General features: G+C 42.1%; 6 protein-coding genes and 1 long non-coding RNA gene across 10 annotated transcripts in view; 5 read left to right on the plus strand and 2 right to left on the minus strand.

Moving 5' to 3' along the window:
* The window catches only part of LOC124959032 (oocyte-secreted protein 3-like), a 20,215-nt gene extending 17,592 nt beyond the window's left edge, over positions 1–2,623 (plus strand). Inside the window, exons 3-4 of the mRNA XM_047517687.1 lie at positions 1,311–1,408; positions 2,548–2,623. Coding sequence (XP_047373643.1) covers positions 1,311–1,408; positions 2,548–2,623 — 174 coding nt within the window. The remainder of the gene's footprint in view (positions 1–1,310; positions 1,409–2,547) is intronic.
* Positions 2,624–16,224: 13,601 nt separating this feature from the next.
* On the plus strand, positions 16,225–27,170 carry Tcn1 (transcobalamin 1). The gene is made up of 9 exons (XM_047515921.1): positions 16,225–16,387; positions 18,790–18,966; positions 19,815–19,955; positions 20,805–20,960; positions 22,402–22,589; positions 23,978–24,164; positions 25,181–25,361; positions 26,672–26,790; positions 26,956–27,170. Exons 1-9 carry the CDS (start codon positions 16,309–16,311, stop codon positions 27,015–27,017), a joined length of 1,290 nt encoding a protein of 429 aa, XP_047371877.1. The 5' UTR covers positions 16,225–16,308; the 3' UTR covers positions 27,018–27,170.
* Positions 27,171–33,545: 6,375 nt separating this feature from the next.
* On the plus strand, positions 33,546–46,082 carry Cblif (cobalamin binding intrinsic factor). Its single transcript, XM_047515922.1, has 9 exons — positions 33,546–33,624; positions 34,320–34,496; positions 35,631–35,744; positions 36,143–36,283; positions 37,806–37,987; positions 41,085–41,262; positions 42,418–42,619; positions 44,438–44,556; positions 46,021–46,082. Exons 1-9 carry the CDS (start codon positions 33,546–33,548, stop codon positions 46,080–46,082), a joined length of 1,254 nt encoding a protein of 417 aa, XP_047371878.1.
* Positions 46,083–54,710: 8,628 nt separating this feature from the next.
* Mrpl16 (mitochondrial ribosomal protein L16) lies at positions 54,711–58,824 on the plus strand. The gene is made up of 4 exons (XM_047515929.1): positions 54,711–54,886; positions 55,126–55,182; positions 56,778–56,926; positions 58,049–58,824. Exons 1-4 carry the CDS (start codon positions 54,832–54,834, stop codon positions 58,532–58,534), a joined length of 747 nt encoding a protein of 248 aa, XP_047371885.1. The 5' UTR covers positions 54,711–54,831; the 3' UTR covers positions 58,535–58,824.
* Positions 58,825–59,435: 611 nt separating this feature from the next.
* On the minus strand, positions 59,436–101,719 carry Stx3 (syntaxin 3). Of its 4 annotated transcripts, none has more exons than XM_047515926.1 (11): positions 101,255–101,719; positions 85,403–85,486; positions 75,088–75,187; positions 73,367–73,441; positions 71,948–72,015; positions 70,788–70,896; positions 69,897–69,970; positions 69,605–69,739; positions 67,562–67,672; positions 66,139–66,250; positions 59,436–63,457 (listed from the first exon to the last, which is right to left on the minus strand). In XM_047515926.1, the coding sequence occupies exons 1-10, from the start codon at positions 101,282–101,284 to the stop codon at positions 66,170–66,172; spliced, it is 867 nt and encodes a 288-aa protein (XP_047371882.1). In that variant the 5' UTR covers positions 101,285–101,719; the 3' UTR covers positions 59,436–63,457; positions 66,139–66,169. The 4 variants fall into 4 exon arrangements, with proteins under 4 accessions (XP_047371882.1, XP_047371881.1, XP_047371884.1 ...); XM_047515925.1 differs by lacking the exon at positions 67,562–67,672 and adding an exon at positions 67,792–67,902 and having other exon boundaries at positions 101,255–101,705; XM_047515928.1 differs by lacking the exon at positions 66,139–66,250.
* LOC124958161 (uncharacterized) lies at positions 101,097–106,455 on the plus strand. Its single transcript, XR_007103836.1, has 3 exons — positions 101,097–101,324; positions 102,437–102,657; positions 105,580–106,455. It is a non-coding gene; the product is annotated as an uncharacterized LOC124958161 (long non-coding RNA).
* A 2,204-nt stretch (positions 106,456–108,659) lies between these two features.
* LOC124958158 (olfactory receptor 10V1-like) lies at positions 108,660–110,093 on the minus strand. The gene has a single exon (XM_047515924.1). The coding sequence runs from the start codon at positions 110,091–110,093 to the stop codon at positions 109,152–109,154; it is 942 nt and encodes a 313-aa protein (XP_047371880.1). The 3' UTR covers positions 108,660–109,151.
* Positions 110,094–143,222: the final 33,129 nt, after the last annotated feature.

The raw sequence follows: 143,222 nt of genomic DNA on the forward strand, positions 1-143,222 counted from the left end.
TTCTGTTCTGTTCCATTGGTCTTCATGTTTGTTTTGGTGTCAATACCATGCTGTTTTTACTACTATAGCTTTGTAGTATAATTTAAGGTCTGGTGTTGTGATGCCTCCTGCTTTGCTTTTCTTACTAAGGACTGCTTACTCTATCCTAGGTTTCATATTTTTCCAAACAAACTTCATAACTGCTTTGTCTATTTTTGTGAAGAATATGGTTGGAATTTTGATGGGAACTGCAGTGAATCAGTATAACACTCTTAGTAGTATGGCTGTTTTGACAATATTAATTCTGCCTGTCCAAGAATGAGATGTCTTTCCATCTTATAAGGTCTTTTTCAATTTCTTTCTTTAGTGTAGAGGCCCTTCACCTCTTTTGTTAAATTGATTCCTGTGTATTTTTTAGGTTATTGTAAATGGAATAGTTTTCCTAATCTTTTTTAGCAGTTTCCTCATTGGAATATAAGAATGCAATTGATTTATTTGCCTTTCTTGTCTTATCTCTTGAATAGCTAAATAAGATAAAGCATTTAGACCCCAAGAAGCATATTATCCATTCATCTGACAGGATACTATGCACCTAATCAATTTATACAATGCTTTAATGACACTTAAACCTCTCTATTAAAGTCAAAATAAAGAAAACATACATACATAATATATTATATGATCTCAAGTACATAAAGAATGGAGGACTCAGGGGAAATCCACAAATAGTTTAAAAAAAAAAAAACTGAACTCAGGATGATAGGAATGTAGGAATTGTATCTTATCTTTTGACCACCAAACATATTTCAAATGTTCCTTATGGGGAGTGTATATTTTATGTTGAAAAACCTCAATTGGTAGCATAATTATGTCATTTCAAATTAGCTGTCCTCCTTTTGGTTTAATGTTTCCAGAGACAGAAATCAGAAGTAAAGAGAAAATACACTTAGTCCAGAAATATCAGATAAAGTATTTTTAGAACCCCACAATAGTCACCTTGTCCTTTACATCCTTCTTACAGAAAGATTTTTATCCTAAGCACCTGTGAAATTTTTTCTTTCCTAGAATTTTGATTAGAGAAGTACAATAGAAAACCTTTACAGTCAATTAACGCTCATTTGCCAATTCCATTTAAAAAATCCTACACCATGGGTTTCTACTTTATTTTGTGATTAAAGTAAGTGCTTCCCCCTTGCCACAGAAAAATTTAATCACTTTACTTGGAATAAATATTCTGACCCCTTGAGATGAGTGGCCATTTTTTAATTTGAACATATTCAAATATATTGTAACAAGTTAACTTGCATATCAAAGGTTTCTTTTCCCACCAGATTTTCTTTGATGGTTCCGTCTTTCATTCCTGGCTCACCTATAAACCAAGGAATCAAGCAATTTCTGCGGAATTTCATTTGCAGTGTATGGTTCCCAGGTTAGTCCACAATATCTACTGAATACCAATAGCATTTTGCTGAAATGTATCATCACTTATCCAGAGTCCTTGAAATCCAAAACTGTTTTGCATAGCTTCTCAGCTTCACAGCATGTCAGCACAAAAAAAAAAAAAAAAAAAAAAAAAAAAAAGAAAGAAAGAAAGAAAGAAATTACAAAGCCAGAAGCGGGTCTTCATTCAAGACCCTTGATTCTATCTACTCTTCTACAGGTAGGAGGACACACTGCTAAATCTCAAGCATAACACCAACATCTGACACATAGTATCTATAGAGGTTTCCTAAGTATACAGATTGGCTTTGATCTCCACACTTCAAGAGGCTGTGTGGGTTGTGCAGAAGAGTTGGGATTTGAGAAGTTAAACAAATAACAATCTACTTTTCTGAATTTTAGATCAATTTGGTAATAATCAACAGAGAAGTTGTAGCTCAATTTTCATAAAATCAATTAGCAAATGAGTTTTTTGACCATAGCCAGAAGGCCTCCTATAAACCCACCCTGAAATGAATTTGCTGGCCCTGGAATAAGAAGAGCTATACAGTTGCAGGACTTCCCTTGCATGCAAAAAGCCCACCCAGTAAGCTGACCACCTGGCCTCAGGACAGAATGTGGCTCCCAGAACACAATCTAGCTGCAAAAAGCGAGGAGGACTGAACTAAAAGTGATCAGTTCTCCCAAATTCAGCTAATGCTTTCCTGAGGAAGAAGGCCTGGAAGAGATAAAATTGCTCCTCCCATAGCTTTCCTCTCTCCTGCAGTGGACCAAAAGTAAACTTTCTCTGGAAACTTAAAAAATTAAAAAGGAAAAAAATAGCATGCACTAGTCCATTTTACAAAAAAAAAAGAAGGAAAATTCTATGGGTTTAATCACTAAGTATATAATCTCTTATAAGCATAATCTTATAAGCATAAACAAGGATAAAAGACTAGAAAGGTAAGCATAGATTCTGCTGGGGATCAATTTTTGAGCAAAAGTGCTGCTTGACACTCACTAATAACAATAACCTCGTTCATTAGATCCTTACTGGGTTCCAGTCACACGTTTCCAAAAACTTCATCTTAACCCTCAGTATTAACTGTATTTATGAATCACTAATATTGTCCCTGTTTAATGATTCAGAAACTTGGGCACAGACACATCAAATGATTTGCCAACTTCACACAGCTACAAAGTCCCAGATTTAACTCTGGGCTAAATGACCTGAAACCACGGGTGGACATCATTATGTTCTACCATTCTACACCTACAGGGCTACGGCCCACCGCCACTCTTAGACATAAAGTCATCAGGCCTTATGAGCTCTTGGTAACCTATTAAGTAAGCTTTAAGAGATTCTAGGAATATCTCTCCCTAGACCAATTACTATTTTTAAGCCAAAAAAAAAAAAAAAACCTTCAAAACATTGTGAATATATCCTTTAAGTAACTTTTTTCCTCAATTGAAGAGATAAGTTTCTTTTTCCATAATTTGTAATCCTGCAATGGAGGCTTGATAAGGGGCAGAGGGTGTTGAACAAGAATAACACAATTGTATAATATTTTAAAACAATGAAAAGTTATAACCTTTTCTTAAACTGTGAAATCCACTAAGCTGGTAAATCAAGGCTGTTGAACCTTTAAGCTTTTGAAATCATAATAAAATCCCTGAGCTGATGATCAGTGCCAGGGATGATAACTCTTGAGACTCTGTATTGCTTCCCCCTTCCACTCTGTATTGCTGTTTAATTCCTCTTCTTTTTTCCCTCTGAAAGCTCCCATGCCCGACCTTATGACATCCAGGTGAGTCACTTTCGCTCGAGACTCATGGTGCTCCCTCCTGTTCAACGCTGGTTCTTGGTACAGTACAGAGTCTGTGGATCCTGTGGCTGTGTCCACTTGAGAGATAACTGGGTAAGGATACAAGTCCCAGCATTTAATGTCCCTAATCAGAAAAATATTATTCAGGACAAGTAAAAACAGTCAAGATGCAAACCACCCCACCGCCACACATACACACTGAGGACAAAATGGCCCACAGCTCAGTCGTGGAGGTATATACATGGAGCTCTGTCTTGTACCTTGTTCATATCAGGTTTGTGTTAATTTGAGGAAGACCCTACACTTACTAGTCCTATAGATCTCTCCTTTGTCTTGGGATTTTTTTTCCCCTCGGCAGTAAGAATTCACTTTACAAAATTCAGAACTGGACACTGCACTCCAAAACCAATGACTGACGGAGGAAGGGGTCAATCCACTCTGGAATCGCCGGTTGGGAGCATTTTCTTCCTTTCTTTTACAAAGAGACCAAATGTCTTAAGGTGTGGGGAAGGGCCTTGGGAGGAAACATAGGCTAAATCATTTGGGTTTTAACTCTGAGTTCGTGTCAAACAAAATTTCAAACATATGCAAAATTCCTTTGGGCAGAGGCAGTTTCCCCTATAATCTTTGAGACAGCTTCTGTGTTTTTCCCCTTCTCAAAATCTAGATTATCCCAAAACTGTGTGCAAAGTAGTTCATATCTTGGAGTTGTTTTTAAAAAAAAAAAAAAAAAAAAAAAGTCCTAAAGTTAACTGGTTCTATTCTTATGGGAAGGAGGTCAAAAAGTCTTCCCTTCCTTTTAAACCACATTCCTAAAATGTGGGCCTCATATCCAGCCAATACTATCAATTGCTCATGAATTCTGTTTCTTCCACAGTCGACTCCTTTTTATGGGACACGCCATCTGTCGCTGCAAAGGCCTTTTTATTCATCACCTCATCTTTTGAATTTTAGAAGCCTCTGCTCGTGGATATTCGGCAACAACACAAATTAACTCAGTTTAAGGACAGGATGGGATCTTTTATTTTTATATATTTGCATAATTTTAATTCATTTTAACCTACTGTAACCCCCTTTATAATGCCTTTGAGAAAAGGTTATCAGTGTTTTTATATTTCAATGTGGACACAAGTCTATAAATAAAACTTGACATTTTATATCTGTATTATATCCCTAACTTAATTTCTAAGCTGTTGGGCTGAGTTACTGAGAAGGAAGTTGGTGGGAAGATATTACCAACCTTGTTTTTAATTGTGTTTAATACAATATACAACTGTTGAAAACAGGTCCTAGTGGTAAGCAGTAACATGGCCAGTGAGCCTAGCTGGAAGACAGAATAGAAATTCAAATCCACTAGAGGAGGAGGAGGAAGCTCAGAAGGGTAAATGGGCAGGGTGTCTATTAAGAGTCTCCCCAACCAAATTATTATCTAATATAAATCCAAAGGGCTGGATTTTTTTTTTCCTCTCCTGATCTGTTACTCCATTAGTGACTCGTGAGCAGTGTTGGCAACCTTTCTAATTCTTGGTCCCAAAGATTCTGTTAGCAAGTTTTGCTTAACAAAACACTCTAAGTTGTGATCAGTCCACCAGTGCCTTTTCAAATTTACTTTTGCCAAACTCTTACGATCATTTTAAACTTGGAAGCCATGTTACCATCAGAAAAAATCTCAATTGTATGTTCTGTGGTAATGATCCATGTACCCTCTTGGTAAAGAGGGTACAATAAGACCCCCCAGGTACATGATAGAGTTTTTCCAAAGTTCAAACTGGCCACTGAGCTCCTGTCTCAACCTGGGCAGATTTTTACCTGCCAAGAGTCCATCACCCTACCCATGTAATTACCACGTTTTCTGCCCAGGCATTTTTAACACAATATGTTTTCTATTGGCATATCCAGTTAACCTTAATTCAAGCAAGGGAAACACATTCCCTGAAGCTACCATGGTATCAGTCCTTTCCACAAGGAACAGGTTAATTTCTAGGTGAGGGTACAGGACATCTTGGTCTCAGTCTGCCTAGGGCAAGACCAAGACTCTGTAAGCATCCCCCTGCAGGGATCAGGTGTTAAGAAACATGCTGCTTGAACCTGGATTCGTATTTCTTGTGACTGCTTTTTTACCTTGCAAGGAAAGAAAGCTCCTTCCATTTCAAAAGTCTTGGGGCTGCTGCAGCCAAGAGTGAGTTTCCCCTGCTTGGAACCCACAGCGTCAGGCCCAGGTGCTGTCCTGGGCTTCATAATACCAGCTCTTGGCATAAAGAGAACCCTTGGCATGCCCTTCCCCTGATCCCAGTACACAGTTCTTGAGATTTGATCAGTTAACTGACGCGCTCCTTCTAAATATTATCATTTTCCTACTGATAGTATTATCTCCCTATCCTTGCTAGATTTCCTCATAAAGATCTTTTATTATATTTTTAGGGCTTTGACCAAATGAGGGAGTAATCAGACCCCCAAAAAAAGCTTCAGCACAAATCAAGAATCTAAAATAAAACTCTCCCATCAAAAGGTATGATGATGGTACACAGATAATACATACATAGAAAGGTTTACATATAAAAATATACGGGTTTTCTCATACTGTACATTTGAAGACACCCAGGCCAATACATTGGAAAATTATCTCAAACTGTGTTAATTTCCTACTAGATAGAAGTTGTTGGTTAAAACAGATGGTTTCGCCTTTTCCTAAAAGTTTAGTTACCAGAGCCCAAGTTAGCAGAGGTCGTTTTTGATCCAGCTTGTAACACCGTAGCTGTTAGTCGGGAAAACACATGCTTGGTGAACATTTTCGCTCTTTCCCTCTCTCCTTTATCTGGTGTGCCTACCCAGCCTTGCTCTCTTAGATCCAATTCATGGTGGTCAAAATCAGCGTGGTGGTTTTATGAGGTACCAGTGACAGCTAGATGGTGACTTTGCCAGTTTTCTGACTTTGCAATCATTCTTCTAATGTTCAAAATGGAACCTATAACATAAAAGAACTCAAAGCAAAGTGTCAGTCCTGACTTTTTGAGTTCATGAGACGTATAAAGCTAGAGAGCTCTACAGTCCACCCGGTTATTCAACACCCAAACAACATCCAAGCTGTCTGTCACAAGCCATCTTCCCTGAAGATGGTGCTGTTTAATAGGTTTAGAAGTGAAAGAAGTCAGGTGAACTTTGACTTGCTAAATATTTGAGCATTTGCTCCTGTTTCTTGTTGAATCTAAGATGCCATCAACTTTAGATACACTGTTTTTTTAAACCAAGATTTAAAAAAAAAAAGCTTTAATCTTTTTTAAACAAGCTACCAATTAACCTGACACACTTAACCATTTAGTTTTCAAATCATTTTATAAAAAATTCAAAGAGCTCTTATGGACATTTTAAGCCATATCACTCTGGTGCTGTATACAAAAGCAAGTGTGAGCAAAATTAACTGTGTGATGTAATCCTAAAATGTTGCCCCAGTGAGTCTGGCTCCTCTACATTACCGCTTGGTTCACAGTCACCAATGTCCCTGGTTCCCACATACTTCTAGGGGTGGTGGCCTTCAGGTGGGGTACATCCCTGCTAGTGGGCAGGAGCACCTCCACTTGTTGACCGATAGTCAGCCAAGGGGGACTAGACTACAGGCTGGGGCATGTCTGGTCTGGGCCTGTTTCTGGTTCTACCACCCTGGTGGGAAAGTCTCGCCCAGTGGGGAAGTCTTGCTGGGCAGCTCTCCTCCGAGAAGTTTCCTTCAGTCCAGGACTACCGCCTGGGCTGGGCGGCCCTCCTCTGCAATGTTCCCTGGGGTCCGGACCTACCTCCTGGGCCAGGGACCCCTGCCCTATGAGTGAATCTCTCGCTAGGCAGCCCTCGTCTGTGAATTCCCTGGGGTCTGGACCTACCGCCTGGGCCTGGGAGCCTTGCTCTGTGCTGAAGCCTCTTGCTGGGAGCCCTCCTCTACAATGCTCCCGGTTGTCCGGGTTCACCACTCCAGCAGGGGAGTCTCACTGGGCAACTCTACTCCCCACCCTGTTGTTTTCTAATGATGCACAACCATATTCTCCCTACTAAGGCTTCTTAACATCAGGTGAGGCACAGGATTGTACTTGAGGAATTCTGTTCTTTATATTTCTCCAAGCATCTCTAGATCTGCACTGCAGAAGACATGTGAGAAGTCAGACTCCAAGTTCTGACTTGCCATTTCCTAGCTCCATGATCATGGACACATCAACTTCTGATCATGGATACATTTTTCTGTGTCTTAGTTGGGGTTCCTGGCACAGAACTCAACAAGAAGATTTATGGGCAGATGATTTGTTATGGAAGGGTTCCCATTAAGGGAATGAGTAGGCAGAACATGGAAAGTAAAGGCAACCAACATGAAATCCACCTACTGAAGGCAGGGTCCTAGCCTCCGCAGGACCTTCAAAGGAGCTCCCACATTAAATCCTGCCTCCACATTCGTCTCTGACTCAAGCAACAAACCTGAACTTTCACACTCCCACATCACTTAAGCATAGGGGTGGCAAACATTTTGTAAATTTTCAGGCCCAGTTGGAGTCATTTAAAGCCAAACCACACATTGATCAAATGACACGGATCTGCAGAGGGACTGTATAATCCAACATTATTGCAGGCATCAGATGAAGGTGAGCTCAGATTTCCAAATGTTTTACATTTTTTCCTTAGAAGGTAAACTGCACACCAGCTGGTGGATTCAATTCATTTGAATACAACACATATCAAAGGAATTTTTCCAGCAATTCCTTGGTATATCATGTTATCATAAAGGACTGAATAAAATATCATTCCATATGAGAAAACCTAACGGGACAAAGACCTTTTAGTGAAGTATGTCATGTTACACAGCAGGTTTTTGAGTGCGTACTTACATATTTATGTGAATTCAATGGTGCATTACAATTATATACATGCACATGACCTAATTTGATCAAGCTCACTCCCCAGGACTTCCCTTCTCTCCCCTCCCTCTCCCCAGATCTTCTTGCTCTACTCTACTATCTCCTTCCCATTGTGGTTATTTTTATTTTAATTAGTGACTTATAATCACATATATGTGGACTTCATTGTTCGTTCATGGACGCGGCACAGATGGTAGATTTCATTTCCCAGTGTTTTCCCATGCCCTTTCCTCCTCCCTCCCTCTTGACCTCCTGATCCCCTTTCTCTACTAGTCTCCCTTTTATTTTTATGAGATATCTCCTTTTCTTTGTTTATTCTTTTCTCTCACTCACTCTCTAGTTTCCACATAGGAGAGAAAATATTTGGCCCTTGATTTTGAGTCTGGTTCAGTTCATTTAGCAAGAAGTTCTCCCAGTGTTAACAACTTACCCACAATTGGCATAACTTCGTTGTGTAATGTAGTACATTTTCTCAATTTTATCAATTTGTCTGTTGACAGACACCTAGGCTGGTTCCACAACTTGGCTATTGTGAATTGTGCTGCAATACACATTGATATGCCTGTATTGCTACAGTATACTGATTTTAGTCCTTTTGGATAATACCAAGGAATGGTATAGCTGGGTCATATGGTGACTCCATTCCTAGTCTTTTCAGGAATCTCCATAATGTTTTCCAGAGTGGTTGCACTTTGCAGTCCCATCAACAATGTATGAGTGTACCTTTTTCCCCACATCCTCACCAGCATTTAATATTATTTTTATTCTTGAAGACTGTCATTCTAAGTGGAATGAGATGAAATCTCAGAGTAGTTTTGATTTGTATTTCCCTGATTGGTAAGGATGTTGCACATTTTTTCATGTTGTTGACCATTGTATTTCTTCTTTTGAGAAGTAACTATCCAGTTATTTTGCCCATTTATTAACTGGATTATTAGTTTTTTGGTGTCAAGTTTTTTTGAGTTCTTCATATTTGTTAACCATTTGTATTTCTTCTTTTGAGAAGTGTCTATCTAGATCTTTTGCCCACCTATTAATTGGGCGTGTTTATATTTTCTGGATATTAATCCCCTGTCAGAGGAATTCCTGGCAAAGATCTTCTCCAGTCTGTGGGCTCCCTCTTTATGTTCTTCTTTGTTTCCATTGCTGTGCAGATGCAATCCCACTTATTGAGGCATGGTTTTCTTTCTTGAGCTTTGGGAGTCTTACTAAGGAAGTCAGTGCCTGCATCGTTAGGTTACAATGTTGGCCCTATGTTTTCTTCAAGCAGTTTAACAAACAGGAGTTTTATTAGAGAAATTTGAACAAGAAACAAATCAAATCAAGATGTAAGATCTTTATACTAAGGTCTGTCTCTACAGACCCCAGAGACTATTTTCAAAGGAAAATTAAGAAAACATTAAGCCAGACTCTTAATCATCAGTACAACCTGCTGATTTTTTGGCCATGGCCATGGACAAGGGAGGGGATTTGAGTGGTGACTGGTGCTGGTTCTTACCACATTGCAATGTCCCAAAGTAGAACTTTGAAATTCTAAATTAAAATCTGTCTTTCCAGCTCATCATGAAAGTTGCTTGTCAAAATAGGAGGGCAGAAATTATCTTGTTTAACAGTTTATTCAATTAATTAATAATTTTTACACTACATGCACTTCCACTTCCACTGTTGCTATCATCCCCCCTCTGCCAGGTGGGAATCCTGCAGCCAGTTGCCCTCAGCTCAGAGTAACCTGTCTTAGGAGACCTCTCCTGTTTGCCTTAAGAACTCTTAAAGCCTGGGTCCTCACTGAAGCTCCTGGGAGGGTGGGCCTGGGTCCTCACTGAAGCTCTCAGGCGGGCAGGCCTGGATCCTCAGCCAACCTAGATTCCCTTCAATAGGTGAGTGGATAAAGCAACTGTGGTATATATATACAATGGAATATTACTCAGACATAAAGAAGAATAAAATTATGGCATTTGCAGGTAAACAGATGGAGTTGGAGAATATCATGCTAAGTAAAATAAGCCAATCCCAACAAAACCAAAGGCTGAATGTTTTCTCTGATAAGTGGATGATGATACATAACGGGAGGAAGAGGACAGGGGGATAAAAGGAGAATGGAGGAACTTTGGATTGTGTAGAGGGAAATGAGGGGAGGGGAGGGGGCAGGGGAAGGAAAGATGGTGGAATGAGACAAACATCATTACCCTATGTACTTATATGATTACACGAATGCTGTGGCTCTACATTGTGTACAACCATAGAAATGAAAAGTTGTACCCCATTTGTGTACAATGAATCAAAAGGCAGTCTTTAAAAATAAAAATAAATTTCAAAAAAAAGAAGAACTCTTAGAACCTTTTCTTGCTTTGCGAATAAAGTTAAAGGACCTGAGTTTTACTAGATATTTTGATGCCTGAATTTTTCTCCAATGCTCACCTTCAGTAAGTCAAGGAAATAACCAGAATTACAAAGCTCTTAGTTATCAGCACCGAGAGAGGTGAAACAAAAGGACTGCAGATTATCTCACAGTGGATTTGCTTAATTAGATAAAGAATTGCTGGCTAGATGGCTGAGCCAGATTTCATACTTGGGCCACTTTGACTAGAGTCTAAATACCGAAATCCCTTATTTCTTCTTAGTCCAAGTCACTTCAACTATTTATCTTTTTTTTTTTTTTTACTTGATGTGCAGTTACAACGGTTGTGTATTCATATATGAACATAGGGAAGTTAGTCCAATCCATTCTACTCTTTCCCATTCCCATTCCCCCTTTCTTCTCCCCATTCCCCCCTGTCCAAACCAGTGAACCTCCACTCTTCCCTTCCCCCCTGCCTCTTGTGAGTCAGCATCCACAAACCCAAGAGAACATTCAGCCTTTGTTTTGGGGGGAATTGGCTTATTTTGCTTAGCATGATAGTCTTCAATTCCATTCACTTACTGGCAAATGCCAAAACTTCATTATTCTTTATGACTGAGTAACAGTCCATTGTGTGTATGTACCACATTCTCTTTATCTACTCATCATCTGTTGAAGGACATCTAGGTTGGATCCATAGCTTAGCTACTGTGAATAGAGCCGCTATAAACATTGGTGTGACTACATCACTATAGTAAGCTGATTTTAAGTCCTTTAGATATATGAGGAAGAGCAGGATGACAGGGTCAAATGGTGGTTCCATTCCAAGTTTTCTGAGGAATCTCCATGCTGCTTTCCATGTGGTTGCACAAATTTGAAGTCCCACCAGCAATGTATGAGTATGCCTTTTTCCCCACATCCTCACCAACACTTGTTACTTGTACTCTTGATAATCGCCATTCTGATTAGAGTTAGATGAAATCTCAGTGTAGTTTGAATTTGCATTTCTCTAATTGCCAGTGATGTTGAACATTTTTTCATGTATTTGAAGTTCTTCTTTTTGAAGTGTCCGCTCAGTTCCTTTGCCCATTTATTAATTGGGTTATATGGTTTTTTGGTGCTAAGTTTTTTGAGTTCTTTATATACCCTGGAGATTAATGCTCTATCTGAGGTGTGTGTAGTAAAGATTTTCTCCTATTCTATAGTCTCTCTCTTCATGTTAGTGATTGTTTCCTTTGCTGTGAAGAAGCTTTTTAGTTTGAATCCATCCCACTTATTGATTTTTTATTTTAGTTCTTGCACTTCATGGGTCTTGTTGAGGACTTCAGTTCCTAAGCCAACATGATGGAAATTTGGGCCTACTTTTTCTTCTAGCAGGCACAGGGTCTCTGATCTCTTGCATAGATCCTTGATCCATTTAGAGTTGAGTTTTGTACAAGGTGAGAGATAGGGATCTAATTTCATTTTATTACATATGGATTTCCAGTTTTCCCAGCACCATTTGTTGAAGTGGCTATTTTTTCTTCAATGTATGTTTATGGCACCTTTGTCTAGTATGAGATAACTGTATTTATGTGGGTTTGTCTCTGTGTCTTCTATTCTGTACCATTGGTATTCATGTCTGTTTTGTTGCCAATACCATGCCGGTTTTGTTATTAGAGCTCTGTAGTATAATTTAAGGTCTGGTATTGTGATGCCTCTTGCTTCACTTTTCTTGCTGAGGATTGCTTTGGCTATTCTGGGCCTTTTATTCTTCCAAATGAATTTCATGACTGCGTTTTTTAGTTCTGTGAAGAACATCATTGAAATCTTAATAGGAATTGCTCTGAATCTGTATAGCACTTTTGGTGGTATGACCATTTTGACAATATTAATTCTGCCTATCCAAGTGCATGGGAGATCTTTCCATCTTCTAGGGTCTTCTTCAATTTCTTTCTTTAGTATTGTGTAGTTTTCATTGTAGAGGTCTTTCACCTCTTTTGTTAGATTGATTCCCAAATATTTATTCTTTGAGGCTATTTTCAATGGGATAGTTTTCCTAATTTCTTTTTCAGTGGATTCATCACTGATGCCTAGGAATGCAATTGATTTATGGGTATTAGTTTTATATCCTGCTACTTTGCCGAATTCATTTACCTTTTTTTCTAGTTTATTTCTGTATAAACTTTAAATATTTATCCAGTTAAACCAATATGTGTTATTCATTATCATTTGGTCAAAGGATTTGAGGTTTCTTTCAGCAAATATTAACAACCTTTTGTGTCTTAGGTATTTTGCAAGAGGCAGTATGGCACACAATAGTGAACAAGGAAGACTTACCCTTGCTTCTGAGGAACTCAGTCTGGCAGGGAAACAAACACTGAAAACCACAGTTAAGAAATAATTCTGCAAATAATTAATTATGATTCTCATAAGAGCCACAATGAAAGCACAGAGTGTCAAGAGAGTGACTAACAGGATACATGATCAGGTCCAGGGGTGCAGAGAGCCTCCCTAATGAAGTAGCATTTATGCAGAAGGATGAACAAGACACTTGAAGAAGCAAAAGCAGCACAACCTGATAACAAGATTTCAAGAGAGGAAACTGCACATGCAAAACCCTGGGGCAAGCCGGGTGTTGGGGTACATACTTGTAACCCCAGAGGATCGGGAGGCTGAGGCAGGAGGACGGCAAGTTCAAAGTCAGCCTCAGCAAAAGCAAGGTGCTAAGCAACTCAGTGAGACCCTATCCCTAATAAAATACAAAATAGGGCTGGGATGTGACTCAGTGGTTGAATGCTCCTGCATTCAATCCCAGTACACACATAAAAATAAACCCTGGGGCAGCAAGGACCTTGGCCATTAGAGGAACTGAGGAAACTGAGGCCGAAGCATAATGGACAAGACAGTGGATAACACTTGGCAGGTAGAAAAGGGCTGGAAGGTACAGTTTTTAGTGTAAGTCTAAAAGGTTTAACCAGGAATGGGAATTTTAGTTTTAAAAACATTTAAACAGCAAAGTAACAATATACCTTTGTTGCAAAGAAAATTCAAAACACATTTACATACATGAAAGTTGTAAGGCAGAGCCTTTCAATCTGTGTTCCTGGATAATTCCTTTTCTTTAAATGTAGTAATCAAGTTTGAGAAATACTGACATAGATGTTTGGAGGAGGAGGAGAAGAAGGAGAAGGAGAAGAAGAAGGGGGGAAAAGAGAGAAGGGAGGAGGAGGAGGAAGAGAAGGAGAAATAATAGTTTAGAGAGGGGTAAAAGTGAATGCTAAGATGTAGATCTGGAAATCGTTTCGGTGATTTAGGAAATCATAGCAATTTTGACCAGAGCAGTAACATGGCACCTTCTTGTTACATCCACGTGTGGTGAAAGGAGCAAGGGGTTTCACTAGGCCTTTTTAAATCAAGGCACTAAGGCCATGACTGAGGGCTCCACCCTCATGACCAGTTGCCTGGCAATGGTCCCACCTCCCGATACCACCACCTTTGAGAGGTAGTGCTTCAACATATGCATTGAGAATCCAAACATTCAGACTACAGCAATCTCAGTAAGCTCTGTGCATTCAGACACAGAACAGGCAGAGTTGAATTTAAGCAGGATTAGGCCAATAAAATTATTAGAAAGTAAGAGAGACCAAGGAACTGAGTGTATATGGGAGGAAGTGATAGTAATGAATCCTGGAAAGTTATCTAAATATGGATAGAAGTGAGGACATGAGTGGCAAAAGAGTTGGTTTAAAAAAGAGGTGAGGGGAGGCAGTATTGCTGACCCTAAACTTGGTAGGGGTCAAACTATATTGATAAATTTAGATGAATTAGTAAAAAAAGGGACAATACATTGATCCTACACTTGGTAGAGTCAAACTATATATTGAAGATAAGTATGAGCTTATCCCCACACAAAACTTAAACTTCTTAGAGACCTGAAGAATAGTTCCCGTCTTGGGATTGGGGAGCAGAGGGCAATTTTGTGCCCCAGGGAACATGGAGACGTCTTCTGTTATGACTGTTGGGATGAGGGATAGTTTTACCTGCCAAGAATCCTGATAAACAACATTCAAGGCACAGGACGACCTCACACAACAAGGAATTATTTGGCCCAAAATGTCAACAGTGTCACTTTTGAGAAACCTGAGTCTTGAATTTGTGTGTATTTATCTCATGTTTGATATTCCCCAGCTTCCATGTTACATTCAATGTGTGTTTCCTGAATGTCTTCTATGGATTGGACCATGTGCTATCCAAAGAAGTTGTATTATCAGTGTTCTTCACAGAAACAGTCGGGGAAAGAGAGAATGAGAGGGAGGAGGGAGAGAATAGGAATTAATGAGCAATTGATCATACAATTAGGGAGGCTAAAAAGTCCCATGGTCTGCTGTCTGCAAGCTGGAGATCCTGGAAAGTGAGTGGTGTGATTCAATCTAAGTCTGAAGGTCTGAGAACCAGAGAATCCAATGGCATAGATCGCAGTTCAAAGACTGCCCAGGGTGAAGTGAGATGCCCCTGCTAAAGCAGGCTGGCCAGAGGGGAAAAAAGGTAAAGTCGTCCTTTCCCCTTTTCAGTTCTGTTCAGTCTCTCAACAAACTGCAGACTGTCCACTCCCTTTGGAGACAGCCATCTACTTTACTGAGTCCACTGATTAAAGTTCTAATCTTATGTGGATGTACCCTCACAGGCACATCAGACATAATACTTCATCCAGGAACCCCATGGCCAGTGACGTTGACACAGAATGTTAACCACCACAGCGTATTAGGGTTCGGATATGAGGTGTCCCCCAGAGCTCATGTGTGAGACAATGCAGGAATGTTCAGGGCTGAAATGGTTCAATTATGAGAGTTGTAACCTAATCGGCGGGTTAATCCACTGATATGGATTAACTGGGTGGGCTACTGGCAGGTAGAGTGTAGCTGGAACAGTTAGGTCACTGGGGACATGACTGCAAAGCAGCTCTCTCTGCTTCCTGGCCTTCGTGTCCTTAGCTCTTTCCTCCCTCATGTCCTTCCTCCAACATTTTCTGCCTTACCTTGGGTGCCGAGCTGTGGAATCAGCTGACCACCAGCTGAACCTCTGAAACTGTGAGCCAAAATAAACTTTTTCTTCTCTATATTGTTCTTGTCAGGTCTTTTGGTCCCAGTAACACAAAAGCTGACTAAAACACAGAGATACGATGCAAATAATATGTCACAAGTCATGACCAAAGTCCTTAGCTAGATTGACAATACTCTCTAATGGTACTTGAAAGAACTACAGTAGGCAGCACATCTCACATGTAGATATAATATGTCGCAACTCTTGTGGCAGGCTGAAATCTGCACTTGATGTTTATCTCTCTGCTTTTCCTCCTGGGTGAAGAAACTCTCTGGACATCATCTACCCTAGGATAAAATTTTAGCTTAAAAACCACCATGCCAAAGACTGCCCATAACTTTGCTTCCCTAATCCTGCCTGCTCCAATTTTTGACTTACAATTTCTACTTTCCTTTTTTTATGTAATATACCCTTGTCCCATCAAATCTAATTTCTCAGGAAAAATAAATTAAACTTAACCAACATAGAATGGAAATACACTAAAAAAGTGAATGGAAAGCACTAACTTATGTTCATCAGACTGAAAACAAGTAACATGAATCCTGAAGGTGTAGGACAGGAAAAAATTATTTCCCCTTTCTCTCTAAGCATACCTTTCAAGTCTTCTTCCTGATTTGTCACATTACTTGGACAAATACACTCGACCACACCTCCTGACATAGCTCAATATTTGCTGGAGTGCGAGGGGCTGAGGTAACTGAAGAAGGAAATTTCATTGCCCTCTGCCCATCATCCAACCAAGCCCTCAATATTCCAGTCCGCGGCTGGAGAGATGAGGTGTTCATACCAGCTGCCCTTAGTGGGGATCCTATTGTTTCTTCTTATTCCAAGCCAACTATGCAAGATCTGTGGTGAGTACAGTTTCAACTAAAATTACTCCAGTGTGATAGTCTTCTGAAAGCTATTATCAGGGTACTCTGCATACAGTTAACTAAGAAAAGACCCTGTATTAGGTCTGTGTGCACTTCACCTCCACGAGGGATGGAAAGGGTAATAAGAAACAATGAGAAAAGTTCTAGAAGAGGGATCACAGATTCCATATTAACCTGCCTGTTCTTCCTATGCCCCAATCCTCTCTACTACAGCACCCCTACTAAGTAACTCTCTACTTTATTCATTTCCATTGATGGGAAACTCATGATCCCTTAAACTTTTCAGGATCATAGAAAGTGATCTTGTGGTTTTGAAATGCAATAGATTTTTCTGCAGTTCAACCCATGACGTGGGTTAACTCATTGTAACTACACAGGAAAAAATAATGATAATAAGTTCTTTCAAACAACGAAGTCTGCTCTCATCATCGATGTGTTTAGATATTTCAAGCTGCATCTCTTCCTCCCTTCCATTCTTTCTATTGGTTATAGGCTAGAGCCCCATCATCTCTGAGTATTAGCCCCATAGACTGTGTAGTTCTATTAAAGAATAGAAAGGAAAACCAGGTCTGGGTCTAGTTTGACCCCTTATTATCTGAATGTCTCAATATTTCTAAGTTTCTTCATCCATAAAGGAAGATAATGAGGAAGAAGTGTTGAAACACTTGACCTCTTGAAGTCTGGAGTAGCCCTCAGGTGCATGATTTCTTTTTTGTGAGTCTGTATCCTAGAATTAAGCTTTAAACCAATCCAAAGATGATTAGATGGTGCCATCTACAGTTACATATTCCTGGTACTCTGTAGCCAAGAAGAGGAGATCAACACCATAGGAGACAGACTTGCATTCAAGCCAAGGCTAAAACACAGAATCTTCCAACTCACATTCTTCTTCCCAAACTATCTTTTTCCCAGCCAGATCCTGAGAATAGGAGACTTCCATGGAGGCTTTGAAGTTCAAGTCATTGCACAGAATAATTAATTAAATTTGTCTTTAGTGGTCAAGGAAGTTGATTTGAGTTGCTGAACAGGAACTAAAAAGTCTGCTTTAATGCCAGAAAAATCTGCTGAACTGGATGCTTCCACAAAACCTCAGAAGTATGATTCACAATTGTCCTATTATACCTGCAACAAACTGTGACATTCCTACAATCACTCCATTCATATCTTCTTGAGTGTTTATTACAGTGAACAAAGTGTGCAAGGGAAACCACATCCCTTGTACTCTCTAAGTATGACAATAGGAACTCCAGTTACACTGTAAGTAGTAACATATGGAGCATTTTACCATGTATTAATATCCATAATTTTTAAATGAAGAAACTAAGGATCAGGGAAGTTACATAACTTACCCATAGTCATAAATTAGGGAGCAAAGAACTCATTCAAAAGTGCTCAACACAGGACTCATGTTCTTCTCACTGTCCCACCAACCCATGAGACAATCTGGAAATGGGAAAATGTGGGGGCTATTTCTCAATATTATAAACAAAATGTCTTGTGTTTTAGGTGGTAACTAACTCTACTTATTCTCCTTCAAATCTTTAAGGGTTCTGGATTCTCTTACTTCCACAATAAAATGGAACTTCCTTTTATGCTCTCTGCTGGAATTTGGGGATATTGTAGGACAAAACTAGAGGACTTTCCAAAGGGAGTGTACTGCTAAGTAATAATCTTGATGCCTGGTCAGTGGGCAGTCAATGCAGTTTAGGGGTCAATCACCAGTGTGACATAATTTTTGTCTTAGAATGAATTTTCTCAGGATTAACCCAATAATGCTCAAAGATAGAGAATAAAAGAACTGAATAGAAGAAATAGAAAGGGCAATGGATAGGAGTCAGAAGACATGTATTCTAGTTTCCGCTAACCTTACAATTATGAAAATCTCTTTAAGGACTCTCTCCAGAGAATGATACTAGATATCCCAGGCAGGACCAATATTCTGCCAGTACCCAACTCACAAGATGTTAAAATACTGAAATACTACCATGCTACTTGTTACAGGAGTAATGAAGTTGGGGAGGGTTCTAGTCCCACCTCTGTATTATTTCACCAACAGCTAGTAACCACTGGATTTATTTTGGTCTGGGCCATAACTGTTAGTAAATATTTTAATATAACCAATATAACCCTTGTTCCTAGTTTTAATGTTTCATGAGCATTAATACTGTTATGTAAGTTACCTGAGCTCAGAACCCAAAGGGGGCTGTGGACCACAGTTAAGAAAGTTGATGCTAGAGAATCAACCATACAGCAACCATCGAGCTTTGATGCAGTCATGTCAATACTGAACCTCCATTTTTAGTTAATATAAGGGGGGATGAAGCCACCTTGATCTATCTCCTGATTGTATTGCCATATTATTCTTCCCTCCTCTGCCACAGAGGTCAGTAAAGAAGACTTACATCTGAACCTTCTGTTGAATACAATGATCAATTCGAAATACACCAGTGAAACCCAACCTGCGAATGTTCTGTTGTCCCTCAGACTTATTGGGATTCATGACCAAACCCAAACCCAAAGGCTCGTCCAACGAGTCAAAAACAATGTGGAAAGGAAAGGTGAGTGCTTATGATCTATGGAAGGTTTAAGAAAAGACCTACCTATCTAAAGAGATTATCTCCAACAAATTCGAAAAATTATGTGTCCAAAGTACCTCTGCTACATCAGTCCTGTGAAACCTGAAGTGACAAAAGAGTGCTTCGCAGTATCAATCCCCTGACACTCACTATAGAGCTAGCTCCCGCTTCTTTGGATCCTTCGGGAAGTCACAAGGGAACACAAAATATGTAGACTCTTACCCATTGAAACTGTGTTGTAAACCAACTGAATTTACACATGGGGATATGAAGCACAACCAAAAAAGCTTAGAGTAGGGAAGCATCTGTGGAACAATAAAAATTTGAACTGGGTTCAAGTCCAGGGTTATCCTTGAGCCAGTCATGTTAATACTGAACCTCAGGTTTTGAGTTAATATGAGGGGGAAATGAAGTTACTCTTTCCTCATTGTATTATTGTTAGAGAAGGCTGAGAGTTTTCATACTCTATAAGGCAGAACATAAAAATCAATTATTAATGTCCTAGCAAGATGGCAACATGAAGATAGAAAACCCAAAGGTTTTGGTATTTATCTATTCTTCTTATCTTTTTACATTTTTTATAAATATTACATGATTTCAGAAGGATTCCATTATTTCATGAAAAAGACTAAGATCTAGCTTACGCTGATACAGGACAGCCATAGAAGGCTCTGCTTTGGGAATAAAAAAAGAGAACAATAAAATTTTAGTGTACAGTAGAACAGAAGGAAAAAAGAAGTTATAAGCAATATAAGTCGCAAGGAAGACAGGAGGTCAAAAAAAAAATCAAAAGCATGTGTCTTGCTGAACTTGAACACTTTTCTTTTCAGATTCAAATTTAAGCTCGGGACAGCTTGCTGTGATTATACTGGCTTTGGGAGCATGTCATTCCCCTGATGAAATCTTTACATATGATAAGCATCTGCTCAGTCATCTAGAAAATAAATTCCAAGGAGAACTTGAAAATATGAGTAAGAATCCAATGTTCAGAAACCCTGACCAACTCTGTCTTCCCCTCCACAGATTCGTAACTGAGTGGTCTCCCTCCAGTCTCTCCTCCTCGTCCCATTCATTCTGCCACATCCTTGCAGGTCGCCGTCCCTCCTTCCCTCTTTCACTGTGAATCCTGAACTTCTTTTCAAATTGTGTTCAACTGAGCATTGCCCTACCTATGTCAAGGTCTCCTTTACACACACACACACACACACACACACACACACACACACACACAGTTCTTTAGTCCTCCGGGAGCTTGACTTTTTGACAAAAAAATGAATACCAGAAACAGCTGGACAATACAGGACACTGAGTCATAAGTACCAAAGCATCCAAAGTTAATAAAAGAGTTAAAAATGGCCAAAGTATTTTATCACTGCGAAAACAGGTTGACCGTGGTGGCTGCTAGTGAAATGCATTATTTTTCTTTCAACTCCCACCTAATATATATCCTATTATTTATTAACTTCCTCCAATCCCATCTTCTTTGCGGTACCTCCAACCCAAGCCTCTCAGCAAGAGGCTTGGAAGTAGGAGACCCACGTCCCAGTCCTAGCTCTGTCACCAGCTGAATATCTGGATAGAACTTTAATCTCTTCACTGTTAACTCTCCTCAGCTCTAAAATGAAAGGAGTTAAGTTAAATTTGGTGCCCTTTAAAAGTCTTTAAATTTCTTGGATTTGCTGATCCTATGGGTGACCTCTACCTTCTCTTACTTACTTCTCTTTAAATATACATAAGTGGGAATAAAGCAAGTAGGAGTAGATTGAAAAATGCATTACCCCAGGACCACAAGTAAATATTTATCCTTTTCTCTCCTCCAGAAGCACACGATGGCAATCCACTGACCAACTTCTACCAGCTTGGTCTGGACGTTTTGGCTTTGTGTCTCTTCAATGGGAGCTACTCGGCCACCGAAGTTGCTGAATTCTTCAATCATTATAAAAAAAACTATTATTTTGGTGGTCAGTTCTCAGTAGGTGAGTCACTTAAGCCAATTCCCTTGGCAGAGAATACAATCACAAGTAGTTCTTGCCCTTTGGATAGAACATGAGAATATTCATACAAAATATTTTAAAATGCATAGAGTTTGAGAAAGAAAATTCAGTGCAATTCATTTCACTTAACACTGCCTTTTTCTCTAATTTACTGAGACAACGTGGACATGTTGATTGACGAACAACACAATCTTTCCAGTGGCAAAGTCCAATATTTTAATCAAGTAAAGGAGAAGAACTAATTTCCCACTGCGTTGGTTTAATCATTCAAAAGAAGTCTTCTCTAGATAATTAGCATTGGTGCTCAGTCCCTATGGATCAAGATACATGGGCTCATCTTTCTCCAAAAAGGTCAAAGCAAAACACCATTCAGTATTTCCGAATAGAATGTGAAACTTCCCATATTCCTTTTCCTGTAAGGGAAAAAGGTGCCATACTAAGGAGCAATCAATATCAAACAAAGAAAAGAGTTCTTATCCTTCCTTCTTCCTAACTCTTGCTTCATCCTCTCCTTTAAGGAGATTCACTGGAGAACAATTCTGTTAACTGCCATTTTTATTCAGTGTAATGGACTGATCAGAACATATAAAGACATTTTATTATCCTGGGTTTTCTCAATACCCTTGCCAATGTGGCTTAAAGGTTGAAGAAAGATTTTAAAAGAAGAAAGCAATTCTAGATCTAAAAGTGGAAGCTAGAGAGAAAAAAGCAGGGAGAGGATTTCATAAAAATGGAAGGGAGATGGGTAGAGTAGAAGATAAGGATCAGCTAGAGGGATAAATGGAGGTTCTGAGCAATGAAGTCCTGCATCCCTAGAAATTCCTTGGTCCAAGACAAACTGGAACCTATCATCAATGTCAACCTATCATCAATGTCAACCTATCATCAATGTTTTGTTCCCTGACAGATACTGGTGCAATGACTGAAAATAGAAGGGACATCAGTGGAGTAGAGGATAAAGAGCAGGCAGAGGGAAGAGTGGAGGGATAGGGAAGGTAATGGGCAATGAAATTGACCAAATTACGTTATGTACATGTATTAATGTATCACAACAAATCCCATGATTTTGTATAATTATAATGCACCAGAGTAAACTAAAACAAAAATGGAAAACTGTTTATGAAAATGAACTTACAAATCCATACATGGTTTTGTGGTCACAAAATAATGTGTTAAATATGATGCACATGACAACTCAACAGGGGGAAGGAATTGTGAAATATATGAGTACTTAGTGCTAGAAAGATGATTGCCATATCTTGAAATCCTTCTCCATTGTCATCAATCAGCATGACCAACCATTCTGGATTTTCCGAATTTGTCCTTTTAGCTAACTATAAGTCCTACATCCCTGGAAATCCCTTGGTCCAAGACGAACTGGAATGGTTGATCAACCCATTACCAATGTTTTGTTCCCTGACAGATACTGGTGCGATGGCTGTCCTGGCTCTGACATGTGTGAACAGGAGTCTAACAAATGAGCAGATTAAGGCAGATAAGAATTTAAAGAAAATTGATGAGCTTATAAGTTTCCTGGTAGAAAAGATTATGTCTGAGAAAAAAGAAAATGGTCTCATTGGAAACACATTTAGTACAGGAGTAGCTATGCAGGTAAGTCAGAGGGTAAAACCAGGTGACAGAAGGGAGTCACAGAAGAGAACTATACCTTGATCCTTTATTATTGACCTCCTAAGATATTATCATTATTAAATCTTATTATTATTATGTTTCCTACACTATTTTTCTTACAACCCCATCTGAAGTATATTCTTCTCACCTTCAATCTTTACCTCTCCATATCCAATGCTTCTATGAAGCTTTTCCTAACTAACATTTTTTTTTTTTTTTTTTTTTTTTTTTTTTTTTTTTGCGGTGCTGGGGATTGAACCCAGGGCCTTGTGCTTACGTCCTAACTACCATTTCTTTATGAAATTTGAAAGTCTGCTACAACCTATTTTGTTCTATCACAGGTAATTTCACATTTTACCACATACTGTTGTTTTGTCCATTCATCTTTCTTTCCAAGTAGTAAGCGATAGTGCCAGTATTTGTTGAGCCCTATTAACTAAATTAATGCACGTGACATCGTAATGAGGAAAGAATTATCACCTCCTTTTCCTAGAACAGGAGCAAGAGTCAGAGTATCAGTAAACTTCCCTAATTTTACAAAGCCAGAAAGTGGTACAGATGGGGATGAACCGCAACAGTTGTTCTCAAAACTCACACTCAGTACCTGCACTATCATGCCTACGTTCCTCGAAGTCTGCCACTTTTTCAGCATTCCTTCACTGATTTACTTAACTCTAAGTGATAGATACAAGAATAGGAGAAGGAAGGTTTAAAAGGAAAAAATAGAGAGTCATTAGGATGAATAGTTTTTTGCCAGACTGACCCAGGGTGAGAGGACTTTCAGAGGAATCCCCCGGGGACTGGTTAAAATGTAGACACTCTGGTCACTTCAAGGCCATGACCTCTCATTCCTACCGTAGGCCTTTGCTCGTACTACTCCCTCCAGCTCAGAGCTTCCTCCTCTTTTCTCCCGCCAACATGCCCTCCTACTGCCAATGCTCACCTCAAGTACCACCTCCTCCAATGAAGTTTCTCCCCAGACTCGCTACATGGATGTGAACTCCTCTCCTTTTTTGAAAGACAATGTCATTATACGCTTCTCTTAGGGCATTCATCTTACAACAGAGCACCTTTTACAACAGTTTGTTTTTTTTATTTATTGAGTGCATCTGTATGATAGGTATTTTTCCAGAACTGAGGTACAGGAGTGAATATGACAGAGAAAGTCTATTTCCAATGGAGTCACTGTAGCTTGCATTACACAATTCCCCACTCAAACTAGTCTCTAACCTTCCATATAGTGCGAAAGATACCTTAATAATCTAAGGTGTTTCCTATGTTGTCAATGTTCAGTAAATACTCACCGAATTAGTGAGGCGCCACCTTCCACCATATTTGAAGTGTCTCTGACTCTCTTTCTCTCTCACTAGGCCCTCTTTGTGTCATCAAATTATTACAACGAAAGTGAATGGGATTGCCAACAAACTCTGGACACGATACTCCAGGAAATTTCTCAGGGAGTATTCAATAATCCAACTGCTGCAGCCCAGATCTTACCTCCCCTGATGGGAAGAACCTACTTGGATGTTGAAGACTGTCCTTATGTCTCTGGTTTAGGTATAAGCACTGAAGGGTAAACTCTTGCCTTACAGTGTGATACCCAAAGGATGTGAGAGGCAGGAATCCTTAGGGACTGGAAGTGAGGAGATAAGTCTCTAAGCCATAGCAGTTTCCAGAGAGAATTTACTTCATATTACAACCTTAGGGATTACAACCACCAAAGAACTTGTTCTCACGGTGCAGACCTCATTTTTGGTTCAAACAGAGAAGTGATGTCTGTCTCCAAAGAGATGTTTTCTTATTGTTGGATATAGAAATTCTCCTTCCAAACAAAGCATCATTTCCATTCTATTCACAGTATCAAAGATCAATATTATGTTTCTGACTTTCCTTTATTCACGCCAAGTTATTCTTTGGGAAATAAGACATGGGTGGAAAGAATATGGCAGTAACCTTAGATAAATGTATCATGAATTATTTATTAAAACAAATGATTTTGGAACAAGGTGGAAAGAAAGGAGACATTTCCTTCTATCCTCCTTCCCTCCTGGTGCAGTCACTCACAGACTCAGCGACCTTGGGCAAATGTTTAACCTCTAAGCTAATGTAATTTCTAATGTAGAAAATGGTAACAGTGCCTCACATAGGTTTCGTGAGAACTGATTGAGATAATACAGGTAAAATGAGTATGGTATTGGCTGGCACTCAATATGTTCTTAGTAAATATTAAGAAATAAAAAGAGGGAGGACAAGCATTGCTGGATTCTGTACCAAAGCAAAAAAAAACAAAAAACAAAAATCAGAACTCTGTGAGAAATGGGCATTTGGCCAGCTGAACTGCTTAAACAGCTGGGAGTTGAGCCCAATGCCAGCATTCACAAGCTGGGTAGTCTCTGGTGTTCATTTCTGTTCTAATCATATGAGAGATCTGCCCCTTGATGACATTTGTTCCTTCTAGCAAATTCGTATCTGCATAAAGAAAAGAAATCCTTAGATGGGGGTGGAATAGGTGTGCAAACTGACAACATACTTATTCTTTTGCATATCTCTGTCTGCTTTTCTGTCTCTGTCAGATACATTCAACATCTCCAATCATGTGCCTGAGTCTGAAAGATCTAACTCATCCTCACTCATCATGGTTTATTACTCTGTGGTAATCAATGAAACATATTCTATCAACGTCACTGTGCCAAATGGTTCAGTCTTCCTAGATGTGATGAAAGCAGCTCAAAAGAAGAATGAGACGACATTTGGGTATGTCTGACCATAACCTAATGCTAAGGTATTTACTGTAATTTTGAAAGACTTGATTAGTATATATCTGCACCTGAATACAAAGTATATTTAAAACACTCTGGACTAATACTTTTACTATCTATCCATACCTCACAGCAGGAGTTAAAAATAGGAAGTAAGATTATTTTCACCTCCTAGCACATAAGTTAATATTCACTTAATGAATTAATGAATCCCAGTATTCTCTCTTTTTTCAGCAAAACTTTAACAAATATGACCTTTTAAATCAGACATCTGTGTCTAGAAGAGTGGTTCTTAACTACTTTCGAATCAATGAATGACTCCTTTGAAAATCAGATGAGGGCTGGGGATATAGCTCAGCTGGTAGAGTGTTTGCCTCACAAGCACAAGCCTCGCAAGCATAAGGCCCTGGGTTCAAATCCCCAGCACCGCAAAAAAAAAAAAAAAATCAGATGAATGCATTGAAAGCTCATCTCAGAAAAATTAACAGACACACGAATTTTGGCATTTACATTGGGAATTTCATAGATGGCCTGAAGTCTCTCCATTTCCCCCTTTCAGGAGACTTAGGGACCCATAAAGTAAGGTTCCCTGACCTCGCGAGGTCAAATACAAATTTAAGATATCTGTGCCTCTGAAAAGTATGATTTATTGGCTCCTTAAATCCAGTTGAAAATTATTTATTGTATCTAACAACATGGTGTATGATGCTGTAGAGAAAATCAAAATAATCATGTGTATAAATATATGTAATGTATATACATATATATAATAATATAAGATATTAAAAGACTGACTTCAAGGGCTTCCAGGCAGATCAAGAAATCTGACTAAAGAATGTGAAATAGATACTGACCTTGCCATTTTGTAATACACACAACTTGAAGTATCAGATCCTTTCCTGGTTGTCTTTCCTAAGAGAAAATCCACGCATTTACAGTGCCTTGAGGTTAACGTGAGGTTAACGTTTTCTTCTACTGCTCCAGTACCTTCAACAGCTACTACCTGAGGGTGTGAGGCTGCAGCAGTTAACTGCAAAGTGTGTATAAAGGCAGTGGGGGAGGCAGAGCCACGGCAGCACATTGCCACTTCAGCACAGAGTGTGGAGAGCCTGCATCAGAATCCCTGGACAGCTCATAAAACGTGCAGCTTCCTGGTCCCCAGCCCAGACCTGAGAATCCAATGATCTGAGTATAGGACCAGGAAAATCTGTATTTTTTTGTAATGTACCCAAGTTATTCTTAAAAACATTAAAGGATCTCCTCTGAAAATTCTAAGTTCTTATAACTCTTTCCCTATCCCCACAGTTTCACAATGGAGCAGAGCTCATGGGGCCCCTACATCACTTCTGTTCAGGGTTTGTATGCCAACAATAACAAGAGAACGTACTGGGAACTTCTGAGTGATGGCAAAGCCCTGAGCCAAGGTAAGGAAGACAGGTATCGAGAAGATTCATGGAGTGAAAATGCCCAGAGTTTTCAGGTGTGAAGGCACAAGTTTTTGAGGGAAATGGGTCAAAGTGTTGGGCAAGAGGCATCCAATGGTGAGTCGGTGATCAAATCATTTGACCTCTCTTTCTTCCTCTTTTCAGGAGTTGGTAGCTATGTTGTTCATGAAGAGGAAAACTTGGAAATTCGATGGAGTACATACTGATAAGCCCAGACCTTCGAACAGACCTTTTGCAGTGGAATTCCACGCAGAAATTAACCCAATTTCTTTCTTTTCATTTATCTGAAAACCTCATATCTATCTCTCTCTCTCTCTCTCTCTCTCTCTCTCTCTCTCTCTCTCTCTCTCTCTTTGAATAAAAGATCAACAATTATACAAGAAAAGCAATTTCTTATCAGTAAATTTTCCAAAGGACTTTATAAGTTATTACAGGGATGATCACCTCAGGAAGAAGAGACTAGATAACATGTCTAATAAGCTGGGTTCTGCTCAAGCTTCCCCCACTATGTGGAGGACCTTGGGCAACTGCAGAAAATGAAAATAAAGTTCTAGGTCTAAAGCTGCAGCAGCAACCAATGAGACCAATGAAAAGCTCACAGGGACACAGGTCTCTAACAAATGCAAGGGAGGGTTCCAGGTGTCACACTGACTTCACACAGGCAGTGAGTAGAGAGAAAATGTTGCTTGGAAAGAAGGGTGGAAAAGGGAACACTCAGTCAATCCATAGTTTGAGAAACAATACTATCCCCTTCTCCAACTGTCTCCCTTGGGTCCCATTTGTTCTTCTCCCACATTTATTTTCCTTTTAGTTCCCCATAAATTCACCCTGGTATTCATATTGAAATATGCATGCAAAAATAATCACCTCTGATCCATAGAGTAGAGGAAAGAGAATAGTGGGAGAGAGGAGAGGAAGGAAAAAATCACCTCTGATGTTCATTTCCACCAAATTCAATTTTTTTTTTTTAGAAAAGGGGTGAAAGGTGTCTAAGCAGCTTGAACTGGATTATACTTTATACCAAGTACCTGAGCCACATGCAGACACAGCCAGGAGCCAGTAGTACCTTTAAGATGTCAACAGGCTACATTCTGTCATGTATAACTAAAAAGAATAAATAAAAAAAATTTAAAAAGATGTTAAAGGGTGGCAGGTGCTTCACATAACACACAAAATAGCCCATTTCAAGTAACTCCCAGAAGAAAGATGCCCTCAGGCAGAATTAAAATATTTTAAAATTATTCCTCATGCTTTCTTCATGACAATCTTCCTCCCCTCCACCTGTGACCCTGCTTCATAGACAGAGGTTGAACCCTAGTCCTACATATTGCTTCCTGGTACTGATTCTCAACTCTCAGTTCGACTCTTCCCTGTCCTTCATTACCTGAGTGGGACAGATTTCCTCATGGTTCTGTGACTTATCTTGAAAGCAAAGTTAGAGACAGGGCAAGTCGTGTTAACCCTTCCAGGTCCTCATGGTGCTGCTAGTACAGGGCAGCAGCTGTCAGATCTGTCTGTAGACTAAACAGTCTACGTGACATTGAAGATTAGTAGTTTGAGGAGACAAATAAAAAAATGTTAGAATTGGCACACTATCCATCATAAGTAGCTAAACCATAAAATTTATAATTTATCAGGGTACTATTAACAGTGAAAGTGGCCAGGTTTGAGGTATGCCTGTAATCTCAGCTACTCAGGAGGCTAAGATAGGAAGATCACAAGTTCAAGATCAGCCTTGGCAACCTAGAGAGATCCTGTGTCAAAATAAAAATGAAAAGGGATGGGAATGTAGTTCAGTGGAAAAGTACCCCTGGATTCCATCCCCTGTGCCACAAAGGAAGACACAGGAGTGAAACTGAACACTGTAGATCCTTACACCAGAAATGGAAACTACTCCCACATACTCAACAATGTGAAACAGAGCAGCACAGGAGGCTCATGCATGTACTCCCAGCTACTCAGGAGGCTAAGGCAGGAGGATCCCAAGTTCAAGACCAGACTGGGCAACTTACAGAGCCCCTGTCTCAAAATTAATGAATTAGAAGGGCTAGGAATGTAGCTCAGTGGTAGAGCAACCCTCAGTTCAATCCTCAGTACCACAGAAAACAATGTGGAACAATTAAACCAAGCAAAAGGACATCCCAATCACCTCACCTATCTTTTGTGTGTGTGTGTGTGTGTGTGTGTGTGTGTGTGTGTGGAACATCAGAAGAGTACTTTCTGAAAAATACATTATAATGAACTATAAATAGCATAAAAATCATTTCCTTTGCAATTTTCCTTTAATGTGTCAATGATTCATCATTTGGAATCAATGTACCACTCTGGTGAGGGATGTTGGTCATAGAGGAGGTTATGCATGTACGGGGACAAGGTAGTACATAGTATACCTTTCTCCCAATTTTGTTGTATAACTAAATCTGCTCTAAAAAAAATAAAATTTTTAGTAAAAAGTGGTTTCCTTTGCAGTTCTCATTTAATTCTTCTGAAGGGATTAAATGCCAAGTCTCACTTTGTGCAACTGTTTTCTAACACCTCCCTCTACCATTACTAGCCTCCGTTTTTAACAGAGTTTCTCCCAGGCAGTGGCTTCTCTTTTAGAATGCAGAAGCAGTATCTGATAGAGATGCCTTTAATCTCGGAGATAGATGTGAAGATTCATGAAATAACATTCCCTTTGCATCCCACCAACACTGGTCAGTGAAAGCTGGCTCTGGCCATACTCACCTTACGAGGCACTCCTAAGACTTGGGACTATTACAGAACCTAGGCGAAATCCCAGGAAAGAGAAACTCGCTCTGCTTCCACAGCAGAGAATAATCTCCACAAATAAACCTTACACATGTCCAAAGAGAGCCTAGGTGCTTTGATACCAAAATATTAGGCAAAGGAAAACAATCCAATGGATAAATAAGTAAGCCATTGAACAGTTAATCAAAGACTATCAAATAACATTAGTTAAGAAATGCCTGAGCTTTAGAATTGGCCAAAAGATTTTAGGATGAAAGGAATTTGCCTGGTATTTGTCCCAATATATCCCTTTATATTGTTAGGAAATGCTTTGGATACATTTGACATTTACAATTTCATAAGGATACATTAGTTTACTAGAGAGCCTTCAAAAAGTGGTGGGTTTGTACAAATAGGATAGAAAATTTGGGTCAAACTGAGTGTGGGGGTACATATTTGTTATCCCAGCAAGTGGAGAGGCTGAGACAGAAGTATTGTAAATTTGAGGTCAGCAATTAGAAGAATCCTGACCCAGAAAATAAAAAGGGCTGGGAATATAGCTCTGTGGTGAGCTCCCTTGGTGCGTGGGGAAAAAAATTAGGGTCAAATTTTCTGTCATTTCTTTACCTGACCAAACTGAAAGGCATAGACCTGTCTGTGGAAACAGCTCTGAGTTTGGGAAGATGGCTGTGAAGTTTCTCATCATCAAAGGGAAATTATAATTTGTTTGCTCACCAATGCAAAATTGCATACCCCCTTTTATTAATGCATGTAAATTTTGGGATTTAATTTTCTTGGATAATGTAGTCTCATAAAAATTTTATTCATAAGTTAGGGAATTAAGTAGAAAAGAATATAATATTGAGTTGTTTGAAAATGTTTTGAAGTTATCGTTTTTTAAGTTAATCTTTTGGGTTTTTTAAGGAAAAATACCAACCATACTCTATAGAGTTCAAAAACTATTTGAATTTCCATTCAATTTCCAAACATTTTTCACAGAGGGCATTTTTATTTTTTTCTTTGAAATATTTGTACTTGTCTTCAAGTAAAGTTGGCTTTAAGGCTTTATACTGCAGCTTAAGAAGTATTCTTTTATATGTAGTGGTTTTGATGTTTAAATAATACAAAGCAATCATAATTCAATTAAATTGTTGATGTTTTCTTTAATTGTTTATTTGCTAATTTCATTGCATTTCATTTAATTCAATTATATCAAATATTTAGTTATAATATATGCTTTTCATGATTGTTTCTATCATGGGAAATATACTTTATCACTTAATTGGAAAAAAATAAATGCTTAGCTTGATATTAATGTTTATAGCACTGGAATTCACAATAGTCAAGTTATGGAATCTTCCCGGGTGCCCATCAATACATGAATGGGTTAAGAAATGTGGCATATATATATGTGTATATACAGCCACACACACACACACACACACAAAATGGAGTTTTACTCAGCCATAAAGAAGAATGAAATTATGACATTTGCCAGTAAATGGATGGAACTGGAGAACATCATGCTAAAGGAAATAAGCCAGACTCAGAAAAGCAAGGGTCAAATGTTTTCTCTCAAATGTGGAAGCCAGAGCAAAATAAGGGGAAAAAAAACAGGGAGGGGACTTTTTATATATATAATCCCCATAAAGATGTAGGGAAGATCAGTGGGGTAGAAGAAGGAGATTGAGAGGGAGGGAAGAAGGATAGGAAGAGGAGGAAATGTAGAAACAATGTGACAAAATTATACTACCCTTTTTATTATTTTGAGACAGGGTCTCACTAAGTGTCTTAGGACCTCACTTGAGGCTGCCCTTGAACATGCACCTGCCTCAGCCTCCAGAGCCACTGGGATTACAGGTGTGTGTCACCACGACTGACTAAGCTTCCCATGTTAAAGTCAGCTCATTAGCAACCTTAATTTCAAGCACTGTTTAATTCCCCCTTGCCATATATCATATTTAAAATATCCACAGGGTCCAGGGATTAGGACACAGACATCCAGCAGAGGCAGGAATGGGAGGATGGCATTATTCTGCCCACTACTCCTTCACACGAAATATAAGGCCCTCCACCATGTAGGCCCTAACTCTCCTTCAGGGCTTATCTCCCACCATGTACAATGCACTGGCTATATACCGCTGATAGCAAGTTACCCTAAAACTTAATGGCCTGAAACAACCACATTTATTGTCCCATAGTTCCTGTGTGTTAGGAATCCAGGGAATCCTTAACTGGGTCCTCTGGATGAAGGTCTCTCAGGGGCCTGCAGACAACATGCCACCAAGAGCTGCCTTCATCTTGAAGCTCACCTGGGGAAGGATCTGCTTTCAAGTTCACTCACAAGGATGTTGACAATGTCCCCACCCCCGATGTTGGAGAGAGGCTGCTTTCAGTTCTTAGCCACATGGGATTCTCCATAAGGCAGCTCACAACTTGGCAGCTGGCTTCATCAGCGTAAGAAGCAAGACGAGCCAGAGAAAGTGCAACAAGAGGGGCAGTAGAGTGGACCCCACACTCCTGCTGCCTCACATTTCTTAGACCAGCCCACACTCTACAGAAGGGGATTTTACAAGGGCGAGAACGGCAGGAGGTAGAGACGTAGGCTCATGGTAGACACTGCCCAGCACACCCCAGTATGTACCCTATGCTCTCTCCTCACAAAACCACCAACCTTGCCTGAGAAAGAAGTGCTTCAGAATCCATGTTTTGTATTTGTCCATCAATTTACTCACTCAAGTCACATGTGCTGGGAATCCCGCTGTGAGAAAAATGGACAAAGTCCCTCCTTCTGGAAGTAGACAATCTAGTGGGGAGAGAGACTTAGACAACTGTACACAGAGTGTGACAGCAATAAGTTACAAGCAATAAGAAGGGTGTGGAGGGCGTTGGTGGGAATAGGTCAACGGCATGGTCTGGAAGACCTCTCTGCACGCTTCCCTCTGGACAAAAAGATGAAGGAAGTGAGAAGCCACCACAAGGACACCTGGAAGAGTGTCCTGGGTGGAGGGACATCAGGTGCAAAGGTGGCTGAAGTTTTCAAGGAATACTGGAGCAGAGTGAACATGGGAAGGTGGCTGGAGGTAAGGACTTAAAGGAAACCAGAAGCCATATCTTCTAGAGCCTTGTAAGTCATAAAGGACTTTGACTTTTACTCTAAGATGGGAGCCATTGGACAAGTTCCCCCCAAAAGAAGATACTTAAAATGCAGAAAAGAATCAGCCCCTTCCTTAATAATTTCAAAATACTAGTTGCAGTTCTGTTATAGACGGGTTTTCTTTGCTTTTGGAAATGGGTATGTTTCTGGGGGGAAAAAAAACACGTATACTTAATATCGCTAACTGGTCCCATATTATCTAATTACTTCTGAAGGTCTTGGGTGTTGGAGACTGTTGTCATCCCTGGGTAAGGAAAGATAAATTAAAAAAAAAAATGTTTTTTGATGAAACAGGTCTTGCTTAAAAAATTTCAAAGAATCTGGGCCAGGACCAGGTCCAGGTTGACTTAATTAATTACATCAAGCCAAACTTCACCTGAAGACCCCCACCTGAGAGCCAAAAAAGGGACCTTGACCATGAATGTGCTCGTGCCCACATATCACCCAAACCTCAATGAAATGGCTGCAGATAAACATCCAGTGGATTATTTGACTTGATATAGTTGGGCATAGAAGTCTTTTATATACTCACATATTAGCCAAACTTCCTAATGTAATGACCCAGAAACTTGGAAAGGGCACTTTCTTGTCACTGTCTTTGCTACACCTAGCTCCAGTTCTCTTGTATCACTATACTGCCTAGAAGTCACCTTCAGACACCGTGGAGGGTCTATACAGTGGGTAAACTTAGATAAGCAATGGAAATCGGTTATATCAGGAAAAGTCAGCATAGCTAGTTAAGAGTGGCTGGGTCAGGAGCAGACTGTTTCACAAAGATAAGCATATATAAAAGAAGGCAGAGAAATACTGGCATCTGTGGACAGGAAACAGAGGACAGGGGAGTGAAATGGCTCGGCTTGCCCTCTACCTCCTGAGCCTTCTCTGGGCTATGACTGGGACCAGTACCCAAACCCGAAGCTTGTGCTGTGAGTATGGTGTCTGTTCTGAGGAGGCCAGGGAAGCAGTTCCCCCGAGAAGAGTCAAAGACCTCACACAAAGGTCCGCTGATAAGAAAGCCATTGGAATGGCAGTCACCGTACAAGTTCCAAAGTGGGTGAGCCAGGGGGTGAGAGTGTGCTGTTCATCATTCCTGATTCAACAGCACAAGCTCTTTGAGAGCCAAGCTGATGCTTTTTTTTATTAAGGTAAACTGAAGTACTGTTGCAGGAGTGACGCTTGCTGGTGCGAGACAGACACCGAGTGGCCACTGAGATCCGGCACCACTACCAGTGGGAGGTTTTGGGAATGGCTGAGGACAGAGCAGGTTCCAAATCTTTAATACTCTTCATGAAAGAGTGGGGTGAAAATAGAGGCAAGGCAAACAGTTATTTCTAGGAAGTTACCGGAAGTCATGTGAAATGTCCATGAGCCATATTACTTAATGATAATAAATGAAAAATAACTTTTAAAAATGCAGATGTGAGTTTTTAAGAAACTATAAGGATGAATTGCATCAAAAAAAATCAACATTTTCTGTATTTCTCTTCAATCATTTAAGTTACCAAAGTCAATCAAGTCTTCTATTAAAAGGATAAAAAAAAAAAAAAAAAACATGGCACTCATGTTTCTGAGGAGAGGGAACGAGGGCAAGAGGTTTGATAAGTGGCTTTTGTCTTCTCAGCTGTCCCCTCAGATCAGCAGCCTTGGGTGGATGGCCTACAAGTGCTCATGGAGAACTCGGTGACCTCGTCAGCCCTGCCGAACCCCAGCATCCTGATTGCCATGAACCTGGCCGGGGCCTACAACCTGGAGGCCCAGAAGCTCCTGACCTATGAGCTCATGGCCAGGGACACTGCCGGTGAGACGTCTGAGCCCCTGGCCCACACCAAGAGCCACACACACCACTAGCCACTCCCAGATTCCAACCTGTGTCATCCCCCAACACACCCAAATGCGCCTCTGACTGTATCTTGACTCCTTTCCTTACACACTGGTAAGATACCTGGAAAGGAATTGCGTGAAGTGACAGCACTCAGGGAGGAGGACCGTGAAGCGGAAAAGAGCTCCCTACTGGACGCATGGAAGCAGGATTCCAGTTGTCAACGTGCCACTTACGAACTGCAACCTTGAGTTCGAGTTTCTTGTTTTTTGTTCTGTTGTTGTTGTTGCTTGTTTGTTTTGGTACTGGGGATGGAACCCAGAAGTGTTCTACCACTGAGCTACATCTCCAGTCTTTTTTTAAGACAGGGTCTCACTAAGTTGCCCAGGTTGACCTCAAACTTTCCATCTTCCTGCCTCAACCTCCTGAGTAGCTGGGATTACAGGCATAAGCCACACAAGCCAGCTATTCTGTGACTTGAACAAATCACTGGATGTGGCTCAATCTCATCTCACCTTCTTTTTGTTTGTTTGTTTTCTTATTTGTTTGTTTATTTATTTATTGGCAGCACTGGGGATTGAACCCAAAAGTCACTACTGAGCTACATCCCCAGTCCTTTTCATTTTTTATTTTGAGACAGTCCTGCTGAGTTATCCAGATTGGCTCCAAGCTTGCTATCCTCCTGCCTCGGCCTCCTCAGTAGCCGGGACTGTCACCTCACCTTCTATAACAATAACACCACAACTAATAGCAATGACAATGACAATAAAAATCTCTCTTCTACCTACCCCACAGGAGTCACCTTGAGGCCCAAGTTCAATAACAAATTTTAAATTATTTTGTAGCTGAACATTTTCATAGATAAATTGGTGTGAATGTGCTTGCTGCTTTTTAAACCAGATACCAGAGATTCTTGTCAGGGTCATAGATCACACAAAAGATTGAATACTCCCTTAAGTATTTTTCCATATACCTTTCTTCAGAAAGATCAAAACATTATGTGAGTATATAATTCTCAAAAATCACAATGACCCGGATGTGCTCAGCCCTAGTCCCTGGTGGCCCCTCCCCTGAGGACATCTTTGTGTCACTGCTCCGTTTGCTCCTCCACAGACCTGACCCCTGGACAGCTCGCCCTCACCATCATGGCCCTCACCTCCTCCTGCCGAGACCCGGGGACTAAAGTGTCGGTTCTGCAAAGGCAAATGGAGAACTGGGCACCTTCAAGTAAGACCTCATGGGAAGGGAGGGGAAAGTGAGCAGAGTTCTCTTCCTGAAAATTTTAAACCCAGAAAGGAAAAGAGTGGGGAGAGTTACAATGTCACCTTCTCTGATAATTCCACCAGTGACAGATTCACTCCTTAGTCAAAAAAAAAAAAAAAAATAAAACCTAGAAAAGTCAACAGATGTGTCAGGCTCACCGGAAACAGCATCGTCCCTTTTATTCTTTTCAAATGCCAGATGACATTCTGAAAACACTGAAGTCACCTTTTGCCAATACTGTGTCTTTCTTTCTGTGACAGGTTTTCTAGCAATTTCTATTTAAAGAGTTTAGTTTTATCCTTCATAAATGTCTCCGGCACGATGAATGTTAGTCTAAGAAAGATTCTTTATTCCCTTCTGAGGCCCCAGTGACCAAGTGACCACATTCTATGGGCCCAGTCTGGCAATCTTGGCCCTGTGCCAGAAGAACTCAGAGACAACCTTGCCAATAGCAGTCCGCTTTGCCAAGACCCTGCTATCCAACACGTCTCCCTTCAACGTGGGTGAGTAGGCGGCCACAAGCTGAGAACACGAGGGGCACAGTGTGCTGAGTGGTGGGAAGTGGTGGACAGGGAAGTAAGGGTCTTGCAGGAGGACCTGAGAGCCAGGCGAGCTTGTGCAGATGGGGGACATTCAGCACATGTGTGCTGGGAATGTGAATAATGGAATAAATGAAAAAAGGGGAGAGAGTAACATGTAGAAATAAGGATGAAACTTGAAATGTCTAGCAGCTACAGAAGCACCACTGGGAACAATAAACATGTCGCCCACGTGTAGGGATTACTTCCAAATTAAACGGCCCTGCCTTGCACCCTCTGTAATTGCTACTAATACTTCCATACTCTGCTTTTCTAATGCTTCTCCTTATTATATCCAAATAGCCTCTTTCTATTAAACAGTTACTAAGTCCATAATGTTCCCCCCTCAGGAATCACTGGGACCCTCTTATTCCTTCAATCTGAAAGCTTTCTACTGCTAGTATATGAAAGCTTTTTCCTCTGCAACACCAACCACACCCTTTCTCTGTCCACCCCTTTGTGTGTAATGATCTCTTCTCTTTAGGGGTCACTGTCATGGCCCTCTGCCACTCTCTCATCAGTAGCAATGTCTCAGGCTTTGCCCTTTATCCATGCTTCATCAGCAACCTGTTACATTTCAGTTTCTATCAACAGCAGGTAAACGTATTCTGGTCCCCTCTCTGTGGATCAAGAATAGACTGGTCTCCCTTTTGCACCTGAAACCTCACACATTTCTGGGGCATCTCAGCCAGTCCAGAAACTGTGAACTTCTTTGCCTTTGGGTTTCAATACCACTATTGCCCTGAATGAAGTCACCTGACTTTCAGGTGGAGACTGGGGTGGGAGGGAAAGATCAGTAAAACAAAAAATGCTACCTGGCAAGTTTTCCATTTGTTCTGATCTTTTCATCCCAGAACTTCCTCATTCAGTTCACACAGGTTTATCACATACAAACAATGACAGGGTCCCTGTGCTGTGTGCTCTGGGGGATGCAAAATTCACAATATCCAAGCGTTCACGGGGCATAACAGCCACAAAGCACAGCAGAGATGCTGAAATTACAGAAGAGGCGAAACAACAAATGCTAAAGGGGTTCAGAAAAGAGGCTGCGAATGACAAAGAAGACTTCACTGACAGGTGGGGATGGCCAGACTTTCAAAAATGGGTGAATTTTTGAAAGATAAAAACTGGGACAAAAAGCAGGGGATTGAACATACCGCCAGTCGACATTAATTAAAAACATGAGCTGCTGAGTAGCACAGATGTGGGTTCAAGTTCTGGCCCTGCTGCCTACTGGCTGTGTAGCCTTGGGCAGTTAGTGAACTTCTCAGCGCCTCCATCTCCTCATCTCTTAAAGGCAGGTAAGTAAGTTTCCTATTCCACAGGTCGTCCTGAGGTCTAGATTAAATCTTGTAACTAGAACACAGTGAGCACACAGAAATGTCACCTGTTCAAAACACAGTGGTGGCGATGATGATGGTGGGCCTGTCCCCTCTGTGATTCACAGACACGGGAGCAGTGGCAGCCTTGGCTCTGACCTGCATGTACAACAAGATCCCTGTAGGTTCTGAGGAAAGTTATAGAGTCCTGTTTGGTCAGGTGCTAAAGCACATTGTGGAGAACATCAGCTTGAGGATCAAGGACAATGGCATCATCGGGGACATCTACAGTACTGGCCTTGCCATGCAGGTAAACACATCCTGGACGCTCTTGAGCGAGTCCATGCCATTAAGCCCAGACTGTAGGATCAAGAGACCAGATGTCTGCCGACATCTCCGGAAAAGCCCAACTAATGTGATTCGCAGTAGGTTTCTTGTGGCACCTGTGCCTCAGTTTCCCCACTGGCAAAATGGATAGGTAAGTGTTCATCTTTCCTATCTCATAGGTAAAATACGAAAACAAATCCATATGCATTTACTTTCCTTCCTTGGGAAAAAAATTAAATAAAAGAAATGCTTTGGTTTATTACTAATAATAACCAGTTTACTATTCAGAGTTATAGATGATTGAAAGTTTGATGTATACATAATGATATTAAAACAGGTCCTCAAAAAATATTGAATTTTCTGGTTCAATCTTGCCACCAAGTGCTCTTTTCAGTCCTTTGTCCTGATCCAAAAAAGGCCAATTTTCATTTTTAAATGGTTAATGAAAATAATCTAACGTCTACTCACAAAAATCCCTGGTAAATAGTAGAGTCATGTCTGTTAGCCAAGTCCACACTCAGTCCTATGCTCCCTAGAATATTTCCAGGCTTGGGTTTGGTAAGATGTTGCTTGATAGCTCCAGAAACACCCTCCCCCTTTCCCAGTTGATTAAGGCAACATCCTCTGCTATTGCACCCAGGATGGTGGGGAGAGAGAACCAACTAGAATCAGAAATTAAAAAGTTACCTGGGGCCAAATCCTCTGATCCATACTGAGAAATTCATGCTCTGAAGTCTCAAAGTATCTTACGGGATAAGAGAAAAGTTGCACCATGAAATCTCCAAGTCAGGAAAGGGAGAATGCTGGGGTTAGGATGCCAGCCCTGAACCTAATACAGCTTTGGACTACTACTAGAAGAAAACTGTCTCCTGAGAAAAGAGATGCCAATATTGTTATTCTCCACACATTAAAAATTAGGAAAGGGCATAAACAATCTAAGTATCAGTTAATGTTAAACATAAGACTAAAACCAAAACTCCCATCCCAATATACCATGTCTAGGAGTCACTAATAAGAATCAAGTCAATTTTCATGTCATGGCCAATAAGAGTCTGTCATAGTACAAAGCATTGGGTTTTTTTCCATGGTTGAGTCAATCATACAAGAGAATCCCCAATACTTAGGTCTAGAAAACTCCATGAAAGAAAACAGGTAGTCTGGAAGAAATGAATATAAGAATTGGGTGGGGGTAGGGGGAAGAAAGTCATGACTCACCTAAAATAACCTTGCTTCAACTTAATGCCTGATAGAGAAGTGTTGACTTTGGTAAATTTGCCTTGTGAATTATGTTTTGGATCTTATCACCTGTTAGGTACACTCTGATAAGCTGTTCCTGGGAACTAAAGCTTTTCCTATCAATAGGCAGGACCTCCTCCAAACCCAAACACCACAGGCCATGTGAGTTTGTCAGTTGAGATGCATAACCTCCTCACGGCCCCCTGGAGTTTACTCAGGCAGCCTGATATCTGAAGTCAGCAGGTGTCTAATATATAACCTCCCTGGAATCTAAAACTTTCTGGCATTGAGATCAAAGGGTTCTGGAGCTATAACAACTTGGGTTTGAATTCTGAATCTGCCCACTATCTTGGACAAATACTTAATTTCTTGGAATTTCATTTTCTCTACCATAGCAAAATTGCAACCAGGTTAAAAGAAATGTGATATACAAAAAAATCACAGGTGCAATTTCATGCTTGTTCACTGTTCATGGTCAGTTACATATAATAGCTTAACAATCTGGAGTATTGGCATTGCTGATGTTTTGTCCCAAGGGGAAACATCTTGCTTAATAGAATTTGAGGGGATATTGTTCCTGAGGAGTATCTACCTAATGTTCCTTAAACCAAACTGCTTTGTAAAGTCACCTGCAGCAGGATCTATGGTCCATGTCTGCCAAAGATAACAGGGTGGTCATACATGTCACAAGTGGCCATACTACTCTCTCTAGCTAAGAGAACTATTTCTGACTCCTCTCTACCTTCTCCCATTCCCCATAACCAGCTTCAGGCAAAAGAGTCATCAGCAATTCCAGCCCTTTAACATGCTCTGGTGGCCTTAGCCAGCACAACTGTAAAGGAAGGAATGTGGTAATGACAGTGTCTATATCACATGTTACAAAATTCTTTTACATATTAGCCCATCAGAACTTTAAATGACAACCTCCCAAAAGCAGGCAGGAATTGTGCTTTTATTTTACCCATTAGATAAAAATACTCAACAATGTTAAGTGAATTGGTTGGTGTATTAATCAGACTCATTTTTCAGGAAACAAAAATCCAACTCATTTTGCTAAAAAAAAATGAGAATTTATTATTTCATATACACTTGGGATTCCAAGGTTTCAGGAATAATCAGGAAAAAAAGGGTTCAAACCATAATGTCAAGGACCCCCCTTTTTTTTCAATTTCAGCCCTGGTTTCCCTCATACTCTCCTGCTACATGGCTTCTTCAAAGTATTTCAAGATGATGACTCAACATTCGCTCACACAGTCCCAGCTGAAAAAACCCAACAGGAAAAAGAAGTGTTTCTCTCCCCCCATATCTGTATGTCAGGAAAAGACTGAACAGTTCATGCATCCACCAGTCACTGTCCCCAAGGGGATGGTGCACTGAGATCAGCCCAGCCCATGGGCTGGCCCTCATTTGGAGCCTCTGATTGGCAGTGCTGACAGTTACAAGCTGTGGAGAAAGTTCACCAGGCTCTACATGACAACACATAACAAAGGGAATCAACTACATTTTGTTCTAGATTGTTCTAGACTACAGCTCCCCCTGGAGCTTGCTTTGCCCATTCTCACCCTCACTCTGCATCCAAAATCTGTTCATAAATATGGCAGCCCTACTGGTGTTCCTTGAATCTGATCATCTCCAGGTATTTGTTGTGTGACTACTGTGGCAGATACTGTGCTAAGTGATAGAGATGTAGACTTGAGGAAGACAAACATAGTTCCCAACCCTACGTGTCCCTTCAAGGCACGTAAGTGCAGCTATGCCTAACATCTACATACCTCTCCCTCCCCTCTTCCTCCCTCTGTCCCTTTCTTCCTCCCTCCCTCTCCCCTCTCTGCCTCTCATCCCAGGCTCTCTCAGTGACACCTGAGCAACCTAACAAGAAGTGGGACTGTGAGAAGACTATGGATATAATACTTGATGAGATTAAGCAGGGGAAATTCCAAAACCCCATGTCCATTGCCCAAATCCTTCCTTCCCTGAAAGGCAAGACGTACCTAGATGTGCCCCAAGTGACCTGCGGTCCTGGTAAGAACTCTTTTAACCTCCACCTCCACTTATGTCATAAGGCAGCAACTTATGCCAAGATGAAGTGTAGGTCAATGTTAAGTGGCATGTAGACCTTTTACGTCTTTCTCCCACGTGTACAGAGACACACCCGTCTTAAAATCCCCAAGAGCATGTGCTAGCATGCAGCCATACTAGTCAACCCTCAGAATTCAGCCCTATGTCTACTTCAATCAGCATACATTTATTCAGGACCACTATGGACAAAGCATTTTGTGGGATGCTAGTGGAGGGAGGCCTATGGTCTGAACAACCAAATAGATTCACATTCATTTGACAAATGTATCACCAAACATTATGCAAATCTTATCATACCTGCTTTTTACAAAGTAGGAGATAAGTAAATACACAAAACCAATAATATTTGGAATAATGAAAAATGTATTATTATTACTTGTTTTAAATTAAACTAAAAACATAAAATTAAATCCATATACAGTGCAAAAAAGAAATGACCAATTATTGATTTTAGTTGGGAGGCTTAAGAGAACAAAGCTGACATTTTAGCCAGGCCTAAAGATCTAATCATGAAAGTTTGATGCTCACAAAACACGAAAGTGATGGAGTGGAAATATAGCATGCTACTTTTTAATTTGAAATATCTATATTTTATTCAGTCATAAATACAACACAGAAATACTTAAAATTCAAATATTGCAGAAATGTGCATTTAGAAAGTAGGGATCCTTCATCAAAATTTTGTACTCCAGAGGTAACTAGTATTGGTATGGATTTCTATCTCTTCTTTCTAATCAAATACCAATATAAAGTATTATTCTCTTAAATTAACTTCCTAAGGCAAGAAAAGATTATAAGCTCCTATCCATTTCAACACAGAATCTGTAGAGACCAAAATCAAGCAAAATGTTTCCAACCATATTGAATACTATATATTCACCTAACTCCTTGGGCTGTTTCCCAACTTAAACAACTTAAACAAGTTGGTCACAGAGTCTTTGCCTGGATTCTACACTAGTTGTCCAAGTACCTTGTTAAACAGTCTGAAACTTATTACTTTCTTGAAATTTTTCTGGGATAAGTGATCAGTAACAGACTTCACACCTACAATAGAAGTCCCATAATCTTTGACATATTTTACATCTTCACTCTTCACAGATCATGAGGTGCAACCAACTCAACCCAACTACCCTCCCCCTGTCCCCACCTTAGCATCTAATATCACTGTCACATATACCATAAACAACCAGCTGAGAGGAGTAGACCTGCTCTTCAATGTGACCATCCAGGTTAGCGTGAGAAGTGGATCAGTGTTACTTGTTGTCCTGGAAGAAGCACAGCGCAAAAATTCCATGTTCAAGTGAGTGCTTAGAGTGTAGCTCACCATTCTCCCAGCCCTACCCCCAAATATCCTCGCTCTCCATCCTCCACATCTTTACTTTTATTCCTTCTGATAATTTAACATGCTTTTATTTAATAACCTCTTGAGCAGCTCATGACAATTTAAATCATACAAGTCAATATAAGCCAAAGGAGCCAATGTTAAGTCATACAAGTCAAGGAGAGTCCACTGTGGATTAGCAGTCAAAGAAGGCTCCATGGTTTTGGGCCCCAACAACTAGGTACTATTTAGGAAGATGTGGAATCTGTGCTATAACAGAGCCTTTGAGATAGGAGTGAAAAAAACTAAACTTTGGAGAATGCTTATAGTTTGCAATCTGGAGTTAGTGAGTAGGTCAGTGTTCACAGAGGAGAGAACACAGGGCTGAATTAAGTGACATCTGGAAGGGTAGGCTGGATGACAGTGTAAAAGGTCTGAAATCCCTGGCTAAGGAGATCAGCCTCCATGTTGCAGAGAAGCATTACAAGTTTTTGAGTAAGGACACTCACATTATAAAAGGTTCCTTGGACCATGAGAATAGGAGGCAAAGAGAAAAGCTATGGTGTCTACAGTAATGAAGCTGTGAAGTGACAAGGCCCTCACCTAGGATGAAGGAACCACACCAAGGAAGACTGGACAGTGACTGGAAGTGGAAGGCAAGAGGAAGCCTCAAAACTATTGATGGGGTGTGGAGAAGAACGTCTTCCAGAGCAAAGCAGACTGGTTTAAAAATGTGTGTTCAAACTAGAAACAGGGGAGGCATTTAGAGGAAGTCCTTGGAAAAGACGTTAAGAAAGGCAAAAGAGACCAGAAAGTACTCTGATAGAGATGGCAAAGTTAAGGAACTGTGCAGTGATGGCAGACACATGCCCCCCAAAGAACATGAGGCAGCTCTAAGATTTTCCATTTTACAGATAAAACCCTAGGCCCAAAGAAATTAAGGAGCATTCCTAAGATCACATAGTATGTAACTGGCAGTGGAGAGCTGAGCCCAGATGTGACTGACTCTGAAGGTCGTGTTCCTTCCACTCCCCTGTCAGGAAGAGCAGAATACAGGAATAAATCATAGAGGACAAAACTAAAATTTGGGTATGCTTATAGTTTGCAAAGAGAAAGCAATAAAGAAAAAACAGGTAAGTCTGTTTAGGAGGAGCCAAGGGAAAGTGCCCACTCATGGAAAGGAAAGAGGAGATTAATTTTCAAACCTTCTGGATATACTCTCCTTCTCTAAGTTTAGCTTTAATGTTGCCTGACTTTTCTTTTTTCTGATTGTAAATATGATAAATAACACATGATAAAATGTGGGAGGGAAAAAGTATAAAGAGGAAAACAAATCTACAGTCCATCCACAATATAACCACTGTTAATACTTTTTATTATTTTGTTTTTTCTATATATACTGTAAATAGCTGTGATTATTTCTGTATAATAATTTTCACTTAGCATTATTGCATAAATATTTCCTCATTTTACTGAAAATTATTGAAAAATATTATTTTCATAACTTTCAAATATTCAATCTCATATATTCATTCCATTATTTGTGTGATTTTTTTCACCCATTGTTGGGCACTTACACTTTTTTAATTTGATTTTAAAAATCCATTCATTTTAATTTCATTTTATTTCAGGCAAAGAAATTTCATATTCATTAATTATTTGCATTTTTTTCTTTTGAGCATGATTTATATGATCTTTAGAAGCATTTAGAATATCTCTGTCCCTTCATCTTACCCCACCCCCACTTTATTGCCTGATCTAAAGTGAGGTATTAATTATGTATTATTTTATCCTTAGATTTGAAACCACAATGACATCTTGGGGCCTTGTTGTCTCTTCTATCAACAATATTGCTGAAAATGTAAATCACAAAACATACTGGCAATTCCTCAGCGACAAAACACCTTTGAATGAAGGTAAGAGAGGAAAAGGAATGGATGTTTCTTCCATAGTTTGGGGGCTACATTCATTATTTCATTTTATTCACACATTCATTTAATCAATAATTGTGAGACTATAAATGTATTTCCAATAATTGTATATATAGTAATTACATAAATATAGATGTGATATATATATACATATATATATAAATGACATTAAAAGGACTTGTACATGGCATGCATCTAGCATGTGAGAAGCAAGACAATCAAACCCAGGTTTCTAAACTCACACTCCAGCAAAACCTTTACATTCATTATTTTTTGCACAAATATTAATATACCCTCCAACTTAAAGAGCACTGGTGTATGGTTTGTCTAAGGATGATGATACCTGGTTAGGCTGGTATGGGCTGTCGACATGTGGAGGGATGGAAACCAAAGTCACAACAGTGCTAAGACTGTGGCTTCATAAGGAGATTTTTTTATCCAGTATCACAGTGTGAAAGCTGTTCTTAGCACCTGTCATAGGTTAACAAAACCTGGCCCATCAGAATTTGCAGGACAGCATAGCATATAATAAAGATGCTGAGCCACACAGGCCTTGGCTAAAAGACCCTTCTATATAAGAGCTGCATTATGCAAGTGATGAATCTTCTCTGGGCCAGTCTCCACAGTTACAAATTGGGAATGGCTATAACAATTTCTTGAGTTATTGTGCAGATTAAAAATACTATATTTAAAATTAAGTACAGGGTCTTTTGTATAGCATGTGTTCAAAAATGCTAATTATTATTATTAATTGTCCTACCACTTTTCTCTCAAGAAATTGTCCTGGGAACTAATATTAGACTTATTTTTGTGCCTGCCAATTACTTTCTGAGAGAAAGATGGCAAAGGGAAAGGTCTCTGAGATTCAAAAAGATTGGGACCTGAAACTGTCACTCTTCCTGTTGCCTGAACTACCTGGAAGATAATGAATGCTGTCATCTTTTATCTTCCCTGTCCTGAAAGACAAAATTCTCAACCCACTGCCCATCCCTATTTCTTACAAAAGCTTCAAAAATAAAAGTGAGATATTCCCTTGAATGCCCTAATTTTGGATGAAATAAGTCATTTTAATGATAACCACCATTTGTTGTAAAATTATTAGTGTGGGGTCCTGTACTAGGCACCCAGCAGTCACTATTTCTAATTCGAAAGATAACTCTTCAAATTTATGTATAAATTTATTTTATTTTAAATATACAAAATTTTCTATGTGGAGAAAAAGAGGCTGACACATCCTAAGGAGCTAATCCAAAAACATGCACCACAAAATAGCAACCCAGAAACAAGAATTCCCCAAATTCCAACTCCATGTTTCTTCCACACTAATCAAACTGCCCATCTCTCTCTAGGGTTATTTTACTTCTCAAACAAATTTAGTGGACTGATCACTTGGGAGGTAGGGGTAATTACACCCACCATGGTGACCCCACGTTATTCTTTTCTTTCCAGGAGTTGCTGACTATATTCCCTTCAACAACGAGCACATCACAGCCAATTTCACCCAGTACTAAAAGGAGGCGAACTCAGTTTCTACTGAACATCTCCATAGACAGGTGAATTTTTTCCACTTTGTTTCAGAAAAAAAAGTGTATATCTACAATGCTATCCTGTATCTGGTAAAAACACAAAAGAACACTCTATGGAATAAATGATGCAAAGTCCTCCTGAGTCTAAACATCCCTAACTCATGAAAATAAAATTTCCAATTCTCAAAGCAATGACCACCAGCCTTGATTTAAACTTGGGGAGAGGGGAAGGGTCCCGCTGACTTTTTTGGAGATCATTCTAATTTTCTTGATTAATTAAACAATGCACTCCCTATTTCTACAAATGCTAAGTTTTTGTTTTATTTCTGTTTATTTTTATTTCTTCTTTTTAGTTATACATGACAGTAGAATCCATTTTGACATAATTTTAAAAGTATGGAATATATCTTGTTCTAATTCAGTCCCCAGTACCTCTCATGATATATTTTTAAAATGTCCTATTTGTGTTTCTAATACCAAATGCTCCTTTTTCAAATCACCTAATATAAACATACACCTACAGGTACAGACAAATATACATGACAAGGCCAAAATGACTCCACATGACAACTCTCAGATGGTTCGGAACTCCCCTTCCATTTCTAATGCTTGTTCTGGGTAAAATCAGGTTTGAAATAGTTTTATATAATTTTATATATTTAGTATATAATACAATTCATATTTATAACAATATATAATATAAAAATAAATAATGTGTTATGTGACAATCATAACTGTACTCTGCTTATAGGAGTCAACACTGGTACAAACTTTATAGAGAAGAATATGAAAATTTGTATTAAAAGGCCTAAAATAGGGCTGGGGATATAGTTCAGTTGGTAGAGCACTTGCCTCTCAAGCATAAGGCCCTGGGTTCTATCCCCAACACCGCAAAAAAAAAAAAAAAAAAAGCCCTAAAATATACAATTGGCCCTATAAATTCACAGGTTCTGAATGTGCAGACTCAACCTAACGCAGATTTAAAATACTTGCAATTGAATTTGTAATGAACATGTACCAACTTTTTTCTTATAGTTATTCCCTAAACAACATAGTATTAACAACTATTTACATAGCATTTATGTTGTCTTAGGTATTATAAGTAACCTGTACATGATATAAAGCGCACAGGAAGATATGACTAGGTCATATGCAAATACCACACCATTATATATATATATACGGGATTTGAGCATCCACAGACTTTGGAATCCCTGAGGGTCCAGGAACCAATCCCCCAAGGATACCGAGGGATGGCTGTACTCAAACTAGACCCACAAAACCCCAGTTGTGAAATTTATGCAAAGAGAAAAATCATAAGAGGACACAACGATACACAAGAATCAAAATGTCAACCATGACTGTTGGATAACAGCACTTAGGCACACTCCCAGTTCTTTGCCCGAGACTGAACCCCAGCATTAGACAGACGGAATTTCCCAGTCATGGTCCTCCTATCCCGGCATCTTAAAAACAAGAACCTGCTCACTGGTAACAATGTGGCTCCCAGAAAAAAGAGATGTGAACCAATCACACAGGCCCAGGCCCAGACCCTCATCCCCAAGCCAGCTGTTAGGTAAATCAATCTGTCCCACAAAAAAATCAGCACTGTCATTGTAATAGAAGGAAATCTCAGGAATGATAAATAAGGTGTTCCCTCTTAACGTATAACAGACATAAATGAAAAAAGTAGAAGTTATCTATGCATCCAACAATAGAACCATGGACAGGTAGACTCTGGCACATCCACATAATAGGATATTAAAGGTTACTAAAATTCACCTTGAAGATAAATACTTGCTGACATGAACATTCACCCAAGTGAATGAAGCAGACTACACAATATTATGGTATCATCCATACCAGTGTTTTGGGGGCTTGTTTGAGACAATTACCGGTGATTTGGGGGTTTTGTTTCACTGTTTTCTGAGTTTTAGCTATTTAACACATAATTGAGCAACTGGAACCTGGGAAAAATATTTTAAGCAAAAATGACATTTTGCTTAACAATAAATTGTGTGACCAAAAGCTGTGTGTGTGTGTGTGTGTGTGTGTGTGTGTGTGTGTGTGTGTTGGCAAGACTGGGAGCAGGGGGATGAGCTGGATCTGCTATGACGAGTTGCAGTTCTGCTTTGACAAAATGCCTTAAAATGTACCCAAATGTATATTCTCTATAAAAATAAAGTTGACTGCTATAAGTGATGAACGTGAGAACATACTGTGAAATCCATTCACCTGTCAGTACCTTGAGGCAGGAAGTCACATAAATTCAGTTTATAAAATATGCCTATTTTTCAAGACATTTCGGGTTTTTTTTTCTATGTTGCCAATACATTTTCTAGTTGGTTTCCATTTGTCATTATCTCACAGATAAAAGAGTTCTACTCTTGTTCATTTGGGAACAATTATTCCACTTAAGAATTTTTCCAAGCAATGACCCTCTTGTTTCTTCTGTCCCTGATTCCTACCTTTTGGTCCTTTAGCACCAGTAAATTACCTAAGAAGAAAGAGTTAATCAGGGGATTTACTAATATCCCTGATTTTAAAAAAAAATGGTAGCACAAAATTGCTGAAAACCCTAAACAAAAATCAAGAGTATATGCACATACATAGAAAGAAACTGGGGTGGGAGTGGGGGTGGGGGAGGGGGAGAACCTGACATTTCCTCCAAGGTTCTTCTCACTATTTTACTATTTCTACGCACACTCTTTCACAGTTCCACAAGAAAGAATCACTTTCATTTAACAATATATCCCCACCAACAGTTCCTGGCATAAAAAATATATATTAATTATTTCAGTTCAGAAAGGTAAGTTCCAGTTGGAAAAAAAAATAGCCTGAAGATACAACGTGAAAAGAAATCTGGACTTGGAATAAAAATATTTTTAGCAATCATTCTATACATGCTAGCAAGTAAGCTTAATGACCTGGTCAAGATTCTAAATAATTAAAAGATCAATTTCTTCATCTATAAAATGGGGAGTCGGCCTAGAAGAATCTCAAACAATTATTTTAATTCAGTAAAGTTTTGAGAATTGTACTCCTGAAGATATGTATAATTACTTGTAATAAGCTACCCACCCTACACTAGCTGTAATAAAAAAACTGAATTAAAGGTAACAGCCCCCTCCACTCATAATCACACGTGTGGACTCATTAATGCTTTGGGTTCAGTTGCAGTGACTATAAAAAGAACTTTTGTGACCTCTATTGGCCACCAGTGGTAAAGCCTGAACTTTTTTTTAAATTTGTTCTAATTAGTTATACATGATGGTAGAATGCATTTTGACACATCAAACATAAATGGAATATAACTTCTCATTCTTCTGGTTGTATATGGGGTAGAATCACACCAGTAGTGTAATCATATATTTACATAGGGTATTAATATCCAATTCTTTCTATTATCCTTTGTACCCCATACCCTCCCCCTTCACTCCCCTCTAATTCCAAGTACCTATATTCTTCCCTAGCCCCACCTGATTGTGAATAAGCATCTGCATATCAGAGAAAATATTCGGCCTTTGTTTTTTTGGGATTGGCTTATTTCAATTAGTATAATATTCTCCAGCTTCATTTATTTATCAGCAGATGCCTTAATTTCATTCTTCTTTAAGGCTGAGTAATATTCCATTGTGTATACATACCACATTTTCTTTATCCATTCATCTGTCGAAGGATACCTGTTGGTTCCAGTTTAGCTATTGTGAGTTGAGCTGCTATAAACATCGATGTACAGGTGGGAGAAAATCTTTGCCACCTGAACCTCAGATAGAGCATTAATCTCCAGGATATATAAAGAACTAAAAAATCTTAACACCAAAAAGCAAATAACCCAATCAATAAATGGGCTATGGAACTGAAAACACGTCACAGAAGAAATACAATCGATCAACAAATGTATGAAAAAATGTTCAACCTCCCTTGCAATTAGAGAAATGCAAATCAAAACTATTCTAAGATTTCATCTTACTCCAGTCAAAATGGTAATTATAAAGAATACAAGCCACAATAAATGTTATTGAGGATGTGGGAGAAAAGTCTGAACTTTCTTTAGGGGATTGGTCTTAAATACTTCAAGCAAATACATTGCTAGCAAATACATTCCCTGCCCCCCTCCATTTAAGAATTATATGTAATTGTATTTGCCTTTAATTGGATATGTGAATGACCTATATCATGTTTGAAGATAATTCACTGTTAAGAAACTAGAACCAAATAAATGACATCTCCAGGCCCTATAATTCGGTGGTAGGGGAGGGTCACAAGAATTTTAGCCAATAATGAAAATTGAAGGAAAACCAGAGGAAAGGGACCAGAAGGAGGAGGAGACAAGGGAAAGGGGAAATTCTGGGGAACAATACTGACCAAATTCTATTGTCATATCATAAGAAAATAATCAATCAATTAATTAATTTAACCAAGAAAATAAAAATAGAGAGAATGGCACATAATATAACAGTTCTTAATTTCATCTTGACAAACAAACACGCAAAACATAGCCAGAATACTTTTTTGGAAAAAAGAGCAAAAAAAAAAAAAAACAGAAGATTGCAAATGGCCAAACAGATATAAAAATGTGTAATAAATTAACAATAATAGAAACAGTGTAGCACTGGTCTAAGAACATGGGAATGGAATAAAATATGAAGAGGGAACCAAAATTATGTAAGAATCTAGCACATTATAAAGTCATTTATTAAATGAGACTCTTCAACTTGAATAATTATGTTAGATCTCTAACTCTGGCCCTAATAAACATATTCTTACAATCAAAATTATTGCATAATATATACATGTATCAAAACATTACATTTGAGGCTGGCGCTGTGACTCAGTGGTACAGTGGTTGCCTAGCAAGTGTGAGGCACGGGGTTTAATCCCCAGCACCACATGAAAAAACTAAATAAACAAAACATAGCTATTGTGTCCATCTGCAACTAAAAATGTTTTTTTTTTTAATCCATCTTCCGATGGAATTAGGGAAAATCATTCTGGGTCAAATAAGCCAGACTCAGAAAGCCAAGGGTCGAATGTTTTCTTAAGTGTGGAAGTTAGAGATAAATAATAATTTGTATAAGGTGGAGGAGGGAGGAATCTCATGAAAATAGAAGTAAGCACGATGAAGTAAAGGAAGGTGAACAAGGGGAGGGAGAAAGAATTGGACAGGGGAGGAACAGCAGAATGAAATAAATCAAAGTACGCCATTTGCAGACATGAACATATCACAAAAGATTCCACTTTTATGTATTAACTGCAATGCACCAACTTAAAAATTCAATTACAAAGATAAAAATCAAGTATTAACATGCACAAGAGCCTGTAAAAGACCTGACTCCAGCAGACTGACAATTTTGTAAAGTATCTGTTGAAGATTTTTACCCATTTTTTATCTTGTCTGCCCTTTTCCTAAGTTGAGCAATTTTTCATATATTGCAGTACATGGTATGAACATCATTTCCTGCAGTGTGAATGGGTTTGCTTTTTACTTTTCTAATGGTTTCTTTTGATGAAGATCTTACATTTAATATAAAAAAATTGCATTCATACTCCATAAATATATACCATTATTTTGTGTCAGTGAAATAAAATCTATAATGTTTGCGGAGGTACTGGGGGAAAAGAACTCTTACGAGAATTACTGGCAGATCTTATTGCAGAAAAAGAAATGGTCATACTTAAAAAAAAAAAAAAAAAAACTAAGACATGGTGCAGACAAAAAAATTGAAAAAAAAAATTAGAACATACACAACCAGGCAGGAGTTAACATATTTAGTATAGAACAAGCAGTTTCTAACTAATAAGAAAAAATATGAACAGTATGATTAAGATATAGACAAAATATATAAGGAAGCAAATTTCAAATGCAGAAACTACAATGGGGATGTAGTTTAGACATAGTGTCCTTACCTAATATGCTCCAAGGCCTGGATTTAATACCCAGTACTGCAAAAAAAAAAAGGCAGGGGATGAAATTAAAGACAATCAAAAAAGCTTGATATTAGTCACCCCTAGAAATGAAAACTAATCTATAACCAATTGTTAAGTTAAAGTAAGTGGGACTTAGAAAATGCTAATGGAAATCAACTTTAATGTACTACTTTAGCCAACCATCCCAGTGAGGCTGGTTGTTGTTGTGTTTTATCATTTTCTCATTACTCTTCCACTTAAACTTTAAATTTGTTTTTTACTTTTAGTCAGGGAAAACATTCTCATACCAGTACCTAAAATGCCCAAAACTAATATTCTCAACTATGAATTCCATTCAAAGGCAGAGCTCCTTCCCTCCCCGGCCTCAGTTCTGCCGTAGGTAAGAGGGTAGTGAAAACAAAATGAGTGAGGGGTGTCTCTGTTTGCCTTTTATCTGTCAAGGAAGATCTTGCCTGTCCCTGATCTCTCACCATTTGTGACTTCTGAGGGATGGCATCTGTTGTGGACTGAAGTGTGTCCTCCCAAAATGTGCTGAAGTCCTAAACCCCAATCTGTCGTCAGAATATGATTTTCTTTGGAGACAGGGTCTTCACAGAGGTAATCAAGTTAAAATGAGGACATGGGGTGGCTGTCGTAAAGTCTGTTAACTCTTTGGAAGCAGATTCAGCATGCAGGTCCATCAAATTATGAATAGAGAGTCCTACCAAAACTTCCACAGGCATGACGGGTTTTATCTGCTGCCACTTGTGAAATCAAATCTTGGGGGAAAGTGACACACAGATTATGATTTAAGTACAACGGCCATCAGTCTCCATTTGCTAATCCCATTTGTGTTTTAGGAGTTTGGATAAAAATCTTCTCTCATTCTAATTACTAGAAAGGTTCAGGTTCATAAAAATAATTTACCTGGAACACTCTCATACATTGCTGGTGGGATTGCAAATTGGTGCAGCCACTCTGGAAAGCAGTATGGAGATTCCTTAGAAATCTTGGAATGGAACCACCATTTGACCCAGCTATCCCACTCCTTGGCCTATACCCAAAGGACTTAAAATCAGCATACTACAGTGACCCAGCCTCATCAATATTTATAGCAGCTCAATTCACAATAGCTAGATGGTGGAACCAATCTAGATGCCCTTCAGTACATGAATGGATAAAAAAAAATGTGGTATAGACACACAAGGGAATATTATTCAATCATAAAAAAGAATAAAATTATGGGATTTGAGGTAAATGGATGGAGTTAGAGAATATCATGCTAAGTGAAATAAGCCAATCCCAAAAAACCAAAGTTTGAATGATTTCTCTGACAAGTGGATGATGATACTGGGGGGAAGTGTAAGGCAAGAATGGAAGAAAGATGGATTGTATAGAGGAAAATGAGGGTGGGGGGTCAGGGGGAAGGAAAGATAATAGAAGGAGACAAACATCATTACTCTATGTACATGTATGATTACACAAGCAGTGTGACTCTACTTCGTGTACAACCAGAGAAACAACAGTTGTACCCCATCTGTGTACAATGAATCAAAATAACAAAAAAATGAAAACAATTAAAAAATAATAATCTACCCAACATTCTCCCAGAAAAATGACATATTATTTCATCAAAGCGTGACAAAACTTAAGCTACTGTCTTTTCACTGCCATCTCGGGCTCACAGATTGTACTCAGATCCTGACTGTGAAGCCAGAATTGGGGACAGGTGGTTAGTGTAGAAATAGGGGATTGGGTCAAATCAAGGAAATGAAGGCCACGAAAGCCATCTGCCTCTGGAAGTTGAAGACTGCCCCTGGAAGAATGGAATGTCAAGGATCTCAGGAGCCCATTGATTACAAATTTACCTGCCTTTATCAAGGACTACAAGCATGGAGCTGCTAATTAATGCCCCCTGGGCCCTTACCTTCCTGAATCACCTTGGCTTCTCACTTTATGCAAAACCAGGCCTAGTCACATAGGCAGGAAGGAGAGATAAGGGGGAGAGAACTGGAGAACAAAAAAGACCTTAACCTATAAAAGATGTAGGATGTGCTCAGTTCTTGGGACTTTAGAACGTCAGCTGTGGCCCCCTTCTCCCTCCCTGGAGAAGTCTGTATTATTACTCTTAAATAAAACCTGCTTAGTATGCTAGCCTTGGCGTGCTTCTCTAGCTTTCACACTTCAACATTACAGGGAGCAGAACTTGTCACCGGCAGTATCAACTGCACGTTTTCCTGTGCTGTGACCCCGAGAAAGGCAAATCCTTTGACTCTAGGGATGGACTCGGCCGGGCGAGTATGACTTACTCTTCCGGGGATTCGTTGGGAGGGCTAATAAAACGAGGCGGGCGACTTCTGACACACTGCAAGGTTTAAACGTTAAGCCAATGGCCACCCAGTGCTATTGTCCTAATGTGGCTTCTCTCCAGACGGGGCGAAACGCAGTGAATGGTAAGGGGCTGACTTGGTGAGCGAACCCCAGGGTTTAACCCCAGGACTTGAGTGTAGTACTCCGAAGAGAACACCCTGAGTCCTGCCGTCCTTGTCCGGGGAAAGACGCAGAACTGGGTAGAAATCGCCACAAAGCCAAGAGGTCGCTTGGGCGTGGATGGATGGGAGGCGTAGGACTCGCAGGCTGCAGCGCCGGAACGAAACTCTGGGGCTCGGGTTTCTTCCGCTTCCGGCGGGACATTGTGCGGATTGGACCTGCGTGAACGCAACTTCCGGCCGGGCAAAGCCGTCTCCTGGGCAGGTTCTATAGAACTGGACTCTAGATCGACGAAACTGCCGGGGTAGCGGAGGGGATCTGACTGCCCGCGACCATGTGGAGGCTGCTGGCTCGCGCCAGTGCGCCGCTCCTGCGGGCGTCCGCGTCAGGTCAGAAGTCCCCTTGGGTCCTTAAAGAAGACTTCCCCTCCCTCCCCCACCCTCCAGTGCTGCATCTTCCCAAACCCAGAGACGACTGTGTGCGCTTCTGAGGCTGGTTAGGGGCTGCCCTTTCCCGCCGCCACCTCCACCCGAGGGACCCTTGCCAGAGGATCACAGCTGTGTGTGGCGGTGGCTCCTACCTTTGACCGAGACTTTGTCACCTCTTTCAACTTGATTTGTCTTTGTAGATCCTATGCCCGCCAGTGCTGGCCTAAAGACGCTGCTCCCGGTGCCATCCTTTGAAGGTGAGAGTTTTGTCCATTACTTTCCTTTTTTGTCTTTTCTCCGATGGAACCCAGCAGAAAGTAGGAGACAGGGTGTCCTTGTGCCCTATCCCCATTCACGAATTCAATAAATAATGTATCGAAGGCATATGATACTGCCGGTGTTCTGAACACTAGAGGTAAATAACGATAGCCCATAAAAGTTCCCCGCTCTTAGTGGATCAAAAGGTTCTGTAGTTCCCCTATGGCCTACCACTGGTATGTGGCCCATGGTCCATTCTGCCAAAATTAATTGGCCTCAAATTTTTGATGTTCTCTCCAAATAAGATTGCATGTATGCAGTCATTTTACAATATTACATAAAGTGCTAATTAAATGTAAACGTTTACAGTAATCCTCAATTTTGTAAATCTAATTTGCCATTGTTTTTTAATATATTGGTAACCTCAAAACAACGAAAAGCACATGGATATCTGAAGGTCTTCAACATGTACTTGTTAAACTACTTTATGTTCTGGAAAGTACATACTGATTTGTAGTCAAAAGCATCACCAAGTTCATTTCTAGCTGCATGAGGAAGCTGAGGAGCAGTTTCTATAACCTGGAATAGTAATAATTTTATAATTCCACAGATAATTTATTTCCTTGAGATCTCCTGTTTTATGATTCCATCATGGAGCCATACTTGTTTTGCAAGAGAGATTTTTTTACATAAATGACAAGATATTTGGTTCCCCATCCCTCAAATTGTCAAGAGGATAAAGATGTCATTTGTCTGGCCTGAGGTTGTACCCACCAACCCTCACCCTGCACACTGTGGCACACCGTAGGAACTGTGTGGGTCTCAGCATATCAGCCTGTACATATATCAAAGACAGTACATTGATCAGAAGATAACTGAGTCATAAGTTTCCCAACAAAAATGTGGCAGAAGTGAAGAACTTAGTTATTTTTATATGCAATATAATATTGTTTCTACTATCCCATTAACATCCAGAGAAGTAGTGAACTATTTTTTAAAAAAAGAATTATGCTGTCTGGCTTTGCTCTTTTAATTGAATGGACTCAATCAAATTATAAAACATCTCTAGGCCTCAGGTTCCTCATCTATAAAACAGAGATTATTAAAAAGACTTTCTGCCTTATATTCTGTTTCTTGAACTGGGCGATAGTGATGTTAGTGATGTATTTATGTCAAGCATTCACTTTCAGATAGTTAACAGTGTATTTTTTATTTGGCCCTTTAATGTATGTGTGTTAAACATTTTAAAAAAAAATACCAAGGCTATAAAAGTGGTTTACAAATTAAATGAAATAATGATTTCCAAACAATTCCTTTAATAGGTGTTAAGCTCAGTGTGGAGTTAAAAAATGCATATTAGCTTTAAGGTTAAAACTTTGCTATCTTCAAAGGCTTAGAAGCAATTGCATTAGCCATTGTCATCACTGGAAGAATGCAGTGTCGCTAAGTGCATTCTTAAGAAGAATGTAATGTACCTTTGAAATTATTATTCAGTGATGACTCTTAACCCTTTCACTTATTATAAATCTATCTAGAAGAAAATGAATTCTTTGAAACTTGTAACTTTACTTACTCTTGACTGTGTTCCTTTTAGATGTTTCCATTCCTGAAAAGCCCAAGCTCAAATTTGTTGAAAGAGTACCACTTGTACCAAAAGTAAGAAGAGAACCTAAAAACTTGAGTGACATACGGGGACCTTCCACTGAAGCTACTGAATTCACAGAAGGCAGTTTTGCAATTTTGGTAAGTGAAGGACGCTAGAGATAAAAAAAAAAATTGAAACTCTTCTAGTCTCGTCCTTCTGTTTATATTAGAACTGCCTCACAAGGATGCCACACACTAGCTGCCCTTTAAACAGATGTACACAGAGGCTACTGGGTACCCTGAATACATATAAGCCACACTTTTTTTTTTTAATGTAGAGTAAAAATACAGTAGTATTTTCAGTACAGTAGTATGTATCCATGGGGAATATATTCCAAGTATCCCACTGGATGCTTGAGACTATGGATGGTCCTGAACCCTAGGTACAAGCACTGTGATACCATGACAGTACATCTAATAACTTAGATGGCTACTAAGTGATTTAACAGGTGGCCTATATAGCACAGTTGTGTAAGATAATTCATGTCCCAGGTGCAATGGAGTGGAACAGGATAATTTTATCTTTCTGCTCAAAACAACACAATTTAAAACTCATGAATTGTTTACTTCGGAATTTTTCCATTTAATATTCCATTTAATATTTAATATTGACTGGATACCTGAAACCACAGAAAGCAAAAGTATGAAGGGGGTGGGGGAATTGCCATGATATAAAAGCAGAAGAGAGAGACTAATTTTCCCAGCCAGACTATGAGATCTCTTCAAACTCAGTAAAAATGGAACTGTCCACAATGTAGGCTGTGCAGCAGCTCTTCCCTTACTTGTTGGGTAACTTCCACAAAAACTTAATTATCAGTAGCTATACAAGCGAGTGCACACTAGGCTTTATTCATCAGCCTGCATGATCAGCCCCTGCTGACCTCTCAGGACCTCTTGCCACTTCTCCAGCCACACTGGGTTACGTGCCTTGTCAGGTCTTTACATAAACTGGTCCTCTATCTAGAACACTTTCTTTTGCCTTAACTAGTATTTTGTCCTCAGCTTTAAATGTCACCTCCTCAGAGGCCTTCCCTGGTTTACCACTGGAATGGGTTTGCCGTACTCTTTTATTACCGTATGCTAGGCTTTGCCTCCATAGTACTTCTTACACCTTACGTTTTCATTTTCATAGGAAACCATGGTTTAAAAGGGGAGACATAATAAAACCCATAAAAGAGATCTAAGTTCCCATGTGTTTCTAATTCTCTCATTTACTTTTAGGCACTGGGAGGTGGTTATCTCCGTTGGGGCCATTTTGAAATGATGCGCCTGACAATCAACCGTTCTATGGACCCCAAGAATATGTTTGCCATTTGGCGAGTACCAGCCCCTTTCAAGCCCATTACCCGCAAAGGAATTGGGCAGCGCATGGGGGGAGGCAAAGGTGCCATTGATCACTACGTGACACCCGTCAAGGCTGGCCGCCTCATAGTTGAGATGGGGGGGCGGTGTGAATTCAGAGAGGTACAGCATTTCCTGAACCAGGTTGCCCACAAGTTACCCTTCCCAGCAAAGGCTGTGAGTCGTGAGTCCCTAGAGAAGATGCGCAAAGATCAAGAGGAAAGAGAACGTAACAACCAAAACCCCTGGACCTTTGAGCGTATAGCCACTGCCAACATGCTGGGGATTCGGAAAGTACTGAGCCCATATGACTTGACCCAGAAGGGTCAATACTGGGGCAAATTCTACATGCCTGAACGGGTGTAGCGAGAGCACAGGAATGCACAGACCTGGGCTGCTGAGAGGGGGATCTGCATTCTTCTCCTCAGCCTGCCCATTAAGTCTCTGGGTGCCTCTTAGGTTATAACCGAGCAGCAGCATGAGGTGGATGACTTCTGAAGAAGTGTAATTATTTGTTGGTTTTTAAAATTTTGAGTGTAACCTCAGGGTATAACTTCTTATTGGTCACCCTTAATCCCTTAAGAGATAAAGAAGGGTTGTTAAGAGCTCTTTGTTCTTGTAGATTGTGAAATAAACGTCTTCAGGAATGAAACAGATGTTTGCGTCTCACCACTCATGAAAGTCTGACGTAAATTGTCTGCCCTGCCTTTCATGTGTACACACTTCAGAAGCTGGCTTCTATGATACTTACTAGTTAGAGATACAAATGCTTTTGGAATAACAAAGAAAATCATGACTCTTCATAGGTTAACAGATTCAAGAGATATTTATTGGTGCCAGCTACCTACCTTCTTTCAGTCTGGGAAGGGGGCATGTTGGACAATATGACAAGGAACATAACTTTTAGCAAAGGAACTTAAAACAAAAGTTGAAATTATGTGGTGCTTCCTTGCTTCCTAGTCTGGAGTTCTCCAAGGAGGGAGAGTATTTGGTTCTTTGTGTCCCTGCAAGATTAGCACAGTGCCACATGCCATGCAGCACACAAATTATCACTGCTAGATGAATGAGCACCCCATATGATTCAAATCCCAATGGTTCCAGCACCCTGTTTGAAATAAGATTATATTTCTGAGCTAGCCTGTGGCTCTAGCCCCCATTCAAACTGAAGGAAACACAAATTGTAAGAAATTTGCTTTTAGAAATTGATAGAAAGCACACTGATAAAAATGTCATTTTTACCCCACTTTCTTAAAAAATAACATCTCCAGCAAAGAAAATAAGAATTTAATTGATTTTCAGAAGTACACATCTGCACAGGTGGGTGGTCCTCAACAGTCACATACTGTGAATTTTAATGTATTTTTAGTGAGATGCTTGCAATGTAATCACTAAGTCATACTGGAACTCACATATACATAGTTTTAAAGGTGAACATAAAAACCTTGAGTTGGGCACAGCATCTGGACCACTTTGTGCTGGTGCATTCCAACCAACAGTTTCAGCCTGCAACACATATCGGGAAGAAGTGCAGCAAGCGATCACTTATTCCTCCTTAGACCTTCACCTGTTTGTATGGACCACAGAGCATGGTGTGCTGAGCTGGAAGTTCAGTCGTGGTATAAATGTGTTTCTTTTGTTGAGGGTCCATTAGTGAACTTCCATCCTGCAACCAACCATCTCTACAGAAAGACTACTAATAAGACTCCACCATCACCACCCACAAAAAAGCATTTTAATAAAGTATGTGTTCTGGTGATTGGGGGTTGGGGTTTGGAGCATTTTATATAAATCGATCAGCCAGGGCTGGCAGCTTTACACAGCTTCTGACAAGAAAAGAACAGGTTCCCATTGATGCCTTTAAAGAGGCAATCCCAAGCACGCCTCCGTGACTGAAATCACAACTTGATGATAGGTCATTAAGTCAGCAAACATTTGGGCACCTGTGAGTGGCAGGCACTGTGCTAAGCACTGGGGACAGAGCAGTGAGCAAGACAAGGCCTGGTACTTCCCATTTTAAGACTACTGTTGGACCCTAAAGGAGGAAGATACACAGTTGGTCAAGGGTGAGACCTAGAAAAGCCTTAAAAGCAGAAGTAACAAGTGTGCTGATCTTGATCAGTTCACAGCAGTTCACATAAGAGCCTGCTGAACTGGGTGTGCTATAGGAACTGCCTCTTCACAGCCATCTGTCGGTGTGGGCTCCAGGTATTATCTCCTATGGTACCCACCATGACTTCTGCTCTACCCCACAGGCCCGCCCTTTAAACTATTTGCCTAACCAACTGTAAATACAGCTGTGCTCTCTGTTCCTTCATCCCTTCCCCCTCCCATTTCCATATTTGCATAAGTTCTCCCTTTGCATAACTTAGTAAGCAGCTGATTGATGCCATGTGTCTTAAGAAATTTCCTAATGGAAAGAGGTGTAGTTGATGAGGAGTCTGCAGTAGAGAAGTGATGACCCCACAGAGGTGGGAGGATTGGAAATGCCACGAAGATCCATCTGTGAGGACAGAAGAATGAAGGGGAAAATCATAGACTGTAGAGCATGGTATTTGAATTTCACACAAATCCCTCTTATACAGGGGTAAGACAGTATTCATCAGGCTACACTAACTTATCCTAACCCCAAGGGAAGACCTTTATTTGATGTAGATCTACTGTGCGGCCCCATTTGAAAGAGTCCAGGGTCCACCTAATGCAAGAACTAATTCTTGCTCCTTCTGCCATTCCCAGATACCAAGGCTCAATTTTTATGGCAGGAATCAATGACTTGACCTGTGCAAAGCATTCTGCTCCCAGACCCAGTTACAGATTTCTGCCTTTCTCCCTTCCTCTCCCACTGACTGCTACCAACTCCGCCCATTTGTCCATGAAATATCCTTTTCCTTGGTTTTCCCTATTCTTTACCTATTCCAGCACCTCATCACACACAGATTAGTGCGCCTGGTGACAAAGAGAAGGCCCCAGAACACAAGAGTGTCCAGTGAAAGCAGACCTGACCCTCCTCCCCACTGACAGCTCACCTTTTTCAGGCAAATATGCCCCCAATGGTGGAAGCCAAGATGATCGCAAGGATAACACAGCAGATCATGATCATGATCTTCTTCTGTTCATCCAGACAAGGAAAGAAAAAGCACATGAGCAATGACATCACTGTGCAGGAGACAGTACTGACTAAAGGAAGATGATGCTTCTGAACATGGAAGAGGGTATGAAGGGAAAAGGAGAAGCAGAAGGAAAGAGAGATGGATCTGGCTTCTGGAACCCTGAGTGTTTATAGAAATGTTTCCAGAGTATTTATAGGAAAATAGCTCTGCGTGAGTGAACAAATTCTTTTGCAGAAAGTACCTCAACTCTGAAACTCAAGTACAGGTACACTGCATTCTTTGGGAGTGAAGAAGCCATTTTCAAAAATTTGAACTAGTGAACCATTACAACCATTTGTGTTCCAAAACCTGAACAAAAACCACCACATGGTGGCACCACATCACCAAGTGTTTGCAGGGAGATAAGAGCCAGAACTGTTGCAATCATTATAAAGTCATTTATTTTTAAATTAGCAATAAAATAATCAAATTCACATTTAAAAAAATACAAAAACCCTTCCTGTGTTGCATTCCAAACTTTAAGCTACAGGCCTCAGTCTCAGAGGACAGTAAAGGCCTGAGATTAGAGCTTGTCTCCTGTCCAACATCACAGCCACAGGGAGAAGGGCATCCCTGTGGCTCTGTCTGAGTGCTGGGTGATGACAAGGAATGAGACCCTTTGCACTGGAAACTAATGGGCAGTGCTGGATCAGGGTGCTCACTCTACCTTAGAAAGCATTACAGTCAAAGCTGAAATACAGCTAGTACCCAAAATCCAGGAGCCTGGCAGAGATCTAAGGGACTAACTATGGCTTAGCAGTCACTACATGAAAATTTCCTGGCTGTTGCTTCCTCTGTGACAACTGGGGAAAACAAAGAACCTGTCAAGCTCATTCACCCAGTAGCAGGTAGTCTCTAGTCTCTCCCAACTAACTCAATCCAAGACAGGACATCCCATAGATCATATGGATAACATCGGATTGCTGCGGGACGTTCTCAGGAAAAGCCTAGTGGAGGCAGCAGATAGGGAAAGGTGTCAAAACATTACACCTTGTATATGTGCTATACAGAAACTTAATGTGAATCAACTCAGTCCTCAATCCAAGTATCTCATTTGATTCTCCCAGTTCTCATCTAGAAAACAAGTTTCTTGATGACATGAGATCATATTTCTACAATGATTCATTTGCAGGTAAACAAATGCACCTTACCTAGTTTTTAATCCAGCTCAAAAAAATTTTTTTTTAATTTTTGAGGTCATAGTATCTGCCTTTTCTAGTTTCCTATTTCCTGAGAAATAGACACATACAGGTAAATGCATCTCACATACAAACTTATAAAAATACACCTGAACATATGAGTGACTAACACTCAGCCTCATGAAACCTTTTCAGAGTCTGAGACTCTAGCACCTTGTCCCCAGCCCAATTTCAAATCCCTAGTTATTTTTGGCCTCAGGGCAATGGCTTCACAAAGAATCACTCCAAAGGTGAAGAGCCAGTGTCCAAGACTCAAAGGGAAACTAATATTCCAAACCCTCAGTTTTTGCAAATGGCAACCTCAGATGACTATCATCCTGGTCCCTCTTTGAATAAACATGAGAGTATACAACCTCAAGAAAGACCAAATTGGCCCCCAGATTGACCTTACTAAAAGCTGAATTTGAGGTTGAATTTCAAGCAAGTCAACTTTTTGGACCAAAATGACATCTGCCAGTCACTCGTGTTTTCAGGACAAATAGGACTGGCACCCTGCCATGCAGAAGTCTCCCATCCAAGCCCTACTGTTGCCAAACTTAGAAGAATCCCTCTGCTTTGTTAAAGATACTCCCCTAGAAAAATGCACTGCATTCTGGGAAAATACACCATGAGGTAGAAGATACAGCACCTTGGGATGGTCTCACATGGCCTTTCCAAGGTGCAAGGCATAATTTGACACACCACAGAGGGGAAAAGCTGGGTCAGTTCATATGGTCCAGGAGGGAAGGTACTTCAGTTGCTGGGGCAGGAGTGTTTTGAGGAGAACTCAGGGTTGCATCAGATAGGCTGGATTCCTCCAGGGCTAGATTGATTGCTGAGTCAGGTCCAAGGGTGGTCACAAGGAAACAAAGGAACGGGTCCCCTTTGCTCTCAGGAAGGTCATTCAGACTTCATTCCCATCTGATGATAAAGGTGGTCACGCCAGGCTGGAGGGAGATCAGGTTCTAAGAGAGGCGGGAGAGGAGCTAATCAGTGTACAGGAGGAGGAGGAGGAGGAGGAGGAGGAGGAGGAGGAGGAGGAGGAGCAACAGGAGGAACCAGCCACAACCCTGGAAGGTGGAATCATCAGAAGCAACTGCAAAAAAGAATATAAAAAATACTAGAAAAAGTCAACAGACAAACCTGAGATAGGGCCTGGAATCAAACAATCCACTACAAAAGAACAAAGATCCGAACTAAAGGAGAGACAGAAAGCAAATCCTCTAGACCTTTTGTAAGCCTGTAGGAGAGACACAGGCTGTCACACACCTATGGGAGGACTTGGGCAGGGGCAATCACTGCTGGTTAAAAACATCAGTTCTCTGGCTCTTCTCTTGAATACTAGCTTCAGGAGCTTTCTGGCACTCAAATCTCCATGAACTCCACCTGTCCCCTGAGCCCTTTAGAAAGCAGAAGGGCAAAATGAAAAGAATATGGGAAAGTTCAAGGATCATATTCTGGCTGCTCCACCTTATAATCTACATAAGCTTGGCCATGTTTCCTAACTTCACTGAGCTTTAAAGAGCTTCCCCATCTAAACTGGGGATATTGATAGTATCTCAGAACTGTAGCTGGGGTACGTCCAGGAAACACAATCCTGGCTTGTCTCCGTTCCCTCCTAGTCAGAGACCTTGTCCTCTCAGTGACAAGAAGGAGGGTCCAGACCTAGGTATTGTAAGTGTTGACTTTGTTAGGGAATATGGAATGAACTACGAGGAGCAACTTAACTATTCAGCAAATTAGCATCTTAGAGATGGGGCTAATCAACTAGAAACAATGTGTTATCTCCTACCTTTGAGGAGTCACCTCAAAAATGATTCATTTACATTCTGGACTCCTGGAAATAGGCATGAATGTTAAGGGGCACCATGAATTTGTAAGGCATCTATCGTCCAAGGATATAGAAAGATAACTATTATATACCTTTTTTGAAAAAAACATCTTTTCCAAAGAGATAGTTAATATTCAGGACAAAACTCAAACTTTACAGGCAAAACACCATTAAGGACTACACCACAAATGCCAGAAAAAAGAGAGGAAAAAGAAAAGGAAAGAGAGCCAATAATGAAGTGCCTCTAAGAAGCTCATCACCTAGCTGCTGCTTCTCTCTCAAGAAGAGGTGCATGTTTAGTGACATAATTAATAATCTGACTTTCAGACCCACCAGTCACAAGGAAAGAGGAGGAAGAGGAACAAAGAAACACGCTGGAGCAAAAGAAAAACCACAGAGGGTCAGCTCTGGCGATCAACCTGGAAATATACATCAAGTCTTAAAAATGTTTCTATGCATTACCTCAGTAACTCAACTTCTGTGAATTTATAATGAGGAAGAAATAAAAGAGGGGAAAATGTTACATAGGGTCAGTCACACTACTTTATAACAAAGTAACAAACTCCAAGTTGAGGAAGTGTTAAACATTTTAAAGTACATCCACAATCTCATGTTGAAAATTAGATCCACAAAGAGATTTGTGTTATGGAATGATGCTTATGATTTTGTCACTGGGCACAAAACAATAGGTAACATAGTTTGAACTGTATAAAACTAACCTTGTGTGCGAACATGTTACAGGGTTACGAGCACTAATATTAAAGCTATTTTCATTTCTTCTATACTTTATAAGCTTTAAAAAAAAACTACACGTTATACTTTATTCAGAAAAATATCTTAAAAGTCACAAAGTCTTAATAGTCTCAATAACTAGATCATTTCTGTCATGCTAACTGCTATTAAACCTGATTTAATGATCAGCCCAATCTTTAACTTTTTTTTTTTTTTTTTTTGTGGTCCTGGGGATTGAACGCAAGGCCTGTACGTGTGAGGCAAGCACTCTACCAACTGAACTATAACAATAACCCCAGGCCAAAAAACTAATTTTTAAGAAAATTAATAGCACCGATTTTAAAGTCACTCCTCTAAAGTTCTCTAGACTTTGTAGACAATGATAAATAGTTACCTTATTTTACAAAGACAAAGTAAAACGTAGCAAACAACTCTTCTAGGTCCACTATTAAGTGTGTGAACGTGGTGCTGTTACTTTACTTCTCTTTAAGACTAAATTTCTATAAAATGTGCAGAATATCACTGCCTATCCCATAAAAGTGTCCTAAGCATTCAGTGATCCATGGACTGGGTGTGTAGTAAACTGTTTGCCACAACTCAATACTCCGGAAATGCTAGCTCTTACCCCATTCATTCAAGATCAAACCAGTCAGCCACAAACAAAACTACAGAATCCAAATCCCAATACAAAGTTTCACGCACACTGACAAGGATGTGGAAAGCAAAGCCCGACACCTGTGAATGCCAGCAGAAATTCAGAAGACAGACCCCAGATCCAAGACACAGACTCCCTAACATCTACCCAGGCATCAACAGGATGCTCAGGTATACTGGGAGAAACTCAGGCAAAAACAGCAGACAGGGACAGAGTACAGAACAGGAACAAAAGGAGACCCATGTGATGCAGGCAGAATCTGCAAAGAGAATTTTAAGGAGATAAAAGAATTCACAGGCTACCAAAAGTTTTAGAGAATTCATTATGCCAAGGACAGCCCTTAGAGGAAAGAAGTAGAATTTGAAATCCCAGGCTGATTCCCTCACGAGAGGCCAACTCAGGGCCCCGGAGAACCTTCATTTACTTACATTTCAGTGCAGCAGCCCCTCAGGCCACTCATTACAGTCCGACGGAAAGTCCAATAATCAATGCTAAAATGCCCAGCAACACAACTACTATCACAATGATAATTATCAATTTCTGGAGAAGGGAATAAGACAGACAAAAACAAATCATTATCATAGGGAAGGAAAAAAAAAAACACTCACCTAAAACCCAACCCCTCTCTCCTCTCTGATAGAAAGCATCTTATCAATCCAAATAAGAAGTTTATATCTCTATATAAAAATATCAGTTAGGATATTTCACATTTCTTAGATTATTTAAGAAGCTTATATCTCTATATAAAAATATCAGTTAGGATATTTCACATTTCTTAGATTACTTCTTGACTAGCAATGCCAGCAGATGGAAATATGGAGCTCCCATCAGTCTCAGTTCACACTAGTCTTGAATCTGTGAACAAATGTAGTAAGAGACCACGGCAGAGTCTCCAAGTAGCAGTTAGCCAAGATATAAAGTGACTAAGCATTCCTTTTTAAGAGGGAGTGTAAAGACATTTTTTTATATAGTCCTAATTTCTAACTTCTGTTCATCTGTCCACTAAAGTCCACTTCTATCTATCAGACCCAGTATACCAAATGGGTGTCAGAAAGTATGATCCAGTATATATGGATTCTTCATATAAAATAACTTCCCAGCTCCCTAAGAACTTGCATAAGCAATAGATGCGGTTGGAAGAAAAGGCATTGAAGAACAAAAGCATCAGAGCCCAAGAGAAATAAATAAGATCAGAAAAAAGGCAGAAGCCACCAGAGCTAGACACCTACACTCAATGAGTGGAGCAGCTCAGAAGTCCTTGAGCAGCGGAGGCCCCAGAAGAGCAGGCAGAAACCAAGGTTTGGTGGGGAAAGCAGGACTGGGATCTGAATTTGAATCCCAGCTCCTGTATTTACTAGGTGACCCGAAGCCAGTTACTTAACCTCTGACCCTCGATTGTTCCATCTAAAGTAGAAAAAATAGATGTTTCCCTAAATATGTTTACACAGCAATTAGCACAGTGCAAGGTACAAGACCGAGAAAAAGAGAAGCGGGCAGGGCTTGGGCTACTGAGTGGAAGACAATGAAAGGAGTCTGAAGAACAGAAGAGGCAAGTGTACAATCCTAAAGGCTCATGAGCTACATCCAGGGGAGAACCACCAACAACACCGGGGCCATGCATCCACCCTGCAGACCTGCCTTTCAAGCATGTGTTCTTGGGAGACAGCATGTGAGCCAGATCCATGCAAGGCACCCTGGGACGGAAGGGTGGGCACCTAGCCTCTAGGAAAGGCTGAGGTAGGGGCACGAGCTCAGGGCAAGGACAGAGCTCAAAGGTACGGGCTCGAGGACATAGGTGGGGATGGCCAGAGAGGAGAGGCAAGTACCACCGGCAGAGACCACGGCGCTCACCCTCCGAGCTTCGCTTTGATACTTGACAGCCTTTTTGGTGTCCGCCACAGCCCGCTCCACAAAGCCAACTGACTGGTCCATGTTGTTCTCAATCCGGTCAATCATGGTTCCCTTTCCCCAGGTGCAAGAGGTGGCAGCAGCAGCAACAGAGGAAGGAAGAGGGAAGGGAGAAAGAGCAAGAGACAGCGAACAAAATGGACTCTTCCCCAACGGCAGCTGGAGAATCTCACCTTTCGGGCCTGACCCTGATATTTCACAGCTCTTTTAGTTTCATCCCGTGCCTTTTCCACGTGGTCCACTGTGTGCATGACATTCAACTCTATGTTATCTAACATCTCACCCTGCAAAGAACAGACACCAGTCACACCCCGCTAACCCGCCCGGAACAGCCCCAGCCACTTCAACAGTGCCAAGAGGCGCATCCAGAAACCTCGCAACTCCTCCTTCTAGAGGGCACACCTTCGCATTCCCCATGTGACTACCTGTAGCTCCCCAGCCTTGATGGGGGTCACTCATTCAAAGGACATTCATTGAACTACTTCTCTATATCCAGTACTGGCTGGACGTGTGCAGGAGACTGTCTAGACGCCTGTTAACTACATACGAATATACTCTTGAGGGATCCCCCGCCCATCTCTCTCTCTCTTTTTTAAACATGAGCATGTGGTGAGGAGCCTAAAATAAGTATACCTCATGTTTTCAGAGATCACCAGGTTGCTGGCCTCTTCCTGGTCATTCAGAACTGAAACAAGTTCATTCGGCACACACTGACTTTGTTCATTACTATACAGTAGTGCCTAGCGCACAGTAGGTATTCAATAAGTATGAGGTTGGAAACACTTGCTTTTTCTAGGAGAAATCCCCAGGTCCCTAGGTGTCAGACATTGGGTTTATCCAAGCTATTTGGGTATATCTTCCTCCCAAGACAGTGGTTTCCTAATAAGATTCTCAAATGTTTCCCAGCTACTACTTCCTGACAAGGATGTTTGGTCACTCTGGTTAAATCCTGGGCGTCTGAGAATGGAAATTACCCTCGCTTCCCCAGGACTTCCTCAATGTAACCCCATCACATTATGGCCCACTGTGAACACAGCAAGGCACTTACCATCACTTGAATCTCAAACCAGTTCCTCAGCAAGGCAGTGTGGGATGAAAAAAGAAAGTAGGGAGGGAGGAACTTGAGAAATGGTCTCAAAACCAGAAGGAGCGGGGAAAGACTCAGGCCCAGAGCAGAGAACTGGTGTCAGAAATGGGCAGGCATGCTCATGCCTAGGTTTTGCAGTATCTTCCTAGGAAGCAGTCTCCAATCCTAGCTAGGTGGCAGAGCAGCTGGAAATTCCTGGTAAAAGTGTCCCAGCACTATGACCCGGTGGCACATATATCTGTATCATAAGAACTCGGGACCATCTGGTGCTGTCAATGCTAACCCCCCATGTAGGCAACACAGAATTCAACCCTCAGCAAACTATCAAACTCAGCACCCTGAGTCTTTCAAGTTTTTCTGTTATTATTCTTTTACTATTTTTTCCCTTATGTCTGTTCTTGTTCCTTAGCAAAAAAGTGCCAAATTTTTTAGAAAAACACAGGTGGAAAAAAAAAACTGGAAAAGAACAAAATCCTCTGTTTTTGGTTTCACTAAATTGTCACTGGGAACTGAACAAAAGATCACATTTTCAACATCATTAGTCTCATATGAGGAGACTGCTTTTAAGCCATCATTAAGAACCTCTATCTCTAATTTGAAAAATAAAAAGAAGGAAAAAAGATCCTGAGGCTGGGTAAACAAGATATTTGATATAACACATCAAACTCTGTATCCACTAGAAATGACTGGAAGGCCAAAGTAATAGGCAAGAAGGACAAGGCTGAGATGACCCAGAGTGTCCACATTTGATGAGAACACAAACCTACTTGAGAGATGGAATTCTGTTCCTGTTATGCAAATTCCCTAGTCCACCCTTCCTCCCCTGACTTCCACTACTCCTTTCCTTAGCCATTCTCAGGAGAACCTAAGCTTTCCTCTCCTCTGTCCCTGCCAGTTACCTGATTCTCCACCAGCATGGCGATGTCCATAAACATGTCATGAAGTTCTTTAATGCTGCTCTCCAGCCTCACAATGTCCTTATGCCGACCCTCGATCTCACTGAGGGCTTGCTTGGAAATCTGGGAGTCAATGATCTGCAACAGGACACACAGAAGGGCCATCAGCCATCCCTGCAATAAAGGCTGCCCCTGCAGCTACCCTCACACACACACGGATGGGCTCCTCACATCCCCTACCTCCCTGCAGCTGCAGTTTACCCTGTGCCAGCTAGACCAGGCCCACGTCACTCACCCCAGAAGTGAAGATGGCAGGGTTGCCACTCTCTAGCATCTCCTCCAGCTCCTCATCTGTTGTCTTTTTGCCAGCTTTATAAATAAAAGAAGTAGAGCATCAAATTCAAGATCAAAGCACAACTCCATTTTTAAAGTCCCCTAAAAATCAGGAATCTGCTTGCTTCACTGGAAAGACCACGCAGGGCCTCTACAACACTGCCCATATAGCCCTGATTTTTTTTTTTTAATTTCTCCCCTCATCCACTCCATCCATAACAGTAACAGCAACTCCTTTCCTAAAGTACATATTATGATCACATCACTTCCCAGCTTGAGCTGCGTACTAGCCCCATGCACTATGCCATGGACAAGGCCTCCTTCCAATGCACAGTTCACAGGTACTCCCTCGACCATCCTAACCTTGCACTGCTGCTCCAAACATGCACTCTTCCCAGACTCCCGACAGCCTGCAACCCTAAACACATTTGCATCCTTGTTCATACGGTTGGTCCCACTCACCCATAGGACCCTGCCTTCCATGTTACAAGTCCCTACAGGGCAGTTTATTCACTTCCTTATGCCACAGGGCAACCTGTACCGCATGCTTATTTCACAAATGTGCTTTGCTGTCTGACAGTAAAAACATGTAATGACTATTCAGCAGGTGATTCCCCTCTAGGGATGTGGAAGTGCTGGGTTCCACGAGGATAAAAGTACTTGGACCTCATGACCATGTGCCCCCTCTCCCAAGATGTAGCATTCAGGATGTGCCGATTCTATAACGTCTGCTCTGGGATTGGGCATAAAATATCAAGCAGAAGCCATAAGCAGGGGTCTCACAACTTGGAATGGACAATCACGTAGTAGGAAAAGGGGGAGGAGGGGCACACGCCAAACCTTAAACACATACTAATTTCAAGCTGCCGCTGGATTCGCCCTTTGCTGCGTTCACGAAAGTCCACCTGGGCCTCATTGTACTTGGTCATCACCTCCACAAACTTCCGAGAGAGGACGGAGTGCTGTGGGAACGTCAGATGAGTAAGTCCCCAGGAAGTGAGGAAGGGGAAAGGTGCACAAATGCTATAGAACTCCTTCCTTAGCCCCCACCCCATCCCCCAGCCTCCTCTGCAGTAGCACTAGGCTGGGAACCAAAAGACCAAGTTGATACTTGACTTTTTTATTTCCTCACTTGGATCACTGGGTGAGCCCACCGCCATTTCCAAAGCATGGTTTCAGTCTGTCTACCCCGCTGACCTCGCATGGTAATTATGAGGCAAAAGGATACCATCTCTGGGAATCTCTGAGCCCTGCAACTACTTGGACTAGAAGATTCCTGGCACAGCCTCTGGCTTATTTTCTAAAGCTGTCAGCTTCCCTTCCCACAGGTAATGCCTCTAAAGATCATTGAGTTCTTCCTCTAAATTGTCACCCCAGCTTTCTTTGCTTATAGGTACATATATTCTCTCAATAGCCCTGGATGCGTACGCTCGAAATTTCATCATTTTTATTCCTTGCCTGCCTCTCAGTAATAAGCCTTATTTGTATCTCCTTTGCAAAATCACCATTTTCTCTATTTTATCCAAGCCCACTACCACCATGCCAATTCATCACTGCATAACTCTGACTAGAGACCTACCAGCCACTTGCTCTTCCTCACTTGTATCCAGCTAAATACATGATCCATGGCCACTTGAATGTCATGCAGTTCCTTAAGGACACGGATGATCCCCAAAGTGCCTGGCTCCAAACTGAACTAATGACTAACAATCTTTTAAAAGAAGACCTCAATGTCCTTGCCTGTGAAACAAGGAGGTACTAACACTGTGTTCTGGGGAGTCATGGGAAGTTCTTCAAGGCCCCCTTACAGAAGGAGAGTGTGAGAAAAGGACCCAGAAGGGCTGGCCTCTAGTCATGACCCCTGCTTCGACCTGCAGAGTTCCCCTTTAGCAGTTTATCAAGTTGAGTTCCAAATAAGAATTTTTTTTTTTTTTAAAAGACTCCACAGCTTAAGAAAAAGAAAGAAGAACAATAAATTGGAAAAGATGATTGTTAAATCAGGGACAACTTTACCTGAGATTTCCGAATCCGAAGGTCTGCTGACGACCGGACCTCATCTTCTTCAATATGCCTCTCCATGCCTGGAATGATAGGAGGGATTCCAGCAATGCTGTTCCTTCTAAGAAACACACTGTTCCCTGCAAACCGCCCACCCCATCCTCATACACAGCACCCATGAAGGTGGAACAACAGGCAGGTATGATCGTCAAGGTCAGTTCCTGTGAGCCACAGACCTGCTTTCATCAGCCTTCACCACCCAATACCAGGTAACAGTACTGGTCTTGGTCACCATGAGACTAGCTCAAATCCTTACCCTGTGGCTGACCAGCTGTGCAACTTTGGGAAAGTCAGGTCCACTCTCTCCTGTTTCTGTCCTTTTGTTTACAAAATGACAAAAGCCAGCACTAGTTGAGTATACCTAACCTGAAATGCTTAGGACCAGAAGTGTTTTGGATTTCAGATTTTTGGGATTTTGGAATACTGCCTATACACAATAATCTATCTTGGGATTAGGACACGAAATTCATTTCTTTCTTATATACCTTATAAACACAGCCTGGAGGTAGTTTTACACCATGTTTTTAGTGTATTTGTTTTGTAACTGAGTATCTTCATATAAAGTCAGGTGTAGAATTTCTTGCTTGTGTCCTATCAGTGCTCAAAAGTTTCAGATTTTAGAGTATTTTGGATTTTGGATTTTCAGATTAGGGAAGCTCAACCTGTACCTTCCTCACAGTACCAATGCAAAGATTAAATGAGAATGTACATAAAGTGCTTATTAGTACAGTTGTAGCCACACTATCATTATTATTTTTGGAAGCTGCTACTAACAACTCCCTTTCCACACCCATTAGAATAGTTGCTGTAATTTATTTGGGGGGAAGAAATGATAAGCTAGGCTCAGTGATACTGCTTTCTCACCTGAGCAATCGCACATACTCACCAGGTACTTTGAGCAAGCATAGAGACTGTAGCCATGGAACGTGTAAACCCTTTGTTCCCCAAGAGAATTGAACCTATGCTCTCAAATAGGGGGTGGGCAGCAATGGAAGGTGCCCACCCAGAAATATCTGTGGACTGAACAATAAATCCTGCATGCATGTATGCATGTATGTCACCACTCAGAGGTATGCAGGGAAACAGGACCAGTAAGAAAGCACCCAGGGACTAAGCAGAAGCCAGGTCAGTAGCCGAGAGCACCTTCTAGCTCCCGTCTCCTAACTTCAATTCTGGACTCTTTCAATTACAGTCAGGATTCAAGAGAAGGGAACTTTCTGGGGCTGCCATAGGTCTCTCCAGGGACAATGCCCAAACCATAAGCAGGACAAGTGGTGTCACTTTGGCCAGGTGACTGGCAGCTCGGAGGAGGTGCACCCAGGAAGCTGAGTGGAGGGTGGTAAGGGCCAGCTCGTTCCCCTGTTCCCTTCTTACTCTTCAGTTTATTCCGGACATTGTTGGCCCTTTTCTTGATCTCAGTTGTAAGCTGTTCAAGGTCATCCTTGGTTTCTGGGTAAACAAAGGAGGTAGAAGCAGTTAGAAAAGGACTAACTTCTTTCACAGCCATCAGAAGAGGGGGTGGGAGCTTTCTCAGGCACCCACTGAATACTGTTCACAACAGTACTTATCCCAGTGTGTTTCCCAGAATCTGTCATTAGAATCAGAGAGCTTGTTTTTAGAAAGCATTTTCAGGCTGGGTGTGTAGCCCAGTGGTAGATCCTGTGCATGAAGCCCTGGGTTTCAAGCCCCTGCACCCTCAAAAATTGATTAAAATAAAAGGCATTCTCAAGTTACCGCATCCAAGACCTACAGAAGGAAAACACTCAGGCTTTGAGCCCCAGACTCTGCTTTTTCAACAAGCCTCCCCAAGTAATCTTTGAGAATTCTACTTTTAGAGGAAACCATCTGGATTACGATGAGGATTTAATCTCAGAAGAGAGGAGAGAATTCCGTGGGATTTCAAGGTGAAAGAGATCTCAGCCAAGACCCATCAACTTAGAATGAAGCAAGTATTTTTGATACACCTACATGCCCAGGGTTGTCCTGAGATGTATGGAGCAAAACAGATGTTAGCTTTAACCATTCATTCAAAAACCATCCTTGGCACCCACTGCAAGCTTGAAAGTGAGCTAGAAACTAAGGAATCAGAGAGAAGATGTAGAGCCTGCCTTCGAGATGTTCCAAGTCTAGAGACGGGTGGGGGAGAAATAAACTAGCAGACCTCACACAATTTCAAGTGGGAGTTCTGGTGAGGAGGTTATGAAGGGCTCCCTAGCACAGCCAGGGGTCAGGGGTGTTGGGGTTCTGGGAAAGCTTCTAAAGACTAGGAAAGTAGGACAGAGTCTCAAAGAAGGACTCAGGGTTGACCAGGTAGCAAAGGTGATGGACAGCAAGCGGGAGCCATATGAAAGAGGGATGAGGGAATAAGAAATGTTTGGAGAACAGAGTGTAGTCTGACTAAAGTATAAGTAACATGGGGAGAGGGATGGCAGGAGAAAAAGGTGGAGAAGAAGGCAGGAACCTGACCCACACAACTCCCATGCGCTCTGCTAAAAGGTTCCAACTTTAATCTTGAGGCAACAGCCACTGAAAAAAGTGGAGTGAAGTGACATGATCAAGCTTGCTCCCTGTTCTTAAGGAACAGAAAACAGAGCCCTAAATTCTACTCTCAAGATGTGATCCCCCCTAGTATTAGGGGGAACAAAAGTTTGCCCCTTTAAAAAAAAAAGTTTAGGGACAGGATTCCTGTGAAATGGACCGTAACAGACCACCTCATGGGAAAGATGAACTCCAACTGGTGGGATTTAGAAAGAGAGCTGGGAAAAGCCTTTCAGGTGGAGGAAATGGTAGAAATGAAGGCACCGCAGTGGGACAGAGCAGGCAGTGTGCAGGAAGCGCTAAGAGTCACTCTAGCCGCAGGAGGGTCTAGCTGGGAAACAGGATAGACTGGCCTCGTGGTTCAAGAGAGACCATGAAGGGAAGAGCTGATGGCTGGGCAGTGGGAGCTGGGATAAGGTGAAGAAGTCAGAGAGGCGATATGATGTGTACCTTAGTCCAGGGTGACGTGTACACGCCCCTGCTGTTCACAGAGGTGAGGAAAACAGGCCCCAATACAAAGGGTGACCACTGGGTGACTCAACTGAGTAAACACTCACTTGGCTCTGGAATTGGTGCAGAGAGAATGATACTGTAGAGTTTCTTTGCTTCCTCCACATGCTCTGAGATCTTGTCAATGTTGAGCCGAGTCTCCTCGATCTACAATCAGAAAGACAATGACCTTCATCATCAAAGGGGAAGGCTAGGTCCACAGCTGAGTTGCATGCTCAGCAGCACTTCCTGGTGAAGTCACTATCAGGTGGGCTTGGGGAAGGAGGTGATGACCTGAAGTCCCAGCTGCCCAGAGAGTACCCTCTCCATAGACAGATAAACCAATCCCAACAGAACTGTCATTAAAAACCCATCCTCCCTCTCCCTGGAAGGGATGTGTTCACCCTCCTTGAATGGGAGTCAGGTCAGAGTCAAGATGAGGAAAATCTACAAAGGGAAGGTATCAGCTAACCTCATCAGGCAGATCTCTTAGCCCAAAAAATGAGGACAGAAGAGAGTAGGGTGTGAGGAGAAGGAAGGGAAGAAGTGAAAGGCAAAGGAAAATACTTTGAGAGTGAAGAAAAAGAAAAGAAGAGGAAGAAAAGGACAGAAAGAGATAAAGATGACAAATGGAGAGAAAGAGACTGAGAGATGGTTGTCTCAGGAGACAGCGAGGTTCTCTTGGGCATGAGTTCCGGTGAAAGATCTCCCCGAGCTGATTCCTGCAGGTATCAGGGCTCAGAAGCTAGAATCCCGGGCCATCTCTGCACATGTTAAAGCTCCGCACTGTTCAAGATGGTGTCATGAAATGTTTCCAGCAGCACATCACTCCTGGACAGAACTCCATCACCAGGCACTGCCACGTGCACAGTTAGCGCTACTCAGCTCCCTCCTCAAGGCACATGGCCCCTGCTGCAGTGGAGGGCTGCTCAGAGAAGAGACGTGGGCACCCACAGGGTCTACCCACCTCATCCCTCAGCATGCAGCAATGAGCAACAGAAGCCTCGGAAGCTGCCAGGCAGCAGGATCTTAACATCTGGATACGACCAGAGAACAACACCATGCACATGCAGCTCCCAGGGTCCCTCTCCTCCCAGGATGATTTGACCCCTTCCTAAAAACCTGATGACAGCTCTCCAAATTGGACAGAAAAACAGAAAAAATGTAACTTGAGCTCTCTAACCCTTAAATTCATAATTTAGCCACTGAAGCGAGGGATATTCCCCTCCATAAATATGTTGGCTCTGACATATCAGTTTGACAGTAGAATCACTTGCTTAAAGACGAATATAATTTCAATGTAATATCATCAGAGAATAGATGTACATATTGGTAGCTACCAAAATATTTGTGAAGGCTTTTAACGGTTGGCTAAACAACCAACAAGACTGTATTAGTAGCATTATTCACACAAACAAACTAATGCTTAACGAAGTCACAGGTCATACAGCTGTTGGAGACAGCTCAACAGGGCCCTCCAAGCTCCGTCTGGGATGCTTTGTCCATTTGATCTCAGACCTTGTTTAATTCTCTACACTGTTTTACTAGAATCTCAAGCCTACTCAACTTTAAAAAGGGCCCATGTTACCATCATGAATACTGGTGGTTTCTAAAGGTATAATCATGTCCAGAAATTTCCACCTGTCCCTGCCTTTCCTTTTTCTCTGTCACTCAAACTCTGGCTCCGCTCATAAAATGGCACTACATGTTTTCACTTCCGTGACACAGCATTTATAAGACCGAGAAAAACATCTTTCTAGAACAAAATGCACTAACCAATTTCAAATCAATTTAGCAAACTTTAACAAGCCATAAGACATTAGATTTTGCATGGCCAATGGACTGGTTGTCTTACAAAATCTCTTCTGGAAAATTACCTGATAACTGCAGAGTACCCTGGCCCAAACTTTGATCAGTGGTGCAAAGCAAAGACAGGTCTTAGGAATTTGCTGGGTTGAGTCTGCAGGGTCTCAAGTTCAAAGCCACTCCAGGTATGTGGAGACTGGACGGGACATGCTCACCCAGTCCTGTGGCCAGCAGTGTTGAGTCCTGCATTCTCCATCCTCAACCTGCCTACAGATGTCCCGGACCCAGGAGCATGTGTACCCCACCCCACCCCAGTGCTCCACCCACTGCAGTGCCCTCTCCTCTGTCCTCACCAATTCACCATTTGGAGGCATTTCAGGAAGTTTGATTCCACAGCACTTCAGTGAGTTCACCAAGTGATCATGAACCCCGCTGGGACTTCAGGATGTGACTAATCACAGAGTTTCTTGTTGTTTTGTTTTTGAACTGAGTGTCATTGTGTTTTTCTTGGAAGTGCTGGTTTTCCTCTAAGATGACTTTCTGGGTATTTCACAGCAACAGATACATGTGATTTCCTTTTGTGCAGTTGCCAGATTACCAGAAAATCATGAGGACAATGGGGGGAGAGGGGAAACCTAGTAGGAAACTGACAAGTGCCAGACCTAAAAGTTTAAGAGCTCTTTGTATGTGTCTGGAGTTGAGTATGCTGACATTCCCTGTATGGTCACGTACTTATGAACAAAACTTAACTGAACGTGTGCTTAACAGAAACAACTCTGGCCCTCCACAGTACTTCTGTGAGGTCACGGACACCATCTCCTTCTCGTACACAAGAACTGAGGCTCAAAGAGATCGAGGAACTTACTCCAGGCCATGCTACAAAAACAGAACAAACTACAGTTTAAATCCAGCCATTTGCCGGGTACCAGACCCTGTCTCCTGAACCAGGTAAGCCTGCAAGAACCATCTCGGAGGCTCCTCTCCGCTCCCCAGATGTGCGCACTCAGCCTCCAACAGGTTAACGTGCGTGTTCAACTCGTGCTTTGTGAAACTGTGTTTCACAGAGATCATGTGCCTTACCTTCTCTGTCCTGCAGAATTCCTTACAGAGAGCGTTTTACACAACGAGTTTTCAAGAAACACTGCGATGGAGGGAACCAATCCAAAAGTGGTTTGGGGTTTTTTGTTTTAATCACCACTTTTTTTTTGTTTTTTTGTTTTGCGGTGCTGGGGATCGAACCCAGGGTCTTGTGCTTGCAAGGCAAGCACTCTACCGACTGAGCTATCTCCCCAGCCCACATTTTGTTTTTTGATCACCATGCTAAATTTGCAGCTAATACATCTCCAGTGCCTTTTGTTAGTAATATGGGAATGCAGATAACACAGGATTTAAGAAAATAAGCTAGCATCAAACTGCTCAGGTGCAAGTTTTGCTCCACCTTTTAGCAGTTTTATAACCTTGAACAAGCTTAGGTCAAATGCTTAACACAAAGTACAGGCTCAATAAATGTTAGATGATGACTGATAAATATAAAAATTGACAGAAATTTCCATATTTTGCACCCATGTCTCATTTAATCCTTAAAACAATCCTAATGTTAACAAAACACTGATGTCATCGATAGCCACTCAAGGAAATCTAAAAACAGCAAGTCGGTCACTTGTTGGGTGTTGCCAAGAATAATAACCATATTATACTAACCACTATCATCTAGCTAAAAGGAAGCAGTTATTTTGAAGGCATGGATGGCCTTTTTCTGGACTGACTTAACCACTGGGATCCAGGCAGACAATGAAAAACAGAGGAAATGGTGCTTTGGAAACTAGCAGTGGTGGAAAGCTAAGCAAAAAGCTAAGCAAAAAGCTTTGTTTCTGCTCCTTAAGAATTAGTCTCTACCTCCCCTGAAAGTCCTGTATCTTGTACCTTTAGGTGGGTATTAATTCATGCACTTTTATTTATTGAAAACTTAACTATGTACCCACCCATTCTAAGGTGACAAAAGTAGCATGACTGTAGTCAAATAAATGATCGCTCCTTTTCACAATTCAAAAACCTTTACTTTAAATAAAAACATAATGGCAAAATCCAAAACAGTCCTTATATTTGAGCTTCTCAGTCAAATCCTCTTGCTTTGTTAGTCTGTCTGACTGATTGATTGATTGATTGACTGACTGACTGACTGACTGGGTTTTGGTACCGGGGACTGAAACATGGGGCACTCTTCAACTATGCTCCATGCCCAGTCAGTCCTTTCTTCCATTTATTTTGAGACAGGGTCTTGCTAAGTTGTTCAGGCTGGGCTCAAACTTACGATCCTCCTGCCTCAGCCTCCAGGTAGCTGGGGTTATAGGTTGCACCACCACGCCCGCCCGGTCTTGCTTCTTTGCTTTAGAAAACAAACACTGTGAGAAGGGAGGGAGAAATCACCTTAGTCAAACAAGAAGCAGACGTAAAGTCCCGGGGTAGGGGTGGAGGGACTAGTGTTTCAACTTGTTTTTTATGAATGAAAAGGAAAGAATGATCTCAGAGTTATACTGACCAGCGAAAACAAGTCTTCTTAGACCATCATCTCAAATTAAGTATATCTGGGCTTTGCATTACTCAAAATTCAGTCAGAAAACAAAAACCTATCCAGTTATTTTAGCCAAAATAATACAGGGAGTTTTTTACACAGGGAGCAAAGGCTAAGAAGACCAACAGGGGAGGATGAGGCAGCAGCAGCTGAAGGGACAAAGAAGGGGGGTCACCAGAGCCTGACTGTGGTGGAGTTGACCAGAATTGGAGCCATGGAGGCAGAGTCTGGGGAGAAAACACAGTCAGCACCTCCCTGTCCAACCTATTAGTATTCCCAGAACAAAAATGCCCTAGACATTATACAACAAGCACATATTTCTCATAGTTCTGGAGGCTGGGAAGTCCCATATCAAAATATGAATGGGGTGGGCACAAAGATTCATGCCCTCGCACTGCCCTGGGTCAAACAAACCAAGAGCCAGCTGGTGAGGGAACCAGCAAAATGTAATTCCCTGCAATACAGAACAGAGCACAGGAAGGGTGGGTGAGGGCCCTGAGAGCAAACAGGCAAATGACTGGCCAGGGCTTCCTGCCCGACTATTGAAAGAGACCAGAAATGCAGAGTGTGCCAGCTCACCTCGTTGGTCCCTGTCATCCAAATATCCTATTTAAAGTGCTAAAAATATTTAACCTGCTGAGTTTGATCTCAGGCTTAGATTTCAAATTACAATCACTTTGAGATTCTTAATTCTAACAAAAATCCAGCCCACAAGCAAATCCCTATGTTTCAAGACTGGTCACCGTGCAGATCCTCTAGCCAGGCATTGCTCCAGTCCCCCACTCCACCCTCGACCCCCGCCTAGGCTCTGTGACAACTGCCCACACTCTAGTCCTGACTCAGATCTCCTCCAGAGCTGGACCTCTGGGTTTCTCATCTTAGACTACTTGATAGTCACCACTCTGTCTGTCAAGCCTGGCTGTCACTCAGCAGATGTCTGTGGAATGAATAAATGAACACAAGCAACCCTCAGGAGACAAGCATGTTCACACACCCCTGCAAAACAGTCTCCAATTTTTTTAAGTGAACTTATTATGGACTCACTGTTTCTTAAACACACACACACCAGCGAATTCATATGTTGGCGCCTAATTAATGTGATCATATATAGGGGGGAGGTCTTTGGGAGGTAATTAGGTCATAAGGGTAGAGCCCTCATGACTAGGACCTTATAAGAAGAGGCCAAAGGGCTAGCTTTGCTCTTCCTACCATGTGAGGATACAAGAAGTTGTCAGTCCACAACCTGGAAGAGGACGCTCCCCAAGCCCAATCATGCTGACACCTTGACACCTTGAGCTCAGACTTCTAGGCTCCAGAATCGTGGAAAATAAAAGTCTTTCTTCCTTTTCTTTGTAAGCCACCCAGCCTAGGGTACTTTGTGACAGCAGCCCAAGCTAACACAGAACCCAAAAAAGAAAACTCGGTAAGAGCACTTTCCAAAACGTATTCATTCAGCCTTGTTAACGGAAGTTCCATGTCACAAAGGGTGAGAAGGCTAGCCAAGGTAAGCAGGTTTCCTTATAACAGGACCTCATGGGGCCTTTTAAAAAGTTAACATGCATATTAAATTTCTAAGAGTAAAAAACACTAATGTCAAACATGCTTCATCACAGAGACTTTCTGCTCCTCACACTGCATTCCAGGACAAGCTCTTCCACCCACCAAAGAGCCATCTCCCCTACCACTGTTCTTTTTCTTTTTAACAGAATTCTGATTCTGCTTTGGCAGCTATGTCCCCAGCCCCAGAAGATGGATCTTGATCCTGGTAATCCTGTCCCTTGACTAAGTGCATACTTTCCTGACACCCTTCCAACTAGGGATGGTCATGACCACGCGACCCAGTGCTAGCCAGGAGGCCACAGAGGAAGTCAGTTTGAAGACTGGATAGCTTTCCTCCCTGAGAAAAGGATCCTTAGACTTTTCTAGCAATTCCTATTTTACTACTGGTGATGCTGGTGCCAGGTGACGTCAAACAGAGCTGAAACTGCGGTAGTTTAAACGGGGGAACCAAATTCCTTAACGCTCCTCCCACCGAGAGGAGGAACCGTGCCTTTCCCTCTCAAATCTAGCAGGCTTGTGACTGTGTTATATGAGTGTCATTTCCAGAACACGTGTCCTGCATCCCTGAGCCCCCATGTCACAAGTCCAGCAACCCTGGACTCCATGCTGTGAGAGGCCATAGACACAGAAAGAGGCCACGTGTAAGTGCTTTGATTGACAACCTCTACTGAGCTTTTCCTTTTGGCCACCCCAGTCAAGTCCCTGACCATTAGAATACCGAAGTCTCTATAAGATTCTAGCCTCTGGTGGTTCGATTCTTCTCAGCCAAGGCCCCAGCTACAGCTGAGCAGAGATCAACCATCCCCACTGTGCCCTATCCAAATTCCTGACCAACAGGCTCTGTCAACATAACAAAATGGTCGTTTTACACCACTAAATGTTGGGGTGGTTTGTTATACAGCAATGATAATTAGAAGAGACTTGATCTCTTAATCCTAAGGGAAAAGCTCAAAGGATCACAGAGATGCTGGCCTGAAGCCCCCAGTCCCAGTACCACCCCTAACGCCAAACTTCTTTACACATGAAATAATTACATCTCTTTATGGCTTAACTCAGTTAGTCAAAGCACCCCTAAATGAGGCCCCATGTTACCATTCAGGGTGACAGATCCAGATCAAAACCTCACTCTTTTCCCCATGGTCTGCTGCATCAGCCAACCTGCGGGTATTTCTGTGTTTGGAGTTTCTTACCTGCCATAGATAACTTTGTCTAAAACACATTCGATCCCGCTATTTCCTTACTTACAACCCTCCAAGTCTCCCCACCACTTTGCAGTTGTTCACTGCTGCAGTAGGTGGCAAAATCAGATGCAAGAACTGAAAAATCCAAGTCTGAGCCATCCCAGTCTCTATGGATCAGGCATGGGCGTGCACAAGCTCCCAGGTAGATCTGACATGCAAGCCTAGATAAGAGCCCCGGAAGCTTGCCTTCCGCCAGGCAGAAGGCCATGCTCCTTCTTCTGTGTTCCCACAGTACCTTTCTGACATTTCTACCATAAAATGATCACTTTTTTAAGATCTCTATCACCCTCACCAGATAAGGAGACAGAGCGGGCAAGGATTTGTCACGCAGCACTCTGCACCCCAGCATCTAATACACCCTCTAGAAGGCGGTCAGCACTCACGCACTGTGATGAACAGATGAATGACACAGAACCATAAACCGCTGCCTCCAGAGGCAGGTCTGTTTCCTCAAAAACTTTGCTCTCTCTGCCAATTGTGCAGACAGCCAAGGGAAATACAGAAAACAGCAAATCAGACAAAAGTCCAGGGTTTATCATTTATAAGGCTCTGGGATGATCAGTCAAATAGCCTGAAAATCCAAGGGCCAATTCTTAACACCTGAGAAGACAGAGAAGTCATTCAAATTTCACAGGGCAAAGCACATTCTGAAAATATATTTCAAAGTCCACGATTTCATCTTGCAAATGCCTCTGTGACCAACCCGTGATTTGCACTCTGAGTTCTCAGCAAGTCATCAAAGGTGACCTGTTGAAACCAATCCAAAAGGCAAGGTTTATCACAAGAGCGCTATCTTAGTTAGCTAGGTCCTACAGGGTACACTGGGCAGGTTCCTCCGTCACACACAGAGGCAAACCCCTTCACTTCCCCAAATCCCCATTATCCAAAGTAATCCCAATATCAAGGATATTTCCAAATCATGCCCTATAAAATGATCTTTGTGGTCACTTCCTCACAAATACATGGAGACAGAATGGTGATGAGGACTGAGATCTGCTGGAACCCTGCTGGGCACATCCAGATACTTTCTCATTTTAGATTCATAATAACTGGCAGATTGTAGTACTATTCCCATTTGACAGAAAAACTGGGGTTGAAAGTAGTTATACAACTTTTCCAGTGGGTAGAGCTGAGATTGAGACCAGGGTCTGTGGTCCGCCTGTAGGATCTCTTCCCGTGACCACTGCCTCTCGCCTCTGCCCGACTCCCTCAGTATCTTTCCGCTCTGGGCCCTTGCAGGTGAGACAGGAGGAAAGTAACACTGACTAACCCCACTCTAAGCTCTTTCCGAGTGTCAGCTCTCCTCATGCCCAACACATCTTTGAATATTTTTCTCCCCATTCCACAGATAAAACCCTCTGAGACACGGACACCTTTTGGAATATGACCAAGCTCACACAGTTAGTGGCAGTTACAGAATTTAACTTAAAAGGCCTCTTTCCACCTCACCATGCAGTCCCCTTCTCTGCCCTAAATATGTTGGGGTTTCCTCAGGTTTTTTCCGAAGTGATAGGAAAGCATTTAATGACGAGAAAGCAATAAGAATCCAAACAGCCCTGGAGGCGGCCACGTTAACACTCAAAGGGGCCTCTTCCAAACATCCGTCTTCCACCTGGCGCTTTACTGTCCAGAGAATGCTTGCCAGATACGTGGGCTCATGTGACCCTCCCAACAGCCTTGAGGAGGGACAGGCTGACATCCTTGATTCCCAGAGCAGGAAACTAAAGCTAAGACAAGGCCACACTGCTTCCAAAGCTTGAGGACAGACTCCAACTATGCCTCACAGGTCAAAGCCCACCATCTTCCCACCTCAGAAGAAACACCGACTCTGAGGGACCCACCCACTGGTTCAGAAGAGCAAGAACTCAGTTACCAGAAGACATTCTTCAATGTGTATCGTTCTCCAGGAAAAGGTTTAGGGACAAACTACAGTCTGCAAATATCTCCTACGTCCCCCGACCCCCAACAAACAGAGGACATTTGCCTTCCATGATCCACAAGTGGAATAACACTGGACTCACAAAAGCCCAGTGTTGTTTGATCTCACTATGACTTCCTCAGCGAAAGGGACAGACCCACCCACAAGCTGGGTGTGGCGCTGCGGAGGTTTACAGCCAACTTCCCAATCAGGTCAGCACATGCTCAAGTTTGCCTTCTGCCTAGTTACTGCTCTAGCAAATAAGTGGGCATGACTGTCAAGCCTCACTCCACTGAATTTAGAGGACATCTGGAAGCTACTTTTTCACATCCACAATCAGAGGATGGGCAGTACTCAAATTTTCCCTGCAAAAGGAACACCATGCCTCTTCTTTTCTTTCCAGGGGGAGAAAAACCTAAATAAAGAAACCATTGTACAGTGGCAGAAACTTCAGTTATAATAAGCTTTCTGATTTGTTTTTTTCTTTTTCTTTTAAAGTACTATTCACTGAGCACACACATGCCTGATGATACTGTGGATATTTTATAAGCATTATCTCAATTGTTATAATAACCCTATGAGGAATTATGGTATTACCAATCCCAATCTACAGATGAGGAAACCAGGGTTCAGCATGTTAAGGAACATTTATAAAATGGACAGCAGGCCGGAAGCAAACTGAGGTTTGAACCCAAGTTCACTTGGCTCCGAAGTCACTGTTTTGCCAACACTACCTACTAAAGCACCATCCCTACAAGGCCTTCTAGATCAAAGAGCAAGTGAATTTGTAGACATGGGTGATCCATTTTTGCCCCAGTTGAACTTTACAAAAATAAACGGGTAGCTTCCTGTCTTTTCTGTTACTACTACAATTAAGTCAAAGGGAAATGTTTGGAAACAACAAATTTGGTCTATCAGAATTAGGCCACAAGATGAAATTCAAGTTTTACACTCATGGCTGTAACCCTATGATTGATTCTGTATTTAAATTATGTACTTGGGTAAGAAAGGATATCATTAAAATGTTGTCATGTAGCATAAGATTTTAAAAGCATATCCTCAATTACATGTAATTTACCCTCTGCTGACTTTAAAGCATTTAAAATTCCAGATCCTCACAAGAACTGGAGACTCCCCCTCTAACATCTTTGGCCCTCCCACCCTAACAAAAGACTGCCACCCTTGAAAGAGCCCAGATATTTCACTCTTACTGAGGAAGCTGTGTTTCCTTATGTATATTCACAAAAAAAAAAAAAAAAAAAAAAAATTACAGGAAGGTTGCCCACCTCAGAAAAGAATTCATCCATGAAAGCTGTGTTGTCAATAGCGATCTCCACCTCGTCCGCATCATCATCCTGTGTCAGCTGCTTCTGCAAGAGACAAAAAGAAGCAGAATAAGAAGAAATACACGGTAAGTAGCTAACCCCGAATGCTCACTAAGTCCTAAGAGCTATGTTAAGCTTTTTAAACATCATTTTTTTTAAAACTCACAGCAGTTCTAGGATGTGTTAAAACCCTGGTGCAGTACTGTCTGAAATCTACTGACTTTGCAGGCGATGACAGGGGAGAGAGGGAAAGACAAGTAAGTTACTAATCTTGTTGGGCATAGGTTGCCTTATCAGTTAAATGTTCATAATAACAATTCTTAATTCACAGAATTTGGGGATATAAAACACTTTTGCACAGGCCTTTTGCTATTGTTGATGATGATCATTTGTTGCTTTTTTGGTGCTGAGGAATTGAATCTGGGTGGGGAATCGAAACCAGAGCTTCACCCAGGCCAAGGGAGTGCTCTACCCTTGAGCTGCAGCCCCCAGCCCAGCGCTAGGTCTTGTTGCTACTGCCAGTGATGGTAAGAATGATGACATTAGTACAACTCACTCTAGGTGAACCTAAAACATATGGGGGCTTAGTAACTTGGCCAAAATCACAGAGCTACCGCATGGCGACAGGCAGATTCTAACACATCTACTGGTTCTGGACCCTTCAAAAAAATTCTAGACAGTTCCTCCAAAGCATGAACTTCAGATCCTCACAGCAGGAGGAGAGATTTTCCTGTTTTCAGAAACCACCTATGACAAAGGAAATGCTACTGTGCTGTTCCCTGTCAGTTCATGTTTATAAGGAAAAGGAAACTTTTCCTCCCCTCCCCGGCCCCAGCAACCTCTGGAGACCCAAGATTTCTCAATCTTATTCACCTTCCTCTGCAAAATCACAAAATGGCTATCTAGAGGAAGTGATTACATTCCCACCCAGCAACAAGGGCCGGGGCTGTTTCCACATTCTTCCTGATTGTTCTCCCCAGTCCACTGCTGAACTGCACACTGCTAACTTACAAGCACAGAGAACTGACTGGTTGAGGGGGAGGGGGGCAGGGGAAACCCCCTCCACCTGCTTCTGCACAACCTGCAGTGGCCTGTAGCCTTCTACACCCAAGACACGTCACTGACACACTCAGAACTCCACAGGCAAAGAGAGTCATCAGGAGCCTTTTTTTCTTTAACCACGACCATCCCCCTACATCCACACAAGGAATTACTGGGAATTCCCATAGGTACATCAGGTTCTCCAACCCTTGGAGAAGTCTCGTGACTGGCTCCCCCAGCATCTCTGGCTGGTCTGGAACCAGCATCCCTAGATCAAGGGCATAGGGTCTGTGGTACAAATGCATCCACAGTGATCCTCCTAAAACAGAACTGGTCATATCCCTCTGCCACCTAAAGTCATTTAATGACTGTTCATCTGCTAGAATTAAAAGTCCCAAAATACCTCAGAAAACACACAGGGCCCTTTAAGACCCAGCCCCACCCACATTTACCAGTCCACTCACTTGGAATTCCTTGCATCTCCTGCAACCTCATTTTTCACATCACTACGGTCACCCAAGGGCTTCTTCCTGAAAGGCATCTGTCTGACAGGCAAATTTTTATTAGCCCTTAAAATTCGGCTCAGACGACCTGTGTGTGCCTTACCTGACACATGCCTCCTCCATGCAAAATTCACAACCTCCCGAAGCTCTCCCAGCACTTTGTACAAACCTTGAGCAGAAATCATTATAGTCTATTATTATTTATTCCTTCATCTATCTATTTTTTTCTAATGATAAACTCCTGGTGGTTCAGAATTGCCTTATGTATCTGTTAAAGTGTATTCTTTGTGTGTGTGGTGGGTGGGTGGGTGTCCGTCTGCCTGCCTGCCCAGCGAACCTTCCTCTGTGGAGCTACCCCTCACACACCCCATGTGATTTTAGGGAGGCCATCAATGAGCACCCAGAGGAATGTCACTTGTGAGAGGAGTCTGAAGTGAATGGAGCTGAGCCAACCAATGGCAGTTCTCAACAGGGCTGCCCTCGTTCCTGTCCTGGGTGCCCCCTGGCTTTGGGCAGGTTCTGCAGATCTTCCCCAGCATCCTTTCAGTGAGTTGAACAGTATTCTCCCAATGCAGTTATTTTGTTCATTAGTCAAAACTGGCTTTATCCCTTGCAATTAAAATTGAGCACTGTAGTTTTAATGAATTAATTGATCCCACATAGTTCCTGAGTATTTAACACATACTAGGTATTTAACAGAAATTGTATTAATTTTTACCTGAATAAATAATTAGCTTTGGCAGAGTCCAGCAACCTGGATTCACCCATCAGTTTCTAAAGTTTGAGACAAATGTTCCCTTGGTTAAACTCAGGCTTCTCAGCAGCCTCCTCAGGTTCCTCTACCAATAAGATCTCTGCAATTCTTACTAGAAAGCAGGAATCCGTCCTCCTCGAATTAGCTTTTGCTGAGTGTCCTTTCTTCAAGATCATCTGGAGATGCACATAGAAGGGAGCGACCTCAGAATGTGTCAACAAGATTCGTTCCACAGCTTCACTGCCTTGTTTCATGCTGGTCACTGGGCCTTAAGCACATGGTTCAATATCTGAGTCTCCACTTCCTCATCTGTGACACAGAAATAAGAGCACATCGCTGGACCCTGCTTGGGTGTCGTGCTTCGTGCCACTGCAACAGCCTCCCAACCACTTGGTTATCTCTGCTCTAGTCGCGTCATATCCCCATTTCTCCATATACGATGGTTCCCTGTCACCTGCCGTGTCAAGTTCAAGGCCTCAGCCTGCCTTTCAAGATCCTTTGGAAATCAGCCATCTTTATACCCCCTGCTCTCCACCAGGAGCCTTCTGTCCACCTGATCTCACTGTCTTACACACTCATCACATCCATTCCTGCTCTTGGGCTGCCTCTGCCCTGTCCCTGCCACCACCAATACCCAGTAGCTCGAACATCTCCCAGTCTCCTCTGCCATCCAAACTCTATTCACAGCCTCCCGTTGGTCACATCTACCCCACCAAACTGTCCCCACCTCGTTTTTATCTAAGAGTTTGATGGTTTGCCATCTCAACTTCTGACCACAATTTTGAGCAACTTGAGGTCAGGGATAGTATCTCTTAAGTCTTAGTAGCTATGGGGCACCTGGCACAAAGCTGGGCACATAAAAAGTAGGTACCAATCAATTTGTCACCTGCTTGTCACATTCTGATGCATGCCTACCAATGCTGCCAAAACTTACTCCTGGGTTTTATGCCATCAGGGAGGAATCCCAAAAAGCCCACCCACCCTCCTTTTCCCTGCCTCTTCCTGTATTAAAATTACATAGCATACATACATGTAAATACACATACACATATAACTTCTATATACATAAATACATATTTTAAAAACAGCCTGCCAGGACTTATTTGAGGATTAAATAAGATAATATTTTAAAGTTCTTACACAATATAAAATACCTACAAAGGACTCAATAAACTAACCATATGTAAGATGTAGTTAAGTCAACTTCTCAATGACTTTAACCTGGATCTAAGTATCTTCGAAAAAATAAGGGATTGAGGGGAGATACAGGACTTTCAGAGCTGAATGCAACCTCAAAGATTTTCCCATGAGATCCCTTCACTTAGAGATGGGGAAACAAAGCCCAAGACCAAACAATGGGTGACTGACACACATAGAACAGAACTTGGGTTTCTGGTTTTCTATCTACTCAAAGAGCTTTCCCCCCCATGCAGCTGCTATTTCCAAAGGTAGAAAACAATGTTTAATCCAAATCAGAAGTACAGGAAGAAGACATCAACACTTGTTATCTGGAGTCACATGAGCTTGGAACTACCGTGGGGATCACCCACAGAGTGAGCTCTACCAGATCCCAGGAGGGGCTCCTTCCTTTCTGACACAGGTGGCTCCTGCAGACCCAGGGGCATCAGGGACCCCAAAGGCAAGGAAAGCACACGATGTCCTTTATCCTCAGTCCCATGACTGGTCTTAGCTGAGAAGAGAACTTCAGCACCATTATCAAAGAATCGGGGTATGTGGTAATAGGAACGTTATAACAGCTGCAAGATCCGCCACATGGGGTGGGGGTGGGGGGTGGTCAGTACAGGAGAACCACGAGCCCAGCACCCACTTCCTCCCTGTCCAGCCTCCTGACGCCTCTCAAGTTCAAGATGGGAGATAACGCCAATAACTTAGGCAACTTAGGCAAGCTACGACTGGGGATCTATCACCCCACACTTGACCCTAAAATGTACCCCAAATTTGAGAGTTCACAACCAAGGTCATGACCTTCCCTCTGCACTGAGAGTGGGGAGAACAGAGGGGCCCAGAACTCAACCTCAAGCAACTTAACCTGCAATCCTCTCACTCAGTGCTGCCTTTCAAACTGCCTTCTCCACCACCCTTAGTCCATCTGACCACAGGCCCCCGTCCACTAGCTCAGAGAGTCAATGAAAATACTGGCCACCTGCAGAGCCCCTACTAGGTGCTTGGTAGCCACATCACCCCCGTTGCTTTCTGTAGACCATGTCAACACATCCCATCTACAGTCTGTAATTAAGCAACTGTGATTCGGAGAGGTTGTAAGTTATTCAAGGTCTCCCAGCTACTGACACAGTCATGGCTCAGGCACAGGTCGCTTGTCCTAGGGCCTCTTAGGGCACTGTACCCTGCTCAAAGCCTATCACAAGAGTAGCCAGGAACCCAGAGAGAGCAGTCCAGCTCTGCAGAAAGAACCCTGGGCTGGGAGACAGGAGCCGTGGGCCTCGGGGACAACGCTTGCCTGTTACATCCTGAGTTTCTCAGCACGTCATGTTAGCTTTCTACTGTGTTTGGGGAAACCCCAGGACACCTCAAATGTGCCTCAGAAGCCAGCCAGGGTAGTGAGCGGGAGGGGAGGCCTACAGGTGGGGCTCCTGGGCCTCACCTCCCTCTTTAATGGCATAACTTCACTTTTACCTGTTTATACACTGAATATGAGATTTCATTTTAAGAAAGTATCTGGTTGGCAAAACAAGAAAGAAAGAAAGCGGAAAAACCACTGGAGCAGATAAATAGGTATCCTCCAAGGAGGGAGAGAGGAGATGGGTTCCGCCCCTGCCGAAGTGAAAGCCGGGCTGCCAAGCAAGTCTGAATCTCCAGCTTTCCTTACGGCTTAACAAATCAGACACAGCCAGGGGACAGGGACAGAGAAAGAAAACGGAAGTCATCCCACAGGATGAGCACCTCCTTCACCAGCAGTCTGACGGGCTCCTCCCACAGGTGCCCAGACCCCCAGGGGAGAGGGTGGCAGGACAAGCCAGAAAGCCAGGAGCTTCCAGGAAGGAGGCTCTGGGTGAAATAAAGGCGGGAAGGGAAGGGATGGCCCTAACGCCCTGCAGCAGGACAGTGAAGGACTGTGAACAGGTGGGTGGGAGCCTCCCAAAACACGTGCAGGTGACCGAAACCGCTGTGCCTTCTCCTCCCCACCCTGAAACGGTTCTTCACTCTGGAAACAAAGACGGAACTATAAACCCAGGTTTTCTCCTGACAGACTTGCTTCTGAGAGACAACCGCGTCTGGTGTCCTTATTCCCGCGACTACATCCACCAACGGCCTTCTCCAGGATGAGGGTCTGAGGATCACAGACAGACACGCCGCTTCCTCACAAGGCTTCCAACGTCCATGGGCACACACCACGCGCAGGCTGCCTGACATCCGGGTCTTCCTGTCCCTCTTTCCTGATTTAAAGAGGCAGGAATTCTGAGAGAGTGTGTGGGCTCTCAAAGAGCACTGGGTGTGGCTCAGTGGTAGGGTGCTTGCCTAGTACGTGGGTTCAAGTCTCAGCACCACATATCAATAAATGAATAAAAAATAAAGGCCTATCAATATCTAAAAAAATATTTTAAAAAAAAAGCACTGGGTACAATCTGTTTCCCATTTAAAGAGTCAGATGACCCTTCTCCAATGCCCAGTTCTCCCCATGACATTCTGTTTTCTGTTGCAGCAAAATCCTCCCCAAGGGAACACTTCCCCTTTTTGCTGATCATATCATCCACGATACCCTTGTCAGATGAACCAAGAGGAAGTGACGGACAATGAGACCCTAGGTGAGCCAACTTTGGTTTTTAAGATTCTGTTCTAGCTGAGTGAGTGACGGCAAGCAACTCACCTTGAGCGAGAGACGACAAGGCTGAGGAATAAACTCATTACCAGATTAAGTCAGTGGACAGTTGGACAAGAGCCAGAATCCCGAGGACTTGCTCCACCCACTCTGCCAAAACAATCATAGCAGACAGTGTGCATGTGTGTGTGTGTGTTGTTGTTGCAGGCATGCTCATGGTTTCAAATAAATTATTTAATTCTAACATCAACCCTATGAGGAACAAATTTTAATTTGCCCATTTACAGATAAGGTAATTGCTTAATTAGGTTAAATGATTCATCTGAAGTGATTCAGCTACTAAATGGCATCATTAGGATTCAAAAGCTGATCTGTGCTAGCCCAAGGCCCCTGCTTACACCTTTACATGCTACTTGAAGGCACCTCCCAGTCTGGTCAGTTAACACATCCTGGTTTATTTCAGGGGATGCTGCAGCATCTACTGATCTAAGCTAAATTAACCTACGTGGGTGAATGAAAAAGATACTGGTGCATATAATCCTATAAATGAGCATGTATGTAGAGATACAGAGATACACTTGACTTTTGGAGTTGACAGCCTGACTCTGCCACTCAGGAGCTGTGTCCTCTTAAATGAGTTACTTAATCACTCTCTGCCTCTGTTTCCTTTTTTGTAACAGGATCAGAATAATCTGCTCATAGAATTGTTGTGAGGATTAAATGAGCCATTACATGTGAAATGCTCAGAACAACTCTGGGCACATATTAAACACCCAAGACCACATCACCTTAAGTGGAGAATGGAGCCTTGTTTTAAACAATGGAGCTGTTCTCAAAATGCCAGTTCTCAAAGGTATTAGCCAGTGTCTCAGCAAGAGATGTTCACAAAGTCAATGGAACTTACTTCATTTATTTTGAACCTGTCATTTTGCTACTATATGCACTTAAAGAATTAGAGCTCCTCCAAATTCTTCTTCAACAACATTCTCACGAACTGACATTTACTGTTCTCATTAGCATTCACTTCTAAATAGTGTGTCATTTCCATTTTGATTTATTTTTAAGCCAAGAGTTATTTGGAAAGGTGTTTTGAAATTTCCAAGGTGGATAAACTGGGAAGGATTATTACTGTATCTTTAATTCCCAATTACATCACTGTCAGAAAAAAGGCCTACATGACTTGTAGTCTATGCATTTTCTTTGTCTTAATACAGGTTCATTATTTCTTAATCTTCTACGTGTCTTTTGAAAGAAGGTGTTGTGGCTCACACCTGTAATCCCAGAGACTCAGGAGACTGAAGCAGGAGGATCACAAGTTTGAGGATAGCCTCAGCAATTCAGCAAGGATCGAAGCAACTAGCAAGACCATGTCTCTAAATAAAAAATTAAAAGGGCCTCGGACATAGCTTAGTGATAAAACGTCCCTGGACTCAATGCCCAATACCAAAAAGAATTTTTTTAAACTTGCATTCTATTTGTTATATACAAAGATCATCAAATTCCATCCCCAAAGGTCATTTTAGTTCCTACCTGCTTTTGCTTCTCAAGACCTTAGCTAGATCTTTGTAGAAGCAGTGAACACAAGGGAGGAAAGGGTTGAGGGAGACCTTCTGGGTAGATGTTATCTTTGCCAACGAGGAATTGGGGTTGGGAAAGTGAATCCATCCAGAATTACCCAGCTTATGAGGAAAAAGCTGGTTCTGAACTCTCTTGGTCCAATCCAAGATTCACTGCTACATTAACTTAGGGATCTCAAGGTCTCAACCAACCACCACATCCACAATATTCTCCACTCGCGACAAGGTTCCATGCCGAGGAACGGACTCATGTGTTTGTTCATTCATCCAATAGTATTTATGGAACATCTAACATTTGCTAAGCAATAGAATAGATGCTAGAAAAACACAAACATACTCAGCGCCCGCAGCTCTCCAGGATCTCCATCTCAAAAGGGAGAGAAACGGACAGGTCCTTCAGCACCACATGATGAGTGATGACAGCACCGAGTACAAGGAACTTAGGAGAAGACAGGTGCCCAGCCTCACCTGGACACAGGCAGAGCCCAGGGAAGAGGCAAGCCTATCAGAGAATCTTTGCAGAGGTGGCTCCTTGGGGAAATTTTAAAGACCAGGTGGATTTACTCAAAGGAAGCCTACAAGAAGGTCACTGCAGGTAAAAAAGACCACATCTTCTTCCTGCTCTCTCTCACCCAGTTACAGAGCTGGGGCCTTCTAAGAAATTGAGGCAGTGTGAAGGTCCGCCCTTCAAAGATTCTAGACATGTTGCTCAGAAAAACAGGAGTGAGTTTATTGAAAGAAGAGGGAAAGGGGACACTCTCAAGGGACAGGGGTCCCTCTCAGAGAAGACAGGGACAACATGTCTCTCCTGCACTACTCTAATTTTACTGGGGATCCCCGAGAGTCCCACCCAGGTCAACCTCTTGACTTTTGACTGTCAGCAAGATAACATCAGACTTTCAAGTACCTATTGCTATGACAATTCTAGGTCACGTTGGCCCATGCTGACAGGTTCTAATTGGATTCTTAACCATACATTCTTACAGAGTTAATGGTTAGGAGGACTTATCCTAATCTCCAGTATTTCAGTCACAAAATTCTCCCCCTCCGGGTTAACTTGGGTTCCTCTTATCAACATTAACTTGGGTCAGCATTTCTCCTGCAGTTAACAGGTAATTTGCTGAGGAATGTGACATAATCCTGTCCACTTTGGCCAGGCAGGGCTGCAAGTAGTAAGCTGCTTCTTGAGAGTCAGCGCAGTGGGCCCATTTTACAGAATTATTCTCTTAACCCAGTGTTCCCACCATCCTCATCTGCCTGCTCCCGAACAACCCCTAGAGCCATTCAAACAAATCCAAATATTATCTTCTTTCTCCTCCTGGAGAACTCAGCTTCCCTTAGTTTCTTCCTCCTCCACCCAGGTTTCTTCACCTCCTTGCAACTTCCTCTTCCTCCTCCACCTTCCAAGACCTGCCCCCCACAACACCTCCTCAGCATTCAGCTCAAGGACCCAGGAGGAGGAAGGAAGGAACACTGTCTTCCTCGCTTCTCAGACCTCTCCTCAACCCTTCCTTTCAATCTGCTCCTTAACTCCCCTCCTCACACGGTCCTTTTAGAATACTTAAATCACGGTTGTAACACGTAGGATTCACTGAAGGCTCCAAGTAAGCTGAGGATCCTTCTAAGATATGCACTTTATATTTACCAGGGCATTTAATCCCCAAGCTAATCTTCGAGGGACACTTCCCATCCTACAGCTGAGGAAACTAACGATGCCAGGTATCCTGCGGGACAGTGAGCGCACTGGCTGGAAAAGGGCCGGGGCAGCTGGCCCCAGAGCCTTTGTTCTCAACCATCAAGAGTGATGACTCTCAGCAGCTAACCCGCCCCCACCCAGCTGCAGCAGCAGCGCTGGCCCCAGGAAATGCACTTCCACAGCACCATAAAACAGTGCCTTACTGACAAGGTCAGGAGAAACAAAGGACAACTGAGAAACCGTCCAGGCCAGGGGAAGCTAAGGAGACATGACAACCGAATGCGACCCTGGTGTCCTGGATTAGATCCTAGGACAGAAAAAGGACGCTGGTGAAATAACTAGTGAAATCCAAATACAGCCTGGTGTCTAATGAATAATCATGTACCAGTTTTAATAGGGGAGACCCACTAGGGGTAGATGAGAACTTCTGAAGTAACTTTGTAACTTTTCTGTACATTAAAACATAGTCTAAAATAAAAAGATTATTTAAAAAAAAAAAAAATCACCACCACCACCTGATGCCACACCAAGTCACCCTGCCCTAACCCCGACAGCAGAAATGCCCAGACAGTACACGCTTCACTGATCTCTTTAGGAGGGGGCTGAACTTCAGTCATCTCCACACAGAGACCGGAATGTTGCTATGGAAATGGCCCAATAATGCCTGAAAGCAGGGGTGAGGGACCTGAAAGGGCCCATATATAAAATGAAAGGAGCCTGTGGATTGTATCTGATTGGCAGGGAGCTTGCTTAGCATGCACAAAGCTCTAGGTTCAATTCCCAGCACCACAAAAAAATAATAAATAAAGAGGGTTGTAGATCAGGCCCTCCAGGGACTATGGAATCTGCAGGTAAATCCATCAACAAAATAACTCCATTCATCCCCTGAATGGTCTGGTTTTAGCTTTCCAGGCTTTGGGCTGGCAAGGCAGACACATAGGGGAGAAGTGGGTGTGTGGGCTGTGCTCTGTTCCAGAGTCCTGGACCTAACAGGACAGACAGTTTCTGAAACTGCAATATCAACAAAAAAATCAAGTGGGGGGTCAGGGAAGGTATGGTCAGTGTGGATAGCCTGGGAAGTGTCCAAACAGTGATGATTCTGGAACCCAGCCTTAAAGGATGAGTAGGATTTTACAGGGGAAAATAAGGTAGACAGATTTTCACTGAGATACCCACATCTTCTCCTTCATTTTCTTTCCAATAAGCGACACCCCCGCACATCATCCTGGGCTGAGGCTTTAGGTAAAGGTAGGTACACTGGAACTCATTCATCCTTGGGCTTCGTTAGCAAATTTATGGGTTCCCTGAGTAAATATTCCACTTCAAGCAGGTAAAGTTTCACCAATCCACAGAGAATACAGCATGAAAAGTCCTAATAATGAATAAGGGAGGCATAAGGGCCAAGCAGCTGTTGATCAGCCAACAGATGAATGTTTAACACATGCCCACCAGGAAGAGTGCTAGGCCCTGGGCCTCAGGGGAATATCATTATCTGCCACAGCATCAAGGAGCACAGAGTGAAGTGGGGGAAATAATCACAGTACAGCACAGGGTATGATACCGAGAGGCAAGAGAGACATGTTCAATTCTTGATCCCTCCACCTACCAGCTGGAGAATCTCTGTCAAATGTGAGTCTCAACTTCCTCACCTGCAAAATGGGAACAGTACATAGTACTGCCTTGCCTTGATGGATTGAGAGGATTGGGTATGTAAGCCACCTAACACAAGTCCTGCCCAATAGTAAGTAGCCGCTCAATAAATTATAATGGCTACTGTAGTTGATATGGTGACAACAACAACTATTTGAAACACTGAACTTCAACATAGAAAATCAACTGTGGAAGACAGAGTCTGAATCACTTAAAAAAAAAAAAAATAGGAAGATGGTTTTTAAACCCACTTCATGGTAACAAAAACCCCATTGACTTCAAAGTATCTCATTGCAAAGCAACATACAGTCAACACAAGCTGTAGGACTGGAGGGAGAGTATTCCAGGCTGTAGTTAGGGAACACTGCCTGTAACAATGAGCTCTGGGAGATGAATAGAAATGCTGACAAAAGGCGGGAAGGAAGCCCTGGAGGGGAGAGAGGAGGAGATCCTGCACATCTCTCTTCTTGGCTCCTGCCAATTCCTCCCCTCCCCCACACTCACAGGAATAAAAATAAAATTAATCCCCTTCTCTCATCCAAGCATTTTCTCTCTGGCCTCAGGCTGATGGGTCTGTAATCCCTTCTCAATCCCTTCTCTGCTCCCCTGTCTGCTGGCAGCAAAACAGCTCTCCCAGGAAATGAACCCTCCCAGGTACAGAGAGGAGGCGAGGAAGGAATCCTGACTAGCAAGAAATCCTATCACTAAAGGAGGACAGAATCTCAACAAAGGGGCAAGGTGGTATGTCGAGATTGGGTGAGGATCTGAAGCACCTGTCGCAGAGTAGGGGCTCAATAACTATGCAGTGGATGAAGGAAGGTTGAAGGGGAGGCACGGCTCCCTGCTTCTAAGGGATCAGCATCATTCTGAGCTGCAGTGGGGGGAGTACACAGCCTCTAGGAAGCAGCAAGACACAAGACAGCACAGAGAGAGTAAAAGTACATCTGGCCTTTACAGCCCCAGGGAGTGATTTCATTAGTGTGCCCACTGGTGCTGATCTTGGAGGGTCCAAGGCACTCCCAGTCCTCCACAGTCCAGTCTCCAGAGGGATCCAAAGTCCCTGACCTTTATTCCATACATCACTGGCTTCTCCCTTCTACTTGGTTTTTTTGTTTTTGTTCTCTTTCACGAAATGCATTTCTTTGTTCTTCCTATATGGCCATTTACTTTTTAAGATCAAGACTCTGTATAATAATTCTGCTTAATATCATACACAGCAGGATGCAAAGCACAGAGGTCAAAAGGATCTGACCATGGCGATCAGCAGGTGCCATACACAGGCGCCTGTGTGGATGCCCCGTGTGTTTTTATTTTCTTCTTGGTTAAGAAAATCCAAGATCCTGGCCTTTTTTCCTAAGGGACTCTATATGCATCTGAAGACATTAGATTACACTTGAAGAAGGACCTGAACTCACGCATTACTTATGGAAATCCTACCTCCTTGTTCATCCCCATCTCAGTGCCAGCCAGTCAGGTCTTCCTGTGGCTGCTTCTACCATAAGGATGGTATATCACAGTGTCTATTTCTGGTGTGTCTCCCTTCCTGACCATGGGCTTCCTAATAGCCAGAAACAAGTGTTAGTTGCCCCTAGACTCCAGCACCTACTGCAGGGTCTCCTGCACAGTAGGTACTCAGTAAATGCTGAGTGAAAAGAGGGCCAGACAAGAAGATCCCTGGACTGGGAATTGCCCAGACTCAGCAGGTTCAAAGTTCACCTGCAGAGAACTCAGTAAAACCATTGAGAAAGGCTAGGTGTAGGCACTGCCCATTCCTGGCAAGCCTCTCCCAGTCAGCAGGCTGCTGAGGGAGCCCACCAGGAGGGGCAGTGCAAAAGATAAGGTGTACCAGGGCTTGTGACCATGGCCTTAGGAAAGGTATGTGTGGATGTTGCTCCCAGGGGGCCAAGTACAGAGAATTCACATTTACTGTGGTCGGTGACTGTCATGGATTATCTCATTTCGCCCCCACAATGACCCTAGGGGAAAAGGATAATGGCCGACTTTACAGGTGCTACTCTGAGGGATCAGTTCTTACAGACTCCAAAGCCTTAGGACAGACTCGCATCACAAACTAAAGCTTAGGACAGGTTCACAATGAAGTATCTTCTAGAACCATACATTCTCAGGGTTCATGGAGGCCTTAAATCTCCTGGTTCACCATCTCCCCTTCAAAAAGATGCTCAAATTCCTACTGCATTTAACAACCCCACAAGCTTCTCTCCTGCCTCTCCTGCTAGAGGGTTCGCTACCTCTTCAGTCAGACTACCCTAGCTTTGGGCAGTTCTGACTACTAAAATTGCCTTCTTACAGATTCCTGACTTCTGCCCACCCACCTGCACACCTTGCCCTGGTATCACACAGAGCAAAGCTAATCTCATGCACATGACAACCTTCCTGCTATCTGAAGGTACACACCACCACCCCCTCCCGGGGTTTAGAAAGACGTTGCACAGGTTGCTCAGTGTGAAATTCGTCTCATGAAGATTACCAAATACTTTCGCTGAGAAAAGGAATCCGAGAAAGACGCTGGCCTATCTTGTTGCAGTGAAGGTGATTCTTGGGGGAGGCGGGTAGAGGAGATGGACTACATACCAGAACACACACAAATCTTAAGGGTCTTCCCAGAGACCATCGATAATGTCAGAAGGGTCTTCTGGGGTCACCAAAGTCCCAGTTTTACAAAGGAAGCATCAAGAAGCAGAGAGGTAAAGAGACAAAAGCAACACAGCTAATGAGTGCAGGGCCACAATTAGAAGCCTTTGAACCTACAGCCCAGTCCTCTTAGCACTACGCTGCCATGCATCTGCTCCAAAGCAACCACCCTGCAATTTCAACAATACTCCCATAATAACAGCACCGTCTACAGTCTCACTTTCATTACATCCCCAACGGGTAAAGGGAAGAATGTGTCATTAGCTTCATTTTACAAAGGGTAAGCTGAAGCACAGAGAGGGAAGGGGACCTGCTTGAGTTCACTAGCAAATTGCATTTATTCTTGGAACTCAAAGCTCAGTTAAGACTCTTTACTCTGTTGACAATGAGCTATTAAAGGGGCCATGGAGCATCTTCCTCTGGAAATGGATTTCCTAACTAAAGGAAGGGAGCCGCCTCTGTCTGCAGTTCAGTTTGGCACTTTTTTTTATGACACATGAAAATCTTCAAAGCCTTCTTTCCTAACTGCCTCCCCAGCCAACATGCTTCAAAGGAAAGAGTATCAGAAGTCTGGGTTCCTCTCCTGGTTGTGCCCTGACCAGATCTATGACCTGGGGCATCCCTCCTACCCAGGGCCAGCTCCAGTTTCTCCATCTATAAAATAGGGACAATAAATTCTGCCCTTTAAGTAACCAGGATGCCCTGAGGCTCAGATGACAAAGAGCAAGTCTGGGGCAGGGGAGCTCACACCCACAGCTCCCACTGCAACTGTCCCCTGCTCCTCTCACTTCCCCAGCTCCCTCGCCTCCTCTGCAGCCCTGCTACCCAGTGCATGTGAAATGGTCATGAAATCTCACCCAAGCAAGGGGGGAGAAAAAAACAACTGCAACACCTGACAGACAGTGGAGAACACTTGTATTTTCCAAAACACATTTACACTTATTAGCAGAACACTTACACTTATAAGTTCTATATGCATGCACCACACAAAAGGGTGCTTCTGCAAGCTCTCTTGCTTCTAGTTTTCACAACTACTCATTTTACAGAAAACAAAACTAAGGCTTGGAGTTTAAGGAATCACCAGTAAGCAGGGGGGCCAGGAGGAATCCCCACTCCTAACCCAGTCCAGTGCTTCCCAAACTTTAAAGTGCTCATGAATCACCTGGAGGATTCATAAAGAATCAGATTCTGCAGGTCTAGACTGGGACCAAGCTGCTACTCCCAAGTAGATGGACTACACTGTATCAAGGGAAAGATTTGAAATTCCATTAAGGGAGAGCCTGCGACACTGAGTCTCCAATGTTTAACATGGGGCCTGTGCTATGGAACGCACTCAATAATTATTTATTGAATGAGTCAGTGAATATCTGACTCAAAAACTCATGTTTTACCTCTTCTCTGTGTTCTTACATTATCTCAATTGATCCTCATAACAAATCTCTAAGGTATGATCATTCCCACTTGACACACAAGGAAACAGTTTCAAAAGAAAGTCACCTGTTTTCAGCTTTTGTGAAGCAAAGCCCAAGGTGGTTTATCTTAGGATCCTTTACTCTGACCACATCTCTATCCCAAGACATGGGAGCGGAGAGTGAAGGGCCTGAGGGGCGTATTGCCGGGAGGTGCGGGTTAAATACAGACCACCAAAGGATCGCTAGGAGCTGCACCCATCCCAGTATGTGATCGGCTCACAGCTGGAGAGGTCACCGGAATCGATGAACCGCTCGCTCCCTGGGAAGCGGGCAGCGGGGTCTGGTGTCCCCCAGGAGGGAAATAAGGAGACAGAAGGAGGCCAGTTCTGTACACGGTGCCAAGCAGCAGCCTGTCACTAGTGAGGTGACCCCCCTGACCTCTGCGTGAGCCCCGCTCGGTCCAAGCATCCCCCGCCTCTGTCCAGCTGGGGGGTGGCAAGGTTAGAGGCGTTCAGGGAAATAGCTGCTGGACGATGAATCACCGAGCACATGACCCTGCAGGACAGGGGAGGGCGAGGAACCTGCGCGGGATGCTGCGGGGCTTGGAGAGCGCAGGCCTCGCGCTCGGCGCCCCTCCAGCCTGGACTTGGGGAGCAAAGAGAAGCCCCTCGCGCGCGCTGCTCCACCTCCCGGCTGTTCCCGGCAGCCCCCAGGCTCCGCGGGACTCACCGCCTTCAGCTGCTCCAGCCGGTCCTTCATCCTGGAGCCCAGGTGCCCGGAGGCGAGGAGCGCGTCCCAGGTGAGCGCGTCCCAGGGGAACGGCCGGAAGTGGCGACCTGTCCCGGCCGGAGCGAGGGAGCTCCAGGCGCAGGCGGAGGCGGGCGGCGGCCCTCGCAGGAGGAGCGTCCCAGGCCACCGAGGCTCCGCCGCGCCGCCCCCTCCGGCCCCCAGCCGCCGCCGCCGCGCGCTCCAAATCCGGCTCCCGGCCGGCGCCGGCGCGCAGCGCTCCTCCGCCCGCGGGCCCGCCCCTTACCTGGGCCGCGCCCCGCGCTCCTCCTTAAAGGGCCCGCGCGCGGCCGCTGCCCGGCCCCTCGCGCTCTCACCCACCTCGCCCAACTCCAGGTCCCTCCACGAAGTAGAGGCTCAGGGGCTGGTAGGTCGCGCCGCCAGGGGGAGAAAGGTGGGGGTGATCGCTTGGCCTCGAGTCCATCTTTGTTACTTGACAGCCATTCATTATCTAGACCGGGATCCAGCCCTCCGCTGACTCATTTCTAGGGTGAGACAATCTCCTGAAAACAAACACCTAACAAATGGGGTTTGTGCTACCGTGGGTGGGAGGAGGACGGTCTGAGGATACTCAAGAGCGATTCCGCCTGGAGGAAGGGCATTCCAAGTAACAGGAGCCGCGCCGTCGGGTTGAAAGGGGAGACCCGAGGAAGTAGCTGGGGAGGAGGCGAGTGGGCGAGGCTGCGGCCAGGAGTCTGGGTTTTATGCTGGTTTTAGGGCAATCGGGGCCCCTCAGAGCAATGTGAGCGGTTAGGAGTCCAGGTCAGACACCTGCCATTAACGATTTGTATAACTTTGTGTAACTCTTGTGTTTCTCAAGAGGACCCGTTTCCACATCTATAAATCGGAGATAAAATCTACCTGGACGTTTACTCTGAAGCCTACTCATTTCCTACGTGGAGTAGAGATTCCCTGGTGTTTTATGAAAAGCTAGACCTCCCTCCTTACCCCTTCTCCCTCTCTTCCCTTCGCTATTTTTTGTGGGGACAGGGGACCAAAGACAAATTGAGCAGAGCGGAACTCAGTAAATGGGACTAACGAACCGAAAAATTAATTCTCAAGTTAGGAAAAAAATTGCTCTGTGCATTCTGTTTAAAAGACTAAATATTTTCACAATTCGAACAGGACTTTGTCCTCTTCTGCGAGGAGCATGCTTCACGCTGACTTCATCGGCTGCCATAAAGATAAGTCTGTATGACGAGGGTTGGGCAGTTTGAACTAGCCTTGGTTCTCAGCGCTAATCCTCTCTCTGACGTCCAGCAAAAGTCCTTCTGCCTCCTGCTCTTAGGTGGAGTCTTGTTTAATGCGAAGGCTTCCATGCCCCCTGGTGGTCATAAATGGAAAAGGTGAGTATATCACAAATAATACACCACCTCCTTCCTTTAAATTTTTGTTAGTGGGGATAGCAAGATTCCCGCACTTCCGGAAAATTGAGTCTCCTAGAGGAGACAGAGACGTGAACAACTCTACATCTGAAGTCTGAAAAGGACTATCGTAGTCAAGAGTAAGGATTCCTTATCATAACAGGAACCAAGAAGTGACCATTCATCCTCCGCCTGAACACAATCAAGGGTTCTTGTTAAAACATAATTGCTTTCAAAAGAGTAAAATCATGGCTCTTGTACAAATATAAAGTGAACACGCAAATATTTTATTTAGTTCATGAAGGAACCAGTAAGGAGTTAAGCTTGTGAAGAGGAGAACTCAAAAAACAGATACACAGACAGTGGAAATGCTGAAATGAATATGATAATAAAGGCAAAACTGACCTTGGGGTGATGGGAGATCAGTTGCACTTCTTCCATATAAAATTCATTTGTATCTTGATGGACACGAATCATTTGCACTACCATCCATTTCTATAACTTACAGAATTGGAAAATAGCTACATAACCATTAGAAGCATGGACCATTATAACATCAAAAAAACCCAGAAAAGTGCATTAGACAAGACTACCACAGGGTACATGCCGGAGGACACCCAATAATCTTTTAAGGGGAGTGCATATGAAAAGTACCAACTCTGTGTAAAACTTCTTAGTTACACAGGCCAAAAATTTTCCTCTTTATAACTTGCATTATTTCTTGCTCCTCACCTGTGTCCATGCACTTAAGAAATTCAATCTGTCCTTCACATGATGGTCTTTCCATGAAGGGAGAGTTACTTCAGGACAGTAGCACAATTCCCAGGCACATGGCCAGGAGGCCTGAGTTACAGACATTCCCAGGAAATAGCTGACACTTGACATTTCACAGCTTATTTCCTCTTCTATCAAATTAGGGTACTGATCAAAACTAATAACTCCCAACTTTTCAAGGTCAAGACTGTCATATAATCATTATTTTTATTTACAAATCTCTCATTTTGAAAGATTCCATATCCCCACAAAATATATTTACAATATAATCCATACTGTGTAATAAGAAGCTTGGTTTCCTATAAAATAATGTTCCAGGAATGGAGAAAGGATAATTTTTGGTCATTCTGTGGCTGTCACAAAAATGTCTATATCTCTCTTAAAGTTTTTAAACATAGAAAATACCATAAAGAGCCCTCTTCACCGCAATTAAAATCCAGAAACCCAGAGAGAGAAGCCCATCTGCACAGTTTCTTTTATTACGGCATTCTGTTGGAAGGTAGTTATCATAAACTTGGAGCCCTCTCTACAACTCCTTCTAGGCATGAATTCTAAGTTGTTAATTTTATATTGTGGATTCTATCTGCTAGTTGTGTACAAGGAACCAAAAAGAAAAGTAATTCTGGGCAAAATGGCTCAGGCTTGTAGTCCCAGCTGTTTGGGAGATTGAGACTGAAGGGTCCCAAGTTTGAGGCCAGCCTGGGCAACTTAGCAAGACCCTGTATCAGGCCCTGAGTTCAATCCCCAGTACCAAAAAAAAAAAAAAAAAGTCAAGTGACTGTGGGACAAGGGGTCGGGGAAGGAGTCCACGGACTGGTCAGGACAACTGGTAGTGCACCCAGTTGGTCTACAGGATCTCTGAGTAGGTAGACCATGGTCAATAGGTGTCCCTTCTCTTGGATGTATTTGTATTTTTCTGTCCTATGATCACTTGGTTTCCCGCCTACTGGGCCTTAGTGCAGCTGTTTCCCCACTGAAAGAACATAGGATTAAGTCAAGTGTTTGCATTTTGATAATAATCAATAAACTTCCAACATTTAATTTCACATTTACAAATAGACCCAAGAGAACCTCCTGAGTCTGCAGGCTCCACTTTTCTCTTCCCGCTGAGCCAGTTTCTTTCCCACTGGAGAAAGGGACTGAACCTAGCCCTATCTGTGCAGCTACAGCAGCTGTGGGACCACTTTCTGTCAGGAGTGTCCTGACAGGATTTGGTGTTGAGTAGAAAGAGATAAAGGAAGCTAGAGAATTGAAGAGGAAGGTCCTTTCTCTTCCCCACTGCAGGGAGGAAGAATAAACCTCTTGACTGACAGTTTCCTCCTTCTTCCAGTTATGGTTTGTATTTGTTGTCAGTTGCTACAAAAGAATTTGCTCTAAATCCTAGCAGTTTAAAACAACCAAACAGTTATTATCTCACGGTTTCTGCAATTAAGAAATCCTGGTTTGGTTTATCAGGGTGGCTCAGTCTCAAGGTCTATCACAAGACTGCAATTATGCGGTCTCATCTCAAGGGTCAAGGGCCAGTTTCCAAGGTCATTCACATGGTTGTTGGCAGGATTCATTTCCTTATGTGCTGCTGGACGGAGGGCCTCAACTTCTTCCTGGGGATCAGCTGGAGGAGTCCCTCAGTTCCTCGCCATACGGTCCTCTCCACAGTGCAGCCCACCACATGGTAGCTAGCTTGTACCAGAGTAGGAAAGTAAGAGGGATAAAGAGAGAGAGAGAAGCCCAAGTGTTGTTGTGACCTGCTCTCAGATGTGACATTCCGTTACTTTTGCTGTATTCTATTATTAGAACTGAGTCACAAGCTTCAGCACACACTGCAGGCAAGAGGATCACACAAGGGCATGAAGACCAGGAGCCAACTCAGTTGCTGCCTAACATAGTTCGAATCCCAACTGAATGCCAGAGTTTCACAACTTCACCTCTTAACTTGAGCTCTCTTCTCCCCCACATCTAACTTGGACAACTCCAACCCAGTCTCCAGGCCTCAGAGTAGATGCTCTGAGGAAAAACACCTTACTCCCCAGGAGGGAGGGAGGTATCCCTCGAATGTGCTTCTCTAACACCCTAGATTCCTCCACTGGATCCTGCCATATTGCATAATTACCTGGCCATTTGTCTCCACAGGAGAGCAACCTTGTCTGTCTTGTTCACTGATGAGGAACCAGACCTGAACAGAGGACCAAAACGTACTGGACACTCAGTAAATGTTTACTAAACTTATTAAATGAATCTTCTTAAAATATGATTCTCATCTTTCCTATTAAAACCTGCAGTGGCTCTCATTACCCAGAAAGGGAGTATTTTCGTGGAATAGCATTCAAGGTCTTGCCCAGCCTGGCCATGCCTTGCATAATGTCACCCCAGACACAGCTCCACCATCAGCCTCTGCAAACCACTACCTCTTCTCTGAACCTAGGTCATTCTTCCATGAAGTCCCACTTCCCTCTGCCCGTTATGTCATTCTTCCATTTCAAGTCTGGCAAATTTCTACTCCTCCTTCAAGACAGAAGCTTTCTCCAGTTTACCCAGGTGGTTTCCATATTTGTCTCTCTGTACACACCCTCCCAACTAGTTCAAGTCTGTTTAAAAAAAACACGCCCTATGTTGTCTTGAACCTAGTTGCTCACATAACCATCTCTTTAGATAGACCATGAACTGCCTGAGAGTAATCATGGATATTTTTCATCCTCCATAGCTCCCATGAAATAGGTCTGCTTATAAATATTCAGAGAATCCCAATACACACACTCTAGGGATCCTTTCCCTCTGCCTAAGGAGGAAAGAAAATCCTTCCTGGATTATGGCTCTTAAAACCAAATATAATTGCAACTCCACACAATTTAAAGGATGAATTTGGTATCACTGAATTGAATCCTAGATTTAAAATAATAAGCTTTATTGATAAAGATGTTTTGTATCATATTGTTCAGATGTTTCCCTTACATTAAATGTCATATGCCATATATCTATGTCTATGACTTTCAAAGTAAACTATTTGTACCACAATTTGTTTTGTATTTTTACATAAATTCCTCTGACCTACATCCATAAAGCAAGAAGTACTACACCAAAGAACCTGATAAGAAAACTCAAAGACTTAATGAGGAAGCCTCTGACCAAGAAACCTACTATTATTTCTGACCTCGCAAAGGCAAGATTGTTTCTTATAGCACCTTTGAATATTTGTCAAGAGTAGAAGGCTAATCATAATGAAGCATAGGTAAAAGGCACTGGGATAATTTTACAAATTAAAAGGGTAAGTTATGTAGTATATTTCTCAATTTGGATGTTTGACTAGCTATTCTGAATCTTTTACTGTACTTTTAGTTTTTATTCATTTTTTTAATTTTTTACAGACTGCATTTTGATTCATTGTACACAAATGGGGTACATTATTTCAGTTCTGTGGCTGTACACGATGTAGATTCATACCATTCGTGTAATCTTGATATCTTCCAATATCTTGGGGGTGAGGTAGAGTATATATTGTCTCCATTTTATTTTGAATTAAATTAAGTACAGAGAAATGGGATGATTTTCCCAAGTTCACATAAGGTACTTACAGCATGCTGTGGGAGCTCATGATTGCATGCCGAGGCTGTGGAATCAAACTGCCCAGGTCAAATCTCAGTCCTATCATGACTTGTTTTGTGACCTTGGATTTATTTAACCTTCCTAGACCTCAGTTTCCTCGTCTATAAGCAGAGATAAGAGAAATACACATTTATGAAGATAAGTGAGTTAACAGACGAAAGTCATCACTTCCCTTATTCAATCCCTATAATGGACGACACTAACCCATGGTAATTGCACGGCTTTCTCAAAGAGCATGAGGAATTGAGAAATGCCCGGAACACTTCAATAGAGTGTGAAATGACCTTCTCAGTATTAAAAAGTCAACTTCAGCTACTAAAGCACTTTTCATAAGAGGTTCAACAGGATAATATACTTCAAATGGCACTCAAAGAAAGAATTTGGAAAATATGGTGAAATGCATCCTTCATCTTTGAGAGTCATGACTCATGCTTGCACGTTGCAGTCTCTGAGGAAACCTGCAGCAAACCACTAGTAGTAGTTTGATCAGCACAGTGTCCTTCATAATAGTTTGACCGCATAACATTTATTCCACCTAAATACCTAATAGCCAAAGAACTAGTGTCCCACAGCCAACGTGAACCTAGTAGATTATATGGTAGAAGAAGCCAATGACTTCAAATGAACCAAAGAAGATCCTTTGGGGTTCTTGTCTTCCAAAGGAAGACAGCAAAATTTCAGTTCCATGTGAAAAAGAAAATGGTTTTTATCTATCAGGCCTAGGAACCATTTTCAAAAAAGTTAAAATTTTACAGCACATTTTTTATACTGTTCCAGTTAGGAAACAGAGATCTAGGGAGAGGATTTCCTATTCTTGTGCCCTGCCATGTCCCTCCTTCAGAAATGCATTTCCTGTTCCAGAGATGCGGAACATTGTCATGATGCAGGTCAAACACCACCTCCCACCATCATTGCCAATCCCCGCTCCCGCCCCTCCTCCGAAGACTCATAGTACTGTATTACTTGACCCTTGGTGTAACTGTCCCTTGAGTTCTTCAATCCCATTAGATTTTTGCTCTGAGGCTGAAGCTGCTACTTACTTGCCCCAAGTGTGTGCATAGTATATAATAGAGACCAATAAACACTCTGTCACTGTCTTGTTGAATATTATTGAGTGAAAAAAATCACCAAATCATCAAAGAATAGGGGAATGAATGCGTACCCCATAACGATAAAAAAGATGTTCTGATACATCTGTGGTCTGATACTGTTGCCTGGAGACAAATGGTCACCTGGTAAATGACTGTCATCCCATTAAGAGACACACTGAAGAGCTTCTTCCCCTCCTCACTGTGTCCACTCTGTCTTCAGAAATTATCTTCACTCTGGGTGAGTCCATATTTGAATCGATATTTCCCCTCTTCTACACCAGAGAGGTTCAGTTAATAAAGCGAGTTGACCATATTGTGCATACATAGCCAGGGAGAAACAGAAAAGGAAAATACGGAAGATGAGAGGAAGAGACTGGAGAAGATCCTGAACAGCTGAGAGGACAGCGTCTAAAGGCAGACTAACACAGAGTTAGAGATGGGGACGAACAGGTCGCCTCCAGGAATAAAAGAAGAAAAGTGAAACTGCTAGAACTTAGATTCCAGAGCTTTCCCAGCATCTTTCCCTGGAAAATAAATTGGGTGAAAATTAGTGAATTTTTAACGATTCAGAGTTTATACCACAGGAATCATGAGAAAGGGGCTCAGAGGTTCCCAGCGTGGTTTGTATCTTACTGCTGCTTTGCCCTTCCCGGGACAGGTGATGTTTGAGGTTGCTGACTACTGGAGAACCGCCTACGGAGACAAGTCCAAGGTAGGATGAGGCTTTGCATGGGCTGCTAACACACCTTCTCTGCATCTCTCCCTTCAGAGTCACCACGTGCTTTCACTTCATGGAGCTTTTGATCCTCCTAACATACCTACATACTGGGGGGCTATTCGTCCTCATTCTGGAGATGAAGAAACTGAGGCCAAAACAAAGGAAAATGGTGTTTCAAAGTACTGCAGCCAGGAAGCCGAAGAGAAGAACACCAGGGCGGGTCAGCTGCCGTCTCCTCCCTGGCAGCCCTCTTGAGGTCTCCCTGAGCGTGTTGCAGGGGACAGTCAGAGGGCTCACTGTGCCAGCAGGAGCCTCGTCATTGCTCTCTGCAAGGCTTCCTTCAGCTCCCTGTTCCTCATGCTGTAGATCAAGGGGTTCAGCACCGGGGTGATGAATGTGTAAACCACAGACACCACCCGGCCCCTCTCTGGAGAGTAGCTGGAACTGGGGCACATGTAGATGACACTCGTGCACCCGTACTGCAGGAGGACCACGGTCAGGTGGGAGGAGCAGGTGGAGAAGGCCTTGTGCCTCCCCTCTGCAGAGCGCATCTTCAGGATGGCAGCCACGATGAAGACGTAGGACAGAGTGATGAGCAGGGAGGGGACGGTGAGCACAATGACACTGACCACGAACAGGGTGACCTCGTGGACGCGGGTGTCGGCACAGGCCAGCCTCATGACCGGGAGGACGTCGCAGTAGAACAGGCTGATCTCCTTGCTGCTGCAGAAGGGCAGCCGGAAGATGAGCACCGTCAGCTGCGTGGCCAAGGTGAAGCCCAGCACGAGAGACCCCACGGCCAGCTGGACGCACGAGCGCCAGCTCATGATGCGGGTGTAGCGCAGAGGGTGGCAGATGGCCACAAACCGGTCATAGGCCATGACGGCCAGCAGGATGCAGTCGGCACTGCCCAGGAAGATGAAGAAGAACATCTGGGTGCCACAGCCTGGCAGGGAGATGAGGGCTCTCTCTGTGGACAGGACGCTGGCCAGGGTCAGAGGGGCGATGGTGGAAGAGTAGAAGACCTCCAGAGCTGCCAGGTTGGCCAGGAAGAAGAACATGGGGGTGTGGAGACAGCGGTTCATGCAGACGGTGAGGAAAACAGAGACGTTTCCACTGATGCTGACCAGGTACATGACGAGAAAGGTCACGAAAATCAGCATCTGCACCTCGGGGCGTCTGGAGAAGGGGCGGAAGTGGAAGTGAATCACCCCGGTTTGGTTTGCTTCCTCCATGTGTTCAATGCAGCGGGCCTGCTGATGACTCAGGCGCTGCCCCTGAGGATAGATAAGTGTCAGGACCAGACCTCAATATCTTCACCTATAAAGACGGCACAGTCTTCTTAAGAACCTTAGGAGGCTAAAAGTGCTGGGGCCCTAACAAGCTCTGATGAATGCTAGTGATCATGAAATCACTCTTCTTCCACCTCTTCAAGATCCCCTTGATGCTTCCAGTTTCCCCAAATAAGTCTCCTTTGGGCTCTGTTCTCCTCCCATCTAACAAAGATGTCTGACACATCTCTCCCACCAGTGCTCACCGTTTTTAGTTCCTTGGACTTTTCTCAGTCCTAATACCTATTGTCATGTCCCCTGTCTCTAATCCTAGCTGGTCATGACTGAAAAAGATCACAAACTCTGTTCCTGGTGCCAAAGCACATATCGCGTGGCATTATCAACCCCAACGCTTTCCCCAGGCCCCTGAGTCAGCTCCCCTTTCTGGTCCTCACCAAGGCTGGAGCAAACTTCCCTCATCTCTTCAAGTCCTCTCTTCTATCACCTCCTTCCCTGATGCTCCAGCCTCCAATTTCAAAGAAAGAAAGAAAGAACAGAAGTCCCTGGAACAGCTCATGATCATTCTCACCAGCTCTGGGCCTCCAGCGTTCTCCGCATACCCAGGTGCCCATCACACATTCCCTGGTGCCTCCATGGAAGAGTCCCTTCTCCTTGGCACAAATAATGGCCTCAACCCTCCTGGGTCCTCTGGTCTTGCTCCACAGGTTCACTGCTCAAGCTCCAACATCTACCGCTGCCCCCCACTCTAGAGCACCCTTAGCTACCCCAGTATAAAGAAGTTGCCTTCAGGGTTAGACCATCCTCCCATCTCCTCCCATCTCCTCCCATAATGAACGTCTCCTGTCCTTTATCATGAGCAGTGTGCATTCCGTCTTATCCCTCCAACTCCCTGCGACCTCTTTAATGGAGACTACCAAGGACTTCCAAATTCCTGAACCTAATGGTCTGACTTTTGTCTATGTTGCATTTACACCGAGTGGCCACTCTCTCTTCCTGGAAATTCCTCATCCCTTGGCTCTATGATGTTTTTCTATCCTCTAGACACTGCATTCCCAAGCTTTGGAGAGGTTGCTCTTCCTGTTGGTGATTCACAAAAGGAAGGTTTTGCTGGTTATGCACCAGTTGCCCCCAGATCCATTCTCTGCCCCACTCTGCCTGGTCCCCACGTATTACATTACCGGGACTCCCTCACTCTCTGGCTTCTGGTTGGACAGGAACAGGCAGAAGAATGAAGAACAGCATGAAGAGAGGCAGGGTATTTATCCCATACATTCCATGCCACCTCCTCTTCCCCATTGGTTCTATGACCACAATTCTGAGTGGTTGGCCTGTCTCCCATAATACCAGGTACAACTGGGCTCAGTAACACTGTTGCCTCACCTGGTCACTTCCTCCATTGCTAGTCCTGAGCATCTCACCACTCCTGGTATGTTTCATGAATTCTGCCCTCACCCCTGTCAATAGTCCCCAAACTAGACACCTGTTCACCGTTAGTTACATTCAGCTGGTTTAAACAAATAATTATCTAATGCTTAAAGGAAAAAAATCTTATGTTTTAATTTATTTTGGAATCTCACGTGTGTAGTGGTTTACACCTATATCCCAGCACCTCCAGAGGCTAAGGCCAGAGGATCACAAGTTGAAGGTCAGCCTGGGCAACGTAGAGAGACCCTGTCTCAAATTAAAACTTAAAAAGGACTGTGACTGTAGCTCAGTGGTAGAGTGTCCCTGGGTTCAATTCCCAGTACAAAAATAAATAAATACAATCTGCTTTTCTATAAGAGCATGTGGTGTGCACCTAGTATTAAAATTGCTTTGTCTTAAAATTGAGCGTGAGGATGTTAAAAATACATTGTGAAGAAGACTGCTTATCTCAGACTGAGGATACTGCAGCTGAAAAGTACGAGTGTGATACTTAAAACTTAAATGACCAAAACCCTCCAACTTTGAAGCTGAAGAAGGTAAACTTCTCCATTTTTGCAATACAAGTTGTGGAATCTCTTATTTATCAGGCTATTTCTACTGATGAAGTACTTCAGATTGGGGAGGGAAACTGTTTTTATTTGCCTGATTCAGGTGTCTGAGAAACAGACCTCTTTGTTCTCCTTGGCTGCAATGGAACAACTTTAAAAGGGTTTTGGCATTTCCTTTCCTTTATAAAACATGCTCAGCGAACTGCACCAGTGAACTACAGTTTGGTAAATTGTTATGTTAACAATTATGACATCTGCAATGTTTTATAAAGCAACTAATTTAATAAAAAAAAAATCTGCTTTTCTAGTTTTCTTTCCTTTCCACTACCTACGGTTGGTAGAAATGAATTTCTGAGCAAGTTTATATAGTATCTAAAACAAATTAGACTCACAAAAGCAAATACATCACACACACACACACACACACACACACACACACGCACAAGCATACAGCATGCACACACCCCATCTCCTGGAGGAGCCTAAACTGACACTTGTCCTGCTTTAATGAGTAAACACTTGTTTTAAGCAGTTCGGGGTGTTATTTTAAAATACCATAGACTGGGTGGCTTAGACAAGACCTTCATTGCTCACAGTTCTGGAGGCCAGGAAGTCCAAGTTGAAGGTGCTACAGACTTGGCTCTTAGTGAGAGCCCTCATCCTGATGGCAGATGGCCGCCTTCTCGCTGTATCCTCATATGGCCGGGAAAGGAAGCTGTAGTGTCTTTCCCCTTCTATGAGGACACTAATCCCTTCATGGGACATTCACTCTCACGACCTCATCTGAACCTGATCACTTCCCACAGGTTCCACTTCCTCAGAGCATCACATGGAAGAGCTGCAGTTTTAACATGGAAGTTTGAGCAGGTGGGACCACAACATACTTCACATGCCACGATAGGTGGAAAAAATTATTTGGCTCTTTGCACCTGAGGTGAGAAGATCACTTCCAAAAGAACGCATGTTTGTTCTAGTCAGAGCTGAAGCTACACCATGACCTTCGCACTTAAGTCATTGTTGCTTCTCCTCAAAGGAATAAGGCAAGCTTACCATTCCTGCTAATGGCCGGTCTCCTTTCAATGCTAGCTCTCACTGCCCAGTTTACAAGGAATTTTTTTTTTTTTTTCTAAATGCTTCTGCCCCTGTGCTGTCATGATAATGCAGAGGGTCTTGGCACGGCCTTACCTGGGTAAGTGGGTAGAACGTGGCCTGCATCACGGCAGGTCAGTTTTCATCTGGAAGTTTCTAAGAGTATGTTGTTCTTAAGAGTTGAAATTCCTTTCCTGGAAACAGAGCAGGAGCCCGCTTCCTCTCTCCGTCTCACTATTATCACTAACACGGCGCCGTGTTCACTTCTGTGCTCGCTTCTTTGTAACTGTCCCCTCGATGGTCTCCACGCTCCATGGGGCAGCCACTGACTTCACTGCACACTCCCTAATGGCCAGGACCCACAGCAGTACCTGGCACTTTATCATTACGCACTGACACAAACGCTGAGGTTTTACGGAGTGAGATTAGCAGCACCAGTGACTCATCTCGGTACTTTCAGACTAGAAAAGATGATCTTTACTGTGTAACTCTGATGCTACTGGAGCAGTCCCTTTCTGAAGAGGGAACCAGCAACATGCTAGGAGAGTTTTAAAATGTCTTATGCATCAAAGCAATACTCCACATTAAAAGTTGTCCTGACAAAACTGTCCAGAACGTGAACCCAAACGCATTAAGATGTGTGCAGTACGATTTAACAGTTTTTCTATAAAGGAAACTAACACCCCGAGTTAATGTTTGAGGCAATCATGGAATATTCACATGATCGGCAGTTGCATTACCATTAGAACTGTTAGACTGAAGAGGCTTAATGAAGTAAGTCCTGATAACGTGGCACATAGGGTGTCGGCAATTATGTCATGGCTATAAGACCAGCCATCAATACGCAGCAGCATTTTAGAGAGAATTAGGAGATTGACATTTTCTTTAGAGTTTTCTCTGGTTTTCAAATTTTCTGTAAGGAACACTTATTTTTTAAACTATAGCAATGTTATCCACTTTTTAAACTCCTATTTGAGAGAGTACAAAGCAAGTGACATCAACATCTCAGTAATGGCATGACTGTTAATTGTCAGAACCAGCATTAACATGTAGATACAGCCACAAGACCTTGATGAGGATGAGAAAATGGTGCCATCCAAGCTACTTGTAACGTCACTTCCTCCCCTCCCTCCTTCCTTGCTCTCTTTCTTCTTCGGCCTTAACTCTTCTTTAAATGAACTTTTTGAAGTTCAATCCACCACTGCAACCTTTGAGATCTTGTGAAGAATTCAAATCCCTCACTCCAAAATACCATTGTCTCTCCGTGGTCATCTGCAAATATAATGAACTGCTCCCCCAGGCTCACCGTGCACATTGGACCATAGCTCCAGGAAGCCACGTCCCTTACATGTACTTCTCTAGAGAGTCAGCCAGATTTTCTTTAGAACATCAACAAGTCTTCAAGTAAGTTTCAATATGAGAAAATGTTTTCTGTGTAGAATGTCTGGAATGCTTAAAAACCTCAGTGAATTCCATTTCTTTAAACCAGCACATTGCTTAGAGAAGGGGTGTGTTGGGCTGGGGATATGACTCAGTTGGTAGAGGGCTTGCCTTGCAAGCACTAAGGCCCTGGGTTCGATCCCCAGCACCGAAAAAAAAACAAGAGAGAGAGAGAAGGGGTGTGTTCCTGAGTCCTCAACACACTCCCCCAAACTTCATTCCCCCCCCCACATACATTCCTCTCTCTGAATGGACACACAAATGTCTTCCTTCTTGATCATGAATGCTACATGTTTCCCTTTTTGCCTGAGCTGCTAGGAAGACCAATGCTAATGAATAATCCTCAGTCCCAATTTACACATAAAATAAATGTCTCCATTTGTATTTAATTTTTCCTTTTTATTCTATGCAGTTGATTTGGATCTTGGAGTTTTATTTTAAGATATTTTACTTTTAGGAGCAAAGTACAATAAATATACAAATAAAAAGTTATTCTTGCCTATTTTGTCTTCATCTAACACATTGGTGAGTGAGTGAGAAATCTCCACACTCTCCACTCTCAAGCACACTCCTCCTCTCAGGTCTTCTCAGTGATGCAGTCGGTGGTCCCTTCCTTCCCTGTGCACCTACACTGCCTCTGCTGCTGTGCAGTTGCTTGCTACTTCAAATTGAGGTGGTAAAGTCTGGGTCTCTTCCTACCCAGAAAATAGCAACCCTCAGGAAGGTGCCATCCTCTGATAGGTCACTGTTGTGGTGACAGGTTACCTCCACAGCTTGTCCAACATCTGTGCAGACAGCCCTTCCTTTCCCAGAAAGGGCTGGGCTGTGTGACTTAGAAAATTGATTAGATTACGGGATATTTGCTAACATATATACTTCCTAACATATATACTTCCTAACATATATACTCCTGCGAGAGAGGGCAGACACCCCTTTCTCACGACCCATAGGCAACCTAGGAAATGGGTCCATTTCCAGGGAGAGGCAGAGCTGTCCTCTCGTCCTCAGCAGGGAATGTCTCTCCTCTCAGGGTCCTTGGTATCAGTAGTGACACCTCACTCCCTCCAGGAAGTTACCTGCTGCCCCCACCCTGTGCGACTCAACACCAGGGGCCCCTCCCACGGTCAGGAAATGCCAGGGAGGAGCATTCCTGGCCATCCCCCAGGCTCCAGAGCACACAGCACTCCGTGGGCAGGTCCTCCTCAGAACGTCCCCCCGCTGCCCAGAGGGGCTGCAGCCACGTCCTTACCTGAGACTGAGCAAAACCCAAGGTTGATCATCTTCTCGCCGTCTTGGGAACCATGGAGCTGATTCTCTGAGAAACCACCTTCCCTGAGAACAGCACACATGTAGACACGGTCACCCTTCCCTGCTGCCCCTTCACAGGGGAAGGGTGCCAGACCTGGGGACCTGCACACTTGGAACTCTGGGTCTCACCCTGCATCTCACTGCTTGAGAATTCCCTGCCCACCCCGACTCCCCCAAACCCCAGGGGGCTGACTTGGCTTTCAACTGGACCATCCCCAGTAGGACTTTGAACACAAACAGGAATTGTTCAGGGACATGACATTCTAAACTGTTTTAATTGCTACTAGCCTTTGCTGCATTTTAATCATTGCTTATTTTAATCATCGCTTACATTTTTATTCTCCAAGTTTAAAGTAGTCTGGAAAGATAGTAACAGGTATTTGTGAATGGCACCAAAGGAAATATTTGACAGTATTTTATTTATCTCAGCACAAGTGTGTATATTTGTGTTGGGATAAATAAATATATATATATATATATATGTTTTAAATATATATATTTAAATATATATGCATATATGTGCATATATGTATAAATATATATGCTTTCTCTTCTTTAAGTTCTTCCCATTTCTTTTATTTTTCTATCTTCTTTTTCTCATATCAACTATGGTTTTATATTTGTTGAACTGAATCATACCTTACTGATGCTATGTAAATACTCACTTTTTAAAGCTTCAGGGAGGAAAATCTACTGACTCCTTAGCGGGTAGTAGGAACCTATAGTTATCCTTTGGCCCATCTTCTACAATCAGATTCCAAAGAATTTGCAAGAGGAAGTGGTAGTATCCTAGGAGGCTGTGAGGCTCTTCCTGTGACAGGGCACCATCCTCCCCCAGGATGCTCTCTCCACATTGCCCACTGGTTCACTGTGTGCTGCTGGCCCATCCCAGCATCTCAGCCTGGTTTTCTCAAATGCAAACTGCGACCCACAGTGGGCACAGTAGGCAAGTATGTGCTGTATCTCTATAGATCAGCCAATATTTCAGTTGATCCTTGAGGCCTTGAGTAAAACCCACATCTCGCCTCTGTCGAATATGCTGAGATGCTCCATGAAATGCTGTGTGCCCCAAAGCTCTTCAGTCCCCTTGCTAAAAGCAAAGATCGGGAACAATGGGCCCTGAATTCCACTACAGAAACGATTACATCATTGGAATCTTGTTATTCTTTTTTGCACTTTTTTTAGTTTATAGGTCAAACTTAGCTGGGACACAGCTGATCTGATGGATCATCCTATCTAGTGCCACTTCCCCTAGTCTTCACTGTTGGTTAGTATATGACCTTTTCCCTGTGAGTGTTCCCTGAAAACTGTCTTCATTGGGTTAAGACAATAAGTAATAAAGAAAGAAAACGTGCACATGATCAAATGCCTTCCAAAGATTGTTCCACTTCAGAACCTCCAAGGTAGTGCCCCTGTGAGCCTTTGAGAACACAGTGGAGTAGTCGTCCATTCAACCCTCCACCATGGAATTCGTCTTTTCATGCCATTCAAGGGAAATAAGTCTTTGAAAATCAGCCAGCATTATAGGAAATGCTGGTGTTGGCTGTTGTAGGAGAGATGATGCCATCTCACATGATAACTCTAATTTTCATCAGCCTGTGGGAACTCTGGGACTATCGGCGTGTGCCATTGTGCCTGGTTCCAAAGACACACATATGCATTTCCATACACGTCAAAACGCAGAATGGCTTATCGTGTACTCTCTGACTATATTTTTGCAGATCATTATCGCATTAGGCTCTCATTCCAATCCTTTGAATTTGGAGACCTGTCATTATTATTATCATCCTCTTTCAACACAAAGAAAATGTTCGTGCTCTGGATCCTAAGGCTAAGCATTTAGTCTATGCCTAGCACAGTGCCAGAAGATGCAAAGAATGAACCCTTTATTCTGCACAAGGGACCTTGTAGAGTTATTAGAGAGGTAGTACCAAAATATATTAAACTCTGTTGCATAGAAGCAAAAAACGAATGATTTCACCAAGAAAAAAAAAAAAAAAAACCAGATCACTGTCAGGCAGAGTGGTCCGACAGATTTTATGAGCAGGCCTTACATGACGAAGGGAAAGACAAGTCCATCGGGTCTCCATTCCCTTAAAAGGGTGACAGATTGCCACCTTGTTTCCTGCCATCACTGCCATACATCTGTCCCTTCCTTTCTTCACTTTTTTCCTGCACTAGTCCTTTTTCTAAGCCCGAAGGGAGAAAAGGAGGCTGGTTACAGTGGAAGGAGTCGATCCAGGTCTTCGTCACTGGAATCTCCTAAGAAAATAGAGGAATTAGTGCTGTTTGGCCTGGTGCAGGGCCAACCCAGCCATGAACCAAGGTCCTTGCTCCTCTCGCTCCTTTTCTCTTAAGTTTCCTCTCCATCAGATCATGTCCCTCCTCCTGGTTTGAGGAATATTTTTTCAAGGAAGTGACATTTCTGGATTCCTGACCCAGAATGTTTTTGCCACCAGTTTGTTCTGCATTAGTCGCCTCTTGGTTCCTTATGCTGTAGATCCAGGGGTTCAGCACTGGGCAGTAAAAGGATCACAGAACTTGGGGAGTCCTCCTCTGGGGAGTAGCTAGAGCTGGGGCAAAGGTAGAGGACGGAGCAATATCCTTAATGAAGGAGAACCACAAGGAGGCAGGAGGAACAGGTGGAAAAGTTCCAGCACTTTCCACCTACAGAATTCATCCTCAGGCAGGTGGCCACAGTGCAACCAGGAGAGGCAGGTAAGGAGAAAGGGGATGGCCACAGCCGCCACCCAGGTGGCAAAGAGAGCTGCCTGGTGCATGTGGGGTGCCTGCACACAGAAACTAGGAATCATGTTTTTCTTAAACCTCAACAACCCAGTTTTGCTTTGTTTTCTACTGTTGTGTCAATATGAACCCCACTCTTACTTCACCTCCTTTCTGCATCGACCTTCCCTTCATTTGTGCGATCATGGTGTCCAGAGGAGGATCTTCATCCCCCATGCCCGGCTCACCTCTCACCACCCAGACTCACCATAACTTAGGTTAATCTCCCTTCGATGCTCCTTAAGTCACATGACTCCACACTGACCATAAGAAGCAAAGGAGTCTCTTATTCCTCAAGCATCACATTCAATGATTACAGTTTGTGTCTCAAAACAGTGTTATAAGTGAAAGTAGAACTTTAAGAAATGACTCGGCAGACCTGCTCCACTGCCTGTCACCACCCACACCTCTGTTGATCTTTAAATGTGATTGAGCTTTAATTTGTAGCAGGATAGACTTGCCTGTGCATGCAAACACTCTCCTGTGTTTATGTTGACCTTCTCCATGAGGGTCAAATGGTGGCCACCACCAAAGATAGCCGCCACAGTGGTCTCTGCGTTGGTGTTCTCAGAGGACACTGAGAGACCAGGCCAGGCCAGGCCAAAAACATTATTCTGCTAAAGTAGAAGGATGCAGCCCCAAAATGCAAATTAAAGCATTTAAGCACCATTTTTTTTGTTTGATTGTTGACCAAGTAAGCCAAGTTTTAATACTGTGGGCTTTTGGAAATAAAGATCCTCAGTGCTGGTAAAACTGGGGAGAGACAAACTTTCATAAGCTCACTGGTAGAGGGGAAGGGTCAAGACTTTAGGAAAACTTTAGTTTTTTAAATGCTCATATTTGTCAATATACTGGAGATTTTAAGTTAGGAAATGATCACATTCATTATAGCATCCTTTAGTGGGTGTCAGTTTGAGATTTTCCCAAATAAGAAGCTAGCATTTTGACTTTAAATTTAGTCATTGCAAGTCAGGAGTCTCAGTTTAAATATGAATCTAAACCATAACAATGGCCACAGCAGCAACAAAAGCATTACACCCAAGGTAAAAGTCACAGCATAATATCAGTAGAGAATAGTGAAAACAAACTCATATACTAGAATAAGTTGATTAAATACTGTGTAATTGTTTAAAATTATACTTAAAAAGACAACATAATAACATGAAAATATGTGTGACATGATAGTAAGCAAAAAATGAGATCATAATCACACTGTAACAAGAATCCAGACTTTGAATGATAAACCTTACAGATATTTTCCTGTTTTGTATTTTTCAATATTCTTTAATAAACATCAATACTTTTATAATTTTAATTCACTACAAACATAATATGATAAAAAGATAAGAAGCGTTATCCTCACATCGCACTACCAGACCTGAAATTATACTATGGAGCAATAGTAACAAAAACAGCATGGTATTGGCACCAAAATAGATATATAGACCAATGGTGCAAAATAGAAGACACAGAGACAAACTCACATAAATATGGTTATCTCATACTAGACAAAGGTGCCAAAAATATACATTAGGGAAAAGATAGCCTCTTCAACAAATGGTGCTGGGAAAACTGGAGATCCATACATAACAAAATGAAATTAAACCTCTATCTCTCACGTTGTACAAAAATCAACTCAAAGTGGATCAAAGACTTAGGCACTAGAACAGAGACTCTGCAACTAATAGGAAAAAAAGTAGGCCCATATCTTCATCATGTGGGCTTAGGAACTGACTTCATTAACAAGAGTCGTAAAGCACAAGAAGTAAAATTAAGAATCAACAAATTGGATGGATTCAAACTAAAAAACTTCTTCTCAGCATAGAAAACAAGCAATAACATGAAGACACAGACTACAGAATGGGAGAGAATCTTTATCACACGCACCTCAGATAGAGCGTTAATCTCCAGGATATATAAAGAACTCAAAAAGCTTAACACCAAAAAAACAAATAACCCAATCAGTAAATGGACTAAGGAACTGAACAGACACTTCACAGAAGAAGAAATACAATCAATCAACAAACATACAAAAAAGTGTTCACATCATCTCTTGCAATTAGAGAAATGCAAATCAAAACTAAGATTTCATCTCACCCCAGTCAGAATGGCAATTACCAAGAATACAAGCAATAGTAAATGTTGGCAAGAATGTGGGGACAAAGGTACACTCATACATTGCTGGTGGGACTGCAGATTGGTGCAACCACTTTGGAAAGCAGTATGGAAGTTCCTAAGAAAACTTGGAATGGAACCACCATTTGACCCAGCTATCCCACTCCTTGGTTTATACCCTAAGGACTTAAAATCAGCATACTATAGAGATACAGCCACATCAATATTTACAGCAACTCAAGTCACAATAGCTAAACTATGGAACCAACCTAGATGCCCTTCAACAGGTGGATAATGAAACTGTGGTACATATACACAATGGAATATTATTCAGTCTTGAATGAAATTATGGCATTTGGAGGTAAATGGATGGAACTGGAGAATATCTTGCTAAGTGAAATAAACCAATCCCAAAAAACCAAGGCAGAATGTTTTCTCTGATAAGCAGATGCTGATCCATAGTTGGGGGTGGGTATGGAAGAATAATCTGGATTATGCAGAGAGTAGTGAGGGGAGGGGTGAGGATGGGAAGGATGGTAGAATAAGATAGACATTATTACCCTTTATACATGCATGAAAAAAGTTTTAATAAAAACAAAATAAAATTAAAAAGAAAAAAGAAGTGTTTTCCTTAAACTGTGAAGCATAGTATTTTGCAAATTTTTAGAACAAAGTGAACGACTTATACAGAATCATTTTTATTGATTCTATTTAGTTATACATAACATTAGAATTCATTTTGACAAAATTCTAAAAGCATGGAATATATAATTTTTTCTAATTCAATCCAAGTGCTTCCCCTTTTCCTCCCCTCTTCCCTCCCCCTGTTCCCTTCCCTCTGTTTTGCTAATCTTTCTGCTACTTACTTAAGCAGTGCCTTGTGGATGGACATGATGGTGAGATTCACTGTGGAATATTCATATATGTACATAAGAAAGTTAGGTCAGATTCATTCCACTGTTCTTTCCTTATCCCATCCCTTATTACTTCACTGATCTTTCTTCTATTTTTTATCTCTCTTCCCTTATTTTGTATTAGCTTCTGTATATCAGAGAAAACATGCGATCTTAGGTTTTGTGACTGGCTTATTTCATTTAGCATGATAGTCTACCAGCAAATGCCATAATGTCAGTCTTCTTGAGGACTGAGTAATACTCCATTGTGTATAGGTACCACATGCTCTATATCCATTCATCTGTTGAAGGGTACCTAGGTTTGTTCCTTAGCTTGGCTACTGTGAATATAGAGAATCTGTTTTAAAAAGTGTTCATCCACTCCACAATTGATCACTTTATTTTCAGTAAGAGAAGTGCCACTGTATGAGTGTACAGCTAGTCCTTCATGCAAGTAGCTTATGGAATTGAGGTTTATTTTCTAGCCAGCCTGCTTCCCCTGAATATGTACTCCAGAACAATAGCCCCTACACATTGACTCTTCCAGGGAACGGCCTTACCAGAGCCACCATGGCCAGAAGCACGATGCTCTCCCTATGAGAACATGGACGTGGAAACTTGAAACTGGCTACTTGACCCTCAGCAAGTGGTCAGCACGTCCCTGTCACTCTCGTTCATGCTCTTGAGTTATGTTTGTGGCACTGTTTGTATACTAAGTGTGACTCAATTTTCTTCTAATACTTAGGCCAGCTCAACAAAAGCCAGTAGGAAAAAAATGTGAAAAATCCTCCTATCCTACCTAATGAGCGCCTGCTGATGTCCCATGCTTTACAAATTAACGGCTCCTGTGTACTGGATGTCAGGTACCATTCTAAGCACTTGCCACTTAGCTCATTTCCTTCCCGTAATAGACTCATGAGGTAGGTGCTATGGTGACCCTCATTTTACAGGTGAGAAAACCAAGTCACAGATTCTCACTCCAGCCAAAGAACGCAGACTGCAACTACTCCACCCTGGTGAACCACCATCACGTCCCCACATCGGTCACCTTTGCAGGGTTCAGTGTGGGGGTTTCGGTCACATCCCGCATGGATGATGTTAACTGTTGGAGGATGATGCCGGTGATAAACCAATTAATTACCAATAAACATATCTCAGCAATAAACACACAAGAGCCAATAGCCTTTTCAAAAGGAAAGGGGTGCGACAGATCGGGCCATACCAGATCTGGCCTCCAAAAAGATGGAGAAGCCCACCTTCACCTTTATTTATAGTTACACAGGTAAAGGGGCTCAGATCAGGAGGGGCTTCTTCTGTGAGGAACAGGATGGGGTGGAGTTAGGGAAGCCATTTGCTTAGGGAACTAGCATATCCCCGGAGGATAAGCCACCCCCATACAGGGCCACTTACTCCTAGGTTGTCCATGACAGTCTCCCATGACCTCCAGTTCCTAGGAGTCAGACCTCTGCATCCCATGGCTCAGCCAAGTCTGATTCTGCTAGGCATGGATGGCTCCACAGAGTTCAGCCTTAGGCACATGGACTTGCAGAAGAGCAATGAGTTAGCACATTTTGTCTACAGGAGAAAACACATTACCTACCAACTGGGAACAAGAAATCTAAAAAAAAAAAAAAAAAAAAGAAATCAAGAAATCATGCATTTAATATTTCCATGGCTGGGAATCAATTCTAAAGAAGCAAGTGAACCAAATGAAAAAAGTATTTATACAAGGCTATTTCCAGCAACAATTCCATATCTAAAAGAAAGAAGCAAATGGTATGACACAGAAGAAACTAAAATATCCAACTGTTAAGGAAAAACCAAATATATATGGTGCATTCATATATATTTCAGTGAATGAAAAGGCGATCACTATCAAAAGAAATCAGAAGATAGCAATGAAATATGGGACGTGTGGGTGAAGGAATTTCATTTTAAGAAGAAGCCAAGACTCATACCAACCACAATCATAACGACACGAAACATCTTTGTAACTAAGCCAAGGTTGTAAGAGACCATAGAGAATTATAAATATGTGTTGTTGAGAGAAGTACATTCCTTGGTGTGTATTTTTAATGTTTTGAGAAGCCTCCACACTGCTTTCCAGAGTAGTTGTACTAATTCTTTGCATGTATATTTATAATGTTTTTGTAAATTTGTTTGATAGCCCAAATTTTTTTTTTAAAAAAGTGGGTATCTATCATCAGAGGGGATTTTTTCAAACAGAAACCAAACCTTACCTCAGGCTGGTTGAACTCACAAGGAGGTTAAGTTGAGAGATGGTTCTTTACACATTGACTTCCCTCAGAGCTGGAGTACATCACACACTATCTGGGGGACCTGGAGTCTCCTGAAACACATCCTTGCTGTAGCCACATCCTGTCTTCTCTTCATAGGAATCCCCACTGTGTTCATTTACTTAACACTGATTTATGGAGACCTAGTGACTTTGTGTTCCTGGTACTGATTAAGGGAATGGAGATACAGAAGTAAACAGGACACCAAAAGTCCTTGACCTAATGAAGCAGATGTACATCCCAGTGAGAGAGAACAGACAATACATAAGAAAAACAAGTGAACACTGACTCTAAGCAATAAGTATTACGTAGAAAATAAGAGCAATAGAATGGACATTGGTGGGATGGGGTGGGGGCAACTTTAGCAAAAGAAATTGAGGAATACCTGTCTAGGAACTTGACTTTGAACAGAGACATGAAAAATATAAAATAAAAGAGCCAGACAGATCCAAGATGGCAGACTAGAGAGAGGCTGCGTTCCTTGTCGCTCCGTAACTCCGGTTTCAAGCAGAGGATATTGGTTTCTTGGTAAGGTAGTTTTTGCTGCTTATCAATCCCCTGCTGTTTACCCCATTTGTCTGCTATGATCACCTGCAGTCTGCCAGCATATCGATGCGTTTTTTGAGTGCGGATTGCTCACTGTCAGGCGCCTATCATTCGCCATTTGCCTGCCTCTCACCTGTCCATCGCCTGCCTTACTCCTATCCATCACCCAACACATGAGATTCACCTCCCAATCGTCCGACAACAGTCAGCAAACTGATCGCCGACTGCCAGTGAAGCACAAGCTGCCTGCTGTTGCCTGGAAGTTCACTGTTACAGTACCTGCTGGTTTGATTACACGTGGCTGCCGCCATTTTGAGACAACAGCCAGGCCTAGTAGGACCCCTGGCCGGACTGACTGAGCCCCGTCTCCAGGATCCCTCAACCCAACTGATCACTTCTTACCTCTCGGGCCCTCACATCGACTGCCTGCACCCTGCCGCCAGGACCCCCAGACCAAGTGACTGCGCCCTATCACCGGGACCCCAGACTAACATTGCAACCGGCCTCCAGAATCCCACAACCACACCAAACACACTGGACCTCCAGGACCCCTGCCTGACCAACCGCATCCCGCCTCCAGGACCTCCTGCTGACCACAGCCACACCCTGAGCTGCAGCTCCCCATTTGCTAACACTTTTCGAAGCCAGAGCGGCCATCTTGGATAATCCTGGAAGCCCTAGCTCCAATCTTTAGGTGGGGCAAATCCCATCCTGAGATGCCTGCTGGAGGCTTGAAGCTCATTGTCAGGTACCTCTCATGCATCAGGCTACTGAACTCTGGGAGGTTTCATTAGTATATGACTGTTATACTGTAGATTTTCTTTTTCTCCTTATTGAAAAAAATTTAAGTTTTTATTTCTTTACTTTTCTTGCTCTCTTTTCCTTTTGTTTAACTGTTCCCTCAGAGTCTTTTTCTCCCTTTTTTGCATGCTAACATCCAAATTCTTTTGATTACACTCTCACCCTTTCTATTATCTAGAACTTCTGTACATTCTTTTCTTATCCCATTAACAGCCACATTCTACATCCCTCTGCATCCTCTTTGTCCTCCATTAGAAACTGCAGACCTTATTGCAAATCTGTTTGTTTTACCAAAGATAATATTTGAACTCATTTTGTTTATTATGACAATTTTGTTATTGTCCTCATAGGGGCTATTTGGTCTAGGATTGCATAGTGTCTGAATTGGGCACTGCTAATATTGATCTCTCCCTTAAAGAAAGGGTTTTGGAAACCTATAGGGCCACTATAAGCCTATAGGGAGAAATCTGCAATACCCCAGATCTGCACTGCTAGAGGGGAAGATACGTGAACAACATGAGAAAACAAGGGAAGAAAATGATCCAAACAAATCTAGATTCTATATTAATAGAATCCAATGACAGTATGTTAGAAGAAATGTCAGAAAAGGACTTCAGATTATACATGATTAAGATGATTCGTGAAGCAAAGGATGAGATAAGAGAGCAAATGCAGGCAATGAATGATAATACCAATAAACTGAAAGAACAAGTGCAGGAAGCAAAAGATCATTTCAACAAAGAGATAGAGATTCTCAAAAAAAAAAAAAAAAACCAAACAGAAATCCTTGAAATGAAGGAAACAATAAACCAAATAAAAAACTCAATGGAAAGTATCACCAAAAGACTAGACCTCTTGGAAGACAGAACCTCAGACAATGAAGACAAAATATTTAATCTTGAAAATAAAGTTGCCCAAACAGAGAAGATGGTAAGAAATCAGGAACAGAATCTCCAAGAACTATGGGACATCATGAAAAGACCAAATTTCAGAATTATTGGGATTGAGGAAGGCACAGAGATACACAGCAAAGGAATGAACAACCTATTCAATGAAATAATATCAGAAAATTTTCCAAGCCTGAAGAATGAAATGGAAAATCAAATACAAGAGGCTTACAGAACACCAAATGCACAAAATCACAACAGATCCACACCAAGGCACATTATAATGAAAAAGTCTAACATTCAAAATAAAGATAGGATTTTGAAGGCCACGAGAGAAAAGCATCAGATTACATATAGGAGGAGACCAATACGGATAGTAGCCGACTTCTCAACCCAGACTCTAAAAGCTAGAAGGGCCTGGACCAACATATTTCAAACTCTGAAAGAACATGGTTGCCAACCAAGAATCCTATACCCAGCAAAACTAACCTTCAGATTTGAAGATGAAATAAAATTCTTCCATGATAAACAAAAGTAAAAAGAATTTACAAATAGAAAGCCTGTGCTACAGAATGTTCTCAACAAAATATTCCATGAGGAGGAAATGAAAAACAAAATGGAAGCCAGCAAAGGGAGGAACTACCTTAGAGAAAAACCACTCAAAGGAGAAACCAAGCCAAGTTGAAAACCAAAAATAAGCCAAATGACTGGGAATACAAATCATATCTGAATAATAACCCTGAACGTTAATGGCCTAAACTCATCAATCAAAAGACATAGACTGGCAGAATGGATTAAAAAGAAAGACCCAACAATATGCTGCCTGCAAGAGACCCATCTCATAGAAAAAGACATCCACAGACTAAAGGTGAAAGGATGGGAAAAAACCTACCACGCACATGGACTCAGTAAAAGAACAGGAGTTTCCATCCTTATATCAGATAAAGTGGACTTTAAGCCTAAGTTAGTCAGAAGGGATAAAGAAGGACATTTCATACTGCTTAAGGGAAACATAAATCAGGAAGACATAACGATAGTAAATATTTATGCCCCAAACAATGGTTCATCCGTGTACATCAAAATAAAAGAGCCATAAAAGAGCTGGAGAGGGACCAGCCTAGGCAATAGTCCTGAGGCAATAATTGAATGGCAGTTTCATGAACCACGGGAAGAGCAATGTGGATGGAGCAGAGCAGGCAAGGGGGAGAGATGGAGGAGAGGAAAGCAGCAGAGATCCTGCGGGACATTGAGCCATAATTAGAAGTCAGGAATCCATTGTAAGTGTTAGAGAAACTGCCAAAGTTTTTGAGAAAAGCGATACGTTAGTGCCTGTGGTGTAAGGATGTCATTCAACTACGGTGCAGAGAAGAGAGCAGAACAGAAGTAAAGCAAGGAAACAGGAGTCTGGACTGCTGTGGGGAAGACTGGCAGCCCTAGAATCAGGCTTACCCTGCTCCTTGCTTCCACCTTTCCTCCTTCCCATCAAAGCTCAGTTATACGGAGGTGTGCATACAGGCAAGAAAAAATATGTGTGATGCTCCTCTCTAACAGATTACTATGTCTGACGAGGGTTGCAGGTAGTAAGGATGTTTCTTACTGCCCTCTTCATTTCCTCTGATTCACAACATAGAAATCCAAAGGAAATTTGACCTGTGAGAGGTGTTAATAGAGCTGACAGTTATCAGGTGCTATCTATTATGAGCATATCTGCTAGCATGTCATTTACATTGTTCATTATTATTTCCATGTACTTATTATCTCCTCCCCATGATAATGAAACTGGGGCTTCCACTTGATCATACCGCTTGATCAAAAATAGGTATGTTTTGAAAAAAAAGCAGAACTAGGAATAGCATTCTGATGGACTTCAAAGGTATACTCCAGATCACCTTTTTGCAATGGACACACTTTCTATTCAAAGTATGGTACAGGGACCCGCAGTGTTGGCATCAGCTGGGAACTTGATACAGGTACAGAATCTCAGTCCTCACCCCAAACCTACCTAAGTCTCTTAATAAATATATTAATTAATTCTTAATTAATATTTCATAATCCTTTCTAGGTATAAAATCATATCATCTGAGAACAACGATTCCCTTTTCTTGCTTTACCACATTGTTTAGATTCTCTGAAAAGTGTGAACGAATCATGGTAACAATGAGTGTCCTGTCTAGTACCTGATGTTTTTTTACAAGCATGGTTTGGTTATTTCACCATTAAAAGTGATACCTGTCATGAGATTTTAACACAGTCCTTCCAAGATGAAGAGTCAGCACACAACAGAGGGTTGACTCTACAGCAGAGGTCAGCAAACTTTCTGCAAAGTCCCAAGGTATATATTTTAGGCTTCATGGGCAATACTGTCTCTGGGTCACAACTATTCACCTCTGTTGCAAATGAAAGCAGTCCCAGGAAACAGATCAAGGAATGACTGAGACTGTGTTCCACAAAACCCTATCTGCACAAGCAAGTAGCCTGCAGATGTGGCCTGAGGGCTGTAGGTGGTTCACTCCTGCTTCAGAGTGGGACGGTGTAGCTTTGAATTTTGGTGCCACGGCTTGTTAGTTGTGTGGCCCTGGGCAAGTTAACATCTGCATCCTCAACTCCCTCATCAGGAGGATGAGGGTAAGTACCTACTTCACAATGTAATCACAAATACTGAATGATACATGAAGTTGTGAGATGAGTCCTTGTTCAGAAGAAGCCAGATGTGGTGGCACAGACCTGCAATCCCAGTGACTCAGGAGGCTGAGGCAAGAGGATTGCGAGCTCAAAGCCAGGCTCAGCAACTTGCCGAGGGTCTAAGCAACTTAGCGAAACCCTAAGCAACTAACCCTGTCTCTAAATAAAATATAAAAAAGGGCTGGGATATGGCTCAGTGGTTAAGCGCCCCTGAGTTCAATCCCCAGTACGAAAAAATAGTAATAATAAAAATGTAAACACAGGAGCAGAATTCTTTAAGTACTTACCATTGTATTTCCAGTTGGGGGCATAAAATAAGCACTCAGTAAATATTTACAGCATGGACTAATAAATCAACCATTATATACTTAGTTTATTTCTATTTCTATTTTATTCAGAGCTTTTGTGAAGAATCGTCACGGAAGTAAATTTTTCCACATCTCTTCAATACTTTATTCTGAGAGTTTGTTGATGATACATTTTGATGAATTGATTTCCCGATTAAAACAAACTTGCATATTGATAAATTAAACAGAATGTGTCAGAGACAATGAAATGTGCACTAGAAGTTGTATTTCTACTTCTATAGAACTGAATTGTCACTGGAAAGGGACACGGACCTTGTGTCGGGGGTGAATGGATTAATAACCGCACATGCAGTGATCACTCCATGCAGGTTGGCCGGTGTTATCATGAGAACTGAAGTTCGTTCCCTGACAGTCATACTGAGAACACCTCTTCAGCCTGGTCAGGGTTGCTGAATCTGGCTCCGTCTCCTCTCAAGGATTGTTCCCAGCACTGGCAAAAGAAGTAAGAAAGGTCATTATTGCAAACTTGAACTAATCCACCTCAGCCTCTTCCCCATAGCAAACTAGTAGCTGGGTTGTTGCCTCAGGTTTCACTAAAACCAAGTTCTAATCACTTTCTGAACTTTAGTTTTTCTTCCTGTATCCAAATGGAAGTGGCATATGCTTACCATGTACAAGTTAGGAGAATGTTGAATTCCTAACATATGACATTTGGGGGAGTCTCAGAGTCCCCGAGAGTGAACTTTTCTCAAATAAGATTGGATAGAGGGTACAGTATGATAATTTGATTCCTGTAAATGTTGAGTAATGATCCAGTCAGGAATTGGCATATTCATTATCTTGAACGTTTATCATTTCTTTGCGTTGGGAACATTCGAAATTCTTTGGTCTAGCTTTTGAAATGTATAATACATTATTGTTACTATGTCACCTACTGGGGTTAGAGCACTAGGACCTATTCCTTCTATCCAACTGACTTTTTTTGTGGGGGGAGAGGGTACCCGGGGATGGAACTCAGGGGAACGTGATCACTGAGCCACATCCCCAGCCCTGCTTTGTATTTTATTTAGAGACAGGGTCTCCCTGAGTTGCTTAGTGCCTCGCTTTTTTTGCTGAGGCTGGCTTTGAACTCAAGATCCTCCTGTCTCAGCCTCCTGAGCTGCTGGGATACAGGCATGCACCACCTCACCTGCCCCAACTGGCTTTTTTCTAACTCAGTGACCAACCTCCTTTTATCCTCTGCCCTCACCCTTGCCCATCTCTGGTCACCACTTTTCTACTCTCTACTTCTATGAGGTCAAATTATTTAGCGTCTACATGTGAGTGAGAACATGCAGTATTTGTCTTTCTGTGCCTGACTTATTTCTCCTAACATAATGACCTCCAGGCTCATTCATGTCACAGATGACAGGATATCATTCTTTTTATGACTTAATAATATGTCATTGTGGACATATGCTGCATTTTCTTCATCCATTTGTCCCTGATGGGCACCTTGGTTGATTCCTTATCTTGGCTAGTATGAATAAACAATCCCCATGCAAATAAACATGGGCATGCAAACATCCCTTCAAGGTGCTGACTTTGTTCTTTTGGATATATACCCAAAAGAGGGATCACTAGATCATATGGTAACACTATTTTTAATTTTTTGAGGAACCTCCATCCTGTTTTCCATAATGACTGCAGTAATTTACATTCCCACCGACACTACATGAGAACTTTCTCCATACCTTCCCCAGCCTCTGATATTTTTGTCCTTTGGATAAAGTCATTCTAATAGGTGTGAGACGATCTCTATCTCATTTGGGTTTTGGTTTGCATTTCCCTGATGATTAGTGATTACTTGATGCCAATCGTTCATCTTTGTCTATTTTTTATTTGCCCATTTTTTTGAATCAGGTTATTAGCTTTTGCAGGTGGATTGATTTCCTTATATATTCTGGATATTAATACCTTCTTGGATGAGTAGTTTGCAAATTTTTTCTCCCATCCTGTTGATTATCTCTTCACTCTGTTGATCATTTCCTTCATTGTACAGAAACTTTTCAGCTTGGTATTTTTCCATTTGTCTATATTTCTTTTCATTGCCTGTGCATTTGAAATCATAACCAAAAAATCTTCTCTCAGACCAATGTCCTGAAGTCTTTTCCCTGTTTTCTTATAGGAGTTTCAAAGTATTGGCTCTTACAGTTTAGTCTTTGATATAATTTCAGGGTTTTTGTTCTCCTTAATATGGTAATATTGATATCCATTAATTTGGATATCAATATCCACTTTCCTAGCAGCTTGTTGAAGAGACTCTCCTTCCTCCAGTACATGTCCTTGATGCCTTTGTTGAAAATCACTCCATAAAGACAAGAATTTATTTCTGAGTCTTTTCTCTTCCACTGGTCTATATGTCTGGTTTTATGCCAGTATGATGCCCTTTGAGTTGTTGTAGCTTTGTAGTATGTTTTGAAGTCAGATAGTATAATGAACGTCTCCAGCTTTGTTTTTGCTGGTTGGTTTGGTTTGGTTTTCTGTTTAGGATTGCTTTGGCTACTTTCAGGTCTTTTGTGCTTCCATATGAATTTTCTATTTCTGTGAAGAATGTCATTGACATTTTGATAGTGATTGATTTGATTGCTGATGTCACCCTGCATTTATACATTTATATAGGGAATTAGTAAAAAGGAAAACAGGAGTGGGAAAAACACTTTTGCAAAACTAAAAACTTTACTTAACAGGGAAAAATGGTCACATTACTGGTAGTATACAATAATCAATAGAAAGTTCTCCCAGCCTATAAGATGTCCTTGCCTTCAAGTTTAAGAGAAAATTTGATAAAATAGACTTAATGCCTTAACCACTAGGAATTGTTGCCTTAGGGGCTAGGGATATGGCTTAGTCAGTAGAGTGCTTGCCTTGCAATCATAAGGTCCTGGGTTCCATCCCCAGCACTGCGGGGGGAGAAAAAAAGCTAGGAATTGCCTCCAGATGATTTTGCTAATGATAATGAGATGAAAACAAGCCATTTTGATGTGGGACAGCTTGTTACCAGTATTTGATGGACATGAAACCAAGTGCCAAGAAACCAGTGAATGAGTTGAAACTGTTCTCATTCATTCTGAGAACAGAGTAAAGATAAAAAGGAGTCAATATCTCAGTGGTGTACACAGATGCCCCTTGACTTGTGATGAGGTTATACCCTGATAAGCCCATTATACATTGAAAATATCATAGATCAGAAATGCATTTAATGCACCTAACCTTCTGAAAATGGTAGCTTAGCCCAGTCAACCTGAAACATGCTCAGAACACTTACATTAACCTACACTGGGAAAAATCATCTAACACAAAACCCATTCCATAATGTATGTTGAATGTCTCATGTAATTTATTGAATACAGCACATGGTGGGATACAATAACTATTTTTTACCTTCATGGCATTGTGGCTGACTGAAAATTGAAGCTCACCGTTTCTGCCCAGCAGCACAAGAGTGTCATGCTGCATAAAAATATCTTGCCCAGGAAAACATCAAACTTCAAAATTCAAAATTCAGTTTAATTTTCCATTGAGTGTGTGTTGCTTTTGCACTATAATAAATTTGAGAAATTATAATTTGAACAATTGTAAGTCAGGGACCAGTGTGCGTGTGTGTGTGTGTGTGTGTGTGTGTGTGTGTGTATGTCTGACTTCCAAGAATCCTGCTTAGTCTGAGGTTATTAGCCAAGGAGCAAATCAAATAATAAACTCTTTTCACTTTTTCCTGGGTAAATCTATCCATAGAAATATTTCCCCTGCCAAGCACAGTGGTGTTTGCCTATAATCTCAGCAGCTCAGGAGGCTGAGGCAGGAGACGGAGGCAGGAGGCAGCAACTTAGAGAGACCCTAAGTAACTTAGCGAGACCGTGCCTCAAAATAAAAAATAAAAAGGACTGGGGATGTGACTCAGTGGTTACATGCCCCTGGGTTCAATCCCTAATACCAAAAAAAAAAAAAAAAGTGTCTTAAACTTTACACTGGAGAACTGCATAATGGGTTTTCTATTCTGTTATTTATTCGGTTATTCAGTTGCACAACCAGTGTATTCCAGATAAATATAGACAGAAAGTTCTGTGTGAATTTCTGTGTCTTTATTTTGTTCTCTTTTGGCCCCATGCTTATTCTGTTTTTGGCCCCCTGTCTCGTTTTAGAGGGTTTCTTCCAGTTTTGGGATGAACTCACTCTACTGATAAGTACTGACAGTAGGTAACTAGTATTTTACCCACTTATTAGTTGAAAGCTGAAAACTGGCCACACCTTTTACTAGTGTGATCTCATCTGCAGACTTTTCTTCCTTATGGAGCCCTTTTGAAATGCTAGGTCAGAGAAAAATCTAACAATATGATTTCTTTTTTAAGTCCTGCAGTGACACCCTTGGGACAATGTAGATCTGCTGGGAGAAATGGGGTCCCAGTATGGGAGCCTCGGTCATTGCTGCACTTCATGTCCTCATCTCACTTTTGCTTGTCTGTCTGAGAAAATGAGGTTGCAGAGTCAGATCCCATGGTTTTCTTCACAGTTTTCTAGAAAATTTTTCCTTAAGGGTTTGATGTGTAGCAGGTAATCATTCCCTAGAATTACCTCTGTGAAGTCTTTACATGCCCCTAGTTTGTTCTCTATGGTTAGATCTAGTATAGTTGATTTCTATCTGTCAAAAATACTGGAAATGAAGAGACTTAGTGAGGTTTAATTAGATCAGTAGCTCTCAGCATTCTCTGCACCATTCAGACCATAACTTCTCTGTGAATCCCCACATTAATAGTGATCAAGTTACCAAAAGGTGATATACTGTGATAAACACTGCACATGTATCATCTCCCACAATCTCCACAACTGCCCCATGAAGGAAGAAGAGTTCTATTCCTCCCATTTTGCAGATCAGGATACCAAGGATTCAAATGGTTAATTACCTTAAAAGCATACGTCTACTGAGTGACTGAGACAAGGTTTGAATTTAAGTCAGTCTGAGTTCAGACAAGTGTTTTTTGCCATCCAGATATGGCCTCAAACCCCCATGATTTGAAAATTAGTCTTCCTGGCGGGCCAAGATGGCGGACTAGAGGGCGGCTGCATTTCACGCTGCTCCAGGACGCAAGATTCAAAAGAGGAGATAGTGAGAGACTTGGGACCAACTCAAAGCTGCCGGGTGAGTCTCTCCTGTTGGGGAGGCGTCCCGGATGGGGCGGTAGCCCCGGAACGCGGGGAATTTGTGAAGTGGAGTTGCTCGGCGAGACGCCCCTCCCCCCGCTGGAGCGGTAAACACGGACAACTGGGATCATCGTAGAGGAGGCGGCTCAGCACAGCGCTTGGACTCGAGCAGCCGCTGGGGCTCCGGGTGGCTGCCTGGGGAGGAGCTGCGTGGCAAGCTGTTTGGACCCAGAGTGACCGCTTCCGAACACCGGGGGGTTGCCCGGAGGAGGAGGAGAGGCCCGGCGGGTCGCTTGGGTCTAGGAGTGACTGCATCAGAGCCAGGGGCGGTTGCCAGAGGAGGAGCTGCGTGGTGAGCTGTTTGAACTCAGAGTGGGCGCTCCTGAGCGCCGGGGGACTGCCCGGAGGAAGAGGAGGAGCGCGGCGGGACACTTGGTCTGGGAGTGACTGCATCAGAACCACAGGCGGTTGCCAGAAGAGGAGCTGCGTGGTAAACTGTTTGAACCCAGAGCGAGCGCTCCTGAGTGCCGGGAGGTTGCCCGGAGGAGGAGGAGGAGCGCGGCGTGTTGCTTGACCTGGGAGTGGCTGCATCAGAGCTGCGGGCGGTTGCCAAAGGAGGAGCTGCGTGACGAGCTGTTTGAACTCGGAGCAGCTGCTCCAGAACACTGGTGGCCTGCCTGGAGGAGGAGAGCGGTGGGACGCTTAGCCTGGGAGTGACTGCATCAGAACCACAGGCGGTTGCCAGAGGAGGAGGCGAGTGGTGAGCTGATTGGACTAAAAGCAACCGCTCCTGAACACCGGTGGCCTGCCTGGAGGAGGAGCGTGGTGAGTCACCTGGTCTCGGAGCCACCGTTCCTGAACACCTGGGGGGCTACCCCAAGGAGGAGGAGGAGAAACAGGGCCGGTCACTTGGACTTGGAGTGACTGCCTAGGGCTACGGGTGGTTGGCGGGAGGAGGAGACCCGAAGTGAGTTTTTTGGATTCCTAGTGACTGCGTCGGAAACCGGGCGGCTGTCCGGAGGAGGAGGTGTGTGGCGGGTCTCTGGGTCTCGGAGCTATTGTACGGGGCTCCAGGTGGTGGCTCAGGGGAGGGGCTGCATAGCCAGGCGATTGGTGCAGAGCAGGGTCCCAGGAGCTAGGTGGCTTCTTGCTGGAAGAGCCACACAGAGACACGCCTAGGGGCGGAGCAAAGTTTCCAGGGCTGCGGGCAGATTCTCTGGGAGAGGCAGCCTAAGGAGACTCGCCTGCGAAGGGTGAGGCTCCCAGGCCCAGGACGTAGGTCCGGGCCCCTGGGATCGTTGCAGAAGAAGACAGCCCAGCCCAGGAGGTAGTTGTAGATTGAGGGGAACCTCTAGGAGGGCAACTGACTAGCGAGACGTCCCCACCGAGTGACTCTTCCCGGCCGGGGGAGGTTTTCCCACAGGGACGGTAAAGCCAGAGACATAGGCACAAACAGGCCTTGCCTCAGCCCACAGTCTACTTCCCCATTGGATGACCATTGGTCAACAAGTGGAGGCACCTCCGCCCACTAGCAGGGAATATACGCCACCTGAGGGTTACCACACCTAGAGAGGCAGCTTCTTCGTGGAGCTCTGCATTATCAACCTCCTCCAAGACTTCAGGCTACTGAAGGATAAGAGGGGATATACTAGCAATCTTCAGGGACATTATAAGTTGATAGAGGAAATCTGCAATATCTTAATGACCCACTGATCCCTGAACAATATGAGAAAACAAGGGAAGAAAATGCCCCAAACAAATCTAGATGTTACATCAATAAAATCCAACGACAGCATGGCAGAAGAAATGACAGAAAGGGAGTTCAGAATGTACATAATTAAAATGATTAGGGAAGCAAACGATGAGATGAAAGAGCAAATGCAGGCATTGAACGATCGCACCAATCGACAGTTAACAGAGCAAATTCAGGAAGCAAAAGATCATTTCAATAAAGAGTTAGAGATATTGAAAAAAAACCAAACAGAAATCCTTGAAATGAAGGAAACAATAAACCAAATTAAGAACTCCATAGAAAGCATAACCAATAGGATAGAACAGCTGGAAGACAGAACTTCAGATATTGAAGACAAAATATTTAACCTCAAAAACAAAGTTGAACAAACAGAGAAGATGGTGAGAAATCATGAACAGAATCTCCAAGAACTATGGGATATCATGAAAAGGCCAATTTGAGAATTATTGGGATTGAGGAAGGCTTAGAGAAACAAACCAAAGGAATGAACAATCTATTTGAAGAAATAATATCAGAAAATTTCCCAAATCTGAAGAATGAAATGGAAAATCAAGTCCAAGAGGCTTATAGGACTCCAAATACACAAAATTACAACAGACCCACACCAAGGCACATTATAATGAAAATACCTAACATACAAAATAAAGACAGAATTTTAAAGGCTGTGAGAGAAAAGAACCAAATTACATTCAGGGGGAAGCCAATACGGATATCAGCAGATTTTTCAATCCAGACCCTAAAAGCTAGAAGGGCCTGGAACAACATTTTTCAAGCTCTGAAAGAAAATGGATGCCAACCAAGAATCTTATACCCAGCAAAACTTACCTTCAAAATTGATGATGAAATAAGATCATTCCACGATAAACAAAAGCTAAAAGAATTTACAAAAAGAAAGCCAGCATTACAGAACATTCTCAGCAAAATATTTCATGAGGAAGAGATAAAAAACAAAGAAGCAAATCAGCAAAGGGAGGAATTACCCTAAAGGAACTGTCAAATAAAGGAGGAACCAAGATGTGTCAAAAATTTTAAATATGAACCAAATGACTGGGAATACAAATCATATCTCAATAATAACCCTGAATGTTAATGGCCTGAATTCATCAATCAAAAGACATAGACTGGCAGATTGGATTAAAAAGAAAGATCCAACAATATGTTGCCTGCAAGAGACTCACCTCATAGAAAGAGATACCCATAGACTAAAGGTGAAAGGATGGGGAAAAACATACCATGCACATGGGCTCAGCAAAAAAGCTGGAGTATCCATCCTCATTTCAGATAATGTGGACTTCAAGCCAATGTTAGTTAGAAGGGATAAAGAAGGACATTTCATACTGCTTAAGGGAAGCATAAATCAGCAAGATATAACAATCATAAACATCTATGCCCCAAACAGTGGCTCATCCATGTATGTTAAACAAATCCGTCTCAAATTTAGAAACCAAATAGACCATAACACAATAATACTAGGTGATTTTAACACGCCTCTTTCACCACTGGACAGATCTTCCAAACAAAAATTGAACAAAGAAACCATAGATCTCAATAACACAATCAATAATTTAGACTTAACAGACATTTATAGAATATACCATCCAACCAAGAGCGAATACACTTTCTTCTCAGCAGCACATGGATCCTTCTCTAAAATAGACCATATATTATGCCACAAAGCTAATGTCAGCAAATACAAGAAGATAGAGACACTACCTTGTATTCTATCAGATCATAATGGATTGAAGTTACAAATTAATGAAAGAGTAAAAAACAGAAACTACTCCAACACCTGGAGATTAAACAATATGCTACTATATGATGAATGGATAACAGAAGATATTAGGAAGGAAATTAAAAAATTCTTAGAGGTAAACGAGAACAAAGAAACAACATATCAAAATCTCTGGGACACTATGAAAGCGGTACTTAGAGGAAGATTTATTTCATGGAGTGCATTTAATAAAAGAAGTAAAACTCAAAAAATAAATGACCTAACACTACAGCTCAAAGCCCTAGAAAAAGAAGAACAGAATAACACCAAAAGTAGTAGAAGACAGGAAATAGTTAAACTGAGAGCTGAAATCAACGAAATTGAAACGAAAGAAACAATACAAAAAATTGACAAAATAAATAGTTGGTTCTTCGAAAAAATAAACAAAATTGATAAACCTTTAGCCACACTAACAAAGAGAAGACGAGAGAAAACCCAAATCACTAAAATTCGGAATGAACAAGGAAATATCACAACAGACACGACCGAAATACAAAACATAATTAGAAACTATTTTGAAAACCTATACTCCAACAAAATAGAAAATTTCGAAGAGATCAACAGGTTTCTAGAGACATATGAATTGCCTAAACTGAACGAGGAGGACATACACAATTTAAATAGACCAATTTCAAGTAATGAAATAGAAGAAGTCATCAAAAGCCTACCAACAAAGAAAAGTCCAGGACCAGATGGGTTCTCAGCCGAGTTCTACAAAACTTTTAAAGAAGAACTCATTCCAATACTTCTCAAAGTATTCCAGAAAATAGAAGAGGAGGGAACTCTCCCAAACTCATTCTATGAAGCCAATATTACCCTGATTCCTAAACCAGACAGAGACACATCGAGGAAAGAAAATTTCAGACCAATATCCTTAATGAACATCGACGCAAAAATTCTAAACAAAATTTTAGCAAATCGCATACAAAATCATATTAAAAAGATAGTGCACCATGATCAAGTGGGTTTCATCCCAGGGATGCAAGGTTGGTTCAACATCAGAAAATCAATAAATGTCATTCACCATATCAATAGACTTAAAGTCAAGAATCACATGATTATTTCGATAGATGCAGAAAAAGCATTTGATAAAATACAGCACCCCTTCATGCTCAAAACACTAGAAAAAATAGGGATAGTGGGAACATTCCTTAACATTGTAAAGGCCATCTACGCTAAACCCATTGCTAATATCATTCTAAATGGTGAAAAACTGAAAGCATTCCCTCTAAAAACTGGAACAAGGCAGGGATGCCCTCTTTCACCACTTCTATTCAATATCATCCTTGAAACTCTAGCCAGAGCAATTAGACAGACCAAAGAAATTAAAGGGATACGAATAGGAAAAGAAGAACTCAAACTATCCCTATTTGCTGATGATATGATGGTATACTTAGAGGAACCAGGAAATTCCACCAGAAAACTTTTAGATCTCATAAGTGATTTCAGTAAAGTAGCGGGATATAAGATCAATGCACATAAATCGAAGGCATTTTTATATATAAGCGATGAATCTTCAGAAAGAGAAATTAGGAAAACTACCCCATTCACAATAGCTTCGAAAAAAATAAAGTATTTGGGAATCAATCTCACAAAAGAGGTGAAAGACCTCTACAATGAGAACTACAGAACACTAAAGAAAGAAATTCAAGAAAACCTTAGAAGATGGAAAGATCTCCCATGTTCTTGGATAGGAAGAATTAATATTGTCAAAATGGCCATACTACCAAAAGTGCTATACAGATTCAATGCAATTCCAATTAAAATCCCAATGATGTACCTTACAGAAATAGAGCAAGCAATTATGAAATTCATCTGGAAGAATAAAAAACCCAGAACAGCTAAAGCAATCCTTGGCAGAAAGAGTGAAGCAGGGGGTATCGCAATACCAGATCTTCAACTCTACTACAAAGCAATAGTAACAAAAACGGCATGGTATTGGTACCAAAATAGAAAGGTGGATCAATGGTACAGAATAGAGGACACGGACACAAACCCAAATAAATACAATTTTCTCATACTAGGCAAAGGTTCCAACAGTATGCAATGGAGAAAAGATAGCCTCTTCAACAAATGGTGCTGGGAGAATTGGAAATCCATATGCAACAGAATGAAACTAAACCCATATCTCTCACCATGCACGAAACTAAACTCAAAATGGATTAAGGATCTCGGAATCAGACCAGAGACCTTGCATCTTATAGAAGAAAAAGTAGGTCCAGAGCTTCAACATGTTGGCTTAGGACCAGACTTCCTCAACAGGACTCCCATAGCACAAGAAATAAAAGCAAGAATTAATAACTGGGATAGATTGAAACTAAAAAGCTTTCTCTCAGCAAAGGAAACTATCAGCAATGCAAAGAAAGAGCCTACAGAGTGGGAGAAAATCTTTGCCAATCATACTTCAGATAGAGCGCTAATCTCCAGAATCTATAAAGAACTCAAAAAACTCTACACCAAGAATGTAAATAATCCAATCGACAAATGGGCTAACGAAATGAATAGATACTTCACAGAAGAAGATATACAAGCAATCAACAAACATATGGAAAAATGTTCAACATCTCTAGTAATAAGAGAAATGCAAATCAAAACCACCCTAAGATTCCATCTCACCCCAATTAGAATGGCAATTATCAAGAATACAAGCAACAACAGGTGTTGGCGAGGATGTGGGGAGAAAGGTACACTCTTACATTGCTGGTGGGGCTGCAAATTAGTGCAGCCACTCTGGAAAGCAGTGTGGAGATTCCTTAGAAAACTTGGAATGGAAACACCATTTGACCCAGCTATCCCACTCCTTGGCCTATACCCAAAGGACTTAAAATCAGCATATTACAGAGATACAGCCACATCAATGTTCATAGCTGCTTAGTTCACAATAGCCAGATTGTGGAACCAACCTAGATGTCCTTCAGTTGATGAATGGATAAAGAAAATGTGGTATATATATACAATGGAATATTACTCAGCCATAAAGAACGATAAAATTATGGCATTTGCAGGCAAATGGATGAAACTGGAGAATATCATGCTAAGTGAGATAAGCCAATCTCAAAAAACCAAAGGAAGAATGATATCGCTAATAAGTGGATGATGACACATAATGGGGGGTGGGAAGGGTTAGTGTTGGGGTTGGAGTTGGGTTTAGGGAGGGGGGCAGGTATGGAGGAAGGAAGGACTGTATAGATGGAGGGGAAGGGTGGGAGGGGAGGGGGGGAAGGGAAAAAATGGCAGAATGAATCAAACAACATTACCCTATGTAGATTTATGATTACACAAATGGTATGCCTTTACGCCATGTACAGACAGAGAAACAACATGTATCCCATTTGTTTACAATTTTATAAAAAAAAAAAAAAAATATTAAGGGGAAAATTTGTTCTCAAAGATTCTACTACAACAAAATAGAAAATGTTTTTAAGGTACTGGGAATATTACAATTAAAGGCAATTTTTGAATCAATAAACAACTATGTTCAAAGATTGTGAAGACTAAAAAAAAAAAAAAAAAAAAAAAAAATTAGTCTTCCTAATAGAATCTTTTAAACACACAAGCAAATATAATAAGGATTGTATGTATAAACTTATCTCAAGGAAATGTATGACTGTTGGGGCTTTTGGAATAATAGAATTACTTTGAAAATCCTAATAAATCCTTAATAATCTTGAAAGTCTTTTAAAATTAAATAGCCAAGGTGGCAGGCACTAGATGACCTCTAAAATTCCTTCTAATTTTATTATTTCATGAATGACTTAGAAGAAAGAAAAGGAGCAGGAGAAGGAGATGATTAGGATGATCTATCATGTCTCTAAGAAACACTGAAAGAAAAACTGCCTCTCCAAATCTTTTAAAGGAAATTGTATGAAATTGAATGAAGCATCAGTATTCATTGATTTCAACTAGTTGATCTCAACTAGTATTTGGAGATTACTGTTGGGATTTGAATGGCCCAACACCTGACTCCCAAGGGGATAATGGATTAAAAATTCTACTTCAGCATGTTAAATGGGAGATATGTTAGTAACCCAAGTAGAGATGTCAAACGGGCAAGTTCACATACAAGCTGGAGTCTTGGATGAGGTTAGAATGGCAGAAGACACAGATAATACTGATATTTTAAGCCAAAAAAAAAAAAAAACTAAGTTGCATCACCTACAAAGATATGTAATTAGACAAGAGGACTGGGGACCAAGACCCAGCTTGGGTAGAAATTAGGGAAGTAGAACAAGTCAGCAAAGTAGACTAAGAAAGACTATCAGAGGGACAGGAATAAAATTAGGAGGAAATTATTTCCCAGAAGCAAAGAGTAAGAGAAACTGTGGGTGTGACAAAAATAAAATAATGCTACATTATTTAAATTATTAAAATTTCCTTTTTAAAAATCATTTCTAGATAAGTCAAATGAAAACAATAATTTTTCTTTTCCCCAGCTGACCTCATCATTAAAACATGAACAACTTACTAAAATACAGCCCCTAGGGAAGATGTACCAATGGAATAATCCTGATGCAATTTTAATTCTCAGGTATACTACATTTAATCTTGTTGATTTATGTTTCCCAAACAGAGCTCATTCATCTCAGGGGACCAACAATGACTCATTATTCGGGTTAGTTACAAATGTCACTCTTCAATGATAATTTTAAGTCTGAATAGCAGTGCAACTTCAAAGGTTAAGTTCCAAGCTACAGAGCAATGATTAAAGTAAAACCTGCTTGTCACTTTGTACAAAGAAGAAAAGGGTGGAATGTAACATGCCCTCAGTCCAAGAATTGATCTTGTAGGAATCAGGTCTGGTTTAAAGAGCATTTCAACATAGTACCCTGAATCAGCGAGATGTGTGATCTAACAGTGAACAACATGCCAGCCTGGAGATCTCCTAAGGACAGTAGGACCCTGACGCAGGTCCCTGGAGTCCTGCATTCAGCAAAGGATCCAGGTAAATCTGTAATGGCTTGAAGTCCATATGGGCCCATCCAAAGGTAAGAATTTACTCCCAGACTTCAGATATCATATTAGAAAAATCCTCTGTTTGTAATTAGGCCAAGGTTTGGGGTAGGCAGGGGAACAGAGACTAAGTTGGAACTTTTTGGATTAAGAGTCAAAGTCCAGCTCCTACCTAGGACCAGTGTTTGATCTCAGAGAACTCAAGGGAAATTCAAGAATAAATACTGTGAAACCCTCTTTGAACCTGATCTTCAAACTGATGCGAGGCAGAGAAAAGTCTATTCAGAAAGGTCAGAG

Source organism: Sciurus carolinensis, chromosome 11 (assembly GCF_902686445.1).
Source record: "Sciurus carolinensis chromosome 11, mSciCar1.2, whole genome shotgun sequence".
In the NCBI taxonomy this organism is placed as follows: Eukaryota; Metazoa; Chordata; class Mammalia; order Rodentia; family Sciuridae; genus Sciurus; species Sciurus carolinensis.

Coding starts and splice junctions, on each gene's coding strand:
- Tcn1 (XM_047515921.1), top strand. CDS start 16,309: ATGAGGTGTTCATACCAGCTGCCCTTAGTGGGGATCCTATTGTTTCTT. Junction 20,961..22,401: donor TGGTGGTCAGTTCTCAGTAG/GTGAGTCACTTA, acceptor GTTCCCTGACAG/ATACTGGTGCGATGGCTGTC. Junction 22,590..23,977: donor GTACAGGAGTAGCTATGCAG/GTAAGTCAGAGG, acceptor CTCTCTCACTAG/GCCCTCTTTGTGTCATCAAA.
- Cblif (XM_047515922.1), top strand. CDS start 33,546: ATGGCTCGGCTTGCCCTCTACCTCCTGAGCCTTCTCTGGGCTATGACT. Junction 34,497..35,630: donor CATGGCCAGGGACACTGCCG/GTGAGACGTCTG, acceptor GCTCCTCCACAG/ACCTGACCCCTGGACAGCTC. Junction 42,620..44,437: donor CGCAAAAATTCCATGTTCAA/GTGAGTGCTTAG, acceptor TTTTATCCTTAG/ATTTGAAACCACAATGACAT.
- Mrpl16 (XM_047515929.1), top strand. CDS start 54,832: ATGTGGAGGCTGCTGGCTCGCGCCAGTGCGCCGCTCCTGCGGGCGTCC. Junction 54,887..55,125: donor CCTGCGGGCGTCCGCGTCAG/GTCAGAAGTCCC, acceptor TTGTCTTTGTAG/ATCCTATGCCCGCCAGTGCT. Junction 56,927..58,048: donor AAGGCAGTTTTGCAATTTTG/GTAAGTGAAGGA, acceptor ATTTACTTTTAG/GCACTGGGAGGTGGTTATCT.
- Stx3 (XM_047515926.1), bottom strand. CDS start 101,284: ATGAAGGACCGGCTGGAGCAGCTGAAGGCG. Junction 73,442..75,087: donor TGCACCAATTCCAGAGCCAA/GTGAGTGTTTAC, acceptor TTGTTTACCCAG/AAACCAAGGATGACCTTGAA. Junction 69,740..69,896: donor CTGCCATCTTCACTTCTGGG/GTGAGTGACGTG, acceptor GTCCTGTTGCAG/ATCATTGACTCCCAGATTTC.
- LOC124958158 (XM_047515924.1), bottom strand. CDS start 110,093: ATGGAGGAAGCAAACCAAACCGGGGTGATTCACTTCCACTTCCGCCCC.